This window comes from Rhineura floridana, chromosome 8, assembly GCF_030035675.1.
Source record: "Rhineura floridana isolate rRhiFlo1 chromosome 8, rRhiFlo1.hap2, whole genome shotgun sequence".
NCBI classification, from domain to species: Eukaryota; Metazoa; Chordata; class Lepidosauria; order Squamata; family Rhineuridae; genus Rhineura; species Rhineura floridana.
In genome coordinates, this window is record NC_084487.1 from 98,629,966 (window position 1) to 98,774,144 (window position 144,179).

The 144,179-nt window shown below is 41.8% G+C and overlaps 1 protein-coding gene across 1 annotated transcript; it reads left to right on the forward strand.

The window, feature by feature from the left end:
* Positions 1 to 15,208: 15,208 nt before the first annotated feature.
* On the forward strand, positions 15,209 to 103,030 carry IL17REL (interleukin 17 receptor E like). Its single transcript, XM_061637853.1, has 18 exons — positions 15,209 to 15,354; positions 48,728 to 48,755; positions 52,856 to 53,005; positions 54,986 to 55,095; positions 60,078 to 60,192; positions 65,551 to 65,595; positions 67,751 to 67,890; positions 68,766 to 68,837; positions 69,123 to 69,177; positions 70,236 to 70,399; positions 77,693 to 77,737; positions 80,891 to 80,948; positions 81,441 to 81,589; positions 84,662 to 84,727; positions 87,682 to 87,739; positions 89,029 to 89,145; positions 97,493 to 97,547; positions 102,955 to 103,030. The coding sequence occupies exons 1-18, from the start codon at positions 15,259 to 15,261 to the stop codon at positions 102,998 to 103,000; spliced, it is 1,569 nt and encodes a 522-aa protein (XP_061493837.1). The 5' UTR covers positions 15,209 to 15,258; the 3' UTR covers positions 103,001 to 103,030.
* Positions 103,031 to 144,179: the final 41,149 nt, after the last annotated feature.

Here is a 144,179-nt window from a genome sequence, read left to right on the forward strand (position 1 = left end):
TGCCGTTTACCTAGTAGATCAATTGCAGGAAAACATTTGGAACAAGAAATAGGAGCAAGTCTCTGGAAAATACTGGTTCCCTAATAGTGTTTGTAAATAGCAAGAGAGAATGGCTGTTCCTTGACGTATACCCATTCTGCACATTTTGGAAAACAGAATTTAGGACTCAAAATTGAATAATTGATTACAATCCTTTCATTAAAAGTTAAGCATTAAAAGCCCACCTATAGCAGAGAGTTGCATGGACCAGACATGTTATGCATGCCAAATTCTTTCAAAATGTCTCAAGTCTAATCTCTTAAGGAACAACTTTTATATTATACATTTAAAAACCAAGTCATCTCATACAAGAACCTGGATCTGTGTAATCCTTTTAGGCTAAGCTCCATGGGGTCTCCCAGGAGACTTGCATTCAGCTGTATGAATGGATACATGAAAATGTTAGCCATAAAGTATGACAGTGTTCATGACAAGGTAGCCTAGTGGTAGGTTTGCAGAGCATTTAATAGTGGAATTCCATATTGAAGCATCAAAAACCAAACTGTTACAAGCCAATAGACCATATTCTTTTATTTGGTTAGATAAAGGATACAGTACGCTAGTGATTTTCTCACTTGTATTTCAAAGTAATATCCCGTCATTTGTGAGAGAGTGGGTTAACAAATGCAGTATTAGATTCTTATGTACATGGGGCCAAAGTGAATGTTAAATTCTTTATGGAATCCTTTGAATTTTTATCATATTGGATATTTGGTGTCCATTGCTTATGTTTTGGAAGCAGAAAACCTGACTTTGGATTCCCATAAGGGGATTACATACTTACCTTTACTCAAAGATAGCACACATTGTACAAATTTATGTCAAATATTTCTAATACAGAATAACATAAGTAGGCCAGGGGTTATCCTAGGCCAATTTTTAATCTATGCAGTTTCTATGCAGGATTCCATAAGCTTTGTTATATATCAGTTATACATATTGCAGTGGGCTCAAACTGGGAGCATATAGAATGAGATAAGGCTGAAGACTTTTGCACGCTTACCTGGGAATAAGTTCCATTAAGTTCCATTGCTTCTGGTCGACATGTATGAGATTGCATTGCAAAAGAGGGAAGTTCAGGTGTTTCTGTACTAACAGAAGCCGAGGAGCTGGATTTGCCAACTCAAACAGCAGGTGGCACCAGGCTTTGTATAACTGCTCCATTTCACTGATTTAGGAACATAGAAAACTGCCTTCTACCATGGCACTGGACCATTTCTCTTGGTATTGGCCACACTGACTAACAGCAGCTCTCCAGGGTTTCAGGCAGGGACATTTCCAGACCTTTGTGGAGATGCCAGGGGTCTGAACCTCAGGCTTTTTGCAAGCAAAGCATGTGCTCTGCCACTGAGTTAGTCCTTCCCCTTTCAATGGGAACCTGCTTCCAATGATGTTAATTGGTGATATTCAGTCACCTGGGCTCCTCCTGGGAGGAAGGGTAGGATATAAATTTAATAAAATAAAATAAATACTCAGAGAACACCATTGGAAACAAGATTACTCTGAGTACAACTTAGATGAATATCACCCTAGGATTGTAGCCATGTGGTGTAGGCAAAAGCATGTTGATGTACTTCCAGTAGGTTTGATGGGATTTACTCGTTAGGAAGTATGCCTAGAATTGTAGCCTTGGATGCACTTCTCTATAAGATCATAAGAAGAGCCTGCGGAATCTAGCCAGTAGCTCATCTAGTCCTGGATCCTGTTCTCACAGTGGCCAACCAGATGCCCACGGGAAGTCTGCAAAGAGGATCCGAGTGCAGGAGCACTCTTCCCTCCTGTGGTTTTTGGAAGCATAAAGCCTCTGATTAAAATGGCATTAGCTATTTGTTACCAAAGCATCACATTTTTGATAGATATTCATATTGAAGCTGAGGATGGGGACAAATCAAGATTCTGCTCAGTTATGAAACTGCTTGAATCTCTGGCCAAATTGTATTGACAGTTCTTATTTGTGATATTGGGATATGTATAGTCCACCAGATTGTTTTTAGAAATTGGATTGCAAATGCTTGATATTTGGATTGCAAGCATTCTTTTCCCCTTGGCCTTCATATGATTGGCAGCAGTACTACAAAATCATGGGCAGGGGTCTTTATCCCAGCCCTGCTATTCAAAAACTTTTTAAATGAGAGATGCCAGGGATTGAACCTGGGATCTTCTATGTGCAAAACATGTGCTCTATTGCTGCATTTATGACACCCGTTTAATCTTTAAATCTGTCCCAAATTTCCCTACTTAATTATCTTCACTTACTTTTGAATAAGAGCATAAGAAGAGCCTGCTGGATCAGTCCAGCATCCTGTTCACACAGTGGCCAATCAGATGCCTATGGGAAGCCCACAAGCAAGACCTAAGCATAAGGGCACTCTCCCTTCCTGCAGTTTCTAAGAACTGATATTTGGAAGCATACTACCTCCGAATGTGTTGCCTGCTTAGAAATCCAATCCTTACAATACTTGGAAAACAGACAGGATAGCCAAATGTCCTTTGCAAGCAAATATGCATTAGAGGTTTAGGAAACATGTTTCCTATAACATTACTATGTTCCTCTCCCATGAGCACAACTCTACTATTTTCCAAGCTGGGAAACAGAGGCTCATAAACTGAAATTAGTGGCCTCAGTCATAGGATTCGAGGCCCCTGGTTAATTCAGATCCATTTCAAAGTTCAGGTACAATTCTTGGACATCTAAAGGATCCAAATAGCTTGGGCCTTCAGCCCCCAGGAACTCTTTGCACCAGAGTGCTAAACTTGGGCATTCAAGGGGCCAAAAGTGGCACTCCTTTGGGTTTAGTCTGAACTTTCAAGGAGCTGGCCAAGGTGCTTCAGCAGATTCTACTGCTCTACTGACATGGAGCCACTAGCAGCCACTGGTGGAGAGGGAGGGGAAGTTCCATTGCACAAACAGAATTCTTTCACTAATGGAACTATTTTGTTGAATAACACCCATTTTGAACATAAATACCAAATATTAGATAATATTAACTATTCTCTAATTAAGACATTAATGAAGCACCCGTTCTCAGTCTGGAGATGTCCTCAAGCTTTCTTTAATTTACAATATGTTCTCAAGTTCTGCAAGTTTAACCTCAAGAGTGTCTATTTGTTTTTAGAACCATTTATATATCGCTTTTTGGTCCCCAAGGCCCAAACAGGGTATTCCCTACAGCCAACACTCTGCCATCCACAGCATGGTGATCAGAGCTTGGCAATAATTCGCTACAAGTAACGAATTAATTGTAATTGATTTTTTTTGTGGAACGAGTGGGTAATTCCTTTATATTTTGATTGTAATAGAACTAGGAGCAATTTTATTACTTTTGTGGAGTAATTGTGATGTTTTCAGCATTACCTTTGGGTATTATTTGGGGGGAAGCAGGGGAAGTCTTCTGCTCCTCTGATTTGTGGATGAAAATCATGTGCCTCAAACTGGGCTTCTGTGCAGCATCACTCTTCCCTTGTGCTCTGTGGGCATTTAGGAGGCGACGAGAGAGGAGGTGGAGAGTGAGATGGGGTGGAGTGGAGAAAACAATTGTTTTAAAAAATGGAAGGGGGTGGAGAAGAATGGAGTGGAGGGGAAAAGGAGCCGGAGGGCAAGAACGTGGATAAAGGAGGAGAAGGAGGCAACAGCAGAATGGAGATAAAGAACTGTGGAGGTGAAAGATGACAATGTGTGTGTGAATATTGTGTTTGCACTTGGCACACAAAGTGGCCTCTACCACCCTCTCTGGCTACTGTGCTGCATTTGCAGTATTTTAACTTTATTGCTTCTCAGGGGACAATGTTTGCTTGGGTGAGTGTCCCTTAGTTGGTGGCAGGGCAGGGTCCGGGAGGTGGTTAAGTGAGAAAGAGATTATGCTTGCTGGCTGAGTAGAGGAGGTTGCACTTGGTTTGATGCACAAAGATCTGAGTAGTGGCCTCAGCCTCCCTCCCCTCCTCCCTTACCAGCAGAGAGACCACCATTGCTATCTTATGGATAAAAAGAATGATTCTACTACCTCTGTATGTGTGTTTATTTTTAATGTTGTTTTAGGTTAAGATGTGCAGCAGCCATGGCCAGCACCTCGTAGGTGTCTTTTTTTAAAAAGTAACTGAAATGTAATTGTAGTGATTACTTTTGAGAAAAAGTCAAGTAATCAGTTACTTTCAGAGCAATTGTAATTGTAACGGTAATTACTACTTTTTGGGCCATGTAATTGTAACCGTAATTTATTACTTTTTAAAAGTAATCTTCCAAGCTCTGGTGGTGATCCAAACTTGGTGACCTGATGTAGCAGACATTGGGCATCTAAGGCAAGACTTCATACACTAATCTCAAAGACTGGGAGTGTGTGAGTGTGTGAATAATTTAATATTGTTTGTTTTAAGTGGAAGGCAAAAATGTAAGGTACAGGTAAAAAGTGTGTCATGACACAATGCTGCTAAAAGTGAAAGTGTTCTTTATACAAAATATGGATTATTACAAAGTTGAAAGATGCACTTACAAACTACAGTAAGACCTCTGGATGGTTTTCTGTAAAAATGGTGAGAATATTGAAAATAATAACGGGTTTTCAAATCAATAAACGAACATTTGGGTTTATCACATGTCATTTTGAATCATTTTAATTATTCATAGGCAATTTTCTGGGGATTTGCAGTTAAAAGGCACTATTACAACATATTACTGTCATTGTTGCACATGGCATCTGAAAAAAATGCACAAACTGTCTTCAACTTGGGCAAATTATAGTTCCCAAATTTCTTTGAGGGAAATCATGTGCTTTAAATGTGTTTTAAATGTATGGTGAGGATACAACCTTGCTGTCTTTTTCTGACAACCCAAATCAATTGCACAAAGTGGCTGCCTCCTTTCACTAATGGTAGAGCTGGGCCTAGGTAGTGGGGGAAGGTCAATTTCGAGAAGGAAAATGACTGGTGATTGAAGAAAGGGGTTGAAATTCGGTTTCTGGGCTCAAAATCACCACTTTTCCTCCCCTGCTCTTTCCCCACTACTGTTTTGCTCAAATCATATCTTTCTCAGACTGATTTTAATCTTTAAAAAAAATTTAAGTTAGAGATTCATTACATACATAACAAAGCAATACAAATACATATAACAACTTAGTTTACCTGTGAGTTGGGGCATTTCACTCCCACTAGCAAAGTTCCCAGAACTACTGTGAAAGCCTGAAAGCAAATGAACGAAATTTTAGATATAATACAGAATATTACAGGTCAAACATTATCCAGAAATCCTAAAACTATTCTTTTGTGCTTACTTTGTGAAGAAATTATTGATGTAGATTTTCAATTAGTAGCTATTTTGCTCACAGTAGCAAAAATATGTATCGCGAAAAAATGGAAGAATAACAAACCCCCAACATTGATGGATTGGTTGAAAAAAACTTGGGAGATAGTATTAATGATAAAAACGACTTATAATAGAAATGTGATGAATTATAACCATAAAAATAAATTTGTAGAGAAATGGGCTTTATTTATACAATTCTGGAATGATGTGATAGATGAAATAGCTCCATTTAATTTATTTACCTCAATATAGGAAACTGTTGTATTATATTACTACGCTTAAATATGAAGGGGTAAGAAGTTAACCTTAATAATTACCTATTATTACTTTTGCTCATTTCATATTTTGTTTTTGCTGTTGTTGTTGCTTTATTTTGTAATGCTTCTATGTAATCGAATTGGAACATTTTGTACTTTTACTTTATCTTGAATACATTTTAAAAAAGAAGACGACTTTACATCAAGCAAATATTATCCCACATTTCCCAGTGGATTTTCCCATTGCTTTCCTTATGATAAAACTTATGATTTTGGGGTGGGTTTAAGGCACAAGGGCTCCAAATCAACTTTCATTGTGAATCTTGAAATTGCTGGTATGTGATTGAATCCCACCCAAAAACAGTTACAGCCTGGAAGCATCCCAAGAATTTCTTCCAAGCAAGTAGTTTTGTAAGCAGCTCACATCTGGCACATTGGGGCAAATGTTGGGTCCAGTAGGCCCCAGGAGGGCCCCTGCAGGGACTTACCTCATCAACCCCTTTAAAAAGTGGTATTCACATTAAACAACTGTACTATCTGTGTACCAGTGCATTGAAATAGTTGAGCTGTACATTTGAACAGTTGTTCAAATAATTATTTGATGCTTGTATATTCTGTGTACCTGTTTACGTAATAGTTGCCCTGTACAAACCAACAAGTGTACACACTTTCATCCAAACACTTGTACATGTGTAGAGATAGCTGGTACCTGTGTTCAGTATAACGGGTAAACCTAAAGTTAAAACAAGATTTTTTTTCACCCATTGCTGTGATGACAGCATTCCCTCGAGATACGATAGGCGCTCCCTATCTGTACTTTCCAGAAACAATTGAAGACATTTTTGTTTCAACAAGCTTTTCCAGCGGGATGAAAAGTTCTCTACTTTAAGTGTTCATTTTGTATTGTTTTTAAACCCATCATCAGTTGTGTTTTGTACTGTTTTAAAACTATTTTTAGCTGTTTTTGTGGTATGTTTGTAAATTGCCCTGAGACATATGTAAAAGGTGATTCATTTCTAAGTAAAGCAACTGCTACCATCTTTATTAACTTAGTGTAGCGTTTGGACTCCGAGGAATTCATGTTCAACTGAGGAGAAAGGCGTCTGTTGTATATTCACATGGAGGCTTGTAATGAATGTGATACCTCAGTAGGCCTCTATTGTATATACCAGTTGTAGCCAGCATGGTGTCTCCAGATGTTACCAGAGCTTGGAAGTAACTAGTTGTGAATAATGAGTTACTTGTAATTTATTACTTTTTTGAGTAATGAATGGGTAACTTCATTACATTTTGCTGGTAATAGAACGAGTAGTAACTTCATTACTTTTGAGCTGTAACTGTAATGTTTCCAGAGTTACTTTTGGGCGTTACTTGGTGGGGTGAGCAGGGGAAGTCTTCTGTTCCTCTGATTTGTGGATAAAAATCATGTGCTTCAAATTTGGCTTCTGTGCAGCGTCTCTCTTCCCTCATGCTCTATGGGTGCTTAGGAGGTGGTGAGGGAGGATGTGGAGAGTGAGACGGGGTGGAGAAAACAATTGTTTAAAAATGGGCAGGAGTGGAGGGAGAAAAGAGCCGGAGGGCAAGGAGGCAGCAGAAAAATAGACATGAAGAACTGGCTGCTGAGGTACGAGACGACGATCTGTGTGTGTGTCACGCAAATCTTGAGGTGGCTTCTGCCTCCCTCCCCACCTCTCCTCTTTTACCAGTGGAGAGAGATGCAAGCCAAAATCCAAAATCAACGGCGTCAGGGTGAGTGAGGGACAGGCAAAAGTTGCAGCAGCAAGCAGCCAGGGTCCTAAAGAGCTGCTGCTTCCAATTTTCTTTCCTGCCCTTCCTTTCTTGTGAGGTATTCCCTGAAAGCTCTTTTGTGCAAATATGTGGAAATTGTAGTCCAACAACATCTGGAGGGCACCATGTTGGCTATCCCTGATCTGTAAGGCCCCACAAGTAACTTTTGTTGTTTGTTGTAATGCATACAAGAACATAAGAAGAGCCTGCTGGATCCAACCAGTGGCCCATCTGGCCTAGCATCCTGTTCTCACAGCAGCCAATCAGATGCCTTAAAGGGAAGGCCACAAGGACCTGAGTGCACGAGCAGCACTCTCCTCACTTGTGTTCCCAGCAGCTGATATTCAGAAGCATACTGTCTCTGACAGTGGAAGTAGAACATAGCCATCATTGCTAGGTGCTGCTGATAGCTTTATCCTCCATGAATTTGTCTAATCCTCTTTTAAAGCCATCCAAATTGGTGCCCATCACTGCTTCTTATGGTAGTAAATTCCATAGTTTCACTATATGCTGGGCAAGACCACATTTTTAATTGCAGGAGAAGGGATAACGTTTATGCTGGTGGATTACTTTTGATATGTGCATTTTCTGTTTACCTACGTTATGTCTCTTAAGTTCTGCTTCTGACAGTTCAGTGGTGCATACATGTCTACCCAATGAGTTCAATGGGACTTACTTCCTGGTAAGTATGTACGGGATTAAGTTACCTCTAAGTTATACAGTTGACAAAAAAAAATTATAAAGGCAGCTAGTAAAGTACTAAAGTTTGCATTTTTCTTTGATGATAGGGGATTGCCATATTGATCAAAATGTGTTTTAGTTGAAGGGGTGCTGCATTGTTTTTTGCAGCACAACACAGGCATGCCTTCAAGCACCGCTGTAGAACACCTGGTCAGTACTGGTGGCAACGTAATCTGTAAAAAGACATTCCTTGTCTGACATGAGACATAACAGAAATGAATTGTAAAAGCAGCATTTCAAGTGTAAAAATTGATTTCAAGTGAATTATATGTGTGTTGGAGTATCATCATTGCTGGGGGTGGAGCGGGGGGATGTGAGATTGTGTTATGACATTTTGTTAATCTTACAGATACAATTTTTTATTCTACTACCTTCTGGTGTGTATTCTTATTTTTAATGTTCTTTTAGGCTACTTAGATGTGCAGCAGCCAAGGCCAGCACCCTGTAGGCAATTTTTTTAAAAAGTAACTAAAATGTAATTGTAGAGATTGCTTTTGAGTAAAAGTAAAGTAATTAGTTACTTTCAGAGCAATTGTAATTGTAACAGTAATTACTACTTTTTGGGCCATGTAACTGTAACTGTCATTTATTACTTTTTAATAGTAATCTTCCAAGCTCTGGATGTCACTGGACTACAGCTACCATCTTCCCTGACTATTGGCCGTTCATGCTGGGGCTGATGGGAGTTGGAGACCAAAAACATCTGGAAGATACCTTTTTGTCTATCCCTAGTTTACCCCAGGATGCATACCAAAATCACTGAAATGGAAATAATTAGTTTGCTATAAGTTGTCATGATGTCTAACCTATTCTTTGGACAAGAGGCTACTGTAAGGACAGACTATGGAGAAACTGATTGGTTCCCCATTGTGTACCTTCAGGTTGTTTTAGGTTACCAGAGATGAGATGCAGACAAGAGGTTTGCTTACAAAGAGTTAAAATTTATTGAGTAAACTTACAAGCATACAGCCAAGTATCCCCAATAAAAGTGGATCAGCCACAGAGCTCTGCAGTAGCTGGTGTCAGACTGAACACCCATACTGGGCACAAAAGACACTTTTATAGCATAAAAGTTGGCATACAACCATTAGGATTACATAAATGATTAATGAGCATACAGACATCAAAATAACATATCATGGCACCTGTTGCCTATAATTGGCTATTCTGACCTTCTCACAGGACACCTTCAAAAGCAAACTAATTGCTAGAAAACTATATTATCTTCACCAAAACACCCTGACATCCTTCCTTGGCAAACTATATGCCTACCATATCATCTTCTCTATCTTTGCTAACAAGCAGCTGCTGCGCTATCTGGTCATTGACCGTCCCTTGACTCGTCCACCTGTGGCTAACGAGCAACTACTGCCCTATCTGGTCATTGACTGTCCCTTGACTCATCCACCTGTTTATGCTAAGCAATAGCCGATAAACTACCCTTGACTCTATGCCTATCAGTATTCCTTTAATGTCTTGAGTTAACGAGGTACCTTCCCAACATCATACTGGGCAAGCCATCATATCCTCATTAGAACACCTAGATAAGAGTCCAGGTGAGCCTGAGGTGATCTGGCATACCCAAGGATATTGGGGCCCTAAAGGGGAATACAATCCTTCAGGCTAACAAATACATACTGAATATATCTTGCTATAGGGCTATAATTGCTTGCTGGGATAATATACTGGTACAGGGTATAAACCCATTTGAAAGGGTGTGAGACAGGGGTGTATTTTATCACCCTATTGTTTAATCTATATGCTGAACATATCATACGGAAAGCAGGATTGGACCAAGATGAAGGAGGTGTGAAAATTGGAGGGAGAAATAGCAATATTTTAAGATATGCAGATGATACCATACTCTTAGCAAAAACCAGTAATGATTTGAAGCGAATGCTGATGAAAGTTAAAGAGGAAACCACAAAAGCAGGACTACAGCTGAACGTCAAGAAGACTAAAGTAATGACAACAGAAGAGTTATGTAACTTTAAAGTGGACAACAAAGACATTGAACTTGTTAAGGACTATCAATACCTTGGCAAAGTCATTAACCAAAATGGAGACAATAGTCAAGAAATCAGAAGAAGGCTAGGACTGGGGAGGGCAGCTATGAGAGAACTAGAAAAGGTCCTCAGATGCAAAGATGTATGACTGAACACTAAAGTCAGGATCATTCAGACCATGGTATTCCCGATCTCTATGTATGGATGTGAAAGTTGGACAGTGAAAAAAGCAGATAAGGAAAAATCAACTCATTTGAAATGTGGTGTTGGAGGAGAGCTTTGCGCATACCATGGACCACGAAAAAGACAAATAATTGGGTGTTAGAACAAATTAAAGCAGAACTATCACTAGAAGCTAAAATGATGAAACTAAGGTTATCATACTTTGGACACATCATAGAATCATAGAATAGTAGAGTTGGAAGGGGCCTACAAGGCCATCGAGTCCAATCCCCTGCTCAATGCAGGAATCCAAATCAAAGCATTCCTGACAGATGGCTGTCCAGCTGACTCTTGAAGGCCTCCAGTGTTGGAGAGCCCACTACCTCTCTAGGTAATTGGTTCCATTGTCGTATGGCTCTACCAGTTAGGACGTTTTTCCTGATGTCCAGTCGAAATCTGGCTTCCTGCAACTTGAGCCCATTATTCTGTGTCCTGCACTCTGGGACAATTGAGAAGAGATCTCCTCTGTATGACAACCTTTCATGTACTTGAAGAGTGCTATCATATCTCCCCTCAGTCTTCTCCAGGCTAAACATGCCCAGTTCTTTCAGTCTCTTCTCATAGGGCTTTGTTTCCAGTCCCCTGTTCATCTTTGTTGCCCTCCTCTGAACCTGTTCCAGTTTGTCTGCATCCTTCTTGAAGTGTGGAGAACAGAACTGGACGCAGTATTCAAGATGAGTCCTAACCAGTGCTGAATAGAGGTGAACTATTCATTCTGTTGTTTTCAGCCCAATGCTCCAGCCTATCAAAGTCCTTTTGAATTTTGTTTCTGTCTTCCATGGTATTAGCTAAGCCCCTCAACTTTGTATCATCTGCAAATTTGATAAGCATGCTTTGTACCTCCTCATCCAAGTCGTTAATAAAAATGTTAAAGAGCACTGGGCCCAGGACCGAGCCCTGTGGTACCCCACTTGTTACTTCCACCCAGTTTGAGAAGGAACCATTAATAAGCACTCTTTGAGTACGATTCTGGAGCCAACTGTGGATCCATCTAATAGTTGTGCCATCCAGCCCACATTTAGCTAGCTAATATTCTAGCTAATCAGAATAACATGGGGCACTTTGTCAAAAGCTTTGCTGAAGTCGAGATATATTACGTCCACAGCATTCCCACAGTCTACAAGGGAGGTTACCTGATCAAAAAATGAGATGAGATTAGTTTGGCAGGGTTTGTTCTTCATAAATCCATGTTGGCTCCTAGTAATCACTGCATTGCTTTCAAGATGCTTACAGATTGACTGCTTTATAATCTGCTCCAGAATTTTTCCAGGGATTGATATTAGGCTGACTGGTCTGTAGTTCCCCGGTTCCTCCTTCTTGCCCTTTTTGAAGATATGGACAACATTAGCTCTCCTCCAGTCATCCGGCACTTCACCAGTCCTCCATTATTTCGCAAAGAGAATAGAGAGTGGTTCTGAGAGTTCTTCAGTCAGTTCCTTCAATGCTCTAGGATGCAGTTTATCGGGACCTTCCAATTTGAACTTGTCCAAAGTGATTAGGTATTCCTTGATCATTTGTCTATCAATCTCAAGGTCCAATCCTGACCCTCCTACTTCATGTTTCCCAGGAGGGTCATAGGCCCTCTTTTTTGGGAGAAGACTGAGCCAAAGTAGGAATTGAGCACATCTGCCTTTTCTTTGTCATCTTTTATCATTTTGCCATCCTCATTGAGTAGCTGTGCTACCATTTCTTTTCTCTGTCTTTTACTATGGACATACCGGAAGAAAGCTTTTTTGTTGCTTTTAGCATCCCTCGCTAGTCTCACCTCATTGCCTGTGCTCTTCCTTTGTGGCCTGGCCTTCTTTCCACTTCCTGTATGTGTCCTTTTTTGTTTTTAGGTCATCTCTAAGCTTTTTGTGAAGCCACATTGGCTTCTTCTGCTGTTTCCCCCCTTTTTTCCTTCTTGGAATTGCTTCCCATTGTGCTTTTAGAATTTCCTTTTTTAGAAATTCCCACCCATCTTGGACTCCTTTTCTCATTAGGGTGGCTTGCCATGAAACCGTACTTACAATTGTTCTGAGTTTATTAAAATCAGCTTTCCTGAAGTCCAGGGTGCGCGTATGGCTACTCTCAGCTTTTGCTTCTGTGAAAATCAAGAATTCAAGTTTGGTGTGGTCACTTTCCCCCAGAGTTCCCATAACTGCCACTTCATCCACCAAATCATCTCTCTTGGTTAGAATCAAGTCCAGGATAGCTGATCTTCTGGTTGCTTCCTCCACTTCCTGTAGGAGGAAGTTATCTCCAACACAAGTCAGAAATTTCTTGGAGGGGCCGTGTTTGGCAGAATTTGTCTCCCAACAGATATCGGGATAATTGAAATCCCCCATTACTACTACATCATGCCTCCTCGAAACATTGGCTATTTGCTTTTCAAAAGTTTCATTCTCATCTTCTCCTTGATTGGGTGGTTGGCAGTAGACTCCAAGCACCACATTCCTTTTGTTACTTGCCCCATTAATTTTAATCCAGATACTCTCGGTGGAGCTACCAAGCTCATCTTCCTGTATTTCTATGCAGGGATATATATTTTTAACATATAGCGCAACTCCACCTCCCTTTTTTATTCCTTCTGTTCTTTTTGAACAAGTTGTATCCTTCAATTGCTGTATTCCAGTCATGGGAGTCATTTCACCAAGTTTCAGTTATACCTATCAAGTCGTAATTGCCCTCCTGTATTAAGAGTTCAAGTTCGTCCTGCTTGTTTCCCATGCTCTGCGCATTAGTATACAGACATCGAAGACCATGTGATTTATAGCTTGGCTTCCTTACTACATTTTTCTGAGGGCTGTTACTGGGCCCTATTAAAGCCGATCTCTCTGGTACAGCTACTGTGCATAAGCCTTCATCAGTCATTACCACCATGTTTACATCTCCTTCCTCTTTAGGATTCAGTTTAAAGCCCTCCTGATGAACTTCTCCATGCTGTGGCCAAACACATTCTTCCCAGTCCTTGTGAGATGCAGCCCATCTCTTGCCAGCAGTCCATCTTCCAGGAACCATAGCCCATGGTCCCAGAATCCAAATCTCTCATGTCTGCACCACTTTCATAGCCATTCATCCACACGGAGTATTTTTCTTTCCCTTTCTACTCCTAAGTACTGGAAGGATGGATGAAAAAACTATCTGGGCCCCAAAGTCTTTGAGTTTCCTCGCCAGAGCTTCAAAGTCTGATGTGATTTCTTCATAGCTCTGTTTGGCAGTGTCATTTGTTCCCACATGGATGAGGAGAAAGTGACACATGTCGGTGGGCTTGATGAGTGATGGCAATCTTTCTGTCACATTTCTAATCCGTCCTCCTGGTAGACAGCATACCTGGCGAGTCCATGGATCTTCTCGGCATACTTGGGTTTCGATCCCACGCAGTAGGGAGCCTCCCACTACTAGTACTCTTCTTGTTGTTGTGGGGCGAGGTTTCATTGGCCCTGCTTGATTGAGCTTCAGCCTCTTGCTCATTGTCACACGGGGTCTCCTGTAATTCTTCCACCACAATTCATCCTCAAGTGGTTGAAAGCGGTTCCATAGTTCCACTGGTGAAGGGTGTCTTCTAGCTCTTCTGCTCCTAACTGTGACCCTTCCCACGGAGTTTCCTCCACTTCATTATTCCTCTCCAAAGCAGTCTCTTCTGCTACTGCATGCTGTTGCTCCTCCACCTCCACATCTCTTTGCTGCTGCTGTTGTTCCAGCGTTCTGTCTAAGAACTCTTCAACATCTCTTATAGTCCTCAGTGTGGCCACCCACCGTTCCAGGCCTCTCACCTTTTCTTCCAACAGTGCCATGAGCTTGCACTTGTTGCATGTGTATGCCATGTTGTTCTCAGGCAAGAAAACAAACATGGCACACACCTTGCAGGTCACAACCAATGGAGAATCCTTCCCGTTCATACTGTCTTCTACCTTTTGTTTCTTTCTAACTACTTGTTTTGGAGTGGCCTGTGCTTTGTCGTGTCCTACTTCACGGTAAACTTGAGAGTCCCACTGGTATGCGGTGCACTGTACAAGGAGAATTAGTAATTTGTTTGGGTTTTTTTTATGGACCTCCCCCTTGACCTCCCATGTCGAACTCCTTTGTCAAACTCCTGTTTGCTCTGCCTGTTCCCTTGCTCTCTGAAAGCTGGCTTTCTTATATGTCCTCACCTGTAGATCAACTGAGACAGCTCCCTCTGCTCTGCTCTGCTCTGCTCTGCGAAGACATGATTCACTAGAAAAGACAATAATGCTGGGGAAAAACAGAAGGGAGTAGAAAAAGAGGAAGACCAAACAAGAGATGGATTGATTCCATAAAGGAAGCCACAGACCTGAACTTATAAGATCTGAACAGGGTGGTTCATGACAGATGCTATTGGAGGTTGCTGATTCATAGGGTCACTATGTCATAATCAACTTGAAGGCATATAACAAAAACAAGAAGTTAGAAATATGTAACTTCTTACAGCTTAAAAAGCAACCTCACACAGTCACATATCTCTGCTCACACTTACTTCAGCTCGCATTATTTTAAGATTTATGACGAGAAATTATGATAGTGACAAAATATTTGCACACTGAAGCAACAACAAAAAATGCTCTGATTAAGCAAGTTTGAGTCAAAATTTAAGCTATTTAAATTGAAAAAGAAAGTTGATTGCCTATGACTTAACAGCTTCCAGTGAGGTTAATTGTGACTCATGTGGCTGGAGCAATAGATTGCTTAAAAACACAAGAGTCTGTAAAAAAAAAAAATCAGCTTTGGATGTTAATTTTTCTAAGAGGAGGAGTTCAGATACTGGGAGGTGGTACTACTTAGTCACATCACACTATTTAAAGTTTTTGCACAACAGAACAAGTTTGTCAGAGTGGAACAGCTGTTTCTACAGGACAAATCAAAGGGTGACTTATTTTAAAATAGTAGTAGTTTGATTTTTTTAAAAAAAATGTTATTTAAGATGCATTTTTTTGCAGTGTTTTGGGGAGCTTACAGCTACCAGCTCATTCCCAGAATTGAAGAGTGTGGACTTACATGTTCTCAGGTATGTTCTAATTTGCTCTGTATCTGTTGCCTATGAACAAGTAAATGTAATAATGATAACTAGAAGCACCTGATATACTCAGGAACAACTTTTTACATATGTAGTTTGTTCATTGCAACAAAAAAGAAATATAGGCATTTTTCTGATTTGTCTCAGTAGAGCTGAGTTTTTCCTAAAACTGTAAAATAAAAATAAAGAGTGATGCCTGATGTTAGTCATACTTAGAGTAGGCGAACTGCAATTAATGCAGATATGACCAGTGTTGCATATCACCCATACACCATGCCAAAGAGTCATAAAGATATATTTTCATGGCTGCAAAGAACTTATTTTCCCCCTGCATCTCTTTGCTGTATTTTGAAGGTGATAATGCTGAATTCATTTTGGTTATATTTGACCAAATTCTACTAAATTCTTAGTAGCGCAAGCTTTCAGGAATTGTTGTTTCCAAATATTAAAACAAATATAAAAGAGGCAGAGAGGGGACAAAAATCAGACAAAGCTAGAATTCAGTCTATATTAGGATGGAGTTCGGATCACTTTTATACTGGTGATGTGTGCATACAAACTGAAAACATGATGAAATTACTTAATAAAACTATGGATGTCCATTTGTATCGAAACAGAACAAAGAATGGTTTTATATCTTTACTATCTGCATTCATATCAAGTGTTCACTGATCTTTTTGACCATCAAGATTTGGATAGGAAAACTAATTTAGATCAAAATCCTACACATAGGTGCATTCATTTTGAACTCGTTGATTCCAATGCACTTAAGCCCTTCTTGGATTGTGGTCTTTCTGTGTAGTGGAAAAAGGGAAAAGGGATATAAACTTTCATGTTTAGCATGCATTAAGAATATTGGCTTTTTACCGTATCTCCACTTGGGGGCAGTCCTGTAGATGTTCTGAAATAGGATATAATTCCAATAGTGAACCAAGGCTGATGTGGTTTATGAAAATAAAGTTTTCAGTTGGGAGCTACACACTGTTAAGATCGATGGGATTGCTAACAGAAGGTGTGGAACCTGCAACAAAATGTTGTTGTGCATCCTGTTTCATAACAGAAGAGGCTTCCCGTCAACCATTCCCTCCAAGCAGGACATTCCCTGCACTCCTTCTTCAGTGACTGACACTCAATGTTCCAGGCTGTTGAACATTGGCAAAGGACTGTAGCTCAGTAGCAGAGCACATGATTTCCATGCAAAAGGTCCCAGGTTTAGTTCTTGGCATTTCCAGGCAGGGCTGTGTAAGTCTGAAATCCTGGAGTAATGCTACTAGTCAGTACAAATAATACTCAACTAGATGGATCAATCTAGGCTGGATTTGTGATACTACATTTACAGAAAGAAGGCTAACCTTGCTGGATAGTTTTAAAAGTTTGGAATAAGCTAACACTCTTTCTACCCCCTGTAAAATCGTAACATGAATGAATTACAATTATCCTTGTTGGATAACAGAATACTGTTTAAAGGAGTCACTTATGTAAGAGGTGATTCACGCATGAACATTCTTCATATTTGGTGTCTCATTGTTTAATGACTCTTGGCTGAATGTGACTTGCTACTACTGAAAATAATTTGAAGGTGCTGACATTTGATAATATGTCAAAATCTCTGTGGTTATTAATCTTTCACACATACAGCTCATCAAGTGGTGCCTATGGTGGTTAATTTCTTATATGATGAACTACATTTTTTAAAAAAAATTTGGCTGAAAGTCAAGTACAGCCCATGGACACTAACTGAGTTCTTGTAAATATGATTATGGATAGAACACATATGTTGTGTATGCATAGCTCTTTCAGTGTAATAATTAGGATTACTGTATGTAGCTTTCAAAAATTCAAGCACAAAATGCAGCCTGTCTCTGAACCAGTAGAGTAGTGATAAATTCAGAAGTGTAGGGTCCCTTCATGATAAGTCATGCCACATCTCCTCACAGCCACGCACTGGCACTCGCTTGCTCTCCATTGTCCTCCTTAGTTCTTCCCACATGCAACTTCTCTCACAATAACATATGTCCCTAGGAGCCAATCAGCATGAAGGTGTCTTGGCTACTGAGAAGAGTCTTCTCAGTGGCTGACTCACCTCCTTTCACTCTGATTGGCTCCAGGCAGCAGGAAAGGACAAGGAAGGATGCTAGAAGAGTCTTGTCAATAGCCAACACACTCTCCTTTTCATGCTGATTGACTCGTAGGATGCCAGAGACATAGAGACCCTGTTGGGACCCTGCTCCCCCCAAAATAAAGGGTGTATGTCCCCCTGAGACCCTGGACCACTACACTCCTGCTCTGAACAGGTTCAGAGTATTTTCCTCTACTGAGAATTCATAATTGATAAATAAAACAATATGTGAACCTCCATTTTCCACCAAGTTTGCCATGTAACAGGCACCTGTAGCTTTGATAAATGCATCTGTGTGAAGTCATGTTCAGAGTTTGTACACTTGAAGAATGCAATGCCTGAATTTACCCTTAAGCATACCTTGGCACCTTTCTTGAACAATTTGTGTCATGTGTGAATTTTAGTGGAAAATATGGAAAAGAAACCAAATGACCATTGTACCCTGTGGAGATTTTACATTTATGTTAAAGCAGAAGGGGGGGAACCTCAGGACTGTGGCAGAGGGCAAATCTGGCCCTCCATGCATCTCTATTTGGCCCTTGGTGCTCTCCTCTAGCCACACACACTCAGGTCACACCCCCACTGGTTCTGCTTCATACTCTCCTCAAGTGCTTTTGGGTGCATATAGAAACCCATGACTTTTGGCTGGAATGTACAAAGGTAAGTGTCACATCATTGCTTTGCCACTTTTGGTTCTGGCCACACCCACTGCTGACGTGTGGCCCCCAGAAGGTTGTCCATAGGGAATGAGGCCCTTGGGCTGAAGAGAGTTCCCTACCCCTGTGCTAAAGACTAGCAGGGCCATCCTGCTGGATCCATCCCTACCCACTGCTGCCCCTGCCCCTGGATGATGCCTATGTATGAGCAGCTTCTTACACACAGGCTTTGTCACTTCAGACATCCATATCAATGCATGGATGCCACAAAGCCTCCATACCAACATATTGATGTCTGGGAATGGGTTCAGAGAGCCACACTCTGTCATATCCGTGTGATTCATTCATGAAGGGGCTATTGATTTAAGCCTATATATATAGAGATGATCTGAGAGTGTCTAACCTTTGGGCACATGCTTGAAATACAAAATTGCTCTAAGTCAGCAGAGGTGTAGTGGGAGACAATCAACTTAGGTTGCTCATTCTGAGCCTCCAGCAATCAGATGTAGCTATATTCCATTAATTAAGCTAGTGATGGTGTTTTCCTCCATCAGCATCTCTAACGTTTTAAAACTATGCAATAGTCTTGTCCAGCACTGATGTGGTTCTCTGATTTCTGTAGAATGGCCATGAAACTCTGAAACCTTAAGGTGAATTGTTAAGAGAGAGTTTTACACCATGTGTGTATTTAATTTATTCTGTATGCTCAGTTTGTACATTCATTATTACGGGGCTTTCTTGTCTGGAAGACAGACCATTTCCCCATTTTGCTTAGGCAGAATCTTAATTTTTACAAGAAAATACTTCATAAACTGGCAGCCAACCCCTCCCTGTTGACTTTTCGCCGAGCCTTGAAGACCTGGCTCTTCAGGCAGGCCTATGGGATCTCTGGGGTGGGTTAGGTTTTATACTGTGTTAGTGTATGATGGTTTGTTAGATGATATGTTATGATATTAATACTGTGATGGTTATGTATATGTTGAGATTGTATTTTATATTGTACGTCGCCCAGAGTGTCCGTTAAGTCGGACAGATGGGCGTCTGATAAATAAAATTTTATTATTATTATTATTATTTTAAAAATGTGGGTTAACTAACTGGGTCAGTCTTCTACATCTCTGACAGCTTGGCTGCAACAACACACAGTAGTGTGTGACTAAGTCCATCAGAACACAGTGAGGTTTACTTCTGAGTAAACATGCAGACTATCACATTGTTAATCGGCTTCATCACTTAGATCTCCTTGTAAGTGAAACTTACAGAGAAATTCCCTGGTTTTACTTGTATCCTTCTGTTGCTTATTGTGCAGTGTCACTCATGCTTCACATCTGCTCATGAAGAACTGATTTTTTTCTGTTGGGATGAGGTGGGGTGAGGACTTCAGGTCCATTCAAAAGGATAAATACTAAAATGAGGATGTTTCTCTCAAAGAATATGTAGAGGAGGAAATAGACAAGTCCTAAGCTGGGATTTCCCTTCCATGGAAAAGTTTATGAGAACAAAAAGCAGCCAATGAATCATCCAGAGGGAGTTCTTTCCCTATCTAATATGGTTTTGGCCTCTTAACCTTTGATATGGTTCACCTGGGTAACCTGTGTGTGTTGCAACTTGTGCACCTGGGGAATAATCCACAGCAGTTACAAGATCACAGCTTAAGTTTGAAATACTGTAAAATGGGCTGGTATTCATATCAATAGTTGTGCTGATTCATTTCTAAAGAAGATTGGGGACAAGGCCTAAGGCTAAGCATATATGATGAGCGAAACAAAGGAAAGATAGTCAGCTAAGGAATCTCCAGTTCTCCATGGATGAGGAATTGAAAAAGCCAGCCAATTATTCACAGACTGGGAGGGGGAGGGAAACATTTAGGAAAAGTCAAAATACATACACATTTCTAACAGTTTGCATTGAAATCCCTCACAAAACCTCCTCACCCCTCTCCACCCAAGTCATGTTACACTTTAGGCATGTTTGCAACTTTGTAAAGATGTTGAGTGTTTTTACACACACACACGGACACATGGGCATATGTGTATGTGTCAATAACTGTTTGGGAGGTGTTAGGTCCAAACCCAACACACAAGCCGCCCTGTCTCCCCAGCTCGCTTATTACACCCGGGAAGAGTGCGGAGCTGAGTGCAAATGAAACCCACTATCAGAGATCAAGCAATACGAAACAAAAACCTTTGCAAAGGGGACCCAATACTTACAAGCCGAAGCAGGCCAGCATGGGAACCTCGTTTATTGGTGTTCAAGAGTTTATATAGGCTTACCCCGAAGTTTACAAATATCGGGTTCACGTCATAAAATACAAAAGAAGCAATTGCTAACTGTCATAGCTTTGGGGCATATGAAAGGAGGTAAAGGGGTACAGGGGGAAGGACAAAGTGGAAACATCAAGACTATCCCTTAGACTCTATGTCTGCATATTTCACATGTCCTTGAGATAAGCACTATGCAGGAGCAGACAAAGGCAACTATTGAGGGGAGGCCCAGCTGCAACCGGGCGCCCCCTAAACTGGAGACAGACATGATATTACTTTGCTTACATATCAAAGGAGTTTTACAAGTCAAGGTTTGTGGGACATTGGAACAGCGTTTGACATTCCTATGCAAGGCACTTTAGTAACAATAAGCAAGGTTATGAACATGAATGTGATACAGAAATGCATAGTAGGGAAGTTTCCAGCTTAAACCGGCTTTTATTATGCGAGCCACTGGAATGTAGGTAAGGGTCAGGTCACCAGGAAATAAACCGACATTTTATATCAAAATCGAATGAAGGCCACTTTGGTTCTATTTCCCATGAAGCCCAAGCTGGTTTGGATAGCACAAGTGAACTATAGTATCACAACCATCTGGGATTTTAATTTATCCTTAACAGAGGTGATTATAGCACTGTATTAAGTGTGCTGGCGTACACTCTTCCAAGCAGGGAAATGAACAAAATTCATGCCATCTTCCTTTTTTTCAAAGCAATTCTTGAGCAGTGAGCCATCTTAATGATTGTTCTGTATTACTTTTAAAGATTTGTTGCTCTACACTGCTCTGATGTTTTGTGAGTATATAAATACTTTCATAAATTATTAAAAACAATCTCCTTTCTCTTTGTGCAGTCTTTCCCTTAGAGCCACTTGTTCTTTTCCAGTGGTTAAATCTGATTTTTGTGCCTCCTTCTACTTCTTTTCCCTTTGTGGCCCATGGCTGTCTTGCTGTTACCAGGTCTTCCAAAGGTCTCTCTGATCCTTCTCTTCTTTCCTCTTCCTTAGACTCTTCCCAGTTCCCTTTCTTACTCCAAAAAAACCTTCTTTGGGACCTATTTCCCTCCCTCCTGAAATCCCTTAACTTCCACTTTGCTTTCTATTCTTCCTCCCCACCCCAATGTCAGGGTTAAGTCCCCCACAATTTGGCTAAGATCCCTGCTTGTTACACACAGGGCGCTTCTAGACTATTGCTATTTTCAGATGGGATTCACTCACGTACTGGGAAATTCAGGTTGTGAAATTGTTGTTGATTTGGACATCTTGTGCAACAAACCCATTTTCCCCAAAGACTAGACTTTTTGCATTGAGGAAAGTGATGGGAAGATGCACTGGGAAGTGTGGCATAGCACTTGCTTTGATGCAATATTGTCTAACCTACCCACAAATAAATCAGAGCGAATTATCATCAAATAGCCAACCTCATCCAATCCCCCTGCAAACAAATAAGGATGAATGCTCAATATGCAGGGTGTCTGGAAGTGCCCACAATATGCCTTCCCAGCACAATGGGGATCTTTCCCAAGTCCCAGCCCTCTCTCTTTGACAGGTCACTAAAAAGATCAGACTTTCTTAAAACCCAGGCAAAATCTGCCACCCTTTCAATGGCTTCCTACATCAACCACCTAAGGAGGCCAAGTCACCTTGCCTCCACCAGGATGGATGGAAATAGGCAAAAAACCTACACCAACAAATATACAAAAATATAATTCTCTATCTTTGGAGATGGCAGGTGTTGCCACCATTCCCCATATGCTCAAAGGCACATGTTACCAAATTCTTGCAAGCTACACAGGAAGTGGATTGGACTGTGAAAGACCAACCCAAGTGGTGTTTGTATTTTGACAAATTTGTAGGGCAGTACAATATCTCAGAGAGGAGGTCAGGTCTCCTGCTCCCCTGGTGCATTCACTATAGCTGCCCAATTTCCCTGCTTTTTAAAGTTTGATAGAAATATATGTGGGCTATAGGTACGTTCTTAAACCGCAAGGTTTTTTGCCTATTAGTGAATTTCCCTGCTTTTTAATCCAGGAGGTAAGAAATGGGATCCCGTGCAAGTTTGCTGAGAATGGACTGATCATTTGCATGCTCATTGAGTTCAGTGGGATTTACTCCCCTGCAATCATGCTTAGGATAGGTGAAACTGACCATAGGGGATGGGGAGGGGAGGAGGAGGAGGGGGAGGGGAGGAGGAGGAGGAGGGGGAGGGGTGGAAACGCAGAAGGGAGGACTGGGATGGCAGCAGGCAGGATGGGGAGGGGAGGAGAAGGACAGGTTTGATCATTTGCATGTTTATTGAATTCAGTGTGATTTACTCCTGTGCAATCATGCTTAGGATAGGTAAAACTGACTGGGGGGAAGGGCTGAAGTGGGCATAGGAGGAGGAAGAAGGAAGAGGGGAGGAGGAAGGGAAAGGAGAGGGGAAGGAGAGGAAAAGCAGGTCTAATCATTTGCATGTTTATTGAGTTCAATGGGATTTACTCCTATGCAATCATGGTTGAGCCAGTGTGGTGTAGTGGTTAAGGTGTTGGACGATGACCTGGGAGACCAGGGTTCGAATCCCCACATAGCCATGAAGCTCACTGGGTGACCTTGGGCCAGTCACTGCCTCTCAGCCTCATGAAAACCCTACTCATAGGGTCACCATAAGTTGGAATAGACTTGAAGGCAGTACATTTACATTATTTTTTAAATCATGGTTAGGATAGGAAAAAGTGACCATGGGGGAAGAGGAGGGGGATGGGGAAGGAGCATATTGGAGGGGGGCAAAGGAAGGGGAAGGGGACGGCAGGTTTGATCATTTGCATGCTTATAGAGTTCAATGGTATTTACTTCAGTGCAATCATGCTTAAGATAGGTAAACCTGACCCTGGGGAGGAGGAAGGGGAGGGGGAGGAGGGGGAAGGGGAGGGGGAGGAGGGGGAAGGGGAGAGGGAGGAGGGGGAAGGGGAAGGAGGGTATTCAAAGGGGGGATGGGGAGGGAGGGGCGAGGGAAGGGAAAGAGGTAGGGGATAGGAGGGAGGAGAAGGGAGGGTGGACTTGATCATTTGCATACTTTTTGAGTTCAATGGGATTTATTTCTGTGCAATCATGTTTGAAAATGAAAATGGACTGCCTTCAAGTCGATCCCGACTTATGGCGACCCTATGAATAGGGTTTTCATGGTAAACGGTATTCAGAGGTTTACCATTGCCTTTCTTTGAGGCTGAGAGGCAGTGACTGGCCCAAGGTCACCCAGTGAGCTTCATGGGTGTGTGGGGATTTGAACCCTGATCTCCCAGGTCGTAGTCCAACACTGACTTGGAGGAGGGGCAGGGAGGAGAGGGGGAGGGGAGGAGATTGGGTGGGTGGGCACTGGGCAGAAGGGAAGCCCCTTTCCTTTCCAAAAGGAAAACATTGTGAACAGTATCATTGCTTTTCAGCATTTTCCCCACCTTTTTATTCTACAGCAGGCACATGTAGCCTCTCACCCAAATTGAAACCAAAGCTGTCCCTGGCCACATCCACACCAGGCCTTTCTTTCACTTTGGACAGTCATGGCTTCTCTCAAAGAATCCTGGGAAGTGTAGTTAGTGAAGGGTGCTGAGAGTTGCTAGGAGACATCCTGTTCACCTCACAGACCTTCAGTCAGAGTAGCTGACTGTTAAACCAGTCTGGCCACTGGAGCTCTCTCAGTGGAACAGGAGTCTCCTCTCAGCACCCTTCACAAACTACACTTCCCAGGATTCTCTGAGGGAAGCCATGACTGTCTCAAGGAAATCAAAGTCTTCTGTGGGTGTGGCCCCCTGATTAGGCAAGCCCAGCAGCTGTGAGTCTGGCTTTTAGAACTCTGACAGTTGGTTCTTACTGAGCATGCCCAGCGTTATCATAGGGTCCCAGCCAAAATTTATTAAATTAATTAAAAATCAGCCAGGCATTTTTTTTTTTTACTTTTAAACTATAGAAGATGAAGGTCAGAGTATGGGGCAAGGTCAGTATTAGGATTACAGGTACTCTGTGAACATGGCTGATTTTTAATGAATTTAAACAGATTATGAGAACTCAGAGAGAAAAAAGTCCAAAAGGGCTCTGGTTTTCCCCCCTCTCTTTTTAGACTTTGAACTCTCTATTCTCTCTGACTGTTTTGTGTATCGCCATGAAAATTGAGAGGGTTGTTAAGCAAGCATTTCTGAGTTCAGGACTATAAGTTTTGTAAGGTTTTGTTTTGAAATGAGCTTATGGGAAGCATCAGAATGGCATGGGGGTACTTTCAATTTAACATTGTGGAATGTGAAAAATCCATGCTGGCTATAGTATACAGCCACTTTTGTGGCTGTATAATCATCAGTATCCAGTTAGGGGGACCAAGAACAGGCCGTAAAGCAGAACAAAGTTCTCTGCTGATAAAGACCTGCAAATTCCAGCATGCAGCTTGTTCATGGGAATCAAGGAGTCTGGTTGCAGAGAAGGCTTTTCCCACACTACCATTCCAGGGTTCTCTCCATCTGATATCTTACCTGTTTGATCTTTGGCTTTAAATTTCCTGTTGGCCAGTTTGCTTTGTGACATGAAATCTTTCTAGGCAAAAAGACTTTGCAGATAAAATCTTATACATTTCTAAGCCTTCCTTATCTGCGCTAGCAATTCAACAGGACCTCAGTGGTTAATGAATTTTGATTTTTCTGCTGTTTACTGTATAATCCAGTTTGCCAACCTCGTCCTCGCCATATTTTTTGGAGAACAACTCCTATCTGCCCCAGCTAGCAGAGCCATGGTGACTAGGGCTGATGGGAGTTGTAGTCCAGAAACCCAAGGAATGGGAAGATGTCCCAGGAACTAGAGAAGCTAAGGCAGGGATAGCCAACGGGGTGCCCTCCAGGTGTTTTGGATTCCAACTCCCATCTTCCCTGACCACTGGGTATCTTGGCTGGGCTGATGAGAGTTGGAGTCCAACAACATCTGGAGCACCATTTTGAGTTGAGGGATAAGGAGCTAAGAGGCATGGAGGCTGAAGGAAGGATGCAGTGCAGGTAATGAGCTAAGGTCAATGAACATGAGAAAAGAGAAACAGAAAATAGGGAGGAAGGTTCAGGAGAAACGCCACTTCTTAAGATGAGGAGGGGGTCAATACTATATTCCAGGATGGGAGAAGGGATGCCAGGAAGGCCAGTCGAGAGACAGGGAGGCTAAAGAAAGTTGCATAATGTTGGCAGTGGCTTGGAAAAGAGAAACCGGAGGAAACAGTGGATGGTGGATGCATGATGTTTTTTGGGGAAAGGTTCAAATGGGATGTGGCAAAACAAGGAGCCTAGAGACAGGAGAGGCTGAGCACTATTTTCAGGAAAGATTGCAGCTCTCCATGCCTGCTGCCAGGGCTAGTGCCAGGCATGACTGGGCTCTTGGGCACCAGCCTGCCCCGGGCTCATGGACCCATAGTCCAACACCCCCCATACAGGTGGTGTGGGGCTAATAATCCCACCTGTGCACCCCACCTACCTCTTGTGTCATGTGAATGGCATTCATGCATAGCGCATATGCCTGCCATCAACCAAGATGGCAGTGGGGGCTTTAGCCCCTTAAGGAAGACCCCGCCGCCATCTTGGGTGATGGCAGTCATGTGTGCAGGGTGCACAGCATTCACACTGATGGGAGAAGTAGGTGGGACCTGCAGGTGGGCTTATTGAAGCTTGTGCTGTTTGTAATGGGTGTGTGTGCCTGGGAGCTCACTCTCTGCAATCTGTGGCAGGGTTGGGTTGCAGGACCCGATGCTGCCACAGATCACAGAATGGGAGCACCACCCTCCCACCCTAATGAGGGACCCTTCTGGGGCCCTCAGCCAGGGCCCAACCTGGCCACCCTCTGGCCCTGGCCCTGGTCCTGCCTGCTGTGATCCCGGTAATTATCAGCTTCCCCCGGTGATACTATTTACAGTTTTAATTTTTAAAAACTCAGCATATTAAATGCAAAGAACCATTTAATATCCTTTCTAGTTTTTGCCCTCTGAGGGTAGACTCTAGCAAGGGGATTCTGTCAATTGCAGCTTCTGATGTCACTATAGCAGTATAATCTAACAACAAAATGGTGCCCCAAAACATGGGTCATGGGCGGAATCTCATGTTTATTTTACCCCTAACCAGGCAATTCTTTAACTTGGGGGTGGGGAACCTGTGGCTTCTCCAGTTGTGGTTAGGCCACAGCTCCCATCACCCCTGACCATGGGCCATGCTGGTTGGGGCTGACGGGAGCTGGTTCCCCATCCTTGTTTTCAATGCATGCTTCTCATCAGAACTACAATGAAGGACATTGGCTTAGTTTTCAGAAAAATTCACACAATACTTCTGTTTACATGGCAAGGCCATGGATATACATGTGGACAAACTTAGGGCATGATTCCTCCCCTTGGGGGTTCAACCACAACCACTCGTGACTGTCAGGATCAGTATAAGATTCAACTGAGTCCTTTTCCTTCCACCATACCACGTGCATATGTCAGATCATTGCCAGACACTGGCCACCCATATCCCGCCCAACCTTCCCTCTCACCTCATATATCACCATCACCATCATAATCAACTTTTATTATTTAACCAAGGGTTATCACAACAATCTCACCTGATCCAAGGTATGTGAGCCTTAGCATCCAAGGACATCGCTAGGAATAGGACATCTGCCTTGGTTTCAAGGTGGGATCAAGGCTTTACCAAATCCTTGCCAATTCATCATGCATGGATGACTGCTGCCGTAAGGATACTAATCATGTCCTTAGAGCATGAAACAGGCAATAATCAGTATAATTAAGAGTAATTCCTGTGGCCATGAGAACTGCTGCCGCTTGCTTTGTTCATATGTTACATTTGTGCACATGACTGTGGCTTAATAGGACTATTTGCAAGGGCAAAAAAGTATCGTGTGATAAGCATTTTTCTCCAAAGCATACCTGAATTCCTTGCATAGTGAGCATCTCGTCTTTGATCCTTCACAGCAGAAATACTTGGAACTGTCAAACATTCTACAAATGCTAGCTTCTCATGACTCTAGCACATTTAAGTGACAGTTCTTTGCTTCTATATTTTCTGTTGAGTAAGGGTAAATCAGCTGAAATTCAGATGATTGCAGGTCTACGTATAGCAAGGTTGTTCAGTGAGCAGAGGTCATGTAAAGTTTCATATGACCACTAATCCGACCACTACATTTGAAACAAAAATGTGTGGTAATGATCACTGTTCTCTCTCAAATATCCAGCATACTGATAGCTAAATCTTTGCTTACATGTTTCCCTTCTATAGCAGTGTTCTGAATATTTAACATTAAATGTTGAATTACATTTCTGTAAAAAGAAAAAAAGAGAAAAGAATCATGTGAAGCAACAAAAAAAAATTCGTTAAATGTGTATTCCTTAAACATTTTCAAATCACCATTTTGCAGCCCGGGGGGGGCATACTTGGCATACCACTGGTTTCCTCCTTTCAAACAGAGCTAAAAAATTATGATGGAACTAGTTTTGGATTTTTACTTTGGGAGAAAGTCTAGCGAATGTAATCATCATGTGTTCTGCAGCAGAGAGCTAGGAATTTCTCCAGCTTCCACTCTGGAATCTTGCTTATGCCTTTCCTGTATTCTAGAGGAAACCTAATCAGATCAAAGTTCTAGCTTGGTCATGCTTGACATTTTGGACATAACCATGCAGGCCTACCAGGAGGGGGAGATGAGCGCACATTCCCATTGATAATTTGCGTTGGTGCATACCATGACAGGATCCCTTCAGGCTCTTTACGCATCTTTAGTTCAAGCATTCTTTGCTGATGACTGACAACTGACTAAGTTAAAGGGAAAAAGAAAACATGTTTGCTTTGTTTGTTCTAGTTGAAAGTCACAAATAGTCCTGGGAAAAAAGGACTAATTGGAGTTGCCCTTACTTGCCAGCATATTTCCATCTTACTTGAATCAGCAGAGAGCCAGTGTGGTGTAGTGGTTAAGGTGTTGGACTAGGACCTGGGAGACCAGGGTTCGAATCCCCACACAGCCATGAAGCTCACTGGGTGACCTTGGGCCAGCCACTGCCTCTCAGCCTCAGAGGAAGGCAAAGGTAAATTATCTTTGAATACCTTTACCATGAAAACCCTATTTGTAGGGTCGCCATACGTTGGGATTGACTTGAAGGCAGTCCATTTCCATTTTGAATCACCAAGGCAATTTTGAACAGCACAAGGTTATGGTGGTTAGGTCACATCCACACCATACATTTAAAACACTCTTATGCCATTTTAACAACCATGGTTTCCCCAAAAGAATCCTGGGAACCATAGCTCTGTGAGAGGTCTCTTTACAACTCCAGTACCCTTAGCAAAGAACAGTCCCCAAGATTCTTTGGGGGAAGTCATGACAGTTAAAGTAGTGTAAGTGTGCTTTACATGTACGGCATGAGTACGAATAGGGAGGGGCCTTAGCTCGGAGGGAGAGCACCTGCTTTTCATGCAGAAGTTCCCAGGTTCAATCTCCAGCACTTCCAGGTAGGACTGGGAGAAACTCCTTTGTGAAATCCTGGCAAACCACTGCCAGTCAGTGTAGACAATACTGAACTAGATGGAATGGTCTGACTCAGTATAAGCCAGCTTCCTTTATTCCTATAAATCTTTTCTTACAACAATGTTGAGGAAGTATGCTTGACATACACTCTGGCTTGAATTTTATTCCCCTTTTCATCCACATGCACCAAAGATTCTGCCCCCCCCCACTTCTTCCTCGTTCTGGCCTGCACCTTTGTTAGGCTACTTATAGGCCACAAAAGAACTTTTCTTCCTCATGTATCCAGCTCAAGTGATTAGCAGAAGAAACAGCAACTTGCACCATGGTAGCTGAAACAGGAACCTGTGCCTCTTTCTGGAAATATAATTCACAAGTCTGCCCAGTCAGCCAAAACAGTCAAGTCCTTTCTTGCTGACAGCAAGAAGATGCCATTCGCTTTCTGCTGTGGCAAATCCACTTGTTACAGCAGTTGCTCTGCTGCTGAACAAAACCTTGCCTGTGGAGGGTGGGGATTCATATTGTGTGTTTACCTTTCCCTCTCCTCCCATTCCTTCCTTTACCATAAGGGATGCTTGGTGTATATTCGTGACCATGGTAAACTACTAAGAGCCAAGAGGGCCTGTAGGATATATATGGAAAGGGAGAAGGACAAAAACCCTGCCTGCTAGAGGAGCCGAGTAGTGCTATTCAGGCCTCTAGGAGTCGAAGGAAGTTTCAGATGTGGGAATAAGTTTAAGAACAAAATTTCCCCTGCGTTTGAAGCCTTCTCCTGCTGTGCTTACAGTCCTAAAGGGCTGCCAGCCTCAAATCTGAGCATTGTATAGCTATATTGCAGAGGGAGCATGCCGTTCCAGAGACTGAACTGTCCTGATATGGTGGGGTGGGGGAGGTTTTTTTAAATATCATAGAAGACATCCCTCACCAACTCTAATTTCCCCTCCATGATGTTTACCATAAGTCAGGGGTTGCCAACTTTTTTGAGCCAGTGGGCACATGTGGAATGTTGGGAAAAGACTGTGGGCGCCAGTCACAAAGTGGCTATTGTTGGGATGTGGTGTCACAGTGGCTGACACATCTAAGAGTGCAGAAGAGACAGGGCCACAAAATGATGCAGGCATGTCCCCTCCCCCTTTCATCAGTGGGTAAAAACACCTACAGCAGCCACTGCCACATTCGTTCACAGAAAAAAGCTCTTTGCTCCTCTCTGTGTTCAGAATGGAAGGGCGAACAGGTGTTCAATGAAATGTGGACATGTTTAAAGAGGAGTGTTCAGTGCAGAAGAGGCTGAGCCAGTGAAAAAAGGAATTGAGGAAGAAGAGTCTCATGCATTGTGGATTTTTGAGGGGATATTTCCTAAGACCTTTCATGGGTGCCATAGGGGGTACTAATGGGTACACTTTGGCAACACCTGCTGTCAGCAGTCAGGGGCTCAAGCAGGCTAATCCTCTCTCCCCCCATGTTCCTTTTTTGGAGGGACAGGGGTTTACAACTAACATTGCTAACAAGTAGGGTTGTCAGGTCCATGGCCTGAGACTGATCCTGTATCTTTAGGAGAAGAGAAGGTCAGCCAAGTGCAGGTGTTCTTGCAACTCTGTAATGGGAAAAACCACAAGGTGGAATTCTCCCTCCCCCCTCAACAACTTTTAAAGATACAGAAGACCTCTTGGAGGCCGGGCCTGGCAACCAAGAGGTCTTCTGTATCTTTAAAAGTTGTGCAGGGGGAAGGGAGAATTCCACCTTGCAGTTTTTCCCATTACAGAGTTGCAAGAACACCTGCACTTGGCTGACCTTCTCTTCTCCCAAAGGTACAAGATCAGTCTCAGGCCAAGAACCTGGCAACCCTGCATAACAAGCCAAGTCTCAGTTGCTGTGTCAACCATAGACAGACACCCTTCATACACTGGCTATGTTTGTGTAAACATCTGAGGCATAGGAGCAGAGCATGGACGATTACTTTTAAAAAGTAATAAATTACAGTTACAGTTACATGGCCCAAAAAAGTAGTAATTACCATTACAATTACAACTGCTCTGAAAATAACTGATTACTTTACTTTTCCTTCAAAGTAATCACTACAATTACATTTCAGTTACTTTAAAAAAAACCGCCTACAAGGTGCTGGCCTTGGCTGCTGCACATCTAAATAGCCTAAAACAACATTAAAAATAAACACACACATACAGAGGTAGTAGAATAATTATTTTTATTATAAGATAGCAATGGTGGTCTCTCCGCTGGTAAGGGTGGTAGGGAGGGAGGCTGAGGCCACTACTCAGATCTTTGCACGTCAAACCAAGTGCAAACTCCCCCCCCCCACTCAGACAGAGCATAATCTCTCTCATTTAACTACCTCCCGGGCCCTGCCCTGCCACCAACTAAGGGACACTCACTCAAGCAAACATTTTCGCCTGAGATGCAAAAAAGTTAAAATACTGCAAATGCAGCACAGTAGTCAGAGAGGGTGGTGGAGGCCACTTTGTGTGCCAAGTGCAAACACAGTACACACACACACACACACACACACACACACACGTCATCTTTCATCTTCACAGTTCTTTATCTCCATTCTGCTGCTGCCTCCTTATCCTCCTTTATCCATGTTCTTGACCTCCAGATCCTTTTCCCTCCACTCCATTCTTCACCACCACCACTATCTGTTTTTTTAAATAATTGTTTTCTCCACTCCACCCCGTCTCACTCTCCGCCTCCTCCCTCGTCGCCTCCTGCCCATCCACAGAGCATGAGGAAAAAGCAACACTGCACAGAAGCCCAGTTTGAGGCACATGATTTTCATCCACAAATCAGAGGAGCAGAAGACTTCCCCTGCTCCCCCCAAGTAATGCCCAAAAGTAATTCTGGAAATGTTACAATTACTCCACAAAAGTAATAAAATTACTCCTAGTTCTATTACAATCAAACTGTAAAGAATTACCCACTCGTTACTCAAAAAAGTAATGAATCACAAGTAATTCATTACTTGTAACTAGTTACTTCCAAGCTCTGCATAGGAGCTGTCACAGAGAGAGCTCTACACCTGAAGGATTCCCTGCATTGGATGTCAACTCGACAGGGTGGGAAATTCTGAAGAGCTGCTGCCAGTTAGTGTAGACAGTACTGAGCTAGATGGACCAATGGGCTCACTATGTTACTATGTAACTGTGTGATGTTGGGGGCAGGACTAAAGGTACAATCCCACAGCACTCTTCAACATGCATTCCTCCTTCTTGTGAGTAATTCATGAAGAGCACCTCTGTTTATCTGCCTGCTGGTTTCTTTATACCCTTCCCCCTCTTCCCCAGCTCAACAGCCACCCCCATTCTGTAAATTCATAGGTTCTTGTCGGGTGGTTTTTGGTGTTTATAATGCAATAATGTATCACTGAACACCAAAGTCAGGATCATTCAGACCATGGTATTCCTGATCTCTATGTATGGATGTGAAAGTTGGACAGTGAAAAATGTGGATAAGAGAAAAATCAACTCATTTGAAATGTGGTGCTGGAGGAGAGCTTTGCGCATACCATGGACTGCGAAAAAGACAAATGATTGGGTGTTAGAACAAATTAAAGCAGAACTGTCACTAGAAGCTAAAATGATGAAACTGAGGTTATCATACTTTGGACACATCATGAGAAGACACGATTCACTAGAAAACACAATAATGCTGGGAAAAACAGCAGGGAGTAGAAAAAGAGGAAGGCCAAACAGGAGGTGGATTGATTCCATAAAGGAAGCCACAGACCTGAACTAACAAGATCTGAACAGGATGGCTCACGACAGATGCTCTTGGAGGTCACTGATTCATAGGGTCGCCATAAGTTGTAATCGACTTGAAGGCACATAACAACAACAAATAAAATCTCTTTTCTTTTAATTTACAGACTGTACTTCTGTATATCTATGGAGTTTCCCCAGTATGTAGAAACCTCTACCTTATTTTGGGGTGTCACCGTTTCACTTCCTGAGTAATAGGCACTCAACCACTTGAGTTTATTGTTAGAAGGAATAATGATGTAATGCTAGATCCTATGTTTGTATATGCTTTTCAGTCCTGCTGGATGATAAGAAGTGAGTGTCTTTGGGTATGTCAACACAGGAGTTTTCAGTCTTCAGGCTGATATTTTATTACTAGAATTACCCTGGAAGCAGAAAATGCAGTGGTGTGTATATACTGCTGAGTAGTTTTGAGTTGTGTTTGTTGCCATGGATTATACCACTCCAGACTCCTTGGACTGCTCTGTGGACAAAGGTGGAATTCAGTTTGGGGGACAGGAATGGAAAGATCTGTCAATTTTGGTTCTCTCAGTTTCTGCTTTTTCCAGTCATAAACTCAGTTCTCCACATTTCTGCAGCAATTTGCAACTTTAAAAAAAACACTAATGAAAATTCTTCACCATTTTAGTGCAAATTTCTCTCACTAAACACATTTTGTACAGTTTTGACTAGTGTACACATTTTTGCAAGCAATTTCTCCTAATACATTTTTGTATGTTATTTTCACTTATTTTATGAACATTTTTGTAAACAGTGGTTGGTTGGAGAACTGCATCCCAACGTTTTAATTATTTATTTGATTTATATCCTACCCTTCCTCCCAGCAGGATAGGATGGCTCTGTTTTGGTCCTCATATTGTTTCAGAATGTGCAAATTTGACCGATTTGGCTTTAAATGCAAACTGAACCAAATTTCTTCCCCACTTCTAATGAGGAACAGGCACACCTGTGATGTTGCTTATAAGGATGGCATACGAACTTTTACAAGCTCTGAGCGGTCATGCTCTTAGAAAGTTTGTGATATCTTTCCAGAAGTAGGAAAGTCAGCCCTAAACCTCATTGCTGTGTTTATTTTAGATCTCTTCTTTTCAATGGGCGTTACCTTTCACTCAAAACATGTTCAGAGGTTTTATATACTTATTACTGTTAGAATTTTATTCATTACTTCCTTGTGTATTTCCAGTATAGGCCATAAAGAAAACTTGTCTTCTATTTTGTTTCTCTTTTAAACTTCTTCCTGGTTTATGGATTGCTGTTCTCATGAAATTTCTTTAAAATAGCTTAATCTTGGCTATATATAACTTTGCTGACTAATAGGTTGAGGTAAGGGGCAGCCCTGAGTAATGACTGAACCAAATCCTTCCCCTGACCCTGCAGAGGCTGCTATTTATTCCTCAGTACACTTCCTAGGAAGGCTGTCCCACTTTCAAGTAAGCCTGTTTAGGATCAGGCTGTAAGGCTCAGCCTTGGATCATTTATACAGACAGACAGACACAGAGACACATGTCACCTCCTCCCCAATATATTTAACATTTTGCTCTCCAATTGAACTTTCCAACCTGATCCTAAGGAAGCGGGCAATCTTTTTTGGCACTATGGCTGCATTCCCCTTTGAGTCAATTTTCCAGGGACCACAATGGGCAGAACACAAAGGTAAAATGTTCATTTTACCTTTGTACACACGCTCATACCTCTCTGTCCTCCGACTGGGCAAGCAAGAAGCATGATCAGACTTCAAGCCAGGCAAAAAACACTGAAGGAGGATGAAAGGAAGGGCCTGTGAATGGTGTAGCCTGGGGAGGTGTCTTAGGGAGGGTATATGGCCTGGGGAGAGTCCCAAGGGTCAGAGAGAGAAGCCTGAGGGCCTATAATGCAGATTGCTGTCTTTTGTGGAGTCATGGGTAGGGTGTGTTTTTAACCAAGAGGCGGGGCTGTTCCTCAGCTCAGCCTATTGGAATAGCTTTGACCAATGATAATACAATCCGCCAACCTGGAAGAAGCTTAAAATAAACAAAACAAAACACAGCTCCACTTTATTACTGATAACCTCTAGGCCAATTGAAAATGGTAAAAGACAGTGCTAACTAGGATTGCCAGGTTCTTGGCCTGAGACTGATCCTGTATCTTTAGGAGAAGAGAGAGTCAGCCAAGTGCAGGTGTTCTTGCAACGCTGTAATGGGAAAAACCACAAGGTGGAATTCTCCCTCCCCCCTCCATAACTTTTAAAGATACAGAAGACCTCTTGGTTGCCAGGCCTGGCCTCCAAGAGGTCTTCTGTATCTTTAAAAGTTGTGGAGGGGGGAGGGACAGAGCTTGGAAAAGTTACTTTTTTGAACTACAACTCCCATCAGCCCAATCTAGTGGCCATGCTGGCTGGGACTGATTGGAGATGTAGTTTAAAAAAGTAACTTTTCCAAGCTCTGGGAGGGAGAATTCTATCTTGTGGTTTTTTCCATTACAGTGTTGCAAGAACACCTGCACTTGGCTGACCTTCTCTTCTTCTAAAGATACAGGATCAGTCTCAGGCCATTGACCTGGCAACCCTAGTGGTAACAGAAAGACCAAGGCAAGTCATGCATTCACTGCACTGTAGCGAATTGTCTTTTTATATCAGTTTGCTTTGCTTTCCCCAAGACCCTGCTGTTAACCAAACAGCAAACAAATGGTGGATCAAACTCACACCTGAGAAGCAAGAGTTTGGGCTTTTGTTCTTGGCTCATTCTGTGCGTGCTGTGATTAACACTTTCCCTAATGCACATCAATGATAATTGCTCCGGCTGATGTCAATACTTGATCCCAAAGTGGAATGTGGTACAATATGGGAATGGTGTTACATCAGTAATAACTAGTTTGAAAATGCCATCTTTAGGAAATGATAGACAAATGTCTATTCTTTATTTGGAGGTCCAATCTATGCATTAAACATATGGCCACCGTTAGGGATTTTCTCTAATATTATACATAATTGTATGTTATTTTCACAAATATGTGCATTTTATGCACACTTTGTCTCAATATATGTTTTATTTATTTATTATTTGATCTATATCCCATCCTTCCTCCCAGCAGGAGCCCAGAGCGGCAAACAAAAGCACTAAAAACACTTTAAAACATCATAAAAACAGACTTTAAAATACATTAAAACAAAACCTCTTTAAAAACATTTTTTTTAAAAAGCTTTGAAGACATCTTAAAAAAGAAAAACGTTTCAAAACATTGTCTTTTTAAAAAAATTACTTGGCTGGAGAATTACACTGCAAAATTTGGAGGTGTGTGAATGTCAAAGCATGGCTGTGTTTTGGTTTTGCAGTGGTTAAGGTGTTGGACTACGACCTGGGAGACCAGGGTTCGAATCCCCACACAGCCATGAAGCTCACTGGATGACCTTGGGCCAGTCATTGCCTCTCAGCCTCAGAGGAAGGCAATGGCAAACCACCTCTGAACACCGCTTACCTTGAAAACCCTATTCATAGGGTTGCCATAAGTCGGAATCGACTTCAAGGCAGTCCATTTCCATTTTTCATTGTTTCAGAAAGTGTGAATTAGGTAGATTCATCTTTTAATGTGAACTGAATTGAATTTCTCCCTCATCCCTACCCCCAATTCTATGTACAGAAAACTGATCAGACTGACAGTTGCATTTTATTTTAATACTGATGTTGGCCAGCCTCTTCCACAGCACCTGAGGTCAGCAGGCTTGCTTAGAGGAAGCAGGGCAGGTCATGTAGCACACACACAGCTCTGTTCTCCAGCATCTTACCACTGCCCCCCATTTCCCAATATTTGCCATTTAAGGTGCCTGCCCCACTCTGCCTAATGATAGGGCTGGCCCTAATAAATGTGATACTGCAGGCTAAAAATCTCTGGGAGTGGCTGCTTCACAATTGTAAGCAAGTGCCCCATTTTAAGATATTTCTTTCTTTCTTGCTATGATCACGTCTGACCAGTGGCTGCAGTTAGAACTGGATCTCACCTACTTAATTCACACTTTCTGAAACAGTATGTGGACTGAAACACAGCTCTCTTTCGAAACCCACACTTTTCTGCATTTTGCAATGCAGTTCTCCAGCCAAATAATGTGGACAAAAATGCATATAATAGGGTAGTGTGTATTTAAATGCATAGACTACTGAAAATAGCCCACAAAATGTATTATATCAGGGTAAATTGCTTGCAAAAATGTTATTGCATATAAAATTGCATACAAAATGTGTATTTTGGGAGAATATTGTGCTAATATACTGATGAATATCACGAGAATTTAAAAAATAAATAGATCACAAACTGATGTGGAGAACTGAAGACTGGAAAAATGAGAAATGGAGAGAACTGTAACTGACAGATGTGCCTATCTCTACCTGTGTGTTCTCTGACATAGCCAAGCACTGATAGAGGCATGTGACTTGGCCTGAAATCAGTAGTCATTCTCTTCTAATTTCCTTGTTCGGGTAGTTTTTGTGGACCCATATTACTGGTAGTGTTAGAAGATGAATAATGATGCTGTTAGCTCTGCTAGCTTCCTTATAGGCAAATATAGTTCAGCATCTCTAAAATACTGTGCATCCCCAATTCCCCTTGCATGAGGAGCAGCTGTAGCAGATGAGTTTTCTTGTGCCAGATTTCTGGGATAGTGTTGTGGCTTCACTGTAAGGATTTGGGAAGTGAAGTTGTAATGAATCCCACATCTTTGCTTTGTAGGGTTGCTAGGTCAGTAGCATCCCAAATCCTGAGATTTCAGAGGCGGGTCCTAGTGATGTCACAGGGATGTGTCCTGGTGATGTCATAGGGGGTGGGCTCTAATGACCTTTGCAAAGCATGTGCCCTATCACTGAGCTACAGCTCTGTTTTAAAAAGTATCTTTTAAAATTATTCTTTCAGTTCACTAATGAATGCATAGCATATTAGGGCAGACCCACAACATGCATTTAAAGCACATTCAACATACGTTTGAAGGACATGAATCCCATCACAGAATCATGGGAACTGTAGTTTGTTAAGGGTGGTGGGAACTATAACTGTGAGGGGGAAACTACACTTCCCAGGATTCTTTGGGGGAAGTCATCCATTTTAAATGCTAGTCGGATGTGCGTTAAATGTATTTTGTGGATCTGCATTACATCATAAACTTTGCCTGCATATAAATCATTTTAATTAAATTTAAAAATGGCAATAAGGTGCAATGTTTAGTGGATGAGCATGGGCTACGCACCATCACTCAGCCTAATCTAATCTACCCCTCAGGGGTAAACAACTGAGGAAGACCATGACCACCCCAAGGAAGAAGGGCACACTTAAAATGTAGAGAACATAATCATTTATAAATAATAATTTTCAACCATAGTGTGAAATCAGATACATATCAAGACATAGTATGAAGAAATATTTATATAAGCATGAATGTCAAAGAGGTTTATTATTTACACAACCTGTAAACATATTTATAGTGCAATCCTATGCATATTTAATCAGAAGCAAGTCCCAATGTATTCAATGGGGCTTACTCAGACAGGAAAGCATGCACAGGACTGCAAATAATAAGGAACTTCACTCACCCAATCCAAAATTCAGAAGCACACTACTTTAAGTTGTTTTGCATCTGTTTTATACTTGTTTTTTGGTTGAAAATGGAAATGGACTACCTTCAAGTCGATCCTGACTTATGGCAACCCTATGAATAGGGTTTTCATGGTAAGCAGTATTCAGAGGGGGTTTACCATTGCCTCCCTCTGAGGCTGAGAGGCAGTGGCTGGCCCAAGGTCACCCAGTGAGCTTCTTGGCTGTGTGGGGATTCGAACCCTGGTCTCCCAGGTTGTAAATGGCTTTCTTTCTTGTGAGCTGCCTTGGTTTCCAATCATACCTCACAGGGTTGTTGGAAATATTCCATATACAAACACACACTGGAGATGTAAAAATATATTCACCCCATATAATAGTTTATTATCAAAACCACTTGGCCATTGCAGAACTTTTTTTTAAAAAAAGTATAGCACAGTGGGGAGAAGAACCTGGCTGGAGTCCAGAGTCTGTGAGTTCAAATCCCCTCTCGTGTCTCCTGAGTCTCCAGCAATACAGTGACATATGGGTAAGTAAATGCATTCATAGGGATTTTCTTAGAATCACTGAATTTGGAAAGAACCTTGGAGACCATCTAGTTCAGGGCAGGGAACCTGTGGCACTCCAGATGTTCTTTTAAAAAATATTTTATTTATGACATTTGTATGCCATCCCATAGTATAAAGTTACATGAGCGGCTTACAATAAATAAGTAAAAAAATGAATACAAAATACAACATAAAACCATAACATCAAAAGCTACAGAAATACAACAGAACTAATCTCACCACACTACTAACGTTGAACACAGATTTAAAAATGAAGAGGGTCAGACTAGAGTTATGTAAAAGGGCAAGTTATCAGACAAGGCTTCACCTGGCACTGAAAATACCACAAAGATGGCACCAGGTGAGCCTCCCTGGGGAGGATGTTCCATAACCAGGGTGCCACCAACTCCCATCAGCCTCAGCCACCATGGCCAATGGTCAGAGATAGTGAGAGTTGTAGCCCAACAACATCTGGAGGGCCGTAGGTTCTTCTTTCCTGATCTAGTCCAACAGCTTACTCAATCCAGGATCTACAATATAGGCTGCAACTACAGTATCCCTAATAGACAACTATTCAGTCTCTGATTACATTCGTTCAACAAAGGAGACCCCATCACCCCCTGAGGCAGTCTATTCCACTTTCAAACAGCTCTTCTAATTAGGAAATTTCTCCTAATGTTTAGCTGAAATTGGCTTCCTTGCAATTTCCACCCATTGGCTCTAGTCCTGCCCTCTGGAGAAGCAGAGAAGAAGTCTTCTCCATCTTCTATGTGAAAGCCCTTCAAAATTTGAAGATGGCTATCATGTCTCATAAAAATAGATGAACATAAGAAGAGGCTGCTGGATCAGTCCAGTATGCTGTTCTCACAGTAGCCATCCAGATGCCTATGGGAAGCCTGCAAGCAGGGCCTGAGCGCAACAACGTTCTCCCCTCTTGCAGTTACCAGCAAGTGGAATTCAAAAACATGCTGCTTCTTGCAGTGGAGGTAGAACATAGCCAACAGGGCTAGTAGCTGATAGCCTTATCCTCCATGAATTTGTCTAATTCTCTTTTAAAGCCATCAGATTTGGTAGCCATCAATGCCTCTTGTGGGAGCAAATTCCATAGTTTAACTATGCATTCTGTGAAGAAGTACTTTCTCTTGTCTGTCCTGAATTCTCCAACGTTCAGCTTTATTGGATGTCCAGTTCAAGTGTTATGAGAGCGGGAGGAAAACTTTTCTCTATCCACTTTCTCCATGCCATGCATAATTTTATACACTTCTGTTGTTTCCTCTTACCTTTTCCTAAACTAAAAAGTCCCCAAAGCTTAGGGTTGCCATATTGCCCGGATAGCCGGGTTTTACCCGGATTCTATGCATGCCACCCAGCGCCCGGCTAGCCCCTTACGTGGCCCGGATTCTCAGCTTTAATTAAAAAAAAAGTTTCTAGGTGGTCCGGTTCTCGAGATATACATAAAAACGTCAGCCACCCCCCTCGACTGTTAAATCTTTCTTTAACAGTACTGTACTATAGCACTTTGTAGCTTTAACCCCGCCCGTTTAGCATTGCAGCCAATCAGGGATTGTGTTTCAGTTTCATTGACCTGAGGCAGTGTCTAGAAAACAAAATGGTGGTTTCACCCCCCCCCGTTTATCTGAAAATCTCATAAATTGGGTAAGTATATACATTTCAGTTTTTTTTCCTCTTGTGTGCAGGAGTCAGAGCTTGGGCAGTGTTTTGAAAACCTTCCCAATACTTGCTGTTTGTAAAAGCGATGCTAATCCCATATGCCCAAAGTAAATCCCATTTAATTCAATAGGACTTACTTTGAGTGGTTATGAATGTGCTGAAAATCAATGGGACTTTGGAGTGAATGTAAAAAAGAATTATGTTTGTGTTCTAACTCTTTCTGTCTCCAGTCCAATTTTAAAGCAAGTAGGCAGGGCTTACTTAGGTATTACAGTTTTTATTCTGTAGGAAAGTAATACTGATTTTTTTAAAACTAATACTGATTTTTCTGCAATGACCAACTGGTTTGACAATAAACTATTATATGGGCTGTATGTATTTATACATCTGCTGTGTGTGCGTGTGCATGTATGGAGTCTTTCCAACACCCCTGTGAGGTAGGGTTGGAAACCAAGGCAGCTCACAACAAGAAATAAAGCCATTTAAAATCCAATGACCATAAAACAAGTATAAACAGTTGCAAAACAGCGTAAAGTGGCATGATTCGGAATTTTGGGTTGTGTGAATGAAGTTGCTTATCACTTGAGGCTGCAGTTCTGTCCCTGTTTGAGAAAGCCCCACTGAATATGCTGGGACTTGCTTCTGAATAAATAAATTTAGGATTGCACTATAAATATCTTTACAGTTTGTGTAAATAATAAATATATTTGATAGTCATGCTTATATACATATTTCTTCATTTATCATATTTTTGGTTTTTGGTTAGGAATCCTGACTGGTTGTGAGATGCTTAGTTTTTTGCCTTACTCATAGGAATCTTGTTGTGGTTGGTATGGTATTACATTTAGGAAAGTGTTACTGCCTTCTGTGTTTTTTTTCCTATTTGCATTTCACTTATCTTTAACCTCACTCCGTTACAGCCATAGAAGCAACAGCAAGATAATTAACTCCCATTAGTGATAAGAACAAGAATTTATAATTATTATTTCAATTAAAACAAGAGGCTTATCAATATTTTGAAGAGGACCAGATATTTATTTTCTTTCTGAGCCCAGGACTGGGTCTTTCATGATGCCCGGTGTGTGTGGGGGAGCAGGAGAGTAGTCGATAAGACAGACATCCTGGCATTGGTAATCTAATTAGCAAGGTATGTGTGGGGTTGTTGCACACTTCCAGGCCCAGTTTCATTTTGAGTATGGAGGTGGAACCTGTGTAGATGTGGTTGAGAAATTTTGAGTTAAGCAAAGCTCTGCTTTTATAAAACCTAAGAAACATACAGATACTTTGAATGTCTGAGTGCCTGCACCAGTGGAATACTGGAGGAACTTGTAAAACTTGCTGCAACAGTATTTAGAACTGAGCATGTGGTGTGAAAGACTCCTTTTCCTAACATTTTGGCTTGTTTTTCTCCACCCACCACATCTCTGAAATATATTGTATATGTTATGGTTAACCGTGCTGCTGCCCTGACTTACTTTATGTTTGTTGCTATTTTGTGTTTTTATTATGTTTTTATATTGATTGTGTGTTTTTATTGTTTTTATTATATTTGTAAGCTGTGCTGAGCTCTGTTTTTAACAGCAAAAGGGCAGGATATAAATTCTCTTAATCAATCAATCAATACTCCATAGTGTTGGAAACTAGAGTCTAGGCATTTAAGGCTGAAAATGTTGCTTTTAAAAAAAAGATTTCTCACATCTTTCCCCAGTTTTTGGTGGTAATTCCTAGGCACAAAAACAAAACAACTGGACAATCCAAATATTAATATGCAAATAATATGCAAATATTTGCATAATATGCAAATTAACCTGCCCGGATTTGTGGAACTGGAATATGGCAACCCTACCAAAGCTGCAACCTTTCCTTGTAGAAGAGTCGCTCCATCCCCTTGTTCATTTTGGCTGCCCTTTTCTGAACCTTTTCCAAGTCTACAATATCCTTTTTGAGGTGCGGTGACCAGAACTGTGCATGGTAAAATAGAGTTGCACCATAGAATTGTCTTCCTTAAATCTTAATTGGACGTCTGTGTAGAACCTTGTGTCCTAGGCATTCAAACCTATGTCCATGCAGCATTTAAGGCTGTGATGATCCTAAACATTCTTACTTGAAAATCAGTTTTCACTGAATTTGGAGATGATTACCAAACAAATGTAAATAATTTGAGGGGGGAAAATATGGGGAATTATATTTGTTATTTTCACTGAAGATGCTTTTCTACTTCAGGAGTTTCAACCTCTCATCATGCTTTTTTGTATACTAAAATGTATTTCAGTACATTCGTTTCTTATGAAGTTGTCTGAGAGACCTGTTTTCTTTTTCTTTTTTGTGTTTTGAGGTATGTTTCCCAAGGTTTGGATCGAGCCTTTTGATCTTCCCCCTCTATCACTTCTGCTGCCTCTTTTGCTTTTGTTTCTCTGTCTTTTCCATAAACAAAAGCTGATGTCAGGATGCACTCTCACTAAATCCATATTTTCCATGAGTAAAAATAAGAAAACTTAAATTCTAAACCAAACAAGAATCTATAGTAAAGAAAGGAATCTTAAGAGAAGTTGGGGAAGGTGGAGCGGCTGATCCTCCACCACATTCACACCCCTGATGGTTCCTGACAGCCTTCTTTTCCAGTGTGCCAGCTCCAAGCTAGCACATTAGAGGGGCCCAACTTAGGCCCCTCTCCTGGAAACAATCTGGTCTAGAATCCAGTGGATTCATGGTCAACCCAGTGCTGCTCCTGTGCTGCAATGCCCTATTTTGGGATCCTCCACTGGTAGGAACATCACTAGTGATAGTTTTTTGTCCACCTGTGCATTCAGTGGCCACATTAGGGGCCTCCAAGGTGGAACCATCACCAACAGCAGTAGAGGGAAACTTCTGCCAAATCTCCACTCTTCCAGCAGAATTGCTCAGGGGGTTAGGAACGGACTCAAAGTAATTTTATTAACATTCTGTCATCATATCACTACATGGGTGGCAAAATTAGTCCAATAATTTGTATTTATTGCTAGAAGATAAATCTAGGAGAAAGAATCCATTTCTCGATCATATCTTTCAAAGAAAAAAATACAATTCTGTATTTTCGATACAGACTGGACTGCATATCATTCGACATTTGGAACCGCACTTTTGGCAATTAAAAAAATAGCTCCCCACCCCTCTGATCATAGTCTCTCCATAGGCTGCAACTTTACCTTGTAGAAGAGTTGTTCCATCCTTTTGATCATTTTGCTTGCCTTTTTCTGAACCTTTTCCAATTCTACTGCCAAAACCAAAATGGCATTAGACAGACTGTTTTGATGAATCCTTAATTATTATTGTATGCATGTACACAGTGTGATTGAGCAAATGATCAAGATGGGAGAAAATACTTCCTGGCTAAGGAGTCATGTTTTGTCTAATTGTATGTAGGACAGTGGGTCAGCAAAGAATTATCAGAAATGAATTTCCAACATATTCAGTGTTCTTTCTAAAAATATATATTTGGCGACACCATCTTCCTGTTTTGGTTTTGATTGGGATGGTTTTACTGTTGTACTTGGTTTTATAGCTGTCTTTCTTTCACTTCTGTTTATAACTGTATATTGTATTGTTGGTAAGAAGCCTTCTAAATAAATAAATTATTTAAAATGTAAAGAATGAATATTCTATAAAATAAAAAGGGCTTGTGGATTGCTGAGTTTTGCTGGGGAGTTTCAGAATTTTAAGTTTGTTTATGTATTTATATAAGTAGACTCAAGATTGTGCAAAATTTTATTTATGTTAAATGGAAGTTAGCTTTGCACGGATCAGAAGTTCCCTTTGCTTGCCAAACTCTCGCTTTGTGATGGTCTGATGCATAGATACAAATAAACAACCCTGAATTTGAATCTTGTGGAGAACTAAGGCTGGGCCTACCATTAGGCTGATTAAAGCATAAGAACATAAGAACATAAGAAGAGCCTGCTGGATCAGGCCAGTGGCCCATCTAGTCCAGCATCCTGTTCTCACAGTGGCCTGGGGGAAGCCCGCAAGCAGGACCCGAGTGAAAAAACACTCTCCCCTCCTGAGGCTTCCGGCAACTGGTTTTCAGAAGCATGCTGCCTCTGACTAGGGTGGCAGAGCACAGCCATCACGGCTAGTAGCCATTGATAGCCCTGTCCTCCATGAATTTGTCTAATCTTCTTTTCAAGCCGTCCAAGCTGGTGGCCATTACTGCATCTTGTGGGAGCAAATTCCATAGTTTAACTATGCGCTGAGTAAAGAAGTACTTCCTTTTGTCTGTCCTGAATCTTCCAACATTCAGCTTCTTTGAATGTCCACGAGTTCTAGTATTATGAGAGAGGGAGAAGAACTTTTCTCTATCCACTTTCTCAATGCCATGCATAATTTTATACACTTCTATCATGTCTCCTCTGACCCGCCTTTTCTCTAAACTAAAAAGCCCCAAATGCTGCAACCTTTCCTCGTAAGGGAGTTGTTCCATCCCCTTGATCATTTTGGTTGCCGTCTTCTGAACCTTTTCCAACTCTATATCTTTTTTGAGATGAGGCAACCAGAACTGTACACAGTATTCCAAATGTGGCCGCACCATAGATTTATACAACAACATTATGATATCGGCTGTTTTATTTTCAATACCTTTCCTAATTATCCCTAGCATGGAATTTGCCTTTTTCACAGCTGCCGCACATTGGGTCGACATTTTCATTGTGCTGTCCACTACAACCCCGAGGTCTCTCTCCTGGTCGGTCACCGCCAGTTCAGACCCCATGAGCGCATATGTGAAATTAAGATTTTTTGCTCCAATATGCATAATTTTACACTTGTTTATATTGAATTGCATTTGCCATTTTCCCGCCCATTCACTCAGTTTGGAGAGGTCTTTTTGGAGCTCTTTGCAATCCCTTCTTGTTTTAACAACCTTGAACAATTTAGTGTCGTCAGCAAACTTGGCCACTTCACTGCTCACTCCTAATTCTAGGTCATTAATGAACAAGTTGAAAAGTACAGGTCCCAATACCGATCCTTCAGGGACTCCACTTTCTACAGCCCTCCATTGAGAGAACTGTCCGTTTATTCCTACTCTCTGCTTTCTGCTTCTTAACCAATTCTTTATCCACAAGAGGACCTCTCCTCTTATTCCATGACTGCTAAGCTTCCTCAGAAGTCTTTGGTGAGGTACCTTGTCAAACGCTTTTTGAAAGTCTAAGCACACTATGTCCACTGGATCACCTCTATCTATATGCTTGTTGACACTCTCAAAGAATTCTAATAGGTTACTGAGACAGGACTTTCCCTTGCAGAAGCCATGCTGGCTGTGCTTCAGCAAGGCTTGTTCTTCTATGTGCTTAGTTAATCTAGCTTTAATAATACTTTCTATCAGTTTTCCAGGGACAGAAGTTAAGCTAACTGGCCTGTAATTTCCGGGATCCCCCCTGGATCCCTTTTTGAAGATTGGCATTACATTTGCCACTTTCCAGTCCTCAAGCACGGAGGAGGACCCGAGGGACAAGTTACATATTTTAGTTAGCAGATCAGCAATTTCACATTGGAGTTCTTTGAGAACTCTCGGGTGGATGCCATCCAGGCCTGGTGATTTGTCAGTTTTTATATTGTCCATTAAGCCTAGAACTTCCTCTCTCATTACCACTATTTGTCTCAGTTCCTCAGAATCCCTTCCTGCAAATGTTAGTTCAGGTTCAGGGATCTGCCCTATATCTTCCACTGTGAAGACAGATGCAAAGAATTCATTTAGCTTCTCTGCAATCTCCTTATCGTTCTTTAGTACACCTTTGACTCCCTTATCATCCAAGGGTCCAATCGCCTCCCTAGATGGTCTCCTGCTTTGAATGTATTTATAGAATTTTTTGTTGTTGGTTTTTATGTTCTTAGGAATGTGCTCCTCAAATTCTTTTTTAGCATCCCTTATTGTCTTCTTGCATTTCTTTTGCCAGAGTTTGTGTTCTTTTTTATTTTCTTCATTCAGACAAGACTTCCATTTTCTGAAGGAAGACTTTTTGCCTCTAAGAGCTTCCTTGACTTTGCTCGTTAACCATGCTGGCATCTTCTTGGCCCTGGCGGTACCTTTTCTGATCTGTGGTATGCACTCCAGTTGAGCTTCTAATATAGTGTTTTTCAACAACTTCCAAGCATTTTCGAGTGATGTGACCCTCTGGACTTTGTTTTTCAGCTTTCTTTTTACCAATCCCCTCATTTTTGTGAAGTTTCCTCTTTTGAAGTCAAATGTGACCATGTTGGATTTTCTAGGCAATTAGCCATTTACATATATGTTTAATTTAATAGCACTATGGTCACTGCTCCCAATCGGTTCAACAACACTTACATCACGCACCAGGTCCCGGTCCCCACTGAGGATTAAGTCCAGGGTTGCCGTCCCTCTGGTCGGTTCCATGACCAACTGGTCTAGGGCATAGTCATTTAGAATATCTAGAAATTTTGCTTCTTTATCATGACTGGAAAAAATATGCAGCCAGTCTATGTCCGGGTAGTTGAAGTCACCCATTACTACCACATTTCCTAGTTTGGATGCTTCCTCAATTTCATATCTCAATTTCAAGGTCTCCCTGAGCATTTTGATCAGGGGGATGATAGATCGTTCCCAGTATTAAATCCCTCCTGGGTCATGGTATCACCACCCACAACCCCCTCAGACAGCTCATTTTGAGGGTCATGAAAGGGCAGCAAATTGATTACTGGCTATTCACTGTTTACCTTTTTAAAGCTAAAGGCTGCAATTTTTTCATTGAAGCTAATGAGCTTTAAACAAGATTTCAGCCAAAATCTTCATTTTCTGAGAGATCACAAGAGTGGTTTATTTATTTATTTATTCTATTATACTTGTATACCGCCCCATAGGCGAAGCTCTCTGGGTGGTTTACAGTAACTAAAAACATTAAAACAAATACAATTTAAAACAGATCTTATAAAAACAATTTAAAACACAATTAAAAAATTTAAAGTTTAAAACACATGCTATCACACCCTCTTCTTAGGGAATTCTGGGAACTGTAGTTCTGTGAGGGGAATAGGGTTCTCCTAACAACTCTCAGCACCTTAACAAAGTACAGTTCCCAGGATGCTTTGGGGAAAGTCATGACTGTTTAAAGTGGTATGATGCTACTTTAAATGTATAGTGCAGATGTGGCATAAGGCAGAGTAGGGGGTCACAGGGAATTGGCAGATGGCAACAACATGCAACACAATTTGATTTGATGCACTGTGTTGATCTCTCAGCAAGTCAGAGGATTAATCTGACATGATCAGAGACTGACATGCCATCACTGAATCAACCCAGAATCCAGTAGTCTCAGACCATGGTTAGCTATAATCTAAGCACATGCCAAAGCGTTCTAAGACAAGTCAGCTCATCTCAGGTGTAGTTATCACATGCACCTTTATCAGCTGCTGACTGTAAATTCAATTTATGCCTTGCATATTTATAGGACATCACAGATTTTATGGATTTGCACATCTTAGATAAAGATAAATGTGTGTATTCTACACTTTTATACAACCCAACACAAGGTTAGGTGCTTTTAAGCCAGGGATGACATCATATACGACATCAGGTGTAGGGCAGGTAGATACACACCTAGTATGGCTACATGACCAAATTATCTGTGGGGAACTCCATTATGCAGCTGATCCTTGCAGAAGGCAGGGATGGAGTCACCACCCATTAGCTAGTTCCCTGAGTTTCTTGATTGTGCAGCCAATTCCTGCAGACAGCAGCTTCGCCAGCCCTAAGCTCAGCTCTTGGAAACTGCTGCACAAGGGACTTTGACTGGTGGGTGGAACAATTTACCTATCAATCAGGTGACCGAAAGGTGGGTTCTCCTGCCCACCTATCAAAGTTGGCCTGTGAGGTGGGATAGGTAAGGATCTGGCCAGTTGGGCAAAAAAAAATCCCCACTCCTGCTTTAAACCAACTAAAACCGATAGGCTTATGTACATCTAATTGTGCCTGGGATTCTAGCCACAGGTTCAGTTGATCTATAACCAGTGGAGAAACTGTGGTTCTCCACGGGTTGCTGAACTACAACTTCCATCATCCTTGACCACTAGCTATGCTGGCCTGGGCTGATGGAATCCAGCAACATGTGAAGGCTGGCAGGTTCCCTGCCCCTGACCTGTCAGAAGAAATAATTCTACCTTCTTTTTAAAGAATTGGACTCTGTTGATTATGTGTGAGCCTTTGTTTGTCAAAGTATAATGTACATTAACTTTTTAAAAATAGTGTCTTTTATTCCTCAATTAATAGCTCTTTTTCATTTTCCTCCACCAGGGATTTCACTGCAAAACTCAAACATCTAGTAAGTATAACCTTTTCATTGTTCTTAAATTCTAGAAAGCAAAATATCTAAATATGTAACCACACTTCAAAGCTACCTCAGGGCTCAGCTCCGGAAATTCCAGTCTCAGTAGTGGGCATTTCCAGTTATTCTCCAAGTCTGCCTTGCCAAAACATACAGCCTGAAAGACTGGAATAATAGCCTTATGTCTAACATGGACATTTTTTAAAAAAACGGGGCCTGATTTTCACATAGGGACACTGTTAAATGACCCATCCCACATGAAAACAGTAAAGCTTCTGCACAAGAACTTTGACTTAACCATCCAACAGTTAGTGAACAAAACATGGGGAAATTATTATTCCACCAATGAACATGTGCACACCCTACTTTCTTAATGTCTAATGCCAATGGTTTTCAGACTTCTGTCTTCAGGGATTGCTTTCCATTTCCTCATCAGCTTTTCTCCATAGAAATTACTGTGACTTTACCATGGATGGACGGACCAGACTATTTCCACTTTGTGTCACGTTCGCGTGCGCTCAGTCATACATTCTTTCAGTTCCATATATTTTGCAAGTTAAAAACTGCACACAAAATCTGTATGTAAATTGAATGCACTTTGCACATATTTTATAAACATTTATCCCCTAAAACACACATTTTTGTACGCTCATCATTGCATCTCCCTGTAAAATAGGCTTTTCTGTGGGTGCCGTTTTTTTAAAAAAACACCCTGAAACTGCATTGCAAAATTCTGAGAAGTGTGCAAAGAAGGTCTTCTTTAGGTGCCAAAAAACAGGAGCGAATTCCAAAGGGTAGATGTTACCACATTTAAGGATTGTTACCTACATCGTATGGGGTGGGCCTCCTCATGAAATGGTATCTGTAGGAAGTCCTAATGACCCAAATCTCCTAATGACTGCTCCTGATGGTTTCATGTAGGTGTTAAGTAGCATTGGGGACAAGATCATATTCTGTGGTACCTGGCCAGAGCTTGGAAAAGTTACTTTTTCGAACTCTAACTCCCATCAGCCCAATCCAGTGGCCATGCTGGCTGGGGCTGATGGGAGTTGTAGTTCAAAAAAGTAACTTTTCCAAGCTCTGGACCCCACAGCACAACCGTTGGGACCAAAAAATAATTGGGTTTGCATTTTTAGAAAATTGTAGGCCAGTACAATATCTCAGAGAGGACGTCAGGTCTCCACTCCCTTGGTGCATTTACTACAGATTCTCAATTTCCCTGTTTTAAAAGTTTGATAGAAATATCTGTCGGCTATAGATTCGTTCTTAAATTGCAAGGATTTTTTTTGCCTATTAGTGAATTTACAATTCTTCTTTGAGCTCAACATTATTTACAAGGTCTAATATTTTTAGGTTTAATGGCAGCCTTGATAGGCATTAGAATAATCTTATAGGATTTAATATATTTGTGAATACAGATACCTTCACTACTTATATTTTCCTAGAAACCCAAACCAAGAATTCTTATAAACCCATGGTATTCATTAAAAGGCCTTTCTCCTTCTCGAGGCTTTTTCACTTTAAAGCAGTTGCAGTCTGATATGATTTGAAATGGTATTTTGAATAAATAACTCTATTTGCAGTTAATTGGTACTAGTGTCACTGTTACAGAACTGGGTTGGATGGCTATATAACCAAAGCTTCCTTTGATGGCTGCTGTAAATATATAAAACATGCCTGATATGTCTAATATAATTCCAAGTTATGGGTGATATCCTATTTGTGTTCTTTGCAGTGTTGTGCCATAGGTATTTTCTCTTTCCATATTAGTGAGTAACGTCTTGTAGGGGAAAGTGTTTCATATATTTAACAGGTAATTGAGGAAGCTGGATGCTCCTGAAATTTAGTAACAGGTTTGCATTTTCAAAGAATTGGCATGCATTCATAAGAATCTCTATGTTAGTAGTTCTTGTATCAATTTGCTTGTTATTGTTGTTATTATTTTAATTGACTTATTTGTTGCTACTATAAAAAGAAGCCTGTAACCAATTTACAAAAAGGTTAAAAGCCAAAAAGGCATAACATAGAAACAATACATTTCAATAAAAACCCTTCCAATTAAAGATAAAGGTGTCCCTGCACTTGTAGTGCAAGTCGTTTCCGACTCTTAGGGTGATGTCTTGCGATGTTTACTAGGCAGACCTTATATATGGGGTGGGATTGCCAGTTCCTTCCCCGGCCTTTCTTTACCCCCCAGCATATGCCGGGTACTCATTTTACCGACCATGGATGGATGGAAGGCTGAGTGGACCTCGACCCCTTTTACCAGAGATTCAACTTCCTCCTTCCATTGGAATCGAACTCCGGCCGAGAGCACAGCTTCGGCTGCGTTACCGCCACTTACCACTCTGCGCCACGGAGGAGGTGCTCGCCACGGAGGATAACCCATTCCAATTACCCATCAATAAATCCAGGAGAAAAAGAAGAAAACCTTCAGCAGCAAGAAAGTTTCATCCAATAGGCCCTCAACCAGCTTGTCATAGTGCCATGTGAAATAAGACCAGTGGAAGAGAAATCTATGTCCGCGATAACTAGCATGAATCCAAACCTAATGCTTTGGTAGACTATGGTGCCCTCTTGTGTACATCTGCCATTTAGCCACAGCATTGCAGGTATCTTTCCATTTGGGAATTAGAATCCTGATTATAATAATCCTAAAAAACACTGAATGAGTTTGATATTTGTAAAAGGAACCCTCAATCATTGCTAATTAATCCCCCCTTTGATAGATAGAGTAGCTCAGTTCCTATAGGTCTACCTGCAGCTGGTTTTAATCTTATGCAGTAGAAAGGACAAGATTGGAGTTGGCAAACAGAACAAACTATGAGCATTTCCCCACTAAATATACTTCAGAGCAGTGGGGTAGAGGAATGCTGCAAGCTGAGCAATTTGTCATTGAGAAATTACAGTTAAATACTTCATTTCACACTGCACACAGGCAAAGAACAATTAAATTGTGCTTCAAGCTTTTAGACATATTGCTTTTGCACATAACCCTGTCATCTGAAGTTAGTTATACCCTGACTGCCTGGAATGATGCTGTGATGTCTCAAAGCACTATTCTTTAATAAACAAAACATCATAGCAAACCTTTTGGCAACCAGCCTGAATTTCACAGGAATAATTTCCCTCATCCTACAGTATGTGCCATTTTTCGTGGTTCTTCATGAATGCACCACTGAGCAGTGAGAGGTTCCTGGGGTATCTCTCCCAGATTTGGTTCCCTTTTGAAGGGGGTCACTGCAGGCTTCTTGGTGATTTACAACTATTCGCACTTGCATATTTATTTGTGATATACTTCCTAACAGACAGCCAAAGTCCACTGCATGCACACCAGACAGAGAGGGAGAGAAAGAGAGCAAGCATTCTGTTGTGCTCCAAAATGACAGAGCAGTCATGACCAGAAGCACCTTCCCAGGTGGAGACACTATGGTAGCTTCCCGGCATGTGGGTCATCTTCGCTTTTTGAGAGGGAGTTGGGGAGGGGCAAAGCAATGGGGAGTCTGGCATTGGCAAGAGTGACCAATTGGCTCCAATGATGCTTTTGCGCTGCACCAATTTCCCCGTTGCCTCTCTTCTTCTCCTCTCCTTCCCGGTAAGCAACAGCGACCCACCTGGCGGGAAGCTAGCATAGCAACTCCACCCCACCCGGAGAGCCATCTCTGATCTTGACTTGTCCTCCCTTTCCCTGTAATGTATAGCCATTCTTCTCTAAGTGGTGATGTTATCACGTTGTGTGGTTTCTAGGCCCTGACGGTGGCAGCCAATGATGTTGTTTGGGAGTAGCTAAACATGCATCATGATCGCATGAGTAAATTGTGCCTAAATGTTCAGGTCTGAAGGGAAACTCAACATTGGATTGCTGTTTGCAGCTGTAACCCTGCATTGACCATACACAGGGCTGACAGGGTGTGTGACTAGTACATGTGTTGGCAGTGGGGTGGCTGTGTGGCCGCCGGGCATAACCCTTGCTCCTCCTGTCATTGCATGAAGGGTATGAACCTTCCTATTCTCTCAAGTGTTTCTTAGGTGCTTCCTGTCTGGCTATTAAGCTTGATTTTTCACATTTATATATACATTTTTTAATATATTTACAGCTGGTGTTTCTAACAATTTCTGCCATCCACCTCCCTCTTCTTTTTCTGCTACTACCCTGAGAAATATGAAGCTCTGGACTGCAATGAAGTGTGTCGAACAAAGTCAATGTTCCCTTTACTTAAGTGTCAAGGGGACGCTGCATCTTAATGGTAAGTAAGATTTGACATGGAGCTTGTGTAATGACCAAGGCCCATAGCTCAGTGGTAGAGCACATGCAGAAGGTCCTAGGTGCGATCTCTGGCATCTCCAGGTACACCTGAGAAAGACTTCTGTCTGAAACTCTGGGGAGCTGCTGTCAGTCAGTGTAAACAATGCTGAGCTAGATGGGCCAATTGCCTAACTCAGTATATGGCCGTTCCTATGCTAGGGTTACCACCTTTTCTTCCTGACCCGGCTGCTTTCCTTTCTGCACGAAAGGTATAAATTCAGCAGGTGTAGCTTTTCTTGAGATTCAAATGCAAAGCTGAGAAAAGCTTCACCGGTAGAATTTCTACTTGGTACACAGGTGGTGGTGGGAATCAACCATCACAAGAGACCTACTTTTCTTGGTTTTGTTTATGATTTTAGACTTCATGAAATCATGACTAAGAAGCAAGTTAATTTTGTAGCATTTCTGATGTACGGCAGCATGTCCAGATATGAAGATCTGTTTCTAACTTAGATGGGTTATTAGTAAATTGCATGGAGACAAAGGCCTGGTTTGCACAACACGGTAAGACAAGCTATGGCTTACTGGGACTGTGCAGGCTTTCAGAGAGGAGCTTGTAGCCACTGTATCCTTTCAAGTCTTTTTTCCTGCTGCTCCATACTGAGCTTAGACCATTGTTTGGCTTAATGTGTCATCTGATCTGGGTTAAGCTGTGTCCTTGCTAACCACAAGTTATAGCCAAGGGTTGGTCTTGCTTGCATCTTTTGGTTAGTGAGGAGAGAGCTTAACCATGAGTACCGGTTAGGAAGCCATGCAAAACCAAGTTTCAAGGTATTACTATATAAAGTCCTGAACAGCCTGAGACCAGGTTATCTGGAGCACATCCTTGTCCTTTATATACCAGCCAGATCACTTCAATCATCTGAAGAAACCCTTCTGACCATCCCATAGTTATTTAGTATTTCTTTAGTTTCTCTGTGAACCAAGGCTTTTAGCACAATGGCAACATTAATTTGGAACATTGTTCCTGTTGGAAGTCAGACAGGGGCCTCTGACCTAATATTTTGTTGCCTGCTGAAAATGTATTTGTTTCACCAAACATTTTTAGAGAACTAATTTGACTGAGTGTTAGCCATTTGTTCAATATTTTATGATTCTATATTGTTAAGATTTTGAGGTTTTATGATCTTTTAATGAATTTACTGTACACTGCCTTGATATTTTTTATGACTTGGGGGTTTATGAATACAGTAGGGCCCCACTTTACGGCACTTAACTTTACAGTGATTCGCTAATACAGCGGTCTCAATTAGATGCAATTAGACTAAAGCCCCACTCATACAGTGCTTGTTCCACTTTTACGGTGGTTTTCGGGCATCGTGCACCATTCCATTCAATGAGTTTTGCTTTACAGTGGTTTTCGCTTTACAGCGGGGGTCCAGAATGTAACCCGCTGTATGAGTGGGGCCCTACTGTATTCCTATAGGTAAATAAATAAGCCAACCCTTGGCTTAGCTCAGTGCAGCAGGAGAGCAAAAAGGACCAGAAAGAAGCAAAGTGGGTGCAAGTTCCTTTCCAGGGGCCCACATGTTTGTCTGGGCCCAATAAACCATAGTTTGGCTTACCATGTGAACCAGGCCAAAGCAACATACTTTGTTTATGAAAGAGTGGTGTGTAACTTTGCTTTCCCAACATTTCAAACTATATATATATATATATTTTACCTGATTCTGTCTGCCACTATAGCTATTGTGATGCATGTAATTCATTGAGGTTTGCTTCCTAGTAAAAGACCACACAGGAGATTTTTCTTGTAGTTTGGCTTTTTATCTCTGTGGTTCATTTGTATTTTTTTTTCTTTTTCTTTTCCCCTATATTCTACTGGATATGGCTAATATATTCCCCCACAGGCAACTGTACTTGTTTCTTTTAAAAATGTAGCACAGTGCAGGACTTGCAGATATTTCTAATTTTTTTGTAGAAAATGTCCATGGAATGGAAATTTGTTCCTTCTCAATGGACACACAGAAGTCTCAATGTGTGAACGTGAAAATCTCTAAGAATGTACATGGACGGCTTGCTGGAAAGAAGGTAAATGCTTAATTTTTATGGTCAGATCATTACAGTTTTGAGATCTTAGGGAAAAGCTAACATTATATATCAGAATTATATAACGATAGTTAGAATTAGTTATATAAAACAGCAGCTAGAGTGCTATTTGGCTACCCTGGCCACTTCTTGCATCGTGGCTCCTTGCCTTAGTAATAAATGGACCAATGAATAGCTGCTGGCAAAAAGTGAGACTGAAACTATTGAAATATGATCCACAGCTCTGATAAAAGAGGAGCAAGCGTTTGATTGTAATTGTTACCAGATTAACAGACTGGTTAACGTCTGTCTCAAAAAGACATTGTGATGTGTGTTTGCCTCGATATTACGAAAGCACCATCATGGCTGTGTGTGGGGGCTGAGGTTTTTTCATGCCATTGTTCCCAGATGCCTTCATTTAAAAAGCCATCCTTAAAAAAACACAGTCCATGAGAAACTAATAGTGGATGTCTTATAACCTTCCTGCAAATGTTGGGCAAGACTGATCAGGATGAATGCTCAGAAAACTGGTCATCTGAAAGTGACCTTGGAATTTTGATCTGGCAATGTACTTTTAAAAGGTCTTTATAGTGAATATATTCATGGAAAGTTTTTTACTGGCGTGCCAACATTCCTTTTGAGAACCCTGGTCTCCATGCTGATTTGTAGCTAGAGTGTTGATCATTGCCCCAAATGGGCAAGATCCACACAGGGAAGCAGTCCTCTGCACATGTAGCCGATGTGAATGCAGCTGGGCATATGAATTCCCATCCACATCATTAGGCACATCTGAGACCCTTTGAATAAGCTGGATGAATAGTTTTTGATGCACATGGGGATGTGCATTCATATTAAGGGTAATTGTTATCCTGCAAATAGAACTGAATCAGGGTCAATGCTCATATGCAGTCCAATCCAATCTAAGCTTTAATTAGAGATGGGGGACAAATTCAATTAGTTGCATTTGAAGCATTTGAAATTCACACTTTCCAAAACAATATGAGAGCTGAAACACAGCGATCCTTTGAAATTTGAAACTTATTTGAATTTTGTGATATAGTTCTCTAATCAAGCAATGTTACAAAAATGCATATATTAGGTGACAGTGTGCATAAAAATGAATATATTAGTGAAAATAATATACAAAATGCATATTAGAAGAAATTGCTTGCAAAAATGTGTATATTAGTCAAAACTGCAAATAAAAATGTGTTTATTAGGAGAAATGCACACTAAAATGCTGAAGAATTTTCATGAGCTTTTAAAAAAAATAAATAAATCACAAATTGCGGAGAACTCAAGTTAAGAATGGAAAAATGAGAAACTGAGAGAAATTGAATTTTTCCATCCCTAGTTCTAATACATGCATTCTCATTGGTTGCAATACTGATGCAAGATTAACATGTGATTTCAGTGAATGGTACTTATTTATCATAATCCAAATCTCTGAGCATGCCGTCATGTGTACTCAGAGTTCCTTTTCATGTGGGTCGTCTCAGCTCGCTTCAGTGGAAGGGCTAGAACTGCCCCCATATTCACAAGGAATCACTGAATCAGAGCAATTGTCAGAACTTTAACTTTTCTACATTGCATTTTAGCTGTGCACTTGAAATCTGAAGATTTGTTGTTATGTGCCTTCAAGTCGATTACGACTTATGGCGACCCTATGAATCAGTTACCTCCAAGAGCATCTGTCATGAACCACCCTGTTCAGATCTTGTAAGTTCAGGTCTGTGGCTTCCTTTATGGAATCAATCCACCTCCTGTTTGGCCTTCCTCTTTTTCTACTCCCTGCTGTTTTTCCCAGCATTATTGTGTTTTCTAGTGAATCGTGTCTTCTCATGATGTGTCCAAAGTATGATAACCTCAGTTTCATCATTTTAGCTTCTAGTGACAGTTCTGCTTTAATTTGTTCTGACACCCAATCATTTGTCTTTTTCGCAGTCCATGGTATGCGCAAAGCTCTCCTCCAGCACCACATTTCAATGAGTTGATTTTTCTCTTATCCACCTTTTTCACTGTTCAACTTTCACATCCATACATAGAGATCAGGAATACCATGGTCTGAATGATCCTGACTTTGGTGTTCAGTGATATATATTTGCATTTGAGGACCTTTTCTACTTCTCTCATAGCTGCCCTCACCAATCCTAGCCTTCTTCTGATTTCTTGACTATTGTCTCCATTTTGGTTAATGACTGTGCCAAGGTATTGATAATCCTTGACGAGTTTAGAGTTCTCATTGTGAACTTTAAAGTTACATAAATCTTCTGTTGTCATTACTTTAGTCTTTTTGACGTTCAGCTGTAGTCCTGCTTTTGTGCTTTCCTCTTTAACTTTTATCAGCATTCATTTCAAATTATTACTGGTTTCTGCTAGTAGTATGGTATCATCTGCAGATCTTAAATTATTGATATCTCTCCCTCCAGTTTTCACACTTCCTTCATCTTGGTCCAATTCTGCTTTCCGTATGATATCTTCAGCGTATAGATTAAGCAAATAGGGTGATAAAATGCATCCCTGTCTCACACCTTTTCTGATTTGGAACCAATCAATTTCTCCATATTCTGTCTTTACAGTAGCCTCTTGTCCAGAGTATAGGTTGCACATCAGGACTATTGGATGCTGTGGCAGCCCCATTTCTTTTAAAGCATTCCATAGTTTTTCATGATCTACACAGTCAAAGGCTTTGTTGTAATCTATAAAGCACAGGGTGATTTTCTTCTGAAATGCCTTGGTCCGTTCCATTATCCAACGTATGTTTGCGATATGATCTCTGGTGCCTCTTCCCTTTCTAAATCCAGCTTGGAGGTCTGGCATTTCTTGCTCCATATCTGGTAAGAGCTTTTGTTGTAGAATCTTAAGCATTACTTTACTTGCTTGGGATATTAAGGCAATAGTTCGATAATTACTGCATTCCCTGGAATCCCCTTTCTTTGGAATTGGGATGTAGAATCATAGAATCATAGAATCATAGAGTTGGAAGGGGCCTTGTAGGCCATTGAGTCCAACCCCCTGCTCACTGCAGGAAATCCACAGCTAGAGCATCTCCCGCAGATAGCTGTCCAGCCTCTGCTTGAAGACATCCAGCGAAGGGGATCCCACCACCTCCCTAGGCAGTCAGTTCCATTGCTGAACTGCCCTTACTGTCAAGAAGTTCCTTCTAATGTCCAGTCTGAATCTACGCTCCTGCAATTTAAAACCATTAGACCTAGTCCTACCCTCTGGGGCAGCAGAGAACAAATCTGTACCCTCCTCTATGTGACAGCCCTTCAGGTACTTAAAGAGTGCAATCATGTCACCCCTCAGCCTTCTCTTCACCAAACTGAACATGCCAAGTTCCTTCAACCTTTCCTCATAAGACTTGTTCTCCATACCGGCTATCATCCTCATCGCCCTCTTCTGAACCCGCTCTAACTTGTCTATATCTTTCTTAAAATGAGGCACCCAGAACTGAACGCAGTACTCCAGATGAGGCCTGACTAATGCAGAATATAGTGGGACTATTACTTCCCTCGACCTGGAAACTATGTCTCTGTTTATGCAGCCCAAAACTGCGTTTGCCTTTTTTGCCGCAGCATCACACTGCTGGGTCATGTTCAACTTGCGATCCACTACAATTCCAAGGTCCTTCTCACACGCACTACTGCTAAGCCGGGTATTTCCCATCCTGTACCCATGCATTTTGTTTTTGTGGCCTAAATGCAGAATCTTGCATTTGTCTTTATTGAATTTCATTTTATTAATTTCAGCCCAATTTCCTAGTCTATCCAGGTCCCTTTGGATTTTATTCCTGTCTTCCATTGTGTTAGCTATCCCTCCCAGTTTCGTATCATCCGCAAACTTCATAAGGCTTCCCTCCACCCCATCATCTAAGTCATTGATAAAAATGTTGAAGAGTATCGGCCCCAGGACAGAGCCCTGTGGCACTCCACTTGAAACCTCCTTCCAGTCGGAAGCACAGCCACTGACGACCACTCTTTGAGTACGGTTTTCCAACCAGTTGTGAATCCACCTGACAGTATTTCCATCTAGTCCGCATTTGACCAGTTTGCTAATCAAAAGGTCGTGGGGGACTTTGTCAAACGCTTTGCTGAAATCTAGATAGATGACATCTACAGCATTTCCACCATCTACTAAGCTAGTGACCCGATCAATGTCCCTACAATGTATATTGAATGCTTCCAGTCTATGGGCCATTGTTTAGTTTTCCATATTTCTTGACAAATTTCTGTCAAAATTTGGACAGATTCAGTCTCAGTAGCTTGTAGCAACTCTATTGATATGCCATCTGTTTCTGGTGATTTGTTTCTTCCAAGTATTTTAAGAGGAGCTTTCACCTCGCATTCTAAAATTTCTGGTTCTTCATCATATGGTTCCTGCATGAATGAATCTGTCATCCTGGCATCTGTTTTATAGAGTTCTTCAGTGTATTGCTTCCATCTTCCTTTTGTTTCATCTCGGTCAGTCAGTGTGTTCCCCTGTTGATTATTCAACATCTCTACTCTTGGTTTAAATTTCCCTTTCATTTCTCTAATCTTTTGGAATAGGGCTCTTGTTCTACCCTTTTTGTTGTCCTCTTCTGTTTCTGTACAGTAACAATTGTAATAGTTCTCTTTGTCCCTACATACTAGTCGCTGTATTGTTGCATTTAAGGTTCTGACCGTGTTTCTATCTACTTTTGCTTTTGCTTTCCTTCTCTCTTTAACCATTTTAAGAGTTTCTTCAGTCATCCATTGAGGTCTTTCTCTCTTTTCAGTAAGTAAACATTTCCCTGGAAGTTCCTCCTAAAGATTGCCAATGTGCCTTTCCTTTGATTATTAAATTATGTGAGTATATAGAAAGTATATAGGTTTTTGCAGGTTTGAACAATTCATCCCAGTGGAACCAATGAAAACCTCTGTCTAATCTCATGTTGTAACCCTTCCAACATGATCTGGAAATCACTTACAGTTGCCTTGATTTTTGGTATGAATTCCAAACAGGTGAAAGTGCAGTTCAATTGCTTTGAAGTCAGTGCAGGACAACATCTCCATGTGTCCATGAAGACGATTCCTAATTACTGTGGAGTTCAAAGGAATCAAGAATATTATGTTGAAGGTTGGAATATGCTTTTATAAAAATGATGATCTTGTGGGTGGGTGGGCTGTGGAAGATGTCATTAATGCAAAAATGGAGATTTGTACAAAAATAGTGATAAATTTTCATGAGGACTTTAAAAAATGTGAACTGATGTGAAAATGTGTAAAACTGAATTTAAGATGGGAACATTTTTAGAAACGGATAAAAACTGAAATAGACAGATTTGCATATCCGTAGTGTAAGGGACCTCTGTCCACCTGCTCTTATTTTGAATTTCCAAGTTAGAAGCCTCTAGCATGCCCTTTTATTCACAGATATCCTCTGGATAAAAGAAGAGAACCATGTAATTAGCAATAAAAGCATCCAGTTACACAAAGGTTTTCATGTTACATATATTTGGCTTTAAGCCAATTCTGAAACACTATTACCTTCCCCTCCCCAACTGTTGATCCTAATGAAAATCATCTCCTCTGCACTGCTGTTAGCCTTAGGAAAAAATGCCACCCCTTTTTATTTATTTTTATTAAATATTTATTTTAAAAAAATTCTTCACCAGTTTTTGAGACCATCCTCAAAGACCATATTAAATCCATTCATAATATCAGACCACACTTATTAGATTTTTTTTAAAAAGTTAAACTATAAAACAAACCACACACACTAACATCTGTATCAACGGAAACAGATTTCCTGCTACTTGATGTTGAATTGAAATTGGGCTGCACTGGAAGGATTTTACATAAGACTAATAGCAGTATGGGAGGAACCATTTTTGTTGGCATAATGGCTGAGGAGGACAGAGTTAAGCCTCCCTTCTGTAGGCCTGATGAAAACCACCCCCACACCTGCCATTTTTCTTTTAAAAAACTGATATAGTTTCTAATGATGCATTTAGCATCACTTCAGGTTTGACCCTAAACTGCTTCCCAGTAAGGTATAACCAAAGATTAGAACTTACTGCAAAATTTCACTTTAGTAATTGCATCCAAAGCAACTACCTGATTCATTCATGCATTTCTTTTTGGGAAGTATATTCTGTTTCACTTTCCTGCTTAATAGTGCAGGTAGATAAGAGCAGCAAACTGTTTCTAGCTGCTTTACAGTTTGACCTAATGTGTAACACTAACAAATTTAGTATTTCAGTTTACTGCTTGATTGCTTTTAATTTTATAGGAGAAATACCTGTCAATAAATCGTAAACAGACTTTTAAGCAGCTCTTGGAAAAGTTACTTTTTTGAACTACAGTTCCCATCAGCCCAATCCAGTGGCCATACTGGCTGGGGTTGATGGGAGTTGTAGTTCAAAAAAGTAACTTTTCCAAGCTCTGCTTTTAAGAAGTATGTGGCAAAACTGTTTCTTGCTAACTATGAAACAAACGGTATTTTGAGATTCATGGGTGCATGGGGTGTCTTACGAACATAAGCACTGGATCATACCAAAGGCTTATCTAGTCCAGCATTCTGTTTCCCACAGTTTATTGTTAGTTCTTACATTTATACCCCACATTTCCTCCAAGGAGCTCAAGGTGGCATACAAACATGCCCCCCCAATTCTATCCGCACAACAACCCTGTGAAGTAGGTTAGGCTCAGAGACTGTGATTGGCCTAAGGTCACCCAATGAGTTTCATAGCTGAAAGTGGGATTTGAACCCTGGTCTCTCAGGTCCCAGTCCAAAAACTCTAACCACTAAACCACAGTGTATGGGACCCACAGCCTATGGGACATTCTCCAACAACTGGTATGCAAAAGCATGCTGCCTGTGATCCTGGAGGTAATATATCATCAGGATGACTAATAGCCATCAACAGACAAATCCATGGAGGATAAGGCTAACACCCTTTAAGAGCCATCTAAATTGATGGCCATCACCCCAACTTGTGGAAGCAAATTCCATAGGTTGCATATTTTATAAAGAAGATCTAGAAGAGAAAACAGATATATTGACATATGAATGGTGCGAAATACCCTTTTATATCAGATTCTGAATCAGACTCATATATTATTTACTATGAAATCTGAACAACGTTTTGTGTCAAGTCATATTGACCTGTTACTATAATTCAGAATCCTGAGCATGCACAGACCTTCCAAGGCTGTTCACATCATGAAATATTGTCTGAAATGTGTCTCACATTTCACATGTCAATGCCTATAGCCCTGTGTGGCTGAGGGTAAGGGTGGCAATATTCATAAATATTACTATTCCTCCAGAGTATGTATTCATTGCCCTCTCATAGAAGAGAATGGGGCATGCCTATGTGTGGGGATGGAGTGGTGGGAGGGATAAGCATGTAAATCAGAACTGATGAATCAGTGCCAGTGGGTCCTATAAGTACATCAAATTAGAAATAGTCTGGGGAAAAGGGCATAAACATTTCAAATGTACCTGATAGCATAAATCCATTTTTTAAAAAATAAAAACAAATATGTGTACATGGATATCAATTGTCATCAAGATGGACAGTGCATTTCATAATGTCATTTTATTTATTTATTTATTTATTATTTGATTCATATCCCGCCATTCCTCCCAGCAGGAGCCCAGGGCTGCAAACAAAAGCACTAAAAACACTTTAAAACATCATAAAAACACACCTTAAAATACATTAAAACAAAACAACTTTAAAAACATTTTTAAAAGCTTTAAAGACAACTTTAAAAAAGGGTTAGAAACATTGTTTTTTTTAAAAAAAAGGTTTAAAAACATATTAAAAAGCAATTCCAACACAGACTCAGACTGGGATAGGTCTCAACTTAAACGGCTTGTTGAAAGAGCAAAGTCTTCAATAGGCACCGAAAAGATAACAGAGATGGTACCTTCCTAATATTTAAAGAGAGGGAATTCCAAAGGGTAGGTGCCGCCACATTAAAGGTCCATTTCCTATGTTGTGCAGAACAGACCTCCTGATAAGGTGGTATCTGCAGGAGGCTGTCTCCTGCAGAGACCAGTGATTGACTGGGTATAAAATGGATAAGATAGTCTTTCAGGTATCCTGGTCCCAAGCTATATAGGGCTTTGTACACCAAAACTAGAACCTTGAACTTGGCTCAGTAGCAAATGCCCCAGTGAGCAGTCTCGCCGCTGCATTTTGCACCAGCTGCAACTTCTGGACCAACCTCAAGGGCAGATCCACATAGAGCGCATTACAGTAATCCAGCCTGGAAGTTACCAGTGCATGGACAACAGTGGTCAGGCTATCCTGGTCTAGAAACAGCCGCAGCTGTCTGACCAGTCGAGGCTGATAAAAAGCATTCCTAGCCAAGGAGGTCACCTGGGCCTCTAGAGACAAAGTTGGATCCAGGAGCACCCCCAGACTATGGACCTGCTCTTTCAGAGGGAGTACGACCCCATCCAAAGTAGGCAACTGACCAATTATCTGAACTTGGCAACCACCGACCCACAGTGCCTCCGTCTTGCTAGGATTCGGACTCAGTTTATTGGCCCTCATCCAGCCCACCACGGAGTCCAGGCAGCGGCCAAGGGCTTGTACGGTCTCTCCTGATTCAGATGTTACAGAGAAACAGAGCTGGGTATTGTCAGCATACTGCTGACACCTAGCCCCAGATCTCCTGAAGACCTCACACAAGGGCTTCATATAGATGATAAACAGCATGGGGGACAAGATGGTACCCTGCGGCACCCCACAGCACAACTGCCAGGGGGCCAAAAGACAATCACCCAATGCTATTTTTTGAGAACGACCTTGGAGATAGGATCGGAACCACTGTAAAACAGTGCTTGCAATACCCATTTTACCAAGTCAGCCCAGAAGGATACCATGGTCAGTGGTATCAAAAGCCGCTGAGAGATCACGTAAGAGTAACAGGGTCACACTCCCCCTGTCTTTCTCCCTATAAAGGTCATCCATCTGGGTGACCAAGGACGATTCAGTCCCATAACCAGGCCTGAACCCAGACTGGAATGGGTCAAGATAATCTGTTTTATCCAAGAGTACCTGCAATTGCTGTGCCACAACCCTCTCAATCACCTAAAAAGGGGGTATTTGCAACCAGTCGGTAGTTGTCACAAACCAATGGGTCCAGAGTGGGCTTTTTCAGGAGTGGTCGGATCACTGCCTCTTTCAAGGCGGCTGGAACCACTCTGTCCTGCATTGATATGTTGACCACACCCTGGATCCACTCGGTCAACCCCCTCAGCAAGCTTTAATAAGCCAAGAAGGGCAAGGGTTAAGAGGTCATATTGCTGGCTGCATCATTGCAAGCACCTTGTCCATGTCATCAGGCCACATCAACTGAAACCGTTCCCAAGAAGTTGCAGCAGATGTTGCACTGGACACCTCATTGGGGACTAAAGTAGATGTGGATGGGGCATCAAGACTGCTACAGAGGCGAGCAACTGTACCCTCAAAGTGCCTTGCAAACAATTCACAGTGGGCCTCTGAAGGGTCTAAAACTCCATTTTCTGGAGTTGATGTCAACAGACCCCTGACAATATGGAAAAGCTCCACTGGACGGCTACTTGAGGATGCAATGGAGTAATTCACCACCTCCCCATGGCTATATTTCCCTCTGCCCATAATCACTGAAATTGGGGTGGCATCACCCATGTTCGTCCGTACTAAATCTTCTCCTAAACACCTGATATGGACCCAACACGAGCCCACCAACAAAACCTGCTGGAGCCAATTATCCCAGTAGGCTTCTGTGAGAATTAGGAACAGTCATACCCACTCAATATTTTTCACACAGGGCACATCTATTCCCCCTCTGTCTCACACCCAGGGAGGGCCAGGCTTCTGCCAGTTACAGATTCTCACTCTGAAGGGATCTGGCGACTTTCTGCTATCATTCAGTTCACTGCCAGGCTCTCACCCTGTGCAGGAACTACACAGGTACCACACTCCCTGCCCACCACCTATCTCCTCCATTTAATGTGTCCCAATGTAAGGCAGTCCCCCTTTCTCTATTTTTTTCACACACTCACACAGGAGGTGCAAAATCAGAGTGGGTTTTGGTATAGTGGTGAAAGTGTTAGACTAGGACATAGGAGATCCCAGTTCAGTTAAATCCCCTCTCAGCTGGCTGGATGGCCTTGGGCTGATCATCATCTTTCAGCCTAACCTACTTTGCAGTGTAGTTGTGAGGATAAAATTGGGGAAGGGGGAAGAGAGCTATCTATGCTACCTTGAGTTCCATAGAGGAAGGTGGGATATAAAATATAATAATAATAAAAAGTGGCAAGAATATTTTGCCTTCCTAGTTCTCACTCAGATAGAAGAGAGTCAGCTATTTATATCTGACGCTCCACTCATGTTTGTGTCAATTAAATACAACTAAACAGTTTCTATTAGTCCATGGTCAGGCCTCGAGAGGACTTCCCAAGAAAATTAACAATCTGTTTTGTGTTTTGCAGATTGCAGAAACAGTGATGTGGGAAAAAATATTCCAGTCTGTTTTGGTAAGCTGAGGTCCAGGAGGTCTAAATTACATGCACTACATGTAGAACACTGCCATTGTTTCTGAATTCTACTAATCATACGGGTAACTGCAGTTTGAAACTAATTTGAATAGAAATGTATGCTTTAGTAAACTAGGGCTGGTGAGCACTAGAACAAAAGGCAACAATTGACACTGTGTTTTAACTTGTGTGTTACAAATGTCCATACGCACAGTATCCTTGGTGCACTGTGATTTCTTTACACCTTACAGAACTTCCCCTTACAGAACTTCAAAACCCACATATTAAGAATATGCTGAACTATCCATGACTCAGGATAATTTGTAAATACTATATGTATTTATACACTTTCTACTGAAATCAGTGTAACTTGCTTCCAAGTTAATGAGCTGATTCGAATGAATGCTAAACCATAGTTCAGTGTGATGAGAATGGGGCTGGGAGAGCCTTGGACTCACACTCCCCCCTTCCTCTTTTGGCTTTGGTCACACAGTGGAATTCTGAAGGTTTTGATTCCATTTACTTCCATTAACTATATCTTGCCATGTCATCCAAACCTGTCAAACTGTGATCAATCTTAACTATGGTTTGTTGAAACAAGCCAACATCAAGCCATAGTTTAAAAAGCTGGCTTTAAACAACCACAAAATGGTGTTTTGTTTAACACCATGATTAAGATTAACCACAATGTAGGGTCCAGATGTAATGCTAAACTGCAGTTAATCTAAAATGGAAGCAGAAGCTCCTGATCTCCTTGTGACTGCACTGGGGCAGCGGAGAGTGGCAGCTCACCAGCATAAGGCTTGCAGCAGCCCATTCTCATAAGGCTAAACCATGGTTTAAAAGTACATCCAAACCAGGCCAATATATATAAGAGCATGGTGTATTGGCCACTGCTAATATGCTCAAGAATGGAGTTTAAAAAGCAACCTCTATGTGAAATACTTGGGTCTGTGAACAAAATCCTAGATTTCTTTCAGGTCCTAATAATGAATAAAAGCTATAAAGGTTCTTAGATTTCTACCCCACCTTTTGTTCATGTGACTAACCCACATGTACTGTTTTCATGTGAGATCATAACATGATTGGATGTCTTTGTGTACTGAAATTTTTATTTTTATCTTTATACTTTTCCTAGTATTATTCATTCTTCCTATGACAGGGAGCAGATGATAGGACTCCATGGTGAAATCCTATACACACTGGCTTGAGAGTAAATCCCAATGAGTTTACAGGGATTTACTTCTGATCAAACATTAATTGGACTAGGCACCTCTAGTGTGATGCATCTTACTTAGTGGGATTTTGTGGGTTAATCGTTGTGTGGTATTTTTGTAAATAGTTTTCCCTTGCAGTTGGAGGGTAGCTTGTGGAGGTCTCTTCTGACTCAGGAGAAGGGCTACAAGGAAGCAGCAAGGTTAACAAAGCCTACATCAGGGTCTAGAGAGGTTAGGGGCAAAGGCATGGTCTAAACAAGTTGGGTCACAAGGCAAGGAACAAGAATCCAAGGCAGAAAACATAGTTAAGAATGGCTAGTGGTCAAGATACCAAAAAGATCAGACAAATGAGGTTCAAGAGGAATAGTGGTAGAGGGCATGGTCAAGGATGGGCTAGCAATCAGATACCAGATGAGACAAGGTAAAATCTGGTGAACACCTTTCTCCGTTAATGATGGGGGAGCCAACCCTTGGAGAGTTCTTACGTAGGACCAGAAAGATCCGTATTTGGCCTTTCAAATCAAATCTTGTCGACGGCCTGGCCTTTCTTTAGTAAATACCAGACTGTGTTGGGATAACAGTTTTCCTCCATTTTATCAGGGAATACCTGAGGAAGGAGGTTGTGTTACAATCCCGTTAAAATGTTTTGTTAGTTGCTTGCTACCTGAAGGTCTTCAAGTGACTTAGAACACTGTTAAAAATGAAAACAAATAATCTATCAAAATAAGTCTTTACCTGGCACCAAAAATATGTCAATGAAGGCACCTGGTGGCTTTCACTGGGGAGCACCACCCTCCGAGCCTCCCTCAGAGAGGAGAAGCGCCTCCCTCTAGTTATAGAATTCCAGTTCTAATATTAACTTGTATAAATCCTTGTTCGTATAAAATGCGAACATAAATATATGTTAATATATTTAATTTCCCCCCTTCAAATTTCAGCTAGCAAAATGGCTTATGATGTGGACAGAGCAAGAAAAACCATTTTCGTGAATATTTCAGATGTCGTTCAAGGCACAGATTATTATGTTCGTTTGTGCCACCGATGGTTTGTTTGTGAGGATGTGGAACCAGTCATCTTGGTAAGTATTTGCAAGAAAGTGAAAACAGCAGGATGATATGGAATTCCTTATATTACAAAAGACTTTCAAAAGGCTAACCATTTTGCAGCACGTTCCTGATGAAGAGGCCATACTAGGGAAGACAGATGTACTAAATGTTTTGTTTATTCATTGCCCCCTGTTTTCATAGCCTCTGTCTTTCTCTTTCTTCCATCTTTCTGATGGGAGGACAGAACTGTCTCATTCCTCCCCCATGTGTTATTTTAGCCTGTTTATTGAACATCTGAAGAGGGCTTAAGCTGACAATGCCTTGTAAGCAGTGGAGACTGGTGGCTCCGATGTAAGTGGGGTAGTGAATCCACTCTGGGTTTTAGTTGAAACTTTCAATGAGCTGTCCAAGCTTCAGAACCTATTTTGTGAATAGGTTTCAGCACCTTGGGCAGCTCCTTGAAAGTTCACAATAAACCCCAGTGTGGATTCACTGCTGCACTGACATCGGAGCTACTAGTCTCCACTGCATGAAAGTATTCTGAAAACAGCACTCAAGCAATAATCTTGAGCTGGTTTGAAGTGCTGCTGTGTTAAAAGCAAAAGAACATAAGAAGATCCCTGCTCGATCAGGACAAAGGTCCACCTAGGGTAGCATCCTATTCTCACAGTAACCAATGGGAAGCCTGAAGGGAGGATCTGAGGGCAACAGCACTTGCCCCACTTGTGATTCCAAGCAATTAGTATTCAGAGGCATAGTGTCTCCAACAACAGAGGTAGAATATAGCCATCATAAGTAATAGCCATTGATAGCCTTATCCTCCATGATACGAAAACAGTGCATTTTCTGAAAAAACATTTTCTGTGCAGAAATACTTGACTGATTGCCTCCTATTTTACAATTTCAGATACAAGGGAATGACTTAATGAAATCAGTTTCTTTACAGTACACTCAGTTGCTACCTTGCTTGTGTATTGAGGTAAATATTTTCAACATGGCTTGACATGTGACCTGGCTAGAAAATGCAAGAGCTCATTAAAAGAGCATTCTCTCTGATGAGTGGGTTTAAATCCTGCTCAGTTTGTCAGGATTCCATGCAACCCCCTTCCTCGAGTATTCCCTGCTAAAAGAGAAGAAAAAAGGTTGTCCCAAATGGTCCAGTATTTAGTAAAGAGGGGATGGGCTGCGGGCAAGATTTGATTTGAAAATAGATTTAAAATTAGCTAGCTATTTAAACTAATGGATTTACATGTTTGGATTGCAGACATGGCCAGCAATTTCTGATGCACGGAGAATGCAGTTGTGCCCATTCAAAAATGGCAAGTAAAATGTGCTTTTTGTTCTTTTGAATGGTTGCTATGCTATTTCAGAAATAATTGTTAAGAGGAGGATGAAACCCCAGATAGTATGGTTTACTTTAGGTTATCCAATCCATATTGTAACCTGAATTTTCCACAGATGTGTATCCGAACTTTTGAACGTTACCTAAAATACTTGTTCAGTATTGTAGGGGCAGAGCGAAGCAGCAGGTGCTTTGGGGTTGGGAGGGGCATGAAGGTATTGGGGGACAGAAGTGTCTCCGCCATGCTGCCTGGCCTGTGCGTCTCTATTCCTGTGAATGTTTTAATGGTTTTTAATATTGAATATTAAACCCACCCTGGGACCTAATGTTGAAGGGTGGGAAATAAATAAATAAATAAATAGATAGATAGATAGACAGACAGACAGACAGACAGCCTGCACATTACAGTTTTAAGAATATGCACAAAATGTTGTGTACACACCCATAAAAGTTGTAACGTGAAATAGGTAACGTGAGAAAGTACTCCAGTGTTTATTAAAGTTGTTATAGTTTAATAGCAGCCTCGTAGCCTGTATTGAAACAAACAAACAAAAAAGATGCAGTTTTGAAATCAGTGGTTTAAATCAGTGTTGTTTTGAAAGGTTTAGTCTATCTTGATTCAAAATGGCATCCAACTGTATCCAAGCATAGATAAAAACCTGCTCCTTGATCTCAGGAACCATCATGCCAAACTTGGTTATGATATCTTCGGAGGTGTCCATATCCATAGGGAACACACAGACAAATAACTCTACAGAATATATAGCATATTGTTGTAACAAAATAATAGACACACTTTTCAAAAAAGAAACAGAAAAAAGAAACATGATGTTGGGTCCCCTCCCACAGTGCAGTGACTGAACACAGTCCCACTCCTATCCTCTCACAGTTGATAGCAACAGAGTCACACCTCACTCCTATCCAGCAGAATGGTAGGCACTTACAGCTGGCTACTACTGGAGAAGAACTGAGTTCAGCATCTTGAACATTTGAGCAATATATTGTACTTCATTTTCCTCATATGTTGCTTTTTAGATACCGAGGCCCTGTGGGACAGCATCAGTTATAATCCAGTCACACAAACGCTGGCATGGGAAGCTGCCTGTCCTGTTCAGGTTACTGTCAGTCTTTGTGAGCTGATGAAAACTAATGACCCATGTGTTGATTTAGAGAACACTTCAAACGCTGCTCCAGAGAAAGTAAGCATGGTTTGAGCAAATATGTGTCTGGGTGCAGTGTTTCTCTTTGTAGTAATTGAGGACGCGGGTGGACTTGGTGCCCTCATTCAGTGCAAGGATTTCCACTTGCGCAGCAGAACTTTCACCCAGTCTCCACTCACTGGGTGCTCCTGCGCCCTCCCCAAATCTGTTCTGGAGGGTTGGGGGAAACCTGAGGAACAGAGTTAGGGGGTGCACTGTGGGAGGAGGGGTACGTTTCATTGCACAAGTGGAAATATTTCACTTATGGGACAAGTTGGTTTGATGCTGCCCTTTGAGTTTTGATGAAATTTCATTACAGATCTAATTGTACCACTCTAGCCTGTCACATAAAGGATCTTCTGTATTGCCAGAATTTTACATTGCACAGAATGAACCCTTACAGGTTGTTCCATTATCCAATTAAGTACAAAATGAGAACATAAAAAGAACATAAGAAGAGCCCTGCTGGATCAGAACAAAGGCCTATCTGTTCCAGCATCCTGTTTCCCACAGCGGCCAAGTCCACAAGCAGGGCATGAGAATACCAGCTGTTCCCTGCTGTTCCCCAGTGACAGGTGCTCAGAGGCATGATATTGCTGCATGTGGGGGTAGCATATAGCCATAATGACTAGTAGCCGTTGATCATCTTATCCGCCGGGACCTAGACTCTCAAGTTATAGCAGTAGATCCTAGTGAGGTGTCCGGAGCTCAGTCTTGTCCTGTTTTGTTGGATGAGCTTCAGTTGGTTCAACTCGAGGACGTGGACAAGGTGCTTGGACAGGTACGTGCAACCACTTCGGTACTGGATCCTTGCCCCTCCTGGCTGATAAAAACTAGCAGGAATGGAACAGGTAGCTGGGCCAAGGAAGTGATAAATGCCTCTTTACGAGAGGGAGTGGTCCCGGGCTGTCTGAAAGAGGCAGTGGTGAGACCACTCCTGAAAAAGCCTTCCTTGGACCCAGACAATTTTAACAGCTACAGGCCAGTGGCGAATGTTCCATTCCTGGGCAAGGTCTTGGAACGGGTGGTTGCTGGCCAGCTCCAGGCGCTATTGGATGAAACTGATTATCTAGATCCATTTCAATCGGGTTTTAGGCCCGGTTTTGGCACTGAGACAGCCTTGGTCGCCCTGTACGATGACCTATGTCGGGAAAGAGACAGAGGGAGTGTAACTCTGTTGATTCTCCTTGATCTCTCAGCGGCTTTTGATACCATCGACCATGGTATCCTTCTGGAGAGGCTCGCGGAGTTGGGAGTTGGAGGTACTGCTTGGCAGTGGTTCCGCTCCTACTTGGCGGGTCGTCTCCAGAAGGTAGTGCTTGGGGAACATTGCTCGACACCGCGGGCTCTCCAATATGGGGTCCCGCAGGGGTCAGTTTTGTCCCCCCTGCTTTTTAATATCTACATGAAGCCGTTGGGAGAGGTCATCAGGAGTTTTGGAGTGCGTTGTCATCAGTATGCTGATGACACGCAGCTCTACTTCTCCTTTTCATCTTCTTCAGGTGAGGCTGTCGATTTGCTGAACCGTTGCCTGGCCTCGACAATGGACTGGATGAGAGTTAACAAACTGAAGCTCAATCCAGACAAGACTGAGATGCTGTTGGTGGACGGGTTCTCTGATCGGATGGTGGATATATACCCTGTCCTGGACGGGGTTACACTCCCCCTAAAGGACCGGGTTCGTAGTCTGGGAGTCTTTTTAGACTCTTCCCTCTCACTTGAGGCTCAAGTAGCCTCGGTGGTTAGGAATGCGTTTTACCAACTTCGGTTGGTAGCCCAGCTACGTCCCTATTTGAGTAAAGAGGACCTTACATCAGTGGTACATGCTCTAGTAACCTCACGTTTGGATTACTGTAATGCGCTTTACGTAGGGCTACCTTTGAAGACAGTTCGGAAGCTACAACTAGTGCAAAATGCGGCGGCCAGATTGCTGACAAGGACCAAGCGGTCCGAGCATATAACACCTGTTCTGGCCAGCTTGCACTGGTTGCCAATATGTTTCCGGGCTAGATTCAAAGTGTTGGTATTAACCTATAAAGCCTTATACGGTGCGGGACCACGATACCTTGCGGAACGCCTCTTCCGATATGAACCGGCCCGTGCACTACGTTCTGCTATGAAGGCCCTCCTCCGGGTTCCAACTCACAGGGAGGCCCGGAGGGTGATGACAAGATCTAGGGCCTTCTCAGTGGTGGCCCCCGAACTATGGAACAGTCTCCCTGAGGAAGTACGCCTGGCGCCGACTCTGCTTTCCTTCCGGCGCCAGGTCAAAACCTTCCTATTCTCTGAAGCATTTTAAGTTACATTGATCTAATTTTAATAATGTTTATTGTATTGTTGATTGTATTTTAATATTATTTTGTTATTCATTGTATTTTTATACTATTTTATGTTCACCGCCCAGAGAGCTATCGCTAGTCGGGCGGTATATAAATTTAATAAATAATAATAATAATAATAATAATAATAATGTATCAAATTCCCAACAAACTCTGCTTAGGCTAGCGTCACATCGTAAAACATTCCCAAATAGAACTAGCATAAAAGCCTGCAATTAGATTGTCACACATGTTATCCATAAACATGAATTTAAAGTGCAGGTATTGACTGTAAAAGCCCTAAACAATCTGGGGCCAGATTATTTCAATGACTGCCTACTCAAAGGCTCACTATTAAGATTAGATTGGTAGGGCCTTCTCAGTGGTGACTCCATATTTTTGGTGTACCTCCAAAGGGATATGCATTTGTCCACATCAGTTTTGGCTTTTAAACAGGCCCTGAAAACCTATTTGAGCTGCCTGTGGATGAGAGGCTGGGCTGAGGTTTTGACTAATACATGGTTTGTGGTGGTGCTGGTTTTCAAATTGTTCTTAAGCAAATGGTTTAACTTGATTTTGTATGAGCATTGTGCTGGACTGTAAAATGTGTTTAAACTACTCTTTTAATGGCTTAGGTCAGTGGTCCTCAACCTTTTCCGCCATGAACCACTTGAAAATTGTGGAAGGTCTTGCCAGAGCATTTCATGATTGTTCTGCTTGTTGTAGCAATTGTAATGTGCTGTGCTAGGTGCTGTAAGATTTTTAAATGTATTTTTTACAATCATGCCACGGACACCTGAATGAAACTCACAGACTGGTGGTCCACAGACCACAGTTTGGGAACCTTTGGTTTAGGTGCAATCTAAACCTTGATTGGTGCCCGGTGGTGCTTAATGGAGCAGCAGAGACTGGAGATGGTAGACTGACTGGGCCTGACACTGTCACATAATGGCAGTGGGACCAGCTTGAGATCCAATAGCTTCTGGGCTGGCTCAGCCCCTTCCTTTCCCATCCACAGAATGCCCCATTTGGGGGCATTCCACTGGCTGCTGCCACCATGAATCCTGCCAGTGACACTTCCACCTACTTTTTTGGGTGGGTAGAATGGGGAGCTCCATGCCGGTGGAGTCTGGGAGGGCTAGGCAGAGGGACATCTCCATCTAATCCAACCCCCTCCCCCGAACCCAGTTCAAAGATGGTTTGGATTGCATCTTTAGTTTAATTGGAATAAGATGTTTTACTTTAATGTTTGAATTGTTTATATAAGTTGCCTTAGGAGGGTGTGACCTGAGATGCGAAAATGTAAAAATAAATGTAAAATAAATAATATTTTCATGAAGGTATAATTGATCCTAGTGCAGATGACATGCCATGTATGTAAGGAACACGTGGAGGGTGTAGGTCAGGACTGCAAGTGCTTCACCATATTAGATCTCTGTGCATTCTTTTTACCTTCTCAATGGAACCTTTGCATAGGGATGAATGGATCATTCTATTTCTGATTAATCCAGGTCAGTTTCACATGTGTTCATTCACAAGTCCATTCTTTCCTGTTTCCACATAATCCTGCAATTTTTTTTAAAAAAAGCATTATTTTTGTATGCATCGTTCACAAAATACTCTTTTTTGTATGTATATTAAAAATACACATTTTGTACACTTTATCCTAAAAGAGGCATTTTTAAATAAATTTTAATCTAAAATACACAATTTAATATGCATGGTACTTTTTTTGAGCTGAGAACTGTATTGCAAAATTTGGAGATGTGCAAAAACTGAAGGATAAACATGTTCTGATCCATGCATTATTGTGGGAAGTGTGAATCATAGAATAGTAGAGTTGGAAGGGGCCTATAAGGCCATCAAGTCCAACCCCATGCTCAATGCCGGAATCCATATCAAAGCATTCCCAACGGCTGTCCTGCTGCCTCTTCAATGCCTCCAGTGTCGAAGAGCCCACTACCTCTCTAGGTAATTGGTTCCATTGTCATACGGCTCTAATAGTTAGGAAGTTTTTCCTGATGTTCAGTCAAAATCTGGCTTCCTGAAACTTGAGCCTATTAGTCTGTGTTCGGCACTCTGGGACAATCGAGAGGAGATCCCGGCCCTCCTCTGTGTGGCAACCTTTCATGTACTTGAAGAGTGCTATCTCCCCTCAGTCTTCTCTTCTCCAGGCTAAACATACCCAGTTCTTTCAGTCTCTCCTCATAAGGCTTTGTTTCCAGTCTCCTGATCATCCTTATTGCCCTCCTCTGAACCTGTTCCAGTTTGTCTACATCCTTCTTGAAGTGCGGAGAACAGAACTGGACACAGTACTCAAGATGAGGCCTAACCAGTGCTGAATAGAGGGGAACTAATACTTCACGCGATTTGGAAACTATACTTCTGTTAATGCAGCCTAATATAGCATTTGGCTTTTTTGCAGCCACATCGTACTGTTGGCTCATATTCAGCTTGTGATCAACAACAATTCCAAGATCCTTCTCACATGTCGTATTGCTGAGCCAGGTATCCCCCATCTTATAACTGTGCATTTGGTTTCTTTTTCCTAAGTGTAGAACTTTGCATTTATCCCTGTTGAATTTCATTCTGTTGTTTTCAGCCCAATGCTCCAGCCTATCAAGGTCCCTTTGAATTTTGTTTCTGTCTTCCACGGTATTTGCTGTGCCCCCCAATTTTGTATCATCTGCGAATTTGATAAGCATGCTCTGTACCTCCTCATCCGTTAATAAAAATGTTGAATAGCATTGGGCCCAGGACCGAGCCCTGTGATACCCCACTCATTACTTCCACCCAGTTTGAGAAGGAACCATTGATAAGTACTCTTTGAGTACGATTCTGGAGCCAACTGTGGATCCACCTGACAGTTGTTCCATCCAGCCCACATTTAGCTAGCTTGCTAATCAAAATATCATGGGGCACTTTGTTGAAAGCTTTGCTGAAGTCGAGATATATTATGTCTACAGCATTCTACAGTCTGCAAGGGAGGTTACCCGATCAAAAAACGAGATAAGATTATTTTTGCAAGATTTGTTCATCCAAATCCATGTTGGCTGCTAGTAATCACTGCATTGTTTCCAAGGTGCTTACAGATTACTGCTTTATAATCTGTTCCAGAGTTTTTCCAGGGATTAATATTAGGCTGACTAGTCTGTAGTTCCCCGGTTCCTCCTTCTTTCCCCTTTTGAAGATAGGGACAACATTAGCTCTCCTCCAGTCATCCGGCACTTCACCGGTCCTCCACGATTTCACAGAGATAATAGACAGCAGTTCTGAGAGTTCTTCAGCCAGTTCCTTCAATGCTCTAGGATGCAGTTTATCGGGACCTTCCAATTTGAACTTGTCCAAAGTGATTAGGTATTCCTTGATCATTTGTCTATCAATCTCAAGGTCCAATCCTGACCCTCCTACTTCATGTTTCCCAGGAGGGTCATAGGCCCTCTTTTTTGGGAGAAGACTGAGCCAAAGTAGGAATTGAGCACATCTGCCTTTTCTTTGTCATCTTTTGTCATTTTGCCATCCTCATTGAGTAGCTGTGCCACCATTTCTTTTCTCTGTCTTGTATTATGGACATACCTGAAGAAAGCTTTTTTGTTGCTTTTAGCATCTCTCGCTAACCTCAGCTCATTTTCAGCTTTAGCCTTCCTGACACCATCCCTGCAATTCCGTGATACCTGCCTGTACTCTTCTTTTGTGGCCTGGCCTTCTTTCCCCTTCCTGTATGTGTCCTTTTTTGTTTTCAGGTCATCTCTAACCTTTTTGTGAAGCCATATTGGCTTCTTCTACTGTTTCCCCCCCTTTTTCCTTGTTGGAATTGCTTCCCATTGCACTTTTAGAATTTCCCTTTTTAGAAACTCCCACCTATCTTGGACTCCTTTTCTCCTTTGTGTGGCTTGCCATGGAACCGTACTTACAATTGTTCTGAGTTTATTAAAATCAGCTTTCCTGAAGTCCAGGGTGCGCGTATGGCTTCTCTCAGCTTTTGTTCTGTTAAAAGCAAGAATTCAAGGATGGTGTGGTCACTTTCCCCCAGCGTTCCCGTAACTGCCACTTCATCCACCAAATCATCTCTGTTGGTTAGTATCAAGTCCAGGATAGCCAATCCTCTGGTTGCTTCCTCCACTTTCTGTAGGAGAAAGTTATCTCCATCACAAGTCAGAAATTTCTTGGAGGGGCCGTGTTTGGCAGAATTTGTCTACCAACAGATATCGGGATAATTGAAGTCCCCCATTACTACTGCATCATGCCTCCTCGAAACATTGGCTATTTGCTTTTCAAAAGTTACATTCTTGTCTTTTCCTTGATTAGGTGGTTGGTAGTAGACTCCAAGCACCACATTCCTTTTATTACTTGCACCATTAATTTTAATCCAGATACTCTTGGTGGTGCTACCAAGCTCATCTTTCTGTATTTCTGTGCAGGGATATATATAATTTTAACATATAGCATGACTCCACCTCCCTTTTTATTCCTTCTGTTCTTTTTGAACAAGTTGTATCCTTCAATTGCTGTATTCCAGTCATGGGAGTCATCCCACCAATTTTCAGTTATACCTATCAAGTCGTAATTACCCTCCTGTATTTTCAAGTTTGACCTGCTTGTTTCCCATCCCAATCAGGTTGCTTTGCTTAAAAATGTGGGCTGAATAAAATAGTTGGGCATTCCTACCTCTGTGCAGACAAGCTGTACACAAGTACAGAGCAGTCTGAACGCACATCAGGTCTGTTCAGAGGATGGATGCACGCACAAAGTTTGGGAGTAGGGCCAGCAGATACTGCTTTTCCCTCCATGCATTCACTAGACATGTCATCTGCATAGGGCTTTGAAGGTGCACCAAGTAATCTTTGGATTCAGTTTAGTTTTCAGTTCAGTAAGGAACATCTCTGCGGTGTTAATGAATAATCTTTCATAACCTCTAAAAAGCATGTGGTGCTAATATTGCCAATAACTATCTGATTGCTCTGTTTTTAAACAGGTAAAATATTCTCGAGTTGATGCACATCCAAGTCTTTGCATGAAGGTATATTTTTCCTTATCAATTGTTTCCTTATAAATCATCCATTTGTTCTACTTATTAAGGATATCATATCCTACACAGAAACATAGGAACATTGGAAGCTATCTTATACTGAGTCAGACCAACGGTCCATCTAGCTCAGCATTGTCACTGACTGGCAGCAGCTCTCCAGGATTTCAAATGGGTCTCTCCTTATCTTACCTGGAGATGTTGGGGATTGAACTTGGGACCTTGTGCATGCAAAGCAGTTGCTCTACAACTGAGCTACAGCCTGCCCTCTAGGTCAGGGACAGGTAACCTATAGCTCACCAGATGCTGTTGGACTGCAGCTCCCATCCCAGCATGCCCAATGATCAGGGATGATTGGAGGTTCCCTTCTCTGCCCTAAATGATCACCATCCTAGGTTATGAATTATGTGTTGTTGTTGTTTTGCAACATGCAGGCAGAAAATAATTATTTCCCTCTCACTTCCCGTTTTACTCACCACTTATTTATTTATTTATTTATATACCGCCCCATAGCCAAAGCTCTCTGGGCAGTTTACAGTAATTTGTTAATGCACAGGGAAGAAGAGAAGAAATTCAGAAGCATATGGCTGTGCCCTGTGAAAAGGCAAGCCATGGGATTTCTCCTCTCTTTTCCTGTCCCTTCAGTGACTCTGTTAAACATGCAAGAAGGTCATCATTAGTAAAGTATCGACAGAGGGTTCGAGAAGCAGTTCAAAGAGCATTGATTTTGTGAATAGTGTATTGTTCTATCTGAATTATTTAGCTTGCCAGGAAGGAGCGCCCAAACATAATGTGACAATCCTAAACATACTTCTGTAGGATTAACAATGCAATCCTATGTCTACTCAAGAGAAAGTCCTAAATAAGGTTAGGATTGCAGCTTCATTGAACAAGGAGAACCCTACTTTTGAGTAAGCAGAAAAAACCCTCATGAAAATTCTCCAGCATCTCAATGCAAATTTCTCCTAATAAGCACATTTTTATAGGAAATTTTGAATAATGTACACATTTTATCAAGCAATGTCCTAATATAGTGGACTTTTGTATGTTATTTTCATTAATATATTCGTTTTGATGCACCCTTCCCCCTAATATATGTATTTTTGTAAACACTGATTGGTTGGAAAAGTGCATTGCAGAATTTGGATAAGTGCAAATTTGCTTGTTGTGGTTCTCATGTTTTGGAAAGTGCAAATTTGATAGATTCAGCTTTAAATGTCAACTGAATCAAATTTCTTCCCATCACTACCTGCCAGTGTTTTGGTTCTTGCTGTGGTTCAATTCAAAACCCTATGAATTATTTCCTGTTTGCTCCTGTTTATTTATTTATTTATTTATACTCCGCCTTATGGCCAAAAGGCCCTCAAGGTAGCTTACAAGAAAAAAACAAATACAGGAATACTTCCATAAAACATACAATTTACAAAATTAAATAACAAATAACATTACTAAAAAACAGTGATTACCAAACTTCCAATGAAAATACAGTGTGGTGCAGGCGCCTGGAGTGGCAGAAACATTTCAGGCTACCCCCAACAAAGCTGTGGGTTGGTTCTGTCTCTTTCCTTCTATATTTACAAGTTCAACACAATTGAACTTCTGATCAGCTTCTCTGATGGCAAAATACGAGTAAGCTTTCCCCAGCACCAGCTGGTCTCGCAGAAGCAGGGTGGGTCATAGCCTGGATGTCTTTCCCCATCCCATTGCCATAGTTGTAAATAACGGTGGCGGCCCCCTGCTTGGCGGCTGCGTTGATCTTTTTGGAGAAGATGCAGCTGCTGCCCCGCTGGATGAGGGCGAGCCACAGCGTACCTGTGACGGTGGCGGCAGCGGCTGGGACACTGAAGTTGGTGAGGGGGTTGCTGGCATTGACAGTGTCAAGCCCCTCTGGCAGCACCAGCACACTGGCCTCCTGCCGCAGGGGTGAGTCCTGCTCATAGACGCCATTCTCACCGGCGCTCCAGCTGTTCCGGTTGCTGCCAGGCATCCTATTCCAATTGAAGGCGGTGGAGGGTCCATGGTCTTTTCGGTGGCGCCAGCTGAGTCCAGTAAGAATTGAAGCAGGGGGGCAGATTAAGGTAAGACTCCCCCTGGCAGGGGGGTGCCATCCAAGCAAAGGCTCCCCCACGTCCCTCCTCGTGGGTGTGCAGTGTCGTTGAGATCCACCCCCCTCGGTCATTCCTGGCTCCATGTGCTCCATGGCCTGGGCCCCCACGGGGCTCCCACAGCCTCACCCTCCCTGCCTTTGCATTGCCCTTGGCCAAAGCTGTGCAGTTGGGAAGGAGGCTTGCTTGCTTGCTCGCTTCCTCCGCCGTCTCTTGCTGTCGCCGACCTCCACGTCCAGATAGCGCTGGCGCAATGGAGCCAAGCAAGCGGTGCCTCCTGTTTGGGGTTCCTCAGTGGGAACTTGTCTGAGGGCCAATGAGATGCATCTTTGCATTTTAAAAAATGCAGATAGCATCAGCTTGGCAAGGGGCTGATCATTTTGGGGATTGCAGCCCAATGGGGGATTTCCTCCCAATGCAAAATCCAGCTTAAGAAGAGGGATCTTCCTCAGGGCCAAGAGAGGAGAGGAGGGAAGGGTTAAATTAACCCTCCACTTCTGTTACAATCCCAATAATGATCAGGTTGCACCTGTTGATTATGTGTGCAAAGGTTCATCTATGGAGAACTCCCATGCATAAAGAAACTTAATAATAATAAATAAAATAAAACTGTACATATGGGAATTATCTATAAATGTTATAATAAACATTATTTATTTATTTATTGCATTTATATCCCACCTTTTCCTCCAAGGAGCTAAACATGATGATGAATGTGCATAGGACAGGAGTGCAGTCTCTTGCTGCAATCCCACTTTCCCCCAATTTATTAGAATATCTGAAAGGCACTTCACAGCACAATCATGGTTGTTTATTTGGAACTACATCCCAATGTGTATAATATTAAATGCATAGTTCCCCTATTCTTTAATTGGCTTAATGAATCCTATATGCCGCCTTGTTGTTCTGGCTAAGAAAACTAGTCCTACAGATGAAGAGCTTCAGCTGATTTAGCCTTTTTCACCACTCCATTGCAATCAGAAATTCAGACTGGGGAAAATTGGTGTAGCTAATTATTATGATTTTTTTAAACCCTTTTTAGTTTACAACTAACCACGGTTCTTGGGTGAGATGCCCATTTGCTCATGGAAATTTCCAAGGTAAAATAATGATTCTTTTCTTAAAAATTTTCTTACGTTTGGAATGGATTAATTGGATTAACAGCAGTCATAGAGTATAGTCTAGACCTTTCTTGATGCAGGGTGTTAAAAAAAAGAAAAAATCTGAAGGACAATGATTAATGAGAAACTGTATCTTTTGAATTAAGGTGCTTTCCATGGTGTAACGTTAAATCTCCTTCCAAGAAAATAATGAAACATTTGCCAAGCTAAAGATAGTTAGGTAAAACCAAGATTCTAATTTGTATAGTACCTAAGCACTACTGAGATGCTTGATATGGGTATTGGATGCATGAACACCATAATGTGATTGTTGCAAGAATAAATGAAGTGTGGACATTTTGTTATCAGCTCTGCGCCTCAGTGATGAAGCTGACTGTAAATCAAAGCAATATTAAATGACAATAATAAAAGCATCACTAAAATTAGGATAATATCTCAGCAACATAGACTGATTTCCTCCTCCTTTTTCAGCTTGGAAAATGAGGCTCGCTGTGACGGACGAACAGATAGAAGTTTCCTTCACATCACGTGCAGCCGAGGCAGAATTTTCAGTTCTTGTATGCAACAGGACAGAGTCATCTTTATGCAACTCGGTTGGAACACACCAGCCAGTCTCAGTGGTTTGTGCAACTTTAATTTTTTTATTTCACAGAAGCTCCCAAGTGACTCCAGTATGCTTCAGATAAGCCTGCCAGATCCCTTTAACATGAACAAATGGAGAAGTGTGGTATGCAGGAGAACCATTTTGGTTAGTGGGAATCATCTACATCAGATGTGGGGAACTGTTGGTCCTCCAGATATTGCTGAACTACAACTCCCATCAGCCTCAGCAAGCATGGCCAATGACCAGGGATGATGGGTGTTTCAGTTCCGGAACATCTGGAGGGCCAAATATTCTCCATACCTTATCCATATACTTCATATGAATACCTAAACATAAAGACACAGTGTTTTAAAGGCCCAAGATATTTAAATAACAAGGAGCATCTAAGTACTACTGGATTGTAGCCAAGCTTTACTGTGAAATGGGACATCAAATTAAACAACAACGAAAACCTTCAAATAGGGATGGGGGAGAAATTCAGTTCAGTTTGCATTTAAAGGCAAATTTACCTAATTTACACATTCCAAAACAATATATGAATTGAAACACAGTCATCCTTCTCAGAATTTTGCAGTGCAGTTCTCCAGCAAAGTAATGTGTACACGCATGCATGTGCTACAATAAAGTGGGCACAAAAAAGCATACATTAGTGAAAATAATGTACAAAATGTTGTATTAGGCAAAATTGCATATAAAAAGTGTATGTAGGAGAAACTCACTCTAAAATGCTGATGAATTTTTGTGAGGATTTTTTAAAAAAAATTAATTGCAAATTGATGTGGAAATGAGGAGAAATGAAGCCTCACTCACCGTGTAACTGATGAGTGGGGCCTAGCTGCAGTCGGAGGCGAAGCTGCTGCCTCCATCTTCTGTAAGGGCAAAGTCGCGCGTTGCGTCTATTACGCACGTGCGATGTGCAGCGTGAGGGGGCGGGGCTTAAGGGCCTATTTAAGCCCAGCCGCCCTTTCCTACCCCCTCTTTGCTTGCGCGACGCCCACCCCGCCCTCCCTCTTTCATGGTGTGCCTAGGGGTCGCTTCGGGGCCAAGTAAGAATTTTTATCCTGCCCACCCTAGTTGGCGGGCAGGTTTTTTGCCTGCTCCACACTATGGGAGCGGGAGGGGAGCGGGTTAGGGGGCGTTGCGATCAATAGGTGGTTTTGGCTAATTTGGCTAATTTGCGTTGGAGTTTAATGCCCTACCGGGCAGATTATTTTAGCACTAGTGCGGGAAGGTGCAGGAAGGGAAATAGGTAAGGACAGCTAGGTGGCCCCCTTAGGCACCTTTGGAGGTGATTGGCGGTTTCGGAGGCCTGTCTGTCAGAGCTTTCCAGCTTGAGGGCAGGATATGGGCTGCCTCTGGGGCCAGCTTATCTCATCTACCCAAGGGTTATCCAGCCCCGGGTGGGGATGACGTAGGAAGGCCCCCCTACTCACCTGCTAGGTGTGGCCTGGATAAAGGTAAGCACATGGGCTTGCCCTTCCTCCGGCAGGGGCTGGTCGCCCGAGAGCTGTGTGGCAAGATACTTGCTTATAGACAGTTCCCGCACCTAGGTTTTCCTTCTGCAGGTCACTTTAAATTGGGTTTTTGTTTAATGTAATTTAATAAAGTGGCCCTTGTTCAACCCAAGCTGACGTCTCTGTGTTTTATTTCGCCCCTCGACTGCAACTGAACTCAAATGAAAAACTGAGAGAAAAATGGGAAACTGAGAGAAACTGAAATTGACAGATTCACCTGGCCCTCCCCTCAAGGGCAATTGCGGAATCAATAGGTTCTGTACAGCTGCGTTACATTGTGAAATCACGTAGATTCTGAGGCACAGAGTTCCCATCTTTGGTTTTCGAACTGTTTCTACCACATCCTCTTACAATTATCAGTTGTTTCCATACACAGTTCTTAGGCGGCAGAACTTTCATAATAACAGTACTAGGTTAAGTGTTTATTAAAAGAAGAGAAGAGAGCACCCACACTTCTCCCTAAATGCTCAACTGACTGGAGATTGCTACATTTTGGTTTTCAATGATTTGTTTTAAAGGGAAGTACACAACAAGAACTGGCCACTGGGACCTGGTTCCAAAGATGATACAACTTTGATTCACTGCTAATGTTCATACCTCAGATCAGACTGGTTCAGTTATACAGTTTGTTATATTTTTAACAAAAACACTCTTCTTAATTTGGAGAAGAAGGAAGTGAAGATAATAACATGACTGAGGTTGCCAGTCAAAAGTTTCTTAATAGATTGTGGGCTCTCTTATCTGCCTTGGGAGCCAGCAGGAAGCTCTCCATGGTCTAGTGGTTGGGAAGCAATGTTCTATGATCTACTGTAATATCATCGTGAGCACCTAGTAGCCTTCACAAATTGCAAGATTAGCCTCAGAGTACAGGAAAAGAACACATTTTGTGATGCATCTCACAAGTGATCAAGCAATGAACGTGCACATGGGAACCAGCTTTCTCAACAAAAGAGGTGAGAAGTGCTGAGTCATCACCTCTGATTGGCTGAACGCTACAACCCATTCTTGTTCCTGGACAGCCCACATGGCTTATAACTCAAGTGGGAAACCTGTGATCCCTTACTGGACTCCAAGTCCCATCATCCCTAAGCACTGGCCATGCAGGCTGGAGCTACCTGGGCTTCCCCCAGGCACCTGGTTGGCCAGTGTGAGAACAGGATGCTGGACTAGATGGGCCACTGGCCTGATCCAGCAGGCTCTTCTTATGTTCTTATGTACTGGGACTTGGAGTCCAACAACATCTAGAGGCCCATAGGTTCCCCATCCTTAGAAATGGCACAGGATTAGCAGCAGCTATCCAATCCATGCAACCAATTTCACATAATGATTGGAGACTATCCCTCAAGGGAAAAAAAGATGCCTGCCTTTCCCTTGGACATTTTAGTCCCAGTTGGGCATTGCAGTGAAGAAAGCTGCTCCATGGACCTGCCATAAAGGGTGAATGCTTTCAGTAATGCTTTCACTGTGAGATAGTCAAATGTGTGGTACAGCCAAAAAAGGAAATGAAGTGAGATTGTGTGTCTTCGTTGCCTTTGGGCTGATTTGCTGTTTGTCTTTTCTTTTTCCTTTTCCAGGGTGGCTTGAGTTCAACATCTGTCAACATTTCAGGCAAAACATGCGGTTCAAACATCTGCATTCAGGTATGCCTTCTGTTTTAACTAGGGGAAGTATCATATCATCCTTCTTCCGTGCTGCCTCCTAGTATAGCAAAGGTTTGCAAAGAGCTCTATGAATAGTTTAGATATGCTGCCACTAATCCAAATAGTGCTTTAATGAATTATTTGTGGTTCCTAAAAATAAAAAAAGATCTACATGGCAAACAATCTGTGAGTTCAAAAACCATGCGACTAATCTGTTCTTCACATTCTTATCATGAAATGATTGCAGATACAATGGCAAGGCATCTGAATAGAAGACATTTACATCCTTTAAAACATGTTAAGACTTTAGCTGAGAGAGAAGTTGAGGAAGCTAGATCTCAAAAGGAACATTTAAACATTACATTCAATGAGTGTACAATCTGTGTATCTTTGTATGTAATAGTTGAGGTACACACTCGTAGAGTTATTCACATGCTATGGCAGACCAGGGTTTGAATCTCCACATAGCCATGAAGCTCACTGGATGACCTTGGGCCAGTCACTGCCTCTCAGCCTCATGAAAACCCTATTCATAGGGTCGCCATAGGGCGGAATCGACTTGAAGGCAGTACATTTACATTTTTACATTAGATGAGTGTACAGTGTGCGTACCTATATACACAATTGTTGAGCTGTACACATCAACAAGTGTACACTCTTTCACACAAGCACTTGGATATGTGTAGAGGCATCTTGTAGCTGTGTTTAGTATAATATGTGAACAAGCCTAAAGATGGCAAGTATCAGGACAGAATATATGGATAAGAAGCAACTTGCTAGGTGTGGTGGAGCAGCTATACTGTTGCCACCAGGTGGGGTGCTGTTGCTTACTGGGAGGGAGAGAGTGGGGGGAGTGAGGCAGCAGAGAGGTTGGTGTGGTGCAAATGGATTGGTGGAACCAGTCTGGTGCTCCTACTGGTCAATTTGCACTGCGTTGACCTCCCTGCCACCTTGTCTCTCCTCCTCCCTGGAAGCAACAGCCCCCCTCCCCTCGATGGAAAGCTAGCATAATGGCTCCATCCCACATGGTGAGCCATTTCTGATATGAATAGTAGCTAAACTTTATATTGTCAAAACCTGGTTAGCACATCCAGCACTGCAGAAAAGTAATATTCAATTAAGAAAAAACCGTTCTGTTTAACATGTTGTGCTAAGGGCTTTCCATGTTCACTCAAGCGCCAAAATGCTGGGAAATTACAGCTGTTAAGGGCCACACAATATTTATTTATTTATTGTATTTATATACCACCACATAGCCGAAGCTCTCTGGGTGGTATACAGTAGCTAAAAATATTAAAAACAAATATACAAATTTAAAACACATCTTTTAAAAACAATTTAAAACACAATTAAAAAATTTAAAACGATTTAAAAACACATGCTAAAATGCCTGGGAGAAGAGGAAAGTCTTGACCTGGCGCCAAAAAGATAACAGTGTTGGCGCCAGGTGCACCCCATCAGGGAGATCATTCCATAATTTAGGGGCCACCACTGAGAAGGCCCTCTCCCTTGTTGCCAACCTCCCAGCTTCCCTCTAAGTAGGCATCCGGAGGAGGGCCTTAGATGTTGAGCGTAGTGTATGGGTGAGTTCGTATCGAGAGAGGCGTTCCATCAGGTATTGTGGTCCCAAGCTGTGTAAGGCTTTATAGGTTAAAACCAGCACCTTGAATCAAGCTTGGAAACATACAGGCAATATTGATATGGGATGGGATCCTATCTTGTGGTAAGTTCCAGCTTCAGCACTGCTTTGGAGCTGAATGACTGTCAGTGGCAGAGAGGTAGACCTAAGTCCCAGATTTGTCTGTTCACGCGACCAGACACATAGAAGCCGTATTCACACCATACATCTATTCCACTATTATTCCACTTTAAACAGTCATGGCTTCCCCTAAAGAATCCTGGGAAGGGTAGTTTGTGAAGGGAGCTGAGAGTTGTTAGGAGACTCCTATTCTCCTCACAGAGCTACAATTACCAGAATGGTTTAATAGTCAGTCCTTCTTCCCAGATAACATTGGGAATTGTAGCTCTGTGAGGGGAATATGAGTCTCCTAACAACTCTCAGCACCCTTCACAATCTACCCTTCCCAAGATTCTTTGGGGGAAGCCACGACTGTTTAAAGAGGAATAATAGTGGAATAAATGTATGGTGTGAACATGCAATTGAAGCTACCATTCCACATTACAAGTACTTAGCTGGCAGCCAATATCATCCACACAGAATAAGAGTTGGAAGGGACCACGGTGGCCATCTTGTCCAATTCTCTGCTTAGTGCGGGGCAGCCACAGGTTAAGCATTCCTCATTACTCCATCTGTGCATGGGGTTTTGATTAGTTTTATAATCCTGAAACAAAAATCCTGTGTGGTAGGTTAATATTCCCCCATTATGCAGAATCAGCAAAAGAGCTGAGAAAGAGAGAGAATGAGTGTCTTACTTTTAAGCACTTTCTGAGTTTATGGCACAGGAAGGCTTCAAACTCTGGGCTTCATAGGTTGCTGAATGTTACTCATTTAGCCTGCAATCCTGTACACAGTTACTTGGGAGTAAGTTCCATTGAACATAATAAAAATTCTGAGAACACATGCATAGGATTGCATTGCTAGTAACCACATGAAAATCACTTGTTACCTGGAAGGAAAACCACTCCCAAAGAATAACGCCTGGGTTTAAAGCTGTAATATACCATGAAAAATATACTTTTACAAACAATAACCCAAAAGCACACACAAAATGTAAACACTGGGTAATGGAAAATGAAAAAAGTGGACTAAAGCCTTGCAAATTATTGTTCCTGACACAATTATAAACATAATTATCTTAAACACATAATATACTAACAAGCTTCACTGCTGTTTTTCCCCATAATGTGTATATGTGCTTAAAACAACTCCTTATTTACAGTTGCACAATAGTTGCTTTAAAAGGAAATAACCTCCCCCCGTTTTCTTTTCTAAGGGATGGAGGACAGATGTAGACTATTCTATTCCTTCATACGTCTGTGATTTGCCATGCGGTAAGTATTGATAATAATGCAATTGTAACCTAAATCCAAGTAAAGTAATCCTTTGGCTTACATTCTGGAGACCATTGCTCTTTGGTCTGAAGATTGACACTTTAAAACAGCTTGGGACCATTTGGGACATAGTTCCTGTGTGATGTCAATTACAGTATTGTACAATACACTGGCTGCCCATATGGGGCCAGGTTCAAGCCCCTTAACAACTTCGGTCCAAGATACCTCAGGGGTCGCTTTTATCCTTGCCTGATTATTGAAATCTTTGGGGGCATCACTGTTAGTGGTCCCCCCACCTCAAATGCATGGGCCATATCCATCAGGAGCTGTGCATTCAGTGTTGTGTACCTAATTTTATGGAACCCCCTTTGAGTTGAGGTGAGACAGGCTCCCTCCCTGTTGAACTTTTAGTGCCTGACTACTGAAGACTTCTTTTTATTCCGGCAGATGTTTTAACTTAATTTTTATGTTATAATTTTAACTAAATTTTATTTTCATTGTAATGAGTTTTTGGCACACTGGTTAGAGACAATAGTAATTAAGTGGCATATAAATTGTTGAAATAAAATGAATTAATATAAAGTAAAATATTCAGTGCAGGATCAGACCCTTTCCCCCTGGTCTGTTGAATGCTGATGTACAGTGGCTTGCCTCTTGGACTGTTGTACAGAGGGCAAACAGTCTATAGATTTTTCTGTGTTGTTTAGAGGAGCCTTGGTAGGCTGATATGGCCCAAGAGCCTCACAGTACCAAACTGCAACCCCCTCATCTAACAAATTATGGAGCAAAAATTATTTGGTCACTTGGAATGAGAGGGAGAAAACAAAATAATGTAAGAGTTGATGGCTTGATGAGAAACACTGGTTGGTGAACCTCCAGGAAACAGCAGCACTATAATTTGTGGGGGACAGCTGCAAGCTGCCTGCCATTTTAATTACCCCAATGCCACCAACACGGTGTTAATTTGTGGCATTGTGGGCAATTCAAATAATGAGTGACTTACAGACCCAAATGTCTCACGAGGTGGGCCCTGGGCAGGTGTTAGGGGTGGGCCTTGCTGTGGTACTGGAGCACTGGTAGCTGTCTGTGAGTGCCAGTGTCTAATGCAGGCCTTGTTGATTGAGAAGGCTAGACTATGTTTCTCTTTAGTTTTTCATTTGGCATCACTAAAAACAAGGCATTTACTCTATACCAAATGTTCTAATGGAGAAAACCCAGATTATTGAAGGATTGCATATTCTCAAAATGAACTTATGGAATACTAAATGAGGACATTATTTGTTTTCCAGCTTCTTCTGTTCAGAGTCAAGAACGTGATGAAAATTCCTTAAGTATCCTATCCCTGGGAGCACTGCTTGCATTGCTTGTAGCCATGATGGCTCTCCTTGGACATAAACTTTTATCAGGTATGAATCCATGTAAAGAAAGCATGAAACCTAAGTATGGAATCAATTCACATTGTAGGACTATGTAGGAGAGAAGGGGCAAAACAGGTATGGGGATACACCTTTCCAGAACCTAGAAGTAATTAGTTACAAGTAACAAATTACTTGTAATTCATTCGTTTTTTGAGGAATGAGTGGGTAATTCCTTTACATTTTGATTGTAATAGAACCAGGAATAATTTTATTACTTTTATGGAGTAATTGTAATGTTTCCAGCATTACTGTTGGGCATCACCTGGGGGGCGACGCAGGGGAATTCTTCTGCTCCTCTGATTTGTGGATGAAAATCATGTGCCTCAAACTGGGCTTCTGTGCAGCGTCGCTCTTCCCTTGTGCTCTGTGGGTGTTTAGAAGGCGACGTGGGAAGAGGTGGAGAGTGAGACAGGGTGGAGAAAACAATTGTTTTAAAAAATGGAAGGGGGTGGAGAAGAATGGAGTGGAGGAAAAAAGGAGCCAGAGGGCAAGAACATGGATAAAGGAGGAGAAGGAGGCAGCAGCAGAATGGAGATAAAGAAATGGAGAGGTGAAAGATTACAACATATATGTGAATACTGTGTTTGCACTTGGCACACAAAGTGGCCTCCACCACCCTCTCTGGCTACTGTGCTGCATTTGCAGTATTTTAACTTTTTTGCATCTCAGGGGAAAACGTTTGCTTGAGTGAGTGTCCCCTAGTTGGTGGTACAGCAGGGTCCAGGAGGTGGTTAAGTGAGAGAGATTATGCTTATTGGCTGAGTGGGGGGGGGTTGCACTTAGTTTGACGTGCAAAGATCTGAGTAGTAGCCTCTGCTTCCCTCCCCACCTCCCTTACCAGCGGAGATACCACCACTGCTATAGTGGATAAAAAGAATTATTTTACTGCCTCTGTATGTGTGTGTTTATTTTTAATGTTGTTTTAGGCTACTTAGATGTGCAGTAGCCAAGGCCAGCACCTTGTAGGTTTTTTTTAAAAAAAAGTAACTGAAATGTAACTGTAGTGATTACTCCTGAGAAAAAGAAAAGTAATCAGTTACTTTCAGAGCAATTGTAATTGTAACGGTAATTACTAATTTTTGGACCATGTAATTGTAACTGTAATTTATTACTTTTTAAAAGTAATCTTCTAAGCTCTGCACCTTTCAGGCTGGGGGTTTCTGGTTGTGCAAGATTGGGGATACTGCAGCTAGCTGACATAGGCCTGACTCAGAGTGGCTTGGGACATTATTAGAAACATCCACACATAGATGGAACAGTGCCTTGTTATTCTGGCCTTTGTGTTTCCATAGTAACACTCAAAGGGATATTTGCATAGGGGGAGATGCTCAAGCATTATGAAAATCAGTATTTCCACTGTGCAGGTTTCCTTTTGGATATGGGAATGATGGCATAAAGGTCTTGTTCATCTCTTAGCTGGAGCTTCTGATGACATCCAGAGCTATTCCTTGTTCAAAGTGTTCTTTCAGCTTGAGTGATCTTTACATGCTGTTGCATGAAGCCTATTTATTATGTTCCAATGACAGTAATAAAAAGCTGTTATGTATGGAGTAAGAGGAAATAGAGAGCAAGGTTTGTGAGTGCAAAAGTGATAATACCTCTCTGCTATAAATTTCCAGTTAAACAGAGGAAGTGTTAGAGAATGACAACTATATAGAGCAGGGATACAGTTTGAAGTTTGGTGCCAATTCAGTTGTAATTTACACAAATTGATAGCTGGTTATGGTCCATTGGACCTTTTCCATTGCTGAAATTTGTAAGAATTTGTAAGAATGTCCTGCAGTTTTTTAAATTCAAAGGAAATGAGCCAGATAATTGCCCATCTTGCCTTAGGAGAGGAGAGGAGAGTTCTACCCCCCCCATAATTAAATGAGGCTTGTGCAGTTGATTCCCCCCCCAAGGCCCTGTTGATTGAGAATGCTAGCCTATGTTATGCTATCACATCAGCCACAGGATATTTTGAAAGTTGAAAACTGAACCCAATTTATTGTCAAGCCTTGAGTACTGCTGTCTGCTGAGTTTTGAACTCACAGTTAGCCTGTCTGAAGATAGCCAACTTATTTTTCTTCCTTCCACCCTGTCCCCACATCTTGGTCAGTTTTTCAGTGTGTTGATGGTGAGATACTCTTTGCATTCCTGAGGCAACAGACAAGCTAAACTCAAAGTTCTTTACAGAAGTCACAGAGATTAAAAAAAACAGATAAAAGGGGGAGCCACGTTAAGAATCAAATATTAATGGCTACCATCATCCCCTGAGTGGCACAGAAGTTAAAGTGAATACACATTTCAGTAGTTCAGATAGACGATGTCATAGATAACAATGTTATTATACTCACTGCTTTTTTTAAAAAAATCTGGTATCAGGAAAAACTGCAAAAGCTCATAACAAACATTATCTGCAAAGATAATGAACTTATGAACTGCAGGTTACTTTGATGTACAGTTTGCTTTTATTGAATTTCTCACCTATTAGGAGACAGGTTTGTGTCAGGTATTGCATGGAGCCTGAGCAGTACAATTTTAGTCTTTTTGGGAAGGAGAACAAGTTGCCCCAGCATGTATTCCGTATATAAAAGCAGGTTTGGGTTTATTAAAGTAGTTAAGCAAGCTGAGTTCATATGGACAGTCATGGTCTCTAGACTGAGTGAGAGACTCCTGGTGTTATTACAAGTCAACTAAAATTGGCCCAATACTAAATTCTGTGTATATACTTCACTTTTCCTCCCTCAAGGTTAATGGAAACCAACACTACAAGTTTCACAACTTATTTTAAAAAGTGCTTTTTTAAAAAAGTGAGAAATGCACATAGTGTTTATCAAACTAACTTTGTGGTTTCAACATTGTAACAACTCCCTCTCTTCTTCCAAAGTTTGGATTAATCTTATCAATAGCAATTTAGAACACCTCAAACGATTTGTCTTCAACAGACTGTAAAATATTGTCTTTGTGATGCAAAGTCCAGTTTTGATTAAACAATAGATTTGAATTAAACAGACTTGGACAGAAAATTCCTGTAAGCATCCTGTAAGCCAAGGGTGGGGAACCTCAGGCTCCAGGGGCTGAATGCAGCCATCCCAGCCTCTCTATATGGCCTTTGGGGCTCTTCCCTGGCTACAACCCACCTCCCTAGGCCACTTCCCTCATTGGTTCTCCTCCATGCTCTCCTTGAGTGCTTTTGCCTGGCTGGAATGTGTTCATGAACTGTGATAATGCTTCTTGCTTGCCTGCTGGAGGACGGATGTGTGTGTGTCTGTATTCTGACTTTTGCATGGATGGAATGTAGCCTCTTGTACAAAGCTAAAAATCACACCTTTTGCTCTGCCCACCAATGATATGCAGCCCAATGGCTTTCTATGGGGAATGTGGCTGTTGGGCTAAAAAAGGTTTCACATCTCTGCTATAACCATTTTTGGAAATTAAAAATCTTCTGGCTTAGGACTGTCAAGTGGGGGGGATCAGGCCTTTTATATCCAACACAATCCAGGTCTGTACACACATATATCCTCATTTTTTCTTTCTCCAGCAGCAAAATATCTACTAATAGATGAGGCATGTTTAGGTCTAGAATATACCCATGTCTTACAGGGGTGATCTTACCTGTTAGAGAATACCCAAGTTTATATATAATTCATGCCAACTGGAATTAGGTATAGTTGTACAGTTATTTGAGATGGGAGGTATGGTCTCTTTAAATGCAATGTTCAATAATAACATTCATCATGACAATTGCCAGTTACATTTCCAAATGAGGTCTAGGGGTGTACACAAGACATATTTGCATGATTCAAGGAACTGCAGAATTGATTCCTGTATATATTTTTGTTTTCTTTTTCATTTCTGGTAAAAAGAAGTGCAGGCTGTAACCTCTCCTTGTAAGGAAGATATGCAAATAAAATACCCTCTCCACACATAACAAAACCGCAGACACAAAAGAGTTATATGAGTCACCTGTGCATCCACTTTTCAACGCATAATGAAATGTGCAAAGCAACCCTCAAATTGCCACTCTAAGTTAAACTTGTTCCTTAAAATATGTGGCTATGAAACAGCATTCCAGACACGCCGCTGGAATTCTGCATGGAACTGTCATTTAGGAAATTAAAATATTGCCAGTCATAGTTAGAAATGGTGGTCTGATTCACACATATGAGCCCTGCTTCTGGTAAGTCATGACTTGATTGAACACGTGACTCACAGATGAATTGCAAACTTCCCCCATTTAAAAACCAAAAGGGGTTTGAAGTGATGATGAATGGTAATACATAAACTTTATCCTTATTGTTTGATCTGCAATGACTGTTTTGTAAATGCAACCCATCATTTGATGTTGCAGGCATTGGATGATGTCTACATGCATTCAACAGAACGTCTGAAAGGGGTTATTATACAGCCACAAGAGTGGCTGTACACAATAGGCAGTGTGGATTTTTTGCATTCCGCAGTGTTAAGTTGAAAATACCCCCCATGACATTCTGATCCTTCCTATAAGCTTGTTTCAATACAAAACCTTACAAAACGTATAGTCCTGAACTCAGAAATGCTTGCTTAACAACCCTCTAAATTTTCATGGTGATACACAAAACAGTCAGGGAGAATCGAGAGTTCAAAATGTAAAAAGAGAGAAACCCCCCCGAGAGTCCTTCTGTTGAAATTCATAAAAATTCGGCCATGTTCACAGAGTACCTGGAACCCTATTACTGACCTTGACCCATACTGTGACCTTCAACTTCTGCAGTTTAAAAGTTAAAAAAAAATGCCTGGCTGATTTTTAATTAATTTAAGAAATGTTAGCTTGAACCCAATTATAATGTTGGGCATGCTCAGTAAGAACCAACTGTCAGTCTTCTAAAAGCCAGACTCACAGCTGCTTGGCTTGGCTAATCAGGGGGCCACACCCATACCAAACCTTTATTTCATTTGAGACAATCATGGCTTCCCCCAAAGAATCCTGGGAAGTGTAGTTTGTGAAGGGTACTGAAAGGAGACTCCTATTCCACTGACAAAGCTCCAGTAGCCAGAGTGGTTTAACAGTCAGCCGCTCTGATTGAAGCTCTGTGAGGGGAACAGGGCATCTCCTAGCAACTCTCAGCACCCTTCACTAATTACACTTCCCAGGATTTTTTGGGAGAAACCATGAGTGTGTAAAGTGCAATGAAGGTCTGGTGTGGATGTAGCCAGGGACAGCTTTGGTTTAAATTTGCGTGGGAGGCTACATGTTCCTGCTGTAGAATAAAAAGGTGGGGGAAATGCTGAAAAGCAATGATACTGTTCACAATGTTTTCCTTTTGGAAAGGAAAGGGGCTGCCCCTCTGCCCAGTGCCCACCCACCCAATCTCCTCCCCTCCTCCTCCTCCTCCCTGCCTCTCCCCCAGGTCAGTTTCACATATCCTAAACATGATTGCACAGAAATAAATCCCACTAAACTCAAAAAGTATGGAAATGATCAGACCCACCCTCCCTTCTCCTCCTTCCTATCCCCTCCCTCTTGCCCCTTCCTTTGTCCCTCCCCCTCCATTCCCCTTCCCCTTCTAATCCCCTCCTTTCTTCTCCCCCCTCCCCCCATAGTCAGTTTTACCTGTCTGGGAGTAAATCCCATTGAACTCAATAAGCATGCAAATGATCAAACCTCCCCTCCTCCCTCCCATCTCCTCTTTTTTGTCCCTTCCCTCCCCCTTCCTTTGCACCTCTCATCCCAATCCCCTCCTTCCCCTCCCCCTCCTTCTGCTCCCCTCCCCCACTCTTTCTCCTTGCCTCTCCTTGCCTCTCCTTGCCTCTCCTCGCCCCTCCCCCTTCTCATCCCCCATGGTCAACCATGGTAACTATGATTGCATCGGAGTAAATCCCATTGAACTAAATAAGCATGCAAATGTCCAGACCTGCCTTTTCCCTCCTTCCCCTCTCCTCTCCCTTCTTCCTCCTCGCCTGCCCACTCCTCCCTCCCTCCTCCTGGTCAGTTTTACCTATACTAAGCATGATTGCATGGGAGTAAATCCCATTGAACTCAATAAACATTCCAATGATCAAACCTGCCCTTTTCCTCCCCTCCCACTCCTGCCTGCTCCCATCCCCCTCCTCCCATCTGCCCTTCCTCCCCTCCCCATCCCCTGTGATCAGTTTCATCTATCCTAAGCATGATTGCAGGGGAGTAAATCCCACTGCACTCAATAAGCATGCAAATGATTAATCCATTCTCAGCAAACTTGCACAGGATCCCATTTCTTACCTCCTGGATTAAAAAACAGAGAAATTCACTAATAGGCAAAAAATCTTGCGGTTTAAGAACGTACCTATAGCCCACAGCTATTTCCATCAAACGTCCTGTGTAGCTTGGAAGAATTTGGTAACATGTGCCTCTGAGCATATGGGGAGTAGTGACAATACCTGCAATCAGCCCAAATAATAGAAAGAGGACATGTGCTGTGCTGATCTTGTTTTAGCAGGGAGGAAGCAACATTATTAAGACAGTTGGTATAATTCAGATGTTCACTTTAAATATGTTTGATTTACTTTGCACTTTTAGTGAAGTTTCCTATGGTAAATAATTTTGTTTTGCTTCAGTTTCTGTGAATACGTGAAGTACAGCAACACTTTGCAACACTAAAAAAAAAGCTCCATAAACAATTGTGGAATAATGGCACTGACTATTCTACAGAATAGTTTCCAATGGACATGAGAAGTGTCTCAGTTTGCACAAGATAAAACAGTGGGAGGTGAAATATATTCTAGCAAAATTCTAGATGTACTCTATGTTTTTAATTGACCATGCCCACCTTTTCTTTAGTGGAGTAGTTTAAACATAGCAGGCTGAAAACATGCATCTTGGGTAGGCCAAGTTTGTTTTTCCCAACAGCTAGAGCCATTGCTTAAGTAGCAACATATTGTAATTAGTCTGATTTTTCATCAAACTGCAGTTTCAGATTCAACTGTTAATGCACCCAAAATAGAAATAGAGCATTACCTCCAATTTGAAACACAAAAGGCTATCTTCACCATCATATGACATTGACCAATAAAAAGGCTTTGAAATTAATAAAAATAAATTTGACACAGGTTTCTAGGATGAATAACGAGGGAAATATAATTTTCTAGATTAGATTCTCTGTAGAAACAACAGTAACACAGGAAAGAAACAAAGTAAGAAGAACACCAACAAACATACAACTCTGTAATTCTCCATCTTTGGAGATGGCAGGTGTTGCCACCACTCCCCATATGCTCAGCGACATGTGTTACCAAATTCTTCCAAGCTACACAGGAAGTGGATTGGACTGTGAAAGACCAACCTAAATTGTGTTTGCATTTTGACAAATTTGTAGGGCGGTACAATATCTCAGAGAGGAGGTCAAGTCTCCTGCTCCCCTGGTGCATTCACTATAGCTGCCCAATTTTCCTGCTTTTTAAAGTTTGATAGAAATATCTGTTGGCTATAGGTACATTCTTAAACCGCAAGGTGTTTTGCCTTTTCAGGGCCATGTTAAATGTGTCTTTGTATTTGTGTAAGGTTTTTTTCAATGCAACCTGATAATTACTGGACTTGCAACATAAGTAGAGGGTGAATTTAATCCTTCCCTTTCCCCTCCCTTGGCCCTGAGGAAAGTTCCTCTTCTGAATCACTCTTATTTTTATGACACAATGATAATTTGGAAAAGCACCATTATGACCTCAGTCAACTGGACCCCCATCAAGTGAAGACACGTTTATACAGCTCTTCCATAGCTTCTTCTTGGTAGACTGTTTCTACCTGCGTCAGATAGAAAACAAGAAAACAACATGAATTAAGTATGATTGAGTGCTTGGCATGTTGGACTAGGACAGGGGAGGCTGTGATCCATGTGATGATACAGGCCACATCCACATTGCTCTTTTAAAACAATGAATCCTGGAACTGCAGTGTGTTAATAGTGCTGAGAGTTGTTAGAAGACCTCTGTTCCCCTCACAGAGCTACAATTCTCAGAGTGGTTTGACTGTCAATCCCTCTTCCTAAGGAACTCTGGGAACTGTAGCTCTATGAGGGAAATAGGGGTCTCCTAACAACTCTCAGCACCCTTAACAAATGATAGTTCCCAGGAAGCCATGACAGTTAAAATGGTATAATAGTGCTTTAAATGTGTAGTGTGGATGTAGCCTCAGTCATGAAGCTTACTGGGTGACCTTTGGCCAGTCACCATCTTTCAGCCTAACCTATCACAGAGTTATGATCATAAAATTGGCAGGCGGGGGGGGGAACTATTATACACTGCCCTGAACTCACTGAAGGAAGATGATGGTATCATTATGATGAATAACTCAATTTCAAGTGTGATATTAACTGTTACCATTTGTTTCCCTCCACAGTTTTTCACAAAAAAAGTCATGAAGAGAAAAGCACAGCACATACCAAAACACAGACGTGAGCATGTGTTCCTTTTGTAAGGCCTCTTGACATTCTGAAGACTCTTTGCTTTTTGGTCCAAAAATTGATTTAGAAGCCAATGCAACACCATGTCTTAGAACTGGGGATGAAATTTCACAATTTCATAACCTTCTAGTCAAGTTCAACCTTCTTCCACTCAAAGAGACAAAAATAAAAGCAATGCATGAATATTTCTGATACAGACTATCAGGCCTGGCAACCAAGAGGTCTGCTGTGTCTTTCAAAGTTGTGCAGGGGGAACGGAGAATTTCACCTTGTGGTTTTTCCCATTACAGTGTTGCAAGAAAACCTGCACTTGACTGAATTTTCTCTTCTCTTAAAGATACAGAATCATTCTCAGGCCCTGAGCCTGGCAACCCTAAACGGTACCTGATTTGATATATTCCAGTCCCTAAATCTGGGCTCATCATTCCACAATTACATTTGAAAGAATATAAAATAAAAATAAGTGAACTCAACTGGGTACACACAAGGGTATTTCTACTGTTTCAATTAACTGCCTAACTTTGCCTCTGGGAGCAGATCGCTGCTAGGCATTTGAAAGGGGCTAACTGGCTTCAGAATACTGAAAGGCTAATAAAGTCCCACAGCAGTTTCTCTCAGCCCTATTTAACAGGTTTGAAATAAGAAAAGGCCAAAGGGACGTTTAAAAACAGAGTTAAAGATATTCTGGAACAATCCAATTTAGTCATGCCCAAGCATGTGTACACATCTATAGTTACACACATTTAAAGTTAACTACAACAATCAGGCACTGTATCTACAGAGTGAGGGTAGTTAAGGTACTTCCCATTACTTTTTGAGCTGCTCCATTTATAATGAGGAGAGAAATACATATTTGGTATGTTTTCTTGAGGGAATTTCCCATTGCACAACTTAACAGAAAATTGAATTCCTGTTTATCAACACAGATAGAAACATTACTGAAAATGTCGCTTCCTTTGCTTTCATGGCAGAATGTATACATTAAAACATTCTCTGCACTTATTTTAATGGCAGACTTTTTATTGTCATGTTATTCTTCTGGTAACCAGCACATTATGACATTGTCTAAAACAGAGATGGGGAACCTGTGGCCCTCCCGATGTTGTTGGACTCCAACTCCCATTAGCTCCAACCACCATGGCCAAAGGTCAGTGATGATGGGAGTTGTAGTTCGACAACATCTGGAGGGCCACAGATTCTCCATCCTTTGTCTGAAAAATAAATTATGGTTACTACTGGTGCTACAGCTGCAGCAGTAGGGTGACTGAAGAAGACCTGCCCTGGGAGTGAGTATCTGAGCATCTGGGTGCTTGCTGCTTGCTCCTTTGGGATGCTGTCTTTTGAGACAGCTGCAGTCCCTGGTAAGTGCTGCAAGGACTGGGATCCCCTGCCTGAACCTGGCTCCAGAGAGAGGCTGCAGTTAATCATGCAGCCTCTTGCATCAGCTGCTGGCTGGGTCAGGAGGCATAAAAGCCCAGCTGCCCTTGGGTGGCAGGGTCACCACTGAGGGGGCAACACCAAAGGGAGTTGCCCCTTGGGGAGTCCCTTGGGGAGTCCCTTGGGGAGTCCCTTGGGGAGTCCCTTGGGGAGTCCCTTGGGGAGTCCCTTGGGGAGTCCCTTGGGGAGTCCCGAGGGCGAGGGCACTACCCTATTTCTTTATTTCTTTTGTTTTTCTAACCAATCTGGAGGAGATTGGGTAGTGGAGAGGGCGTGTGGCTCGTGTGTAGTTCCTGTGCAGGGTAAGAGCTGGTGCAGTGAATGGAATGATAGCAGAAAGTCACCAGATGCCTTCAGAGTGAGAGTCTGTAACTTGAAGAAAGCTGGCCCTCCCTGGGTGTGAGACAGGAGGGGGAGTAGATGTGCCCTGTGTGAAAAATATTGAGTGGGTCTGACTGTTCCTAATTCTTGCAGAAGCCTACTGGGATAATCGGCTCAGGTAGGTTTTGTTTGTGGGCTCTTGTTGAGTCCATATTAGGGGTTTAGGAGGAGTCTTAGTAAGGAGGGACATGGGTGATGCCACCCCAATTTCAGTGATCATGGGCAGAGGGAAGTATAGCCATAGGGATATGGTGAATTATCATAGAAGATGAGGGCAAGGCTATCTATGCCTTGTTCCTTGCTGCCACTCCTCTCATGGATAGGTTCCTCGTTGCTCATCTGCTGTGCCCACTGGTCTGTGTGTGTTGTTGTTTAACGCCAGATCAGTTCACAATACTAATCCATGATTTGAACGTGGATGAAGGTGCTGATTTGGTGTACATTACCAAGACCTGGGTGGGTGAGCTGGGAGGAGTTGATCTGACCCAGCTTTGCCCACCTGGATACTCTGTGCAACACCAGCACAGGCTGCAGGGATGGGGGAGAGGAGTTGCTGTGGTCTACAGAACTTCCATCTCTGTCACCAGGAAACCACTCTGTCTTGGAGCTAGCTGTGAGGACCTGCATCTGGTGTCGGCCAAGGAGACAGTAAACTAGGGTTGCTGCTGGTGTACCTGCCGCCCAGCAACTTATCTGACTGAGCTGGCGGAGGCCATCTCAGGTGTGGTATTGGAGGAGCCCAGAATGATAATCCTGGGTGATTTCAGTGTCCATGCTGAGGCTGCCTCTAGTGTTCCAGCTTGGGACTACATGGCCTCCATGACGACCATGGGGCTGTCTCACGTTGTCACTGGCCCAACACATAGGGCAGGGCACACAACTTGGTTTTTGCTCCAGATGGAGGAAGGGGTGGTCTGGAGATGGGGGGTGGATGTCACCCCATTATCACTGTCAGACCATTTCCTAGTGAAGTTTAGACTTATGGCTCCAATCCTTCCCTGAAGGGCTGGTGGACAAATTAAGATGGTCCACCCCCAGAGATGAATGGAATCCACAGGATTCTTGAATGCCCTGGAGGAGTTCCCAGTAGATCGAGCAGGTGACTCTGTTGAAGCCTTTGTCACACTATGGAACAGTGAGACATGTTGGGCTCCTGACACAGTTGCTCCCAAGCGCCCTCTCCCACATTGTGGAGCCTGGTTTGTACCTTGGTACACCAGTAAGTTAAGGGCAATGAAACAGGCTGGACTACGGCTAGAGCGCAAGTGGCGAAAGATGCGCTATGAGGCTGATTAGGGATGAGTAAAACATCATAACCATGCCTACTGTGTGGCGGTGAGGGTGGCGAAGAAGGCCCACTTCTCTGCCTCCATCACATCCTCAAGTAGCTGTCCAGTGGAGTTTTTCCATATTGTCAGGGGTCTGTTGACATAAATTCCAGGAAATGGAGTTTTAGACCCTTCAGAGGCCCACTATGAATTGTTTGCAAGGCACTTTGAAGGTAAAGTTGCCCGCCTCCGTAGCAGTCTTGATGTCCCATCCACATCTACTGTAGTTCCCAATGAGGTGTCCAGTGCAACGTCTGCTGCAACTTCTTGGGAACGGTTTCAGTTGATGTGGCCTGATGACATGGACAAGGTGCTTGCGATGATGTGGCCCGCAACGTGTCCTCTTGACTCTTGCCCTTCTTGGCTTATTAAAGCTTGCTGAGGGGGGTTGACCAAGTGGATCCAGGGTGTGGTCAACACATCATTGTGGGAGGAAGTGGTTCAAGCTGCCTTGAAAGAGGTGGTAATCCGACTGCTCCTGAAAAATCCCACCCTGGACCCATTGGTCTGTGACAATTACCGAGCTGTCACAGATATCCCCTTCTTAGGGAAAGTGATTGAGAGGGTTGTGGTGCAGCTATTGCAAGTACTCTTGGATGAAACAGATTATCTTCACCCATTCCAGCCTGGGTTCAGGCCTGGTTATGGGACTGAATATGCCTGGGTTGCCCTGATGAATGACCTTTATCAGGAAAAGGACAGGGGGAGTGTGACCCTGTTACTCTTACTTGATCTCTCAGTGGCTTTTGATACCATTGACCATGGTATCCTGTTGGGCTGACTTGGTGAGATGAGTATTGGAGACACTGTTTTACAGTGGTTCCAATCCTATCTCCAAGGTCGTTTGCAGAGAATAGCATTGGATGTTTGTCTTTTGGCCCCTTGGCAGTTGTGCTGTGGGGTGCCTCAGGGTTCCATCTTGTCCCCCATGCTGTTTAACATCTATATGAAGCCCTTGGGAGTGGTCATCAGGAGATTTGGGGCAAGGGGTCAGCAATACATTGATGATACACAGCTCTATTTCTCTGTAACATCTGAATCAGGAGAGGACGTGCAGGCCCTTGGCCGCTGCCTGGACTCAGTGGTGGGCTGGATGAGGGCCAGTAAACTGAGTCTGAATCCTAGCAAGATGGAGGTGCTCTGGGTTGATGGTTCCTGAGCTCAGATAATTGGTTAGTTGCCTGCTTTGGATGGGGTTGTACTTCCTCTGAAAGAACAGGTCTGTAGTCTGGGGGTGCTCCTGGATCATCTTTGTCAGAGGCCCAGGTGACCTCAGTGGCTAGGTGTGCCTTTTACCAGCTTCAGCTGGTAAGACAGCTGCGGCCATTTCTGGACCAGGATAGCCTGGCCACTGTTGTCCACACACTGGTAACCTCCAGGCTGGATTACTGTAATGTGCTCCATGTTGGGCTGCCCTTGAGGTTGGTCCAGAAGCTGCAGCTGGTGCAAAATGCGGTGGTGAGACTGCTCACTGGGGAAGGGTATTGCCAATATGTCATTCCGCTGCTGAAAGAATTGCACTGGCTGCCCACTTGCTACTGGGCCAAGTTCAAGGTTCTAGTCTTGGTGTACAAAGCCCTATACAGCTTGGGACCAGGATACCTGAAAGACCATCTTATCCCCTATATATCCAGTCAGTCACTGCGCTCTGCAGGTGAAGGCCTTCTACAGATACCACCTTATCAGGAGGTCCGTTCTGCACAACATAGGAAACAGACCTTTAGTGTGGTGGCACCTACCCTGTGGAATTCCCTCCCCTTAAATATTAGACAGGTGCCATCTCTGTTACCTTTTCATCACCTATTGAAGACCTTCCAATTTCAACAAGCCTTTTAAGTTGAGACCTTATCCCAGTCTGCGTCTGTGTTGGAATTATTTTTTAATATGTTTTTAAACTTTTTTTTTTTAGAAAACGTTTTTAAACTTTTTTTTAAAGATGTCTTGAAAGCTTTTAAAAACATTTTTAAAGATGTTTTGTTTTAATGTATTTTAAAGTCTGTTTTTATGATGTTTGAAAGTGTTTTTAGTGCTTTTTTTTACCACCCTGAGCTCCTGTTGTAGGAAGGGCAGGATATAAATGAAATAATAAAATAAATTAATAAATAAATAATGTTGACAGATCAAGCTGCTGTTGGGTACAGGAACATGGGCTGGTGAAAAAAAGTTCTCAAAATGGCCAGAAATCTACTATTACTTTTTAAAACTGTGTAAATATTGCCAATTTCACTCTTTTTCTTTCCTCCTGCATAAAGAAGAGCATCCATTCTTTGCATTGATGAAGAAAAGCAAATACTTTAGCAGAACACTTTCCAACTCCTCAGCAGGCTTCTCAGTAACTGAATTGCTGCTTACTTCTGTGAATAGTTGCCACATGCCAGTAATCCTCGTTGATTGAAAGAAGACTCTTCACAAGGTCAAATTTTTGAAGGGGGAACTCCTTACATGGTAGCCGGCAAGGGGCGAGGGGGAGGATGAAAAAATTCTCTAGTCAATTTGATCTCTTTCTGAATCATTAGATGTTGCAGCATGTGAGAGTTGCCTTACCATGTATTCATCCCATAACGCTCTTGCAAACATTGAAAGGTCCACAGCCACTAGAGTAGGAATGGTAGCCTGGATCTTCCCTACAGAATCAGCACGCCCCTCCCAGTAGGTTACCACTTCCATGCAAAAGAACCTTGTGATCTGCACTGCCTATGTAATTCTGCTTTTAAGCATTTATAGTAGCTCTGTGGGATAAGCCTATGGAAAAGTGCCTTCATAGTGCTTCTGTCATGTGTAAGCAGCACAAAAGAAACTACTGCGCACAATTAGTATACTAACTTTTTCTTTTTGAGGACCATCCCATTTATACTTTTTCTTTGTACAATCCAAGCACATCCTAGAGGTTACTGAATGGCAGAGATTTTGTATAGTGATTTTTTTAAAAGTAATTTTATTTGTTGTGGATTTTTCCCCCTATGCGTAGTTACTTCTGAGGAATAAAAGGTTCCTGCATTGCTATGAATGGAAATCTAACCCTCAACACAATTCTCAGGTTTTATCTGACAGTTGGATTTCTCTACCCTTCTGTGGTTGAAGTCCTACGCATACTTACTAGGAAGTGAGATGAACTGAATTTTGTGGAACTCATTCTTGTTGCTGCCACTATTAAGTCATCTCTTTGCTGCCCAGCTGAGCTTTTTAGAGTTGTCCGAGGGCTACTTCATTCTGGCCCTGAGGACATGATAGTGCAATCGGTAGCCCGCTGTAATGAATTTGCTGGGCACTTCCAGAATAAGATCTTATGCATCCGCCGGGACTTGGACTCCCAGTTTACAGCAGTTGATCCTAATGAGGTGTCCGGAGCACAGTCTTGTCATGTTTTATTGGATGAGTTTCAGTTGGCTCAGCTCGAGGACGTGGACAAGGTACTTGGACAGGTGCGTGCAACCACTTCTGTACTAGATCCTTGCCCCTCCTGGCTAATAAAAACTAGCAGGGATGGAACAGCTGGCTGGGCCAGGGAAGTGATAAACGCCTCTTTATGAGAGGGAGTGGTTCCTAGCTGTCTGAAAGAGACAGTAGTGAGACCACTTCTGAAAAAACCTTCCTTGGACCCAGAAGACCTTAACAGCTACAGACCAGTAGCGAATGTTCCATTCCTGGGCAAGATCTTGGAACGAGTGGTTGCTGCCCAGCTCCAGGCACTATTGGATGAAACCGATTATCTAGATCCATTTCAATCGGGTTTTAGGCCCGGTTTTAGCACCGAGACAGCCTTGGTCGCCCTGTACGATGACTTATGTCAGGAGAGGGACGGAGGGAGTGTAACTCTGTTGATTCTCCTTGATCTCTCAGCGGCTTTTGATACCATCGACCATGGTATCCTTCTGGAGAGGCTCGTGGAGTTGGGAGTTGGGGGCACTGCTTGGCAGTGGTTCCGCTCCTACCTGGCGGGTCGTCTCCAGAAGGTAGTGCTTGGGGAACATTGCTTGACACCGTGGGCTCTCCAATGTGGAGTCCCGCAGGGGTCAGTTCTGTCCCCCATGCTTTTTAACATCTACATGAAGCCGCTGAGTGCGGTCATCAGGAGTTTTGGAGTGCGTTGCCACCAGTACGCTGATGACATGCAGCTCTATTTCTCCTTTTCATCTTCTTCAGGTGAGGCTGTCAATGTGCTGAACCATTGCCTGGCTGCGATAATGGACTGGATGAGAGCTAATAAACTGAGGCTGAATCCAGACAAGACTGAGATGCTGTTGGTGGGTGATTTCTCTGATCAGATGGTGGATATGCACCCTGTTCTGGATGGGGTTACACTCCCCCTGAAGGAGCGGGTTCGTAGTCTGGGAATACTCTTAGATCCTTCCCTGTCACTCGAGGCTCAAGTAGCCTCGGTGGCATGGAATGCGTTCTACCAACTTCGGTTGGTAGCCCAGCTACGTCCCTATCTGGACAGGGAGGACCTCACCTCAGTTGTCCATGCTCTGGTAACCTCTCGATTGGATTACTGCAATGCGCTCTACGTAGGGCTGCCTTTGAAGATGGTTCAGAAACTACAGCTTGTGCAAAACGCGGCGGCCAGGCTGATAACGAGGACCAGGCGGTCCGAACATATAACACCAGTTCTGGCCCGCTTGCACTGGCTACCTATATGTTTCCGGGCCAGATTCAAAGTGCTGGTTTTAACCTATAAAGCTTTATACGGTGCGGGACCACAATACCTCCTGGAACGCCTCTCCCGATATGAACCTGCCCGTTCACTACGTTCAACATTGAAGGCCCTCCTCCGAGTTCTGACTCATAGAGAGGCTCGGAGGATGGTTACAAGAACCAGGGCCTTCTCAGTGGTGGCCCCTGAATTGTGGAATAGTCTTCCCGTTGAGGTGCGCTTGGTGCCGACATTGCTATCTTTTCAGCGCCAAGTTAAAACCTTTCTCTTTGCTCAGGCATTTTAGTTTAATATGTTCAATTTGGTTTTAGATTTGTGGATTTTTATATATATGTTTTTGTACCGATTTATGTGATTTTATTGTATATACTTTCTGTTGTACACTGCCCAGAGAACTATGCTAGTGGGGCGGTATAAAAATTTAATAAATAAATAAATAAATAAATGTACTCAGGATCCAGTTTTAATTCTGATCTGCAGTCTGTGAGAATCTGTTACAGGGTAGTAACCCTTTTCTGTGATGGCCTTTAATTTATTTCCTAACATCCAAGCTGCTGTTCTTGTTGCTAGCACTTAAATCCTCAGAGACACTGTGTGATGTTGCAGTTTGCACTGTCAAGGATGGGGGACCTGTGGGTTTCCAGATGTTGTTGGAAGCAGTTTGGAGATGATGCTGTTGGATTCCAATAACATCTGGAGGCCTACAGGTTCCTCATAGTGGTGCTACATGCTGTCTGGTTCATCCACATGCCTTGTTCACCCTGTGCCCCAGGGGCAGTCAAAGTGGGAGTCCTCCTGATGGTCCCAACACAAGTCTGTGAGATTGTGGTGGTGGAGAATAGGAGGACAAGCAAGAGGACTAGTGGAGGAATGGGGCAGGAGGTTCAGTAGTTTGCTCAATGTCTCAAAACATTTAAAGGTGCTGCCATATTATTTTGGGCTGAGAACTGAGCTGTGCTGATCTAAGCCTTTGCATTTGTATGTGCTATTTCTTTAAATACAAATTAAATGTTTGTCCTGAAAGCAACCTTAGGCTGCAGTCATATGCACAACTGAACTCAGTGGGGCTTATACTACTGAGTAGGCATGTAAGGGATTGGACTGTTAGGCTGCAATCTTATATACACCTACCAAGCATTAAGCCCCACTCATTGAGCATTAAGAACTGGAAGTGGCTTACTTGTAAGTAGACATGACTAGGATAGTGTTGTTGGGCCAAGACTTGTAATAGGTTTTGGGTTAAGATGTATGTATGATCTTGTGACAGGCAGGATCTTTATCATAATTAGGACTTTTGCCTCACAGAAAGGGAAAACAATGGAAAAGAAAGGAAAGCCTGGTGCTACTAAGTGTAAGTAGAGAGACAATTGGAGAAGAAAGGATAGCAGTTAGAGGATATTCTATAGCTTAACTATCCTCTAACTGCTATCCTTTCTTCTCCAATTGTCTCTCTACTATGTCCTGTGTGGAAAAAGTACTTCATTTCATGTGTCCTGAATCTACCCATATTCAGCTCCAGTGGATGGCCACAGGTTTTAGTATTATGAGAAAGTAGGGTTGCCAGGTCAGAAGCATCCCAAACCCTGAGATTTCAGGGGCATGCCCTAGTGATGTCATAGGGGGGAGGGCCCTAGAGATGTCATGAAGCATGATACTTTAAGCATCAGCCACAGTTGCTTCGAGCATACCACTCAAACAAAAAATTTCTTTGATTGGAAAATTAGATAGAAATCTTAGCTAAACGAGGGTGTTTCCAGGTCCAGCTGATACAATGGGATCATTCCTTCTCATCTAGGGTTGCCAGGTCCATGGCCTGAGACTGATCCTGTATCTTTAGGAGAAGAGAAAGTCAGCCAAGTGCAGGTGTTCTTGCAACTCTGTAATGGGAAAAACCATAAGGTGGAATTCTCCCTTCCCCCTCCACAACTTTTAATGATACAGAAGACCTCTGGGTGGCCGGTGGTGGAAATCTTGCACTGAAGACGATTGAACACTGGTTAGAGCAGCAATAGCGGCCTACCAGCGGGCAACAAAGGCAGCAAAGAGACGATTCTTTGCTGCCTCTATTGCGTCGGCAGAGTGCTGTCCCAGGGGGTTGTTCCAAGTGGTCCGAAGCCTGGTCGGTCCAGTTGCTCAGGAACCTATGGAGCACTCTAAAGCCTCCTGCGACGCATTTGTGAAACACTTTGCCGATAAAATCGAACGCCTGAAGAGCACGCTTCCGTACGCCGTGGCTACAGATAGTGGGCCAGAGTCGGCCACTTGCATTCTGGTCTGCCGGGATCGGTTTCAGCCTCTTCCCTCTGAGGAAGTGGACAAGGTGTTCTCTACTGTGAAACCAACCACTTGCTTGCTTGATCCTTGCCCTTCGTGGCTCATTATGAGTTGCAAAGAGAAACTGGGCGAAGGGATCAAGGCAGTGGTAAATGCGTCCTTAGAAGAAGGTGCAATGCCATCAGCCCTCAAGGAGGCAGTAATAAAGCCCATCTTAAAAAAGTCCTCCTTGGATCCCCAAGAATTAAACAACTTCCGTCCAGTCTCTAATTTACCATTCTTGGGCAAGGTGATTGAGCGAGTGGTGGCCAATCAGTTACAGACACACTTGGATGAAGCAGATTATTTAGATCCTTTCCAATCGGGCTTCAGGACTGGACACGGAACTGAAACAGCCTTGGTTGCTCTGGTGGATGATATGAGGGCATTGGATAGGGGAGAACATACATTCCTTGTCCTCCTCGATCTCTCAGCGGCTTTCGATACCGTCGACCACGGTATCCTTTTAAACCGCCTGGAGGGTTTGGGAATAGGGGGCACTGTTTTACGGTGGTTCCATTCCTATCTCTCCGGCAGGTGTCAACGGGTAGCATTGGGGGAGGAGGTTTCAGACCCTTGGCCTCTTAATTGTGGAGTGCCACAGGGTTCTATCCTCTCCCCCATGCTATTCAATATCTATATGAAACCGCTGGGAGCCATCATCAGGAGTTTTCGGCTGCAGTGTCACCAATATGCGGATGACACTCAGCTCTATCTCTCATTTAAGTCCTCAGAGGCGGCTGTGAATACCTTGTCCAAATGCTTGGAGTCCGTAAGTGGATGGATGGGAGAGAACAGGCTGAAGCTAAACCCCGACAAGACCGAGGTATTGCTTGTGGGTGATAAGAGAAGGCTGGGAGATTTAGACTTGGTACTTAATGGGGTGAGATTACCCCTGAAAGACCAGGTCCGTAGCCTAGGGGTCATTTTAGACTCCCAGCTGTCCATGGAGGCTCAGGTCTCGGCAGTGAGCCGAGCAGCTTGGTATCAATTACATCTGATACAGAGGCTACGACCCTACCTTCCTGTACACCTGCTCCCACGAGTGATACATGCCCTGGTCTCCTCTCGCTTAGACTACTGTAATGTGCTCTATGTGGGGTTACCCTTGAAAACGGTCCAGAAATTGCAGCTGGTACAAAATGCAGCGGCATGCTTGATAAAGCAGAGCCGTCGTCGGGATCATACCACCCCAGTGTTGATCGATCTACACTGGTTACCAGTTGTTTACCGGGCCCAATTCAAGGTGTTGGTATTGACCTTTAAAACCCTATACAGTTTCGGCCCAGTTTATTTGAAGGACCGCCTCCAGTATCACCAATTATGCCGCCTAACGAGATCAGCCTCACAAGACCTTCTCTCGGTCCCACCGGTGAAAACAGCTAGCCTGGTGCGGACCAGAGAGAGGGCATTCTCGATTGTGGCCCCCACCCTCTGGAACTCGCTTCCTTTTGGCCTCTGTCATGCCCCCTCCCTGATGGGTTTTCGCCAAGCCGTAAAGACCTGGCTATTCAGGCAGGCCTATGGGATTTCTGAGGGGGATTAGTTTTTATGGTATGACTGATGGTTTTAGTTGAATTGATATTGATGTTGTGTTTTACTGATTATGTATTATTTTATATTGTATTGAACTGTTGTATTACATTGTTGTACGTCACCCAGAGTGTCCGTCTACTCGGACAGATGGGCGACTAATAAATAAAATTTATTTATATTATTTATTATTCTGTATCTTTAAAAGTTGTGCAGGGGGAAGGGAGAATTCCACCTTGTGGTTTTTCCCATTACAGAGTTGCAAGAACACCTGCACTTGGCTGACTTTCTCTTCTCCTAAAGATACAGGATCAGTCACAGGCCAAGAACCTGGCAACCCTATCTCATCTGCTTAGAGACCCTGGGTAAGGAACATTTAATCTAGCCTACTTGCTTCTGGCAAGAAGGGTTAAAGTGCCCTCAGGCCAGGCCAGTCACCAGAAGACCGTGGTAGGAAGAAGGGAGCCTAGTGTTGAGGAGGTGTTAGATGGGAGCACTCAGGAGTAAAGATAAATGCCCCTGAAGGCTGCAATGGTAAACATACTTACTAAGGGACTAAGCCCCATAGAACTCAACAGGACTTACTTCTGATTAGATATTGCAGAGCTTGGAAAAGTTACTTTTTCAAACTACAACTCCCATCAGCCCAGCCAGCATGGCCACTGGACTGGGCTGATGGGAGCTGTAGTTCAAAAAAGTAGCTTTTCCAAGCTCTGAGATATTGTTGGTATTGCGCTGTTGGTAAGGCTTGAGTAGGGATCCTCTGCAAAAATATCCATGTCAAAGCAGGGTTGGCTGCTCCAAACTTCTTTACAGACTTGACCCTTCCCTGCAGAGAGAGGTTTGAGAAACAAGTAAGAGTTAAGAAGATTCTTTACTCTTTCTTGCCTACTCTGTGGGCTGCTATAAACTCACTTTGACAGCCAATCCAATTCCAGTGAGTAATAATTGACAGAGAGAAAACACATATGGTTTGGTCTACCTTCATGGGCAGTAGATTGGGAACAACAGCAATTGAAGCCACCCTTCCCAGTATGTGAATTCTCTTGTACCATTATTGCGCAAGAAACAAACCATCATGCAAATAACAAGATGCATCATCAGTGGGTTTAAGGGGGCTGAGCTGACCACATGGAACCACTGTTGTTGCTTCTATGGATGTAAGGGAGTAAGGTCAGAGGTAAATGAAATGCAAAAACAAAAGACAGTGATGATTTCCTAAATGCAATACCATACCAACCACAACAAGATTCCTATGAGTAAGAATAAAGCTCAGCATTGCACAACCAGTCAAGGTTCCTAACCAAAATAAAAAATAAAAAATCCTGGTAGCTAGTCAGCCAAGGTCACAGAAAACCCTGTGTAGCAGAGCCTGACCCCGGGGCTGCAGTTAGTGCAGAATGCTGCTGCATGATTGCTGACATGACCCTTTCAGCACATAATACCTCTGCTCTGAAATTTGCACTGCTTGCTGATTTGCTACCAGGCCAAGTTCGAGGTGAGTTTTCCATTATATGGGTGCCACATACTTCTTGTGCTGTTGTTGTAAGAAATCAGTCCTTTAGTGTGGCAGTACCTATGCTTTGGAACTCCCTGCCTATTGACATTAGGTAGATGCCTTCATTGTACTCTTTTTGGCACCTGTTAAAAACATTTTTGTTTAGGCAAGCCTACCCAAGCATGTAGAAGCTATTATGTTTTTTTATCTGTTTTTAACTCATTGTTGGTTTTATTTTTTGAATGTTTTTAAATACATGCCTGTAACTGTTTTTGGCAATAATTTTATTGTTTTCATTCCTTCTTTAAACCCTTTTGAGGTTTTTTACAATAAAGTGTACATAATGCTGTAAATAAAATACACAACTTTTGGAGTCATTGTGGCCTTTGTATCCCTTTCCTCTTTTATACTGAGTCAGGCCAATTGGTACCATCTAGCTCAGTACTGATGACATGGACTAGGATTGGCTCTCCAGGATTCCAGGCAATAGCCTCTTCCAGAGATTGAATTTTGGACCTTTGCATGCAAAGCATGTGCCCTATCACTGAGCTACAGCCCTGTTTTAAAAAGTATATTTTAAAATTGTTCTTTTCAATTGACTAATGAATGCACACATATTAGGACAGATCCACAACATGCATTTAAAGCACATTCAACAACTGAAGCATATGAATCCCACCACAGAGTCCTGGGAACTGTAGTTTGTTAAGGGTGGTGGGAACTATAACTGTGAGGGGGAAACTACACTTCCCAGAATTCTTTGGGAGAAGTCATCCACTTGAAATGTGAGTTGGATGCGCTTTAAATGTATTATGTGGATGTGCATTACTCCATAAACTTTGCCTGTATATAAATCATTTTAAATAAATTTCAAAATGGAAATAAGCTACAAAGTTTTCTGGGTGATCATTGGCTATGCATCTCTCAGCCTAATCTGCCCCTCAGGGTGAAAACAACAGAGTGGGACCATGACCACCCCAAGGAAGGACACACTTAATATGTAGAGGAAATAATATTTTGTAAATAATAATTTACAACCATAATGTGAAATCAGATACATATCAAGACATAGTATGAAAAAATGTGTATATAAGCAGGAATGTCAAAGATGTTTATTATCTACACAACTTGTAAAGATATTTTTAATGCAGTCCTATGCATGTTTACTCAGAAGCACGTCCCAATGTATTCAATGTATTGCCATTCAGAACGTCACTCACCCAGTCCAAAATTCAGAATCATGCGACTTTAAGCTGTTTTGCAACAGTTTTGTACTTGTTTTATGGCTATTGCATTTTAAATGGCTTTACTGCTTGTTGTGAGCTACCTTGATTTCCAACCCTACCTCACAGGGTTGTTGGAAATATTCCATACACACACACACTGAGATGTAAAAATACATACACCCCATATAATAGTTTATTGTCCAAACCAGTTGGCCGTTGCAGAACTTAAAAAAAGTATTAATTTACTGCCAAATAAAAGCAGTGACACCTCAGTAAGCCCTGCCAAACTGATTTTTTAAAAAAAGGATTAGAGGGAAAAGAAAGATTTACAACACAATCCTTTTCTATGTTCACTCAAAAGTCCCAGTGGTTTTCAGCACAATCCTAACCATGTCTACTCAAAAGTAAGTCCTACTGACCTCAGTGGGGTTAGCTCCCAGGAATTAGCATTGCAGCTTTACTCCTGGAAAAGCTTCATATTGGGAAGGGTTTCAAAACAGGTTATGAATAAGACAAATAAACTGCCCTGTCCAGTAAAATTTAAACTTGTTTTACTCCTTAATTAGAAAAGTATAACACTGCAGCATGTACTCTTTTTAAAACTTCTGTTCAAAAATTAATTGATAAACTATAACATAAACTGTATAATATGCCACTATTTGCAAGCAATTTAAAAAACCTGCACGTACACTTTTATGCCTACCAAGATCCTGCTGTGATCTGTTGTAGTGCAATCCTATGCATGTTTACTCAGAAGCAAGTCCCAATCCTGTACAAAGAAAGTACTCTTTATGCTGCTGAAAGCTATATATTTACTGAATTCCTGATGTGAGACAAACAGGAAAAGGAATGTGTTCTCAGAATTTGAAATGAGGTTTAGCTATTGCCTGGAGGTCAACAAATCTTGTAAATCATAACCCTGACTTCACTAATTGGCTAGAAACCTGGAAGGGCAGGGATTAGAGCAGCCAGTACTAACAGAAGTTGGGGGGGCTGACATTTTGGGTTATATCTTTTGAACCAGACCACCTAGAAACTTAATTTTAAAAAAAATGAAAGCTAAGAGTCTGGAGATTAAGACAACTCACCTGGAGACCTGAAGGGGACTCCCAAAAACCAGTGTCCGGGTAAAAACTGAACACCTGGTAACCCTAAGAGAAAGAGAGAAAAAATTCTCCTTTACCATTTTCTCTCCACACCTCTGTCATGTACCCAAGTATTTTCTAAACAAATCCCCCCCCCATGTAATCATTCCTTATCTGGGAGTTGTTCCAGCTGCTTGATCATTTTGGGCACCCTTTTCTGCACAAAGTATTGCAATGGGAAAAATTAGGATGGGATAATGATTTCGGAATAAGCAGCAGCAAGCAGTTTCTGGGAGAAATTTTGGAGAGAAGGCCTACTTACTTAATAAAAATCTTTAATAAATGTCACTTAGGGATAGTTTTTGATTAAGCAGTATATAAATCTCACCAGATGTATAAATAAATAAACTACACTTATCAGCTGGGCTAGGCCAACTCCTAGGGCAGTCACTTTGTTGCCTACCTTCTGCTCCCAGGGGCTGCAAAAGTTATAGCAAAATTGCCGTATTTTGTTAGGTGCAAACATCTACCCATGTGGAGTATAAAAAAAGAGAGGTTCCCATAGGCTCTGCCATGCTTCAGTGGGCATATTTATTTAACACTACATATGTTTTAAAATATGACTTACCATATGGGAACAGAATGGCTTGGTACCAATGGCCGGCAGAGAAATAGGCAAGAGCACTGGCAGTCTGGATGAGAAGTGGGAGCCACTGCTTTGGCAGATTGGGAGCAGGTCAGTGTGCCTATTGTTCCTCATGGCCACTGTTGAAGAATAAAGAGTTTGGGAGGCTGATCAGGACACAGCTCTTTGGAATAAATACTGAACGTTGTGGACGCAGTGGAGGTCTCACCAATCCAATCCACACGGTAAAAGGGGTCAGACAAGGTTGTGTATTGGCTCCCCTCCTTTTCAACCTTTTTCTCAATGACCTGGCCCCTAACTGCTTGGCGCCTGATTTCCATTCTCCCAAAATCCATGGAAGTCGATGCCCCCTTCTGCTCTATGCTGACGATGTGGCCCTGCTTTCCTTTTCTAAAGTAGGCCTCATACGTTTGATTAGAGTCTTCATCAACTATTGCTCAGAGAATTCACTAACAATTAATTTCAACAAAACAAAAATATTGGTGTTCTCAAAACCTTTTCGACCTTTAGATGGAAAATTAATGGCCACTCTATTGAGCAAGTTAGATCTTATAAATATTTGGGTATGATTTTTCACTCTTCCCTCTCCTGGGCGCCTCACATTCGTGCGGCAGTTGCTACCGCTCAGAACACTCTGAAGGGCATTATACGTTACTATTATAATAAAGGAGGGCAATTTATACCAGCAGCCATTGAGGTTTTCAGAGCCAAAGTGCTAGCCCAATTATTATATGGTGTTCCGCTATGGATATATGCCTTTAATTCTACAGTTGAAGCAGTTTTGTCCATCTTTCTACGCCAAATTTTTGGGATTCCAAAGTGCGTCCCCAGCGCGGTATTGAGATTAGAAGCTGGTCTAAGCTCGGTCGAGTGCCATGCATGGTCTCTTGCTTATAATTTTTGGGCCAAAATTGCTTATGCATTTTTACCGGGTTATCTGTCGCTCCTAGAGGAAGATATGTTCCTTTCCACCGGGAAGAAATCCTTTATAGATAAGCTCCCTTACTTAGGCCTTTCAACAGAATTTCTATCTTCCCAAAATGTTAATAAGGCCAAACAGATTATCATCTCTCGCCTCAAGGACACTGATAGACAATCAACGTTACAAGCAGCAGCCAAAGTCTGCTCTCCCTTACATCACAACTTGAGCTTTAATTTACCAAAATATGCACCTTATTTGGAGATCCTTATGAATCCTAAATATCGACTAGCTTTTTCTAAGGCTCGCTTCAACTGCTTAGATTCTGCCCTTTTGGAGGGCAGATTTCAGGGTATTCCCCTAGACCAACGTCTATGCCCGTGCAGGTTAGGTCACATAGAAACGCTTGCTCATGTTCTCTATGTCTGCCCATTCTATTCTGTGGAAAGGAATCAACTCATTTTACCTTATATCCAAAAGTACTCTAATAGCTCCTTAGAGCACCGGACATCCAGGCTTCTGTCTGGTAAGAATAGCTCACATCTGATTCCAGTTGCCAAGTTTTTATATATAAGTCAGTCTAAACGTATATCACTTGGTCATCAATATCCTACCTAACTATTTGTTATTATTATTATTTTATTAGTCTCATTGTTCATCTGTATTTATTTGTTAAGTTTTTATATATAAGACAGTGCAAATGTATACCATTTGGCTATCAATATTGCATCTAATCATTTGCTATTACTACTATTTTACTAGTCCTAATGTATGACTGATTAATTGACTAGAAGCTGCCTGTATTGACAATTCAATTTTTATTTTATTTTATCTCTTGGATGGGTCGTTGACCGTAATAAAGACACTTGTACTTGTATACTGAACATAAGATGAGTCCTGCTGGATCAGGCCAGAGGCTCTATCTGATCCAACAGCATTCTGTTTTCAAAGTGGCCAACCAGATGCCTATGGGAAGACCACAAGCAGAATCTTACTCTAAACTAAACAGCAAACGTAATCTTTCCTTATGGAGGAGTTGCTCCAAACCCCTTGATCATTTTGGTTGCTGTGTTTTGAAACTTTTCCAGCTCTACAGGTCTGCACCTGTTTGTGATTGCCTTGCTCCTATCAGAATGTCTCTCTTAGGGTAGTTTTGAAGCATCGAACAACTGTGGGTGCAATTGAAAAAGATCTATAAAGAACACTGGGCCAGTTTCCTTCTAAAATTTATTTTATTTTAACTTTTTGCAGAAATAGTGTAGTATATCCTTCTTTCACTGATGTAATTGAGGGAAACCCTTCATTGGCTTCGGCCATAGGGGAAAATTGGGTTTGTGATCAGTTACAGAATTCCTAACATTTTGTAGAAATCTGAAGGATATTATGAAATGTTCTTGTTATGTACCACTGCCATTGTTTATACTTACAAATGAGAATAATACCATGAACTCTACAAAATACCAAATGTTTGTCATTTATTTCTTTTACGGCAGTCCAAATTCCTGCCAAACATCCCTTATTTCTGATGTGTAACAAGGAGTGTGGTTAACAGACATCAAAATGGCTTCAAACCATGTGGGATTAGTTAATTATGCTGGGGATTGTTTATGTGGTGCCTCAGAAAAGATGAAAGGCAGCGAGTAGAATGAGAAGCCTGGCAGTAGAGAAGTCATTCCCATCTGTATGAAATTTGGTCTTAGTATTTTCAGAGGGCACATTTTGGAGAAGTGTGTAAATGAAAGACATACTGAGAAAAAAAAAATCCCAGTGGGTACAAAAGATGTGCTGGTGAAGACAGGCCTAGCTTCTGCTGAATGAAGGCAACCCCAAGGAGAGACAAGATGCCAGGGATTGTTTTTCAGGAAATAATTTATAATAGGTATGAAGGCAAAAAGGGAAGTGCAGTCCAGCAATGTCTGGAGGGCCTCAGATTCCCTACCAGATTCCCTGTATTAATTGCTTTGCCCACTTTTGCCTCTGGCTCCACTAGGGTTGCCAGGTTCTTGGCCTGATCCTGATCCTGTATCTTTAGGAGAAGAGAAAGTCAGCCAAATGCAGGTATTCTTGCAACAGTGTAATGGGAAAAACCACAAGGTGGAATTCTCCATCTCCCCCCCCCACAACTGCTAAAGACACAGAAGACCTCTTGGTTGCCAGGCCCAGCCTCCAAGAGGTCTTCTGTATCATTAAAAGTTGGGGAGGGGGAAGGGAGAATTCCACCTTGTGGTTTTTCCCATTACAGAGTTGCAGGAACACCTGCACTTGGCTGACCTTCTCTTCTCCTAAAGATACAGGATCAGTCTCAGGCCAGGAACCTGGCAACTCTCCTGTCACTGGCATATGGCCCTCATAAAATTGGGCTGAAAAAGCTTCCTCATCCCTTTACAGTAGGCCCCCACTCATACGGCAGGTTCCATTCTGGACCACTGCTGTAAAGCGAAATCCGCCGTAAAGCGGAACGCATTGACAAACATTGTCTAAAATGGTGCCCGACGCCCAAAAAAAGCCGTAAAAGTGTAACAAGCGCCATAGGAGCAGGGCCTTTCTGCAATTGACAACCGCTGTATCAGTGGAACGCTGCAAAGCGGAGCGCTGCAAAGCGGGGTCCTACTGTATTACCGAGTAGTTATGAATATATGAACCTGCTTTATACTAAGGACATCTGACCTCCTAATCTAGTATTGCCTGCTCTGACTGGCAGTGGCTCTCCAAGATAGTTTCCTCTGAAGAAGAATATAGATGTTTGAAATGTGCTGGAAAATTTGTCAATCAATTTGTAAGCAAGCCCTCTTGCACTTAATTTGCTCCACTTTCTTCACAGCATGCGTTCTGCTTCATGTTTTATTTTTAAGTTTCTCTCATGTTTAAAGTTTTCCCAGGTGTCCTCAAGCACACCTGTGGAAATTCTACTCCAGATGGTTTAGATTACAACCCAAGCCAGCAGCATTAGTGGTGTGTTCGTGTGTGTGTGTGCATGTATTGGGGTGTATTTACACAGAGATCTTATCGAAGTTAGTAGGGTGCCAACTCACCCAAACCAATATACACACATGCACAACCCTTGCCCTGGTTTACTCTTGTGCTGTTTGCCACAGCTTGAACAGCAGAAATGATCAAGCAAAGCTTTTTATGGCATGAAGATAAGCATTTTCAATGGCATGGATAGAGACATTTTCAATGGCATGGAGATAAGCAGATCAACTTGCTGTTAGGGGCAGAGGAGACCAGGGTGGTCAAAAAAGTTAGCAACCCTACATGTCTGTCTGTAAGGCAGAGAGGGAGCACCTGTAGCCCTCCAAACGTTGTTAAGGTCCATGAGCCCCAGCCAGCATAGCAGAGAATCAGAGATGATGAGAGTTGCTGAGCACTGAAGTCATACAAATGAAACTGATAAATGAGTAGGCGCTTCTCTCCTGGGGGAAACAGCAACTTCAGCACAGGGATTTTCCTTGGAGCTACAACAATGTGGGATCAAGGGTTAGCCCTCCACTCTGCCATGGTCCTGTTCAGGCATGCCGGGCCTCAGGCATGCCAGGGCTCTTAGGCATCAGCTTTCCCCGGGCCCTAAGGGGATGAAGCCTCTACCGCCATCTTGGTTGATGGCACGTGTGCGAGGTACACGTGCACATCTATGCCATCAACCAAGATGGAGGCAGGGGCTTCAGCACCTTAGGGAAACCTCAGCTGCCATCTTCATTAAGGGCAATGCTAAAAGGCAGGAGACAGGTAGGTGGGGCAAGGGAATGGCAGGCATGCAGAAGCTCCTGCCCTGTGATCCTCAGCTGCTGCCGTGGATCATGGAAGGTGAGTGGGGGGCCCCTGTAGCTCCAGGGGCCCTTGGGCCAGTGCCCCACCTGGCCACCCTTTAGAACCGGCCCTGGTCCTGATCCTGACTGACTCCCCGTCTTTCTTTCTTTCTTTCTTTCTTTCTTTCTTTCTTTCTTTCTTTCTTTCTTTCTTTCTTTCTTTCTTTCTTTCTTTCTTTCTTTCTTTCTTTCTTTCTTTCTTTCTTTCTTTCTTTCTTTCTTTCTTAAAAAAAGATGCAAGTGAAAGCCACACATTTAACATAGGGTTTAGTTTGGCCCTGAGGCAATATTGAACAGTTTTACTGAGTCAGTGGATGATCTAACCTGCATGTTTACTGCCCATTGTTGCATCAATAGCCTGAGGGCATGCCTGTACACATCCTGAACAGTTAATGAAGTCCAGAAGCACCATTACATTAAATGTTTATTAGTGGTGGCAGCAGTCTTAACCACAGCCTGCTTACTTCTGTCATCCTCTTTTCCTACGTTACATGGGGTGGTGGTGGTCAAGACAAAGAATGCTGCTTGGTTTTTGTTTATAATTTGTAACAGAGCTGAAGGGCTCGCCAGGACACAGTTCACAATAAATGAACTTTTAAATGATGCAAAGGAAGAGCAGAATGCCCTGATGATGTTTTCTTCCGATTCTGCCGATTAAAGAGAGAGGAGTAAAGGAAGACAGTTGACCTGTTAGAGCAGCAGTAGCAACCCACAGGCCCAGGGGCTAAATGCAGCCTTCCAGATCTTTCTCTCCAGCTCTGGGGATTCTCCCCAAGCCACATGGCCCCTCTCCAGGCCATACCACTCACAGACCCTGCTCCATAATATGTAGCCTTTAGCTTTCAAATGGAAATGCAAGCAATCTTGCAAAGAAGTGTTGCCATCTGAACTACTCATGTGAAGTAGGATGCTAATCAAAGAAAATGAAAAAAGTATCCAATAGGGGTGTGCACTGACCACAAGATTCAGTTCAGATTTGGATTCGGCACTTTGTAAATCAGCATGCTGCATCCCAAAACACCTTGTGGCCCACCTGATTGAACTCAGGTCCGTTCAAGTCTGCCTTGTCCCCCCCCCTCAATTCATTATTTGGGAAATATAAAAACTGCTGTGACTTGCCCCCCTTTTGATAGAAGTGGATGGCATTTGCAGGCATGGCAGCGTCTTCAGAGTGGATAAATCCTCCCAAATTACAGGCAAATAAATCCAGGGCCTTTTTAAGATGTGTTATCTTTTAAAGGATATGCCTCTAACCTGTTTTTTTTTCCGCTGAACTGGATGAGTTTTGCAGCAGGCATGGTTGCCCTTGCTGAGAGGATGAAGCCTGCTGAATTTCAGAATGATAGCTCCAATGGTTTTTCCATAAGGGTAGACTTTTCGTGTGGGTGAAATAGGAATTACTTAACCCTTCTTAGTGTTTTGTGGGCAATCAGTCTGATAATTGCAGACGTGAGAGAGGTGCATCTGGGCAAGAAACCAGCAAAATTGATTTAGGAAGCTTTTGTGTTAGGCACTGACAAGGCTGACCTGTTGGTCACAAAGGAGCTTTTTTACAACCCTCTCCCCTCTTTATCCTGGGATCTTCCTTTATAGAAGACAAATGTTTCTTGTAAAGCTCCTCCCTTCTGATTCTGGAGAGTGCTGGTGAAATCATTCCCTTAGATTACAAGTTAAACCCTCCCTCTTTGATTCTGGAGTGCTTCTTAAGCTAGAGATGCAAGTTTTGGCTTTGTGGAGCTGCTCCTTCCCCTACTCCCCTCAGCCCTTGTGTTTTCTGCAGCATTTTTTCTGATGTCTGGATCACCAAGGCCATAGAGTGCTTCAGGGGTCTCTGCTTTGACTGCTGTCCATCCTTTTCATCATCTTACTTCACCTTGGAGACTTACACATCCCTCTGAGATACCATTCCGTGCCTCACCTTGGTACTCAAGATTTGTATGAATCTTGTTGCACACCCCTATCCGTTACTGGTACTCCATTAGAGGATATCACTGGTTCTGCTCTGAAAAACGTCCTGAAGCAGCTCTCTCCTGTGCTCCCTTTCTGCTGCACCACTGCCCCCACCCCAGCTATGTGTAGGAAGGCTGTAATTTCTAAACCCAGGGAGACCGAGCCATGGTCTGCCAGTTTCACAGGAAAGGGGAAAGGGAAAGGAGTTGGCATCAAGACCCACATTCTAGTAGGGGCTTTATTATTGATCACTGACACCCCCTGGGCCTGCTGCACATCCTCCTTGCAACTGCTGCCTGTTCACCTACCCTCTCCAAGTAAGTGAGCAGTGAGAAGGGCAAAGATAAGTAGTAGCTTCTTCACCCCTTGTCCTGTAATTCTTGGAGGTGGTGTAGGATTGGGCCCAGTGGGAGAGGCAAAGAAAACAAAGGTGGTGAGGAGCTGATTAGTGCACTTTGCGAGGTTACCCTCCCTGCTTATACTGTCTGCACCTGTAACATCATGGTTGTACCAGGGCCTAAGTCAGTGTTGCATCATACCCCTGATGGCCTCACAAGTCTTTCAGGATAAACAAAATCAAGGAAAGTCCATAGCGTGGAGGTAGAGCACATGCTTTGTATGCAGAAGGCTCCAGGTTCAATCCTAGGCATTGCTAGGTAGGACTATCTGAGCTGCTGCCAGTCAGTGTAGACAATACTAAGCTAGATGGACTAATGGTCTAACTCAGTATAAGGCAGCTTCCAATGTTCTTAAAACTTCAGCATACAATTTGCTTAAATTTTCTCTCTTGTGCCATTTATGTGACACTTTTGTTTCTGGCAGAAGGAAGTGAAGGGGGAGAAAACCCAAAAGGTACAGGCCCCCGTTCATCCTTGGCAACAGATGCCTGTTCTTTTGCCCTCTAAGTTTACTCATGTTCCATTGCTATTACTAGAATTATTCTTGAGGGCTTTATGTACACATATTGCTGAATGAAATACAATAGGTGGCATCATACAAAAAATCAAGTGCTTGAATATATCTTCAAAAGGGCAGCTGGCATTCAGCTTTCAGAGTCTTTTTCCATACGGAAATGGGCAAGGGTATTAGTTCACTGTGTCACTGGAAAGTTATTTCCTTAATTTATGCAAAGCACTGTTTGGCTTAGAATGAGTCACCCCATCTGCTCTTTCAAGGTCTACTTTGTTTCTGAGAACAGGTCTGGCCCCAAATATTTTGCTGCCTGAGGCAAAGGAAAAGATGGCATCCCCTTCCATTTCACAATATAGAAGCTAACTAGACTAGAGGCTGACCCCTACTTCGACACAGGCAAAGGGACAGTGCTGTCCACCATTCCTGAGGGCAGCAGGGTAGTGCAAGGAGTGCAGAGCAGGCTGTGTGGCACATGCAGCTCCATCTGCCAACATAAGGAAATGGCCGCTGCTGTTCTCACAATTAATTAATTAATTTAAATCTCACACTTCCACCCAGAAGGAGCCCAGGGCAGCAAGCAAAAACACTCTAAAACATCTTAAAAGCAAAAGACTTTAAACCATATTAAAACAAAAAATATTTAAAAACATATTTTAACAAACAACAGCTTAAAAAACATCGTAAAAAGCAGTTCCAACACAGACACAGACTGGGATAAGGTCTCTATTTAAAAGGCGTGTTGAAAGAGGAAGGTCTTCGGTAGGCACCGGAAAGATAACAGAGATGGTGCCTGTCTAGGGTTGCCAGGTTCAGGGACTGAGACTGATCCTGTATCTTTAGGAGAAGAGAAAGTCAGTCAAGTGCAGGTGTTCTTGACACCCTGTAATGGGAAAAACCACAAGGTGGAATTCTCCTTTCCCTCTGCACAACTTTTAAAGATACAGAAGATCTCTTGGTTGCCAGGCCCGACCTCCCAGAGGTCTTCTGTATCTTTAAAAGTTGTGCAGGGGGAAGGGAGAATTCCACCTTGTGGTTTTTCCCATTACAGTGTTGTAAGAACACCTGCACTTGGCTGACCTTCTCTTCTCCTAAAGATACAGGATCAGTCTCAGGCCCTGAACCTGGCAACCCTATTAAGCCTGTCTAATATTTAAGGGGAGGGAATTCCAAAGTGTTGATGCCACAACACTAAAGGTCTGTTTCCTATGTTGTACGGAGCAGACCTCCTTGTATCTGCAAGAGGCCCTCACCTGCATAGCACAGTGTTCGACTGGGTATATAAGGGGTAAGATGATCTTTTAGGTTGCCTTGTCCCAAGTTGCATAGGGTTTTGTACACCAAAACCAGAACCTTGAACTTGGCCCAGTAGCTAGTGGGCAGCAATTGCTACCAACACTCCAGCATTTGCCACCTGAAGCCATTGCCTCACTCTGCCTAATGATAGGACTGGCCCTGTCTAAGAACCAGAGGCCTGGGGAGAGATTAGCATTTCTTTCTCAAATTTGAACTTTTAACAATGAAAAAGAGCAAACAGACCACTTTCTGAGGGTTCTTGATAATTAGGTGAATTTTAGACTGCAACCTCCGTCCTTTCTTCCTCTGGAACTAGCCCATTTGCCAGGTTCACATCCTAATATTACTTTTAAAAATAGTTACACCAAAAGGAGGTGGGGGATCCTGTAGCCAACGGATTTCATTGTAGAACTTCATTGTAGCACCCTTATGGGAAAGAAAGTCTCAGTGATGAAATTCTCTCTTGTATGTGAGTTTTAGATCTGGTGTGCACATACTTTACAAATCTTTATTGTGTCCGAATAGGAGCTGCAACAAAACGTTGTAGTGTGGAGTCATCCTGTTCAGGATTCCATCCAGTTAGCCATGATCTTTCACAGGATACCCTTTCCATTCCCCTCCCCACTGTATCCCCCCCAAAAAACCCTGGTCAATCAGCATTGCATGGTCATTGAGCATACTCAGTCTTCATTGGCTGTTTTAGAGGTCACCCTCCCTTTAGAGTTTCCCCCCTAAAGGTTCTTTGTACTTCTGCAAACCTTGGAGTTCCCCCTGAACCTCCCAATATCTCCTTCTTGTGCACTGTTAGTGCTGGTTTGGCTACCTAAGGATCCACATTCAGAGAATGAATTTGTGATTAGTATATAGCAGGGGTGAGAACCTGCGGCCCTTTGGATGTTGTTGGACTCCAGCTCCCATCAGACTCATCCATCATGGCCAATGGTGAGGGGGATGGTGGGTGTTATAGTCCAACAACATCAGGACAGCCACAGGTTCCCCATCCTGGTATATAGGATGTGGATATACAGGTACATAATCACCTAGAGAAACTTCAATGTGAACTGATGAACTGAGCAGATAATGCATCATCATATTCTCAGGAAGAGAACTGGCTTTAGGAATGTCAAACAGGAACAGCTGGACTCATCCAGAATCCTTAAAACAGGCATACTTGGAACCCAATGGGAGTGTGGGGAAAACGGCAAGTAGTTTAGATTGCTCAGGTTAGGTCCAATTCCCTCATTCTTCTCACCTTCACACCCTGCCTCTTGTATAAGATAATATGCACATGCAAATAAGCCGACTTTGTTCTGTAGAACACACAGCACCCTTCTTTCCATTGGTATCTTTCTTCACTGAAGTCTAACACGGAGATGCTGTGCTCAGACTCAGGTGCTACACTGTGACTGCTTCTGCAGGCCCATCCGGAGACTGCTGCCTTAGCTGAATTAAATTCTTACCATCCCCTTGCTCTGTGTCTTATTATATGCTGGTGACTTAATAACTGTACATTACATTAACAGTAAATGGAAATGATATCTTTCACTAGATTTTTAGACATCCAAATCATATCAATCCTCGAGAATGTTTTATGTCTTTCTGAAAAATAAGTAAATTCCTTTGCGTTATCATTTATATATCTCCAGGTATCCACCAATTCTAAATTTTCCATCAGTTCAAACCAAATCTTCGGTAATTTACCCTGTGTCTCTTTCATATTTTTTTCAGAAAGTCTATCAATTTTTGGTGAGATTACCCCATTCCAATCACCCATGACACACCAATGATCATATGAAAACTCTGACAATGTTTCCATAAGTCCTGTGTAAAACCTTGTTTTATCTTCATTGGGGGCATAAATACCCACTATCAAAATTTTTATGCCCTGTAAAGTAATTTCAACCCCCACAAATCTACCACTATCATCCAGTAATATCAATTTAGGAAGCAATTGTGGGTTAATGTAAAGAACAACTCCATTTTTTTTTTTGATCCAGCCGAAATAAATTCTTCACCCAAATTTTTACAAATCAAATATTTGGAATCTTTCTTCTTAATATGAGTTTCTTGTAAACAAATTATATCCAATTTTAATTTTTTCAAATAATGAAACACTTTCTTTCTCTTCTGCGCTGTGTTGGCTCCATTTATATTCCAAGTTAGATATTTGTAATCCATCTTTAAGCGTGTATTTTAAAATGTACCTGATGCTCCCTCTAATCCATCATCTTCCTTCCCCTCCTCTGCATGTTCCTGTTGACTTTGTTTCCCAGGAATTATATCCATATCTTTGAGTTTATCTTCTTCCATGTCTTTTGAAGCTTTTCTCAAGAAATCCCTTGCTTTTTGAACAGTATTCAATCGATATTTCTGTTGTCTGAATGTTAAAATCACTCCTTCTGGAACATCCCATCTAAATTGAATTTTGCATTGCTTAAGTTTTTCTGTAAAGAAAGCATATTCTTTTCTCTTACGTAAAAGTCTAATAGGAATTTCTTTCATCACCAGTATTTCCTTACCATCAATTTTAAAGGTATTGTTGAAGTGTTGTTGTAATACCATATCTCTGGTCGTCTTCTTTATAAAGTGAACAAGCATATCTCTTGGAATTTTTTTCATTGTTACATATCTGGAATTAATTCTATAAACTTTATCTATTTCAAATTTCATCCGATCTTCATTCAAATCCAGAAATTTTACTAAAGCATTAACAATTTTATCTCTGATGTCTTCACCTGTTTCCTCAGGGATTGCACGGAATCTCAAACAATGTTCTTTATTTCTCAATTCAATCACAGCCATGTAGTCCAAATTTTTTTCTAATTCCAGATTTAATATATCTGTTCTATTCTCCAAGATTTGTACCTTTTCTTTAGTATTTTTTGCATCCTCCTTTATTTGCCCAATTGTCCCTTTAATCTCATCCACTTGTGTTTTAATATAGTCTTTTATATCTATCAATTCAGTTTTCATTTCCTGTTTTATATCACTAATCCCTTCCATTATTTTTTGAAACATATCTGGGGGTAAAGCCCCTTCCTGTGGATCAATTGAACCTCTTCGCTCCTGAGCCTTAGCTGTTTTTCTAGTTGTCATTCTCAAAAGAAGCCTTTAATTTGGAACCACTGTTCCAAAACCTAGAGGCAGTCTATTTCTTTTTTTTTCCTCCACCAACAAAAGAGTTAATATTCCAGGTCAGCACAGTTCTTATCTATGTCCAGGAATGCAAAACAATTCTGGTTCACAACACCAAGCGATTAGTAACATATACGAACAGCAGATTCGTCCAAAAAGAAATAATCCAAGGAGAAAAATAGTCCAAAATATATTTCCATCAAATAATAATTACCTCTCATCCGTTTTTAATCTTTAAAACTCCAAATTCAGGCCAGCTTTTTGTCGTAAAAATATATATATAAATTGTTTACATTTTCTTTCTTCCTTAATTATATTTAAAAGAGAAAAAGTATGACTCACCCAGATTTCTCAGTTGCTGATTCGTAAACCAATCCCTTTTATTGTAGTAATTTAAGCCAAATGATAAGATTTAGATAGAAGGAGGCTCGCTGGTTAAGAACGTTTTTAAGAAGAAAAAAAAGCGTCACTTTTTTTCAGTACAGCTTGTTGGAAGTTCTGACTCCGTCTTCAGCCGATCGGTATGCCTTCTTATCTCAGGGATATTTTTAAAATGGATATATTACCAAAAACTTTTCCGGACCACAATCCTGTGATATTAACTTTAAAAAAAAAAAATCTTGGATTTAGATGGAGACTAAATGAATCTTTATTACAGAATGACAAAGTAGTACAAGAATGTAAGAAGAAATTAAAAGAGTTTTTTGAATATAATTTACATAAAGGAACAAATGAAAATATTGTTTGGGATACAAGTAAGGCATTTATGAGGGGATATTTTATTAAATGTAACTGAATTAAAAAAAAAGAAACAACAGAAAATGCAATTAATTTTGGAAGAAATAAAACAAAAAGAGGAAGAATTGAAAAAGAATCCAACTAAAGTTTCTATTGTAAATCAAATTAAAATGTTACAGAATCAAGTATCAATGCTGACAGTTAGAGAAATTGAAAGGAAACTGAATTTTGCTAAACAAAGGACTTTTGAATTTGCAAATAAACCGGGGAAATGGTTAGCATATAAATTAAGAAAAGAACGTCAAAAAATATTATTTTAAAGATACAAGAAGGAGATGAGATGCTGACAGATAATGTAAAAATCAAAAAGATTTTTCATCAATATTATTCAACATTGTACAAGTGTCAGGAAATCCCATCTGAAAAAATAGAAGAGTATATATCTAAACAGAATTTGCCTAAAATTACAGACTTTCAGAGACAAGCTATTAATGGCCCTATCACGTCAAGAGAGATATCTGAAGCTATAAATAAAATTAAATCAGGAAAGATGCCAGGACCAGATGGGTTATCTGCAATGTACTATAAATGTTTGGAGGAAGAACTCTTGCTACCTTTACAGTATACAATGAATTCTATTTTGCAAGAGGGAAAGATACCGGATAGTTGGAAAAATGCTAACATAACATTAATACCTAAAGAGGAGCAAGATTTAACTAAAACAAAAAATTATCGGCCGATATCTCTATTGAATAATGACTATAAAATTTTTACAATGATCTTGGCAGAAAGAATGAAAATAATATTGCAACAATTTATCCAGGAAGATCAATCGGGGTTTTTACCTAAAAGACAATTACGTGATAACGTCAGGAATGTCTTGAATGTGTTGGAATATTTAGAACAACGAAATGATAAACAAGCAGCTTTGATTTTCTTAGATGCTGAGAAAGCATTGGATAATTTGAATTGGAAATTTATGTTTCAGGTTTTGGAGCAAATGGATTTTGGAGACAATTTTATAAAATGGATTAGATCGATTTATACATCTCAGAAGACTCAGATAATTGTTAATGGAGATTTAACGGATTCATGTGAAATACAAAAGGGTACAAGACAGGGATGTCCATTATCTCCCCTTCTATTTATTCTGGTCTTAGAAGTGCTGCTTAGAGATATAAGGCAAGATAAAAGGATTTCAGGATTAAAGATAAAAAAAGAAGAATATAAACTGAGAGCATTTGCTGATGATTTGATAATTGTATTAGAAAACCCTTTGGAAGGAATTAATATATTGATGGACAAATTAAAAGAATTTGGACCGTTAGCAGGATTTAAGATCAACAATCAAAAAACAAAGATGTTGGTGAAAAATTTAACTTTAAGGGAACAGAAAGAGTTAATGGACAAGACAGATTTTACAATAGAGAAAAAGTTGAAATATTTAGGTATCATTATGACAAATAAAAATTCAAAGTTGTTTCATAATAATTATGAAAAATTATGGACAGAGATTAAGAAAGATCTGTTAAGATGGGATAAACAACAATTGTCATTAATGGGTAGAATATCTGTGATAAAAATGAATGTATTACCGAGAATGATGTTTTTGTTTCAAACAATACCTGTAATATCCTCTGATTTACCTTTTAAACAATGGCAAAAAGATATCTCTAAATTTGTATGGCAAGGAAAAAAACCAAGAGTTAAATTTAAATTACTACAAGACGCCAAAGAAAGAGGAGGACTGGGATTACCAAATCTGAGACTTTATTTTGCTGCCTGCTGTTTAGTCTGGATAAAGGAATGGATTTTATTGAGGAATAAAAGACTATTGGATTTGGAGGGCCATAACCTGAAGTGGGGATGGCATGGATATCTATGGTATGACAAAGTAAAAGTAAATGTAGACTTTAATAATAATTTTATAAGACGTCCTCTGTTGAAAATATGGAATAGATATAAACCAAGGTTCTATTCGAAAATACCATTATGTGTCTCAAGTCAAGAAGCGTTCTACAGAAGAGAAATGGCTGGAAAAGAGAAATGGTTAACTTATCAAGAACTATTAGAAAATGTACATGGAGAATATATAATGAAAGAGAGAGAACAACTGATAAAGGAAGGATATAGTTCTCAATGGTTTGCCTATTTACAATTGTTAGAAAGATATAAAATGGACAAGAAAATGTATGGGTTTGAAACAAGTAAATCTGATTTTGAAATAGGTTTGTGTACAAATGATGAAAATATAATTGTGAAAATGTATAAACTCTTACTGAAAATGGATATGGAAGAAGAACAAGTAAAAGAGTGTATGGTAAAGTGGGCAAAAAATTTTTGGTTATAACATACAAATGGATCAATGGGAAAATATGTGGAAAAAAGGCTTGAGATTTACATTATGCTATAATCTTAAAGAAAATTTCTATAAAATGATGTACCGTTGGTACATGACTCCAGAAAAGTTGTCAAAAATGTATAGTAATGTTTCTAATGTTTGTTGGAAATGTAAACAACAAGAAGGATCATTTTATCATATGTGGTGGCTGTGTAAAAAGCAAAATCATTTTGGGCACAGATAGGTAGGATGATGCAAAAAATTCTAAAGATAAATATTCAGTCAAAACCATAATTTTTTTTATTGGGTTTTATGGATAAACAAATAGAAAAGAAATATGGAAGAATAATATTATATATGATTATGGCAGCAAGATTATTATATGCACAAAAGTGGAAAATGGAATCAACACCAACAACGGAAGAATGGCTATTGAAATTAATGGACTTAGTAGAGATGGATAAATTGACATGTCTACTTAGAGAAAAATCGACAGACACATTTCTTAAGGAATGGAAGCCTCTCTTAGACTTTTTGTTGAAAGATCAAAATAAAATGATGATATTGGGATTTGACGATTAACACTGATAGCCTATGGAGAAAAGTGATCATGTATGTATATATTAAGGGACAGGTTTGATGTATATTATATACTTATAGCTGATCTGCGACAAATCGGAAGTCAACTATTTTATTTTTATTTTTTTTGTTGTATTGTTATGTTTTTTGACTTTGTTTTGTTTGTCTTTTGAAAAATTTGAATAAAAATTATTAAAAAAAAACAGTAAATGGAAATGGACTGCCTTCAAGTTGATCCTGACTTATGGCTATCCTATGAATAGGTTTTTCATGGTAAGCAGTATTCAGAGGGGGTTTACTAATGCCTCCCTCTGAGGCTAGTCCTCCCTGGCTGGCTAGGGCCTGCTCAGCTTGCCACAGCTGCACAAGCCAGCATCTTCCTTGTCTGCAATTGCCAGCTGGGGGGCAACCGGGCTCCTTGGGTCTATGCAGCTTGCCCACGGCTGCACAGGTGGCAGGGCATGTAGTCCCTGAACATTTTTGGGGGGGGGTTGGTATTGTAAGGATTGAAGAAAATGGGGAAATGAAATGCAAACAATACAGACTGTGACAATTCTAAATGTAAATGAATGCCAACTCCTAGTGTTGATGTTAACACAAACATCATGGCACTATTATCCAGTTGATGAGCTGCTAAGCTGCCTCTGTTGATCATCTCCCAAAGTCTAGTCTCCCAAAGGCTTCTACATGGCTGTAGCAGACATCTTAGGAATTTTGGCAGTTCCCTGGTTTCCTTCTGTGATTGGGCTGGCCCTGTGCTCCTGCCTTCCCACATTTAGTTTCTTGCCTGTAGCCTCTGCTGCCAATAGGAAAATAAGAGGAGTTGGTGGGAAAGAGAGGTGGTGGTCCCAGCTTTGGCAGCTGGGGGGGTGTCATCTACATCCACCCATGGGTGAGGGAGTTCCAGGTCTACCCAAAGGCAGCTTTATACATTTCATAGATGCAGTGAGAAAGGAAGGAAGGGGGCCTCATGTTTCTTCCTCTCCATGACACCCCCCTCTTTTGGGTCTTAGGCAAAATGAAAAATGCACAGGGTAGATTCTAGGATTTTTTTTGGGGGGGGGCAGATCTCTTTGGACAACTTGGCCTAGAAGGGCCCTTACTGCTTGGGAGTAGGTAAAAATGGGGATGTGGGCTGTTATACTTTGTTTTGCTTTAATTTGGCTTTGGCCACATCCATGCCATACATTTAAAGCAGTATAATACCACTTTCAACAATAATGGCTTCTCACAAAGAATCTTGAGAACTGTAGCTTGTTAAGAATGCTGAGAGTTGTTAGGAGACCCCTATACCCCTCACACAGCTACAACTGCTAGCCTTTCTTCCCAGTGAACACTGGGAATTGTAACTCTGTGAGGGGAACAGAACAAAGGTCTCCAGTCCGAACAACTCTCAGAAACCTTAACAAACTACATTTCCCACGATGTGCTGTGGGAAACCATGTGTATTGCCAAATGCCTAGCCCTTGCCAAGCACAAGACAAATCAGTTCGGAATTTCAAAAGGACAATGAACACTGCTGGTGGTGAAGAAGTTAAATGGTTTATTAGAGCAAGTTGTTTGCAGTGTTTGCTATCAGCATTTAGGTTGTCATCTGTAAAACACTAAAAGGAAACTAATAGCTAGCAAGTCTCTCTCTCTCTCTCTCCCCCCCCATCTTACATGTGCTGGAAGCCTTTTGAACAGCACAGCCTGGGAGGGGTCATGGCTCTTCAGTCTTCTTCTTGATGATGGTCTTGTTGGGGCTTCTTCAGCTCCCTAAGGCTTTATCTTGATGTCAATTTGAGGCTTAATTTCCCCAATATAGGAGTCCCTTATTTATACCTAAAATACCCTCTGGGAGGGGGCATCTTATACCTATAAGATCATTTATCTTCCCATCATCTAGGTTGCTGGTTTCCCCCTCAGGTGATCTTTTCTGACCCTGCACGTGGTACAGCTTCAGCTTGAGAATGCAGCTGCACCCCCAACTTAATGGCTTGTTTTGACTATCAAGTGCTTTGTTTACATAAACAAAGTGAGAACATTCATAAGCTAATTAGCTCACTGCCCCTTCAAAGCTTGAGAAAATTACAAGCAATCCTACCTGGAAAGCAGGAGTGTGGAATAAACTGGATTGTTTTGATTAACTGAATAACTTTTCCCAAAGGCTGTTTCACAGACAGAACGAAGCATTTCTCAACAGAGAGCCTGCATTTTGTACTCTCCAGATTCTAATACATTGCAGTTATAGTATGCAAAGCAATCAGCACCCCAATAGAGCAATCAGGGGTATGAAGCATGAATTATGGGACAGAGGCTATGCACATACCATTTCTAAGCCTCCTTGATTTACATCTAGATTTTTCCACAGATTGACAATACATGAATGTTAAAGTGCTTTAAATGTATGGTGTGGATGTTGCCTTTTACTGGGATCATGGAAAATTTGAAGAGTGGAATATAAGTGCAATGAACAAATAAAGAAACAAACAGCAAATGAATAAAGAGGTGAGACATATGAACTGAGGAACTGTCCCATAGTACCTCACATCATTGCATGGGACTTTGAAGCTGAGCCTCTATTGCTGCAGGGCCTGCACTAGTCAGAGACAGCGTGCATTGTCACCAAGCCGGGCATCACCCTGTGAGACAGTAGAGAGGGTGGTGCTGGTTCTCAGTTTATGGGTCTCTCAATGGGTCTAGGTCAGCCTTTGCCAACCTGGTGTTGCATTGTCTGGGGCTGATGGGAGTTGTAGTCCAAAACTCTTTGAGGGCAGCAGGTTGGCAAAGGCTAGTCTAGATTGGCAGCTTCCTGAAGAACTCTTGTTGTTGTTATATCCTGCTCTTCCTTCCAGAAATTAAATAACTGCAATGAAACAGACGGCCCAAACACTTTGTCACCTGTGCCAAATGCCTTAAAGCAGTGTTTCTCAAATGGTGAGCCAGGACCAACCAATGGACATTGGGCCACTTTCAGCCTGCTCCACCCTCACTTCCCAGCCATGCCATAGCCTATTGGTTGGACCAGTGTGAGCACCAGCAACTCCTCGCAGGCTGAGTGAAGGTGGCCGGAAGACAGTCACTGGGAGCAAGGCTTTTAGTGTGGCTGCCCCTGTCCTGTGGAACAGCATTCCTGCAGAGATATGGCAGCTCCCCACTACCTGCACTTTCCAGAAGCAATGGAAGACAATTTTTGTTCTGACAAGCCTTCCCAATTAGATGAATAGTCCTCTGCTACTGGTATTGGTACTCGGTCTTGTTTTTTTATCTGCTGCTATTTTCTGTGTTGTTTTAAACTATGTTTTAGTTGTGTTTATTGCATTTTCTACATCGTCTTGAGATGTATGTGGAAGGTGAATCTTCATCGTCGTCATCATCATCATCGGTTCAGGGAGGAAGGAGGGAAAGAAGGACTCCCTCTGAGTGGAAAGGAATAATAATAATAATAACAATAACAACAACAATTAATAATAATAGAAGGGATAAGAGCAGAAAGCTGTTATAGGAGAGAGATAAAAGGAAACGGTACTTGGGGCAGCAGTGAGGAATAACAAGTTGAGTGTGAAAAGAGAATAAGAGAAAAAATTATAGAAGGGTAAAAATACTTTTGAGAAGCATTTGGGAGTAGGAAGGAGTGAATATAAAAGAAAAGGTCTTTTCCATGTACAGCCTTTGGATCAGTAAATTTTGCCTAAAATGAGGAGGCTGTTACAGTACCTACAGAGCACATGTATGTATTTAGCTTGAGGAAAGTTGAGCTATGGAATTCCTTGCCACAAGGAAAACACTGTGGCAAAGAATTTAGCAATTTCCAAAGTTAGATATCAGTAATTACCAGCTGATTATGTCAAATGCTGCCTCTATCTGCCAACATTTTGTAACTGACTCTGCCCCCCTGCACCACCATTTCTCGACTGGTGGGCCTCAGCAATTATCAACCATCTCAAGTGGGCCCTGGAGGTGGAAAGTTTGAGAACCCCTGCCTTAAAAGAAAGATGACTGGCTTCATATCACATAAACAAATAATATGATGGATCTTGTGAGCTCATAAACCAAATCATTCCCATTAGCAAATCATTTCTAAGGCCAGCTTGATATTTGCAGCCTCTCCTTTCCCTCAAAGAATTGACATCTGTGTCCAATTTATGTCACCCTGTCTGAAATTATTCCTTGTAATGATTTGATTGCAGAAGAAGGGCAGATAATCTTGGCACACTGTGGGTAGCTGCCCGACTGGATGAGAATTAGAAAATGATAACAGCATGAGTAAGGCAAACACCAATGACCAAGTAAATGCCACAGCTGCCAGTCATCTTTCATGTGGGTGTATGTGAGGAAGTGCAACTTCCTCTTCCAAGCTCATCATGTGGTGTCCCTCTGAGAATGCCCGGGACATACGGCAGCTTTCATCTTCGCTTTATTAGGTTGTCAACTCTGACACTCCAGATGAATATATGAGATGAGATTTATTTTTTCACGTTTGCTTTGTGGAAGTAAGACTTCTATACAGCAGGCACAGGCAAACCTGCAGCCCTTCAGATGAGGAATGGGGGAGAAATTTGATGTTGCTTGCATTTTAATGAGAAACCAGCTAATTCGCACTTCTCAGACCAATACATGAACCGAAACACACCTATCCTTTGAAATTTGCACTTTTCTGAATTTTGTGATATAGTTCTCAAATCAAGCAATGTGTACAAAAATTATGGGAAAGTGTACATAAAATACATAGATTAATAAAAATAACATACAAAAATGCAATACAGCAGGGGAAATTGCTTGCAAAAATGTGTTTTAGTAAAAACGGCATAAAACATGTTTATTAGGAGAAATTCACACAAAAAACTGATTAAGTCTCATGAGGATTTTTTAAAATTGCGAGTTGCAGTGAAAATGTGAACTGAATTTAAGATAGAAAAAAGACAAACTGAGAGAAACTGAAATTAGCAGATTCCCTCCTCTACATGTTGTTGGACTCCAACTCCCATTAGCCTCAGTCAGCATGGCCAATGGTCAGGGATGATGGGAGTTGTAGTCCATGAACATCTGGAAAGCCACAGATGCCCACTCTTAATATACAGTAAAGAGCAGTCCATGACCTTAGTCAGTGTATCCTCCTTCTGCAAAATGTGCATGTGCTGGATTTGATCAGCATAGTCTGAAAAAGAATATCCAGGGAATTCCTTACATCCCCCTAAATTCTCTGACAGAACCGTCTCTGAGATCAACTTAACATAGGAACGTAGGACGCTCTCTTATCCTGAGTCAGATCTAGCCCAGTATTGTTGGCACTGACTGGCAGCAGCTCTCTGGGGTTTCAGGCAGGTGTCTCTCCCAACACTACCTGGAGATGGCAGGGATTGAACCTGGGACCTTTTGTTTCCAAAGCATGTCCTCTACCACTAAACTACTGCCTCTTGCCATTTTCTAATGGAATAACATCTTTCTGCCCAAACTCAGTACTATGGTTCCTAGAACATATGAAGGAGGAATTCATCACTGGCTATTTCAACTTTTTCATCATTTGAGTAGACTCTTATGTACAGAAAGTTGCTGGCCTGTACCTGATCATGTGAATAAACTAGCAGGTTTATCAATTGAAGGGACTTGAGAATTACCAGACACAAGAGAAGCAAGTAAAAAATGAACATATTCCACATTTGAGAAGATCATTAGCAGACTTTGTAGAGGGGTAGGCATGTTACCAAGAGTTGTGCAGCATCATAAAGGCTGTTAAAGACAAATGGCTTATGGCTTAAGCTTTTGTGAACTAGAGAGTTGTGCAACATTGCAAGTATAAATGCAGTGAACTTTAATTAAAACCTGTTACATCTAATGAAGCTATCACAATTCTGAAACTATCTTTCTTTTTCTGCTATGATGTCATACAACCCGAATTCACAGTTGCCAGGGGCAAAAGATCTCATGCCTTAGACCCCCCCCCCTTGAAAATCCAATCTCCTGCAAATTCAATTTCTGGTGGAAAACACTGCATATGGCCAGTGGTGACAACAGCAGACCAGGCGGGATTGAACTTTGCACGAGAAGCATCCAGTTGTTTTTCTGGATGAAGTGTATCTGCCTTTCCTGCCTATATTTCTGCTGGGTTTAGTTGCAATGATTGCAGAATGCAGGAGCTGAGATTATACTGACATATTGTACTGTATCTAGTTGTGACCCTCCATTCACAGAAGACTCTCCAATCCAGAAGAGGCTTTCGTAAATGGAAGGGAGGCAAAAGGCAATTTTAGCTGATTATCCTTTCCTCATCAACCCCCTACACTAGGGGTGGAATGATCTATCAAGTTTGGTTCTCTCAATTTCTCATTTTTCTAGTCTTAAAATCAATTCTCCACATTTCTGCATCAATTTGGAATTTTTAAAAAAATCCTCATGAAAATTCTCCAGCGTATTAGTTTGAAATTATCCTAATAAACACGTTTTATTTATTTATTTAGTATCCCGCCCTTCTTTCCAGCAGGAGCCCAGGGCAGCAAACAAAGTGCTAATTTTATAGGCGGTTTTGACTAATGTACACACTTTTGCAAACAATCTACCCTAATATAATATATTTTGTATGTTATTTTCACCAATGTATTCATTCAGTGCACACTTTCCCCTAATATATGCACTTTTGTAAATAATGCTGATTGCAAAACTGCATTGCAAAATTCGGAAAAGTGTGAATTTCCAAGGATGGCTGTGTTTAGATTCTCATATTGTTTCGGAAAGTGCAAATTTGATAAATTCGGGTCTACATGTTCCATTCCTGGGCAAGGACCTGGAACGAGTGGTTGCAGGCCAGCTCCAGACACTCTTGGATGAGACCATTTCAGTCAGGTTTCAGGCCTGTTTTTGGCACGGAAACAGCCTTGGTCACCCTTTATGATGACCTTTGTTGGGAGAGAGACAGGGGGAGTGTGACTCTGTTGATTCTCCTTGATCTCTCAGTGGCTTTTGATACCATCGACCATGGTATCCTTCCGGGGAGACTAGCTGAGTTGGGAGTGGGAGGTAATGCATTGCTGTGGTTCCACTCCTACTTCGCAGGTTGCCTCCAGAAGGTAGTCCTTGGGGAACATTACTTGGCACCCTGGACTCTTCAGTATGAGGTTCCGCAGGGATCAGTTCTGTCCCCCATGCTGTTCAACATCTACATGAAACCGTTGGGTGCGGTCATCCGGAGCTTTGGAGTGCGTTGCCATCAGTATGTGATGACACGCAGCTCTATTTCTCCTTTTCATCTTCTTCAGGAGAAGCTGTCAATGCGCTGAGCCAGTGCCTGGCTGTGACAATGGGCTGGATGAGGGCTAATAAACTGAGGCTCAATCCAGACAAGACTGAGATGCTGCTAGTGGGTGGTTCTTCTGACCAGATGGTGGATGTCCAACCTGTCCTGGATGGGGTTGCACTCCCCCTGAAGGAGCAGGTTCATAGCTTGGGGGTTCTCCTAGAACCATCTCTGTCACTTGAGGCTCAGGCAGCCTCAGTGGCACGGAGTGCCTTCTACCAACTTCGGTTGGTGGCCCAACTACGTCCCTACCTGGCTTCAGTTGTCCACGCTCTGGTAGCCTCCAAATTAGATTACTGCAATGCACCCTACGTGGGGCTGCCTTTGAAGATGGTTTGGAAGCTGCAGCTTGTGCAAAATGCAGCGGCCAGATTGGTAACAGGGACCAGACAGTCCGAACATATAAAACCAATTCTGGCCCGCTTGCATTGGCTGCCTGTATGTTTCCGAGCTCAATTCAAGGTGCTGGTTTTGACCTATAAAGCCTTACACGGCTTGGGACCACAATACCTGATGGAACGCCTCTCCCAATACGAACCCACCCATACACTACGTTCAAGATCAAAGGCCCTCCTCCGGGTGCCTACTCCAAGGGAAGCTTGGAGGGTGGCAACAAGGGAGTGGGCCTTCTCAGTGGTGGCCCCCAAATTATGGAATGATATCCCTGACGAGGCATGCCTGGTGCCAACACTGTTATCTTTTCGGTGCCAGGTCAAGACTTTCCTCTTCTCCCAGGCATTTTAGTATGTGTTTTATATTGTTTTTATATTGTTTTAAATTTTAAAATTGTGTTTTAAATTGTTTTTAAAATATGTGTTTTAAATTGTATATTTGTTTTAATGTTTTTGATTGCTGTAAACCGCCCAGAGAGCTTCAGCTATGGGGTGGTATACAAGTGCAATAAACAAACAAACAAACAAACAAACAAACAAACAAACAAACAAACAAACAAACAAACAAACAAACAAACAAATAAATACGAACTGAATCAAATTTATCCCCCATCCCTACCCTACATGTACACACATCTGGATCCAGGTGGTTTGGGAACTCTTTGGGAGATAGTATGGGGGAGGTTATGGGAGAAAGGGGGGATTTTTGAAGATCACCTCCCTCCAACTGTCAGTGGAGCAAAGGGACACTATTGGACACACATTCTTAGATATAATAATGTGTTAAACAACATATTGTTAGTTCATAGTCCTACTGAAGCACTGAAGCATACATGTTTTGGACCTTTTCTGTTCAGGTATGGATACTGAGTAATTCCAAGTTGATGCAACTCATACCTCTCCTCTTCTTCTTCCTCGTCCTCAGACAATGACCAAGCATAAAATAACCAAAGCAATCAGAAGAACAACTTCCTCCATCAAACCCATGCTTCACCATTTTAACTAATTTACCAGCATACTGAGAGAATTGTGCAGTGGCTAGAGGACTGACCTTGGATCAACCAGGAGCAATCACCTGCTTAGCGAATATGAAGCTAATTGTGTAGCATGGGGACAATTGCAACATTTCAAACTTTGTATTTACAAAATTTAAGCTCTTAGGTGCCATGGTGCTAAAAACAAGAATCCTCTGGATCAGGTATTGTCTCCTTAATCCAATTGCCCAGAATTGTCCTTCTGGTTTGGTGAATCTAGTGACTGGTCCAATCCCATGCCACTGATTGCAGAGGGCTCAGAGATATATTTTATTACTGTCTGGGAATCTTGTTGTTGAGGCCCAGTGATAAGCCAGTCAGCTAGTTAGCTAACTGCATGCACAGGTGCTTGTCTGCCATTGGGTACTGAGCACTGATAAACCGAAGTTGGAGGAAGGGTGAGATAAAAAAACAAGCCACATGATTTGTTATCACATGGTAACTTGCAAGAAAACATGTGAATTACCTCTCAGTAAGCTGAACTAAAAACAAAACAAAACTGGACTCCTAATGTGGGACTTCATTTAGTTTATTTCATCTTGTTGATTCTGTGTAGTTGACTGAATATAGGTCTGAAGAGTGCAACGCAGCTATCAGGAGTTACACGTTCCCTTGAATTTAGCCCAAGCTGGGTCAAGACCAAAAGTAAACAATAAGATCTGTAGCACAAGTCACTCTAATTGATATATAGCTCCCCCTCCCCATGACTGGCAAAACCAAAATGAATTATGGAAAATAAAATGGCTTGCAAATGCACCCAATTTGCTTGATTTATACAGATCACAGAATCAAGTGCTTCATGGCAGATATTACTTTGAATTGCCTTACTGCAGACTTTTGGAGAGGTTTTTTTTTAAGGCTGAGCCTCAGACAAAGCCCTTTTGACTTTTTATTATTATTATTTCTCTGATGAACTATTGAAAACTTTCAGCCCTTCTCTGCAGTACATTTGGTGAAATGGCCTCCCAAGTTTTGCCATCCGTGAATTTGGGGCACAATTGTGGATCCACTTTTAATATCTTTTAATATTATTTTACTTTTGTTGAAGGAAGTGATGGACTTGGCCTCTGCATCTTCCAGTCCTCTTCTCTTAGTCCATTGCTTTCTTTACCCACCAATATAAGCAAATGAGAGAGAGAGGCCTGTTTAAAAACTTTTACTGGTGATACTAAGAAACACTACCTAGCTTTTACTTCATGTTTATTTTATTTGCTGACAACAATACACTTTTAACAGGCAAGTTCTCCTGTGGTTTTAAGTGGTGTCTTGCACTCTAGCCTGGGCAAACTAGACTAGCTTTTAGCTGCTTTTAATCTAAACAGAAGGCTGAAAATTTCAGGTGAGACTTTCCCCCCCACCTACAACAGCCCATCTTTTTTCAACCTAGGAAAACAGAGCTTGTAGGGTGTGTGTGTTTAAAGAAGGCTAAGCCTACCCTTTTAAAAACTAAGCTGATTCTCCCACTAGTGTGGAAGTATATAGTCTGGTTTACTGTGTCCCCTAAAACTTCCTTGCTAGGGTAATGTTGAAAACTAGGTTTCTACAGTTTTCCTACCCCAAGAATTTAGCTCCTAAGTTATAAGTCAACAAACTACAGTCCCTGGGTAGGGTTGCCATATTCCAGTTCCACAAATCCGGCAGGTTAATTTGCATATTATGCAAATTATTTGCATATTATTTGCATATTATGCAAATATTTGCATATTAATATTTGGATTGTCCAGTTGTTTTGTTTTTGTGCCTAGGAATTACCACCAAAAACTGGGGAAAGATGTGAGAAATCCTTTTTTTTAAAGCAACATTTTCAGCCTTAAATGCCTAGACTCTAGTTTCCAACACTATGGAGTATTGATTGATTGATTAAGAGAATTTATATCCTGCCCTTTTGCTGTTAAAAACAGAGCTCAGCACAGCTTACAAATATAATAAAAACAATAAAAATGCACAATCAATATAAAAACATAATAAAAACACAAAATAGCAACAAACATAAAGTAAGTCAGGGCAGCAGCACGGTTAACCATAACATATACAATATATTTCAGAGATGTGGTGGGTGGAGAAAAACAAGCCAAAATGTTAGGAAAAGGAGTCTTTCACACCACATGCTCAGTTCTAAATACTGTTGCAGCAAGTTTTACAAGTTCCTCCAGTATTCCACTGGTGCAGGCACTCAGACATTCAAAGTATCTGTATGTTTGCTTAACTCAAAATTTCTCAACCACATCTACACAGGTTCCACCTCCATACTCAAAATGAAACTGGGCCTGGAAGTGTGCAACAACCCCACACATACCTTGCTAATTAGATTACCAATGCCAGGATGTCTGTCTTATCGACTACTCTCCTGCTCCCCCACACACACCGGGCATCATGAAAGACCCAGTCCTGGGCTCAGAAAGAAAATAAATATCTGGTCCTTTTCAAAGTATTGATAAGCCTCTTGTTTTAATTGAAATAATAATTATAAATTCTTGTTCTTATCACTAATGGGAGTTAATTATCTTGCATATGCTGCTGTTGCTTCTATAGCTGTAACGGAGTGAGGTTAAAGATAAGTGAAATGCAAATAGGAAAAAAAACACAGAAGGCAGTAACACTTTCCTAAATGTAATACCATACCAACCACAACAAGATTCCTATGAGTAAGGCAAAAAACTAAGCATCTCACAACCAGTCAGGATTCCTAACCAAAAACCAAAAATATGATAAATGAAGAAATATGTATATAAGCATGACTATCAAATATATTTATTATTTACACAAACTGTAAAGATATTTATAGTGCAATCCTAAATTTATTTATTCAGAAGCAAGTCCCAGCGTATTCAGTGGGGCTTACTCAAACAGGGACAGAACTGCAACGTCAAGTGATAAGCAACTTCATTCACACAACCCAAAATTCCAAATCATGCCAATTTACGCTGTTTTGCAACTGTTTATACTTGTTTTATGGTCATTGGATTTTAAATGGCTTTATTTCTTGTTGTGAGCTGCCTTGGTTTCCAACCCTACCTCACAGGGGTGTTGGAAAGACTCCATACACGCACACGCACACACAGCAGATGTATAAATACATACAGCCCATATAATAGTTTATTGTCAAACCAGTTGGTCATTGCAGAAAAATCAGTATTAGTTTTAAAAAAATCAGTATTACTTTCCTACAGAATAAAAACTGTAATACCTAAGTAAGCCCTGCCTACTTGCTTTAAAATAGGACTGGAGGGCACAAACACAATTCTTTTTTACATTCACTCCAAAGTCCCATTGATTTTCAGCACATTCATAACCATGTCTACTCAAAAGTAAGTCCTATTGAATTCAATGGGATTTATTCTGGGCATATGGGATTGGCATTGCTTTTACAAACAGCAAGCATTGGGAAGGTTTTCAAAACACTGCCAAAGATCTGACTCCTGGACACAAGAGGAAAAAAAACTGAAATGTATATACTTACCCAATTTATGAGATTTTCAGATAAACGGCTGGGGGGGGGGGTGAAACCACCATTTTGTTTTCTAGACACTGCCTCAGGTCAATGAAACAGAAACACAATCCCTGATTGGCTGCTATGCTGAACGGGCGGGGTTAAAGCTAGGAAGTGCTGTAGTACTCTGTTTAAAGAAAGATTTAACAGTCGGGGGGGCGGCTGACGTTTTTATGCATATCTCGAGAACCGGACCACCTAGAAACTTTTTTTTTTAAATTAAAGCTGAGAATCCGGGCCACCTAAGGGGCTAGCCGGGCACTGGGTGGCATGCATAGAATCTGGGTAAAACCCGGCTATCCGGGCAATATGGCAACCCTATCCCTGGGGTGTGCTTTAAATCTATGATGTGTACACCATAATTAGAGCTATATATAAATTAGAGTGACTTGTGTAACATACTAAAGAGCTGTTCTTAATCGCTAGAGATCTTGCTCAGCCTCAAGGATTTCCTCAATCATTGCCCACATACTTTATTATAGCATCCATCTCCATCCCTTCATCCCTACTGACCTTTTTGGGTGTTAAGATCTCAGAGGGGGTCTCTTGGTAGTCCCACCTCAGAAGTCCCGGGAATGGTGGCCCAGGAGCGGGCCTTTTCTGTGACAGCCCCAAATTCCATAACTATGGAATATAGTTAAACTATGGGATTTGCTCCCACAAGACGCAGTAATGGCCACCACCTTGGATGGCTTTGAAAGAAGATTAGACAAATTCATGGAGGACAGGGCTATCAATGGCTACTGGCCATGATGGCTGTGTTCTGCCACCCTAGTCAGAGGCAGTATGCTTCTGAAAACCAGTTGCTGGAAGCCTCAGGAGGGGAGAGTGTTCTTGCACTCGGGTCCTGCTTGCGGGCTTCCCCCAGGCACCTGGTTGGCCACTGTGAGAACAGGATGCTGGGCTAGATGGGCCACTGGCCTGATCCAGCAGGCTCTTCTTATGTTCTTATGCGGAACTCCCTTCCCCAAGAGGTGAATGTAGTATCTTTATTGTACACCTTTTACCATATGCTGAAGAAGTACCTCGTTACCCTAGCTTTTGACAATTAAGATATTTTGTTCTGTGGGATCCAGCTCTCCTGCTGAATTTATACTGTTCTGTTTCATTTGAAACAGTTTCACTTGTTTTTTATCATTGTAATTTTTAATAATAATAATAATTGTATATTATATTGTAATTCACCTTAGCACCTTATGATGAAGGCCAGGCAAGAAATTTTATAAATATGTAAGAATAAATAAACATATTTAGAACTGTAAGAACTAGAAATACGGCCTTTAAAAAAGAAAAGAAAGAAACCTGATATTCTCTGGGAACTGAATTCTGCACACCATTTATTTAAAGCAAGGATTTCCCCAAAGAATCCTAGGAACTGTAATTTATTAAGAGTGCTGGCAACTGTAGCACTGCATTGAGTAAACTACAGTTCCCATGAATCTTTGGGGGAAACTTTGTGCTTTAAATGTATGGTGTATACACAGCCACATTCTGTCAATTTTTCTTTGCTTTCTGTTGGAGTGCAGAATACACACAACTCTTTTTATAAACCAAGAGAAAAACAAGGCAGGGATGGGATCATCGCACCACAAAGTACACACTCACAGAAAAAAACCTGGTGATTCTCAGAATCTTCTCCAAACAATAGGCAAAACACCTAAACCCTTCCCCAAAGAAGTGTGAAGACAAACAACGACAACAAGCAGTCAAGTCAGTCAACCCCAACAGTCAAACCCCCAATAAACAAACAAAAGGCCAAACCCCTCTCAATTTAAAAAATAAAATTAATAATGGGGGAGGGCATGGGGCCTTGGTGTCCACCAAAGGAGGTGATGGGGTGCCCATAGGTATCATGTTGGGGGGCCCAGGCATAGAGAAATATGGGCTTAGTTGGACCAGTCACTTGAGCCTGACTCAATATAAAGCAGGTTCACATATGTTCTATATACAATTACCCCGGAATTGCAGCTTTTATAGGGAATGACCCACAAACTTTTTTCCCTTTTGTTTGGAGGTGAAGTTGACAGGGCCAGATGAATATCTTCAGCCATGTATCTTTTCATTACATTGCCCAACAGGTTCTTTGATTATTTTTCTGCCCCTTCCCTTAGAATGGCTTACTAGGGTGCCCCAGAGTACATTTGCGTATATAGTTTCCAGCTCTGCAGCATTTGGCCAGGAGTCCAGATTTGTTACTCAGTGGAACAGCTGAAAGATCATTTGCATGACTTGCCAACCCCCATCAACAATATTTGCATTTCTTCCCATAATATTGGCTCTGTCAGTAAACAAAATGTACATCCTCCGGCAAATTCCTATTTACATATAAGGAGTCAGTCAGTGCCACACAGTGTCATAAAACAAACATTGTAAGAACAATGTGCAATGATATTCTTTTCTGGGCCATGACTTGTTGCCTTTGTGAATGCTCTTCCATCATCGTATGTTGTAGGCTTTGTAAAGCTACAACGAAAGGAGGTATGGGTTGAAGACAGAAAGGGTGCCTCTCAGCTTGGCTGGTAGAAGAAAGCATACTACCTGGATGGCTCCATTCCACAGGAAGTAGTTCAGTTCTCTTGCCTGCCAGTTTTCATGTTATCACTTGCTTACATGCACTTGGCAAGGCAATCACATATCAAAGCACTGATGTATATTCTGTT

What these genes read in the sequence shown, in the direction of transcription:
- IL17REL (XM_061637853.1), top strand. Translation starts at nt 15,259, where the DNA reads ATGTTATTTAAGATGCATTTTTTTGCAGTGTTTTGGGGAGCTTACAGC. An exon ending in GGGGACGCTGCATCTTAATG is followed by an intron (nt 53,006 to 54,985) that starts GTAAGTAAGATT and finishes ATTTTTTTGTAG; the next exon opens with AAAATGTCCATGGAATGGAA. An exon ending in TGCTCATGGAAATTTCCAAG is followed by an intron (nt 80,949 to 81,440) that starts GTAAAATAATGA and finishes CTCCTTTTTCAG; the next exon opens with CTTGGAAAATGAGGCTCGCT.